Source organism: Typopeltis vanoorti, chromosome 1 (assembly GCF_054136105.1).
Source record: "Typopeltis vanoorti isolate ZY-2024b chromosome 1, IOZ_Tvanoo_1.0, whole genome shotgun sequence".
Classification (NCBI taxonomy): domain Eukaryota; kingdom Metazoa; phylum Arthropoda; class Arachnida; order Uropygi; family Thelyphonidae; genus Typopeltis; species Typopeltis vanoorti.
The window spans coordinates 40,472,468-40,616,646 of NC_143549.1; positions in this window are offsets into that span (position 1 = coordinate 40,472,468).

Below are 144,179 nucleotides of genomic sequence, written 5' to 3' on the forward strand. Positions count from 1 at the left end.
AGATAGGAACTACAACTTTCCTATCTATTAAAATGTCAAGATCATCTAGTGTGATCAGTTTCTTCTAGTATAATCCTGCCAGTATATGGATATTTCACCATACCAAAGTGCATGACTTTACATTTGCTAAGATTGAACTAATGGCTATTTTCCCATGCACGCAATTACGGCCTATTCGAATCATTCTGCGAGTGCCGCATATATATTCCTGACTACCTTATCAATCTCTGCATCATCATTATGAAGAAGCTGTATGCCTTCTGTCCAATCCTTTCCAATGTTTTTAATGCAAAGTTGGACCAAGGATTGATCCATGTGGTACACAACTTGTGACCCTAAATCTTGTATTCGCATCCAACATATACCACTTTTTGATATCTGTCAGTCAGCCATTCTCTTAATCATGCTAATATTCTACAATCCAAACCCATTTTTCTCCAATTTATGCAACAGTCTACCATGCTGTACTGTGTCAAAAGCCTTAGCAAAATCCAAAAGTATCATGAAGTATCCATTTCCCTTGTTTAGTTCAATGGTAACATTGTTATAGAATGTCATCAAGTTGATAAAACATGAACTTCTCTTAGTAAACCCATGCTGCTTATCACAAAGTAGAGATTCTCTGTCAACCCATTTCTGAATGCGAGTCCTAACCAATTTTTCCAAAATATTCACAACCACAGTGAGCTCATTGAGATACTAATTGGTCGATAGTTGGATACATCGGCCTTTGCAGTACCCTTATGCAATGGAATTACCATATATTCTTTCCATTCCTGTGGAATCTTCCCTGTTCTGAGTCTCATAATAAACAGCTTGGTGGTCAAAGGAACAGCCAGTACAGCTGAACACTTTTAGCACATATGCTGATGTCCCATGAATCCCTATTGGTGAATTCTTATTCAGTTTGTGCAACAACTCTAATACCTTGTCATCATACACCTGAGTTTCTTCATACAGTGAAGAGGTAGCAGTGAGCTGAATGTTGCATACACCAGGTTGATAGCTTTAAGAAAAATGATCACTCATTATGAAAAGCCAAACGGCTATTTTTTTCTGGCGAGGTTGATACGTTATAAGGGGATAAAAATCCCTCATTGTTTTTCAGCCAGTAAGCGAAACAACGATCGAAAACTACGGTCTGAACGTTTCATGCCAACGAACTGTCGGCGGATCCAAGCGTCACTGACCGCTTGGTAGTGCAACACCACGGCAATCGTTGCAAAGGTGGAGCAAGGTCCCTCACTATTCTTGATATTTTTTCTCATAATGTAAAACACACAGCTCCTAAGACCGTAGTTTTCGATCGTTGTTTCGCTTACTGGCTGAAAAACAATGAGGGATTTTTATCCCCTTATAACGTATCAACCTCGCCAGAAAAAAATAGCCGTTTGGCTTTTCATCTTAGTTATATTATTTTTTAACATATGGAGTGACACACCGATCCGGCATTCGTATAGCGAAAGTATGTAAGTTCTTTTCACTTAATTGAGACCTCAAAAAAGTTTGAAACTGGTCTGGGTAGTGACCTCACCTCATAACATAATGTAAAGCAGTACTACATAAAGCAGTACTGCATCTCTTAGAGGCTGTATGTTTTACATTATGAGAAAATATGAGAAAATATCAAGAATTATGAGAAAATATCAAGAATAGTGAGGGGGCTTGCTCCACCTTTGCAACGATTGCCGTGGTGTTGCACTACCAAGCGGTCACTGACGCTTGGATCCGCCGACAGTTCGTTGGCATGAAACGTTCAGACCGTAGTTTTCGATCGTTGTTTCGCTTACTGGCTGAAAAACGATGAGGGATTTTTATCCCCTTATAACATGATCACTCATTAGTTGAACAATCTCTCTCTCTTGCATTTATCACATGCATACTATCTCCATTCAGTAGGGTTATTCTTTGATATTCCTTGCAGCATAACAATAGAATTCTTTTGGGTTGTATTTAGCTTGTAGAGCCTGTTTTTTTTTTTTCATTCTTTTAGTACAACAGTTGTAACTCTTCTGCCCTTCATCTTATAATTTTCATAACTGATATTATCCTTATGCATATGGCATTCCTTCCACATCATTTCTTTCTTAGCAATCTGTTGCTTAACAAGATTACACACCCATTTTACTTCTATCCTGTTTATGCTTCGAACTCGAGGGACACATTTCAATATTGCATCATTTATCATCATCATCATCATCATCATGCATATCAAGGATTTAGGCCTGGCGTGGCCTGTTCCGTCCTCAGAAGTCATCGTTGAATCTTTTAAGAGGACATCCTGGTTTTCTTTTCCCTAATGGCTTGTACTTTAAGGCTTGTTTTGGTAATCTTTCTATTTTCAATCTTTGAACGTGTTCCATCCATTTATGTTTATATTTTTTAATTTTTTCTGTTACTGGTTCTTGATTTAATTCTTTCATAATTTCTTCGTTTCTTTTGTGATCAAATAGGATATAGTTTGCAGCCTTTCTCATGAACTTTATTTCTTCATCATTTATGAATTTTTTAAATACTTCCCATGTACTATCGATATCCTTGTCATCCAACCACCGATGCTATAATGTATGCACAATACTGTATTTACCGTCTAAAGAACTAAAATATTTTTCATTTTTATAATATCCGTATTTGTTCTCATGTCACTTCAACCAGAAGTGAACCATGGAAGTTACGTGCACGAGCACGTAACTTCCATGCATTGAGTCTGTATGCAAATATAGGATGCATATTTCGCTTTCAAAGAATACTATTAAGGTCCTTTTTAATATTCCGTGGTTAGAAGGGTTTATCTTTTTACAAGGTAAAAAGATCTGGAACCTAACTGAGATAGTTGTTTAAGGTGTTATACAATGCAAATTATGGCTATTCTGCACTTAAATCAAAGTAATGTTTAAGATATATGACATAAGCGTTTGTTGTTAGTATTTTTCGAGCTATGATTATAATGCAAATAAAGATGGCATCATCTTCTTTCTCCCAAGAAATCAGCTTTATTATTTTATGCTGGACTGATATTAATCTATTTATTCGCACAGAGTGCATATTATTTCAAAGTAATGCCTTCTATATAGCGATGGATTTATCTTTTTGGTTGTGATTCCTAAGCTCATAACTTTTAAGAGTCTCTCCCCTTCCTGTACTGAATAAATTTCATGTACGTATACCGAGGAGGACATCCCTTGTAATGTGAAAAATTAAGCTGTTACTCGTCTGACTTATGAGGGTCCTGCTTGTATATTAGTGCGTTTTATATACGTAGGAGCTATCTTTTTTATGAGTATAGTTTACTTGCTCTTACCTGAAATTTCCATTTCGGATGATTTATATGGTTATTCTAGTTCATTTCTGCATTACAATAAATTTGAAGGCATTTTATCACACTGGCTTACAAAAGTTAAGGAAAAACTGCATTTTTACCTATATATGAAAACATTTTCATGACTACAGCCAAATGTGGACATAAATTTATTGCCAGCATACTAATAAATTATGTTACACAAAAATGTGTTATAAATTTCGTACAAATTAAATTTCAATACATTTTGTTATACAAAATTCCTAAGGACATAGTTAAGGAATTAATGAACAGTGCTTACATAAAATTATGCTGAGAGACATTTCAGTATGGAATACAGTGGTGCCTTGGTTAAGACGGTAATCTGTTCCAGGATTACCGTCTTTATCCAAGGCGCAATTCCCCATAAGATTTAATTGAAACTCGATTAATTTGTTCCGGCTCCTCCCCACAACCAGAGTACATATTAAAAATGCAGATAAAACTCATTTAAAATGTCATATAAATATGGTAAATATAATTTATTTATTATACAGTAATGTATTTGCTACAAAAAAATTAACATTAATGAAATGAATTGGTCATTAAAACAGTTTTTAATTATCAATCTTCACCAGAAGGACAATTGGGCTCACTTCTGAGTTTTTTGACAAATGGACCTGCAAAAAACATGCCTAGGGTTGTTTGCTTTTGTCTCTTTTTAAAATGTTTCTGAAAAACTGCATGGACTTTTCATTAAATAGATCTGCAGTTCTTATAACCTCAGATTTGTTTGGATTCCATTTCATAGCAACATTTTAAACTTCCTCCCACTTTGCCAAACATTTTTGATTTCAGCAGTCGTAATTTGTTCTTTCTCTCCATCCTCATCTTCAGATGAAATTTCCATCTCCTTTTCTTCACATTGTGCTTAAAAAGTTCTTTTACCTCGTCAGTAGTCAGTTCTGGGTCATGCATCTCCAATAATTCTTCAACATCTTCTTCCTCTAATTCCAAGTTAAGATCATGAGCAGTTGCCACAATGTCCTTTACCAATTTGTGTCCTTCATCTGAAGTTTCTTCATTACCAAAGGAAGGACACAGTTTCCTCCATGCTGCTTTGAGGCATTTCATTGTTACTTCTTGCCAAGCCTTTACAGTTAGCCCAATTGCTATGACAATGTTGAATTCTTCCTTCCAAAATTTTCTTAGGGTTATGTTGGTAACCTCACACATTTAAAAGCATCTGGTAAAAAGTGCCCTTGTGTAAAGTTTTTTAAAATTTGCAGTTATCAGCTGATCCATAAGTTGAATCAGAGATGTAGTCTTGGGAGGAAGAAAAATCACCTTGATAAAATATAATTCCTCTGGTAGCTCTTCTTGTATGCCCGTTGAATGGACAGGTGCGTTATCCAAGGTTAAAATGGCTTTTAGAGGCAAATTGTTTTGCTCAAGATAGGCTTTGACAGTTGGTCCAAACTCTTTGCGAATCTAGTCTCTAAATTCTATTCTTTGACCAAGGCTTTGCTGTTAGACGACTTCCACAAAACACCGAGATTGGATTTAGAGACATTGAACTTTTTGAATGTTCGGGGATTCTCTGAGTGGTAGATTAACATTGGTTTTACCTTGCAGTCTCCACTTCGCATTTCTGCTAAAAGCAATGTTAACCTATCATTCATTGGTTTATGCCCAGGAAGTGTTTTTTCTTCTTTTGTGATAAACGTCCTGTTGGGCATTTTCTTCCAAAATAACCCCAGCAAGCACTAGCTACCTCTTCGTGTCAGACCACACTATGAATTCCTGTTCTTTTTTTAAAAATTGTCAAACAAACCTCTGCTACCTTTTGAAATCATCATCATCTCCTCAGAACTTGATCCCGAAGTCTTCTTTTTCAAATCTTGATAAATCTGTTTAGCTTTCTGACAGATTGCATTTTGGGATGTAGTATCGCCCGCCATTTCTCTTTCTTTGTTCTAAATTAGTAATAGATTTTCCATTTGCTCAAAAAGAAGCCCTCTGGCATTCAACCTTGAAGTTCCCTTAGCAACCTTAGCTACCATAAGTTCTTCTTTCTTAGCCAAAATGGTTGATAATGTAGAATGATTGGGTTTCATATATTCGAGCTAGCTGCATAACTTTCACACTTTCATGATGTTTCACTATTATTTCTTTCTTCTGTTCAATAGAGAAAATTTTTCTGTTTTTTTTCCCTCACTAGCTTTCTTTTTGGGATCCATTTTGTCACACGGTAAAAAAATTCACTCTATAAAAAAAAAGATACGCAAAATACGGTATTATTAAAAATTGTACAACACTAAGACAAAGGATGCAAAGAACATATCGTCACCTGAAAATAAAAGTTCAAAAAAAAAACTTTTTGAAATAAAAGTAACGGTTAAATTCGAAACCTGCAATTTTTGACTTAGTGCATTTTGCTTATAAGGTGACAATATTAGATACAACACTTGCTGTAACACACACTGATTAGCAGCTTATAGATACAACGATTATTATACAGATGAGATTTGATTTTGCCTTGTGATGGCGAACGAACAGTGAGACGCACCCGCCGATTTATTGTCTATATGAACCAACACATGACAAATAAATGCATAAATACTCATTTTCATCATAAAACGCATTTATAACCACAAATTTTAAAATAAAGCACAGTACACTACAAGAAAAGAAATAATAAACGGAAAACATAAACAGCTGGATGGGTCAAAGATATCTGAGCTTCACAGCTATGCCGCGTGGCTGTTCTCTATTCGACAATGTCTTCCCGCGCATGGCTGAGTGCGATCGGAAAATTCCGGTTTTTTAGAACGGATAGAGATTCACATAATCGAGAGTCGTTAACCGAAGCCTGTGCCGTTAAGCAAGAAAATTTTTTCTTACAGCCACTCCTCGTTAACCAAGTACGTCGTTATCTGAGGACGTTGTTAATCAAGGCACCACTGTATATCCATCCCGAACTGCGATATAGCTCTCACAACGTCGCACCATGATTAGCACCAAGTGATTGGTGCTAAGCATGATACAACTTGAGGCGAACTGGCCCTCTCCTCCTTCAGAGCAAGAGGATAAGGCCTTGTATGTTTTCTGGAGGGGAATTTCGAGCAGCAATGCTTCTCCCTATTGCGTCCCAAACGAGTTTTAAGGGGTTCAGATCTGGGAAGCATGACAGCCACTCAATTCAATTAATATCCTCGTTCTCTATAAGCATATCTCCACTGTTCGTGTTCGATGTGGTGTGGCACTTTCATTCATAAAAATAAATTCTTCGTCGACAGCACCACGGAAAACAATAGAACAAGATGTTGAAGAACTTCGTTGCAATATTGTTCACCAATAATAGTCCCATTTTCCAGCACTTGTAGCTCGGTGCGTCTATTAAGAATAATGACTCACCACACCATGACCATAACACCGTCATGTCTATTCCTTTCAAGAACATCCTCGCGATGGTAAACAGTACCACTTTAACGACATATTTAGTGTGGTCTAGAACCGGAGGAAAGACTAAAACGACTCTCATCTGTGTAAAGATTGCATTAGCCCATTGTGTCTTGTCCAAATTTTATGGATATGATAAAACGTGTTCTGCGATGAGCTGAAAAAAGCCGACTGAAAAAGGATGTATTATCGAGGAGAAGGAGAAGGATTGATTTTCTTATACATAGCTATGCTGGGTTGGCAGTTATTATATTTTCTTTTTATATAAATAAATAAATACAAATGTAATTAAATAATAAAAACAATGCATATTGATGGTTATATTTTGGAAAATTTCGTCTTTTAATTACTAAAAATTATTCTTAGTTTCTGAGGAGAGAGGAAAATAGTTATCGCAACAGCAGAATGAATTGTGGTGTGTATGGAGTTGAAATGGAGTTGTATGGAAAGAATAAATGGAAAATATTTTACATTTAAATTACAAATCAGAAATACTCCCTTAAAACTTCCATTTATCTGATCTCAATTACTTTTATATGCTACATACTTCGATATTTATTTGCCATCTCAGCGACTTATTTATATTTTTTTTCAGGGTACCGGAGAACAAACCAAACTAGAATTCTTTCGGAATGGGACCGGCAAACGAAGATGCCGATAAAATCAGTTCGCGCACATTTGCGGGGAATTTTAACCGCATGCCATCTACCACAAGGACTTTCCTTGCCGTAAGAAAACGGCAAAATTTGACTAATATAAATCCAAGCGCATAAAAATGATGCAAAATAATTTCAGTCAGTTTTATACATTTCAATATTTACTGTACAATATGCAGACAGTTTTGGGCAGTTTTTTTTTTTGCTTGGGAAACAGGCATTAAAATAGTTCTTATTAGTCACAAAACCCATTATTATTCACATCAAAATGCAGTATTCTTACCACTGTTTATTATCAGATCACTGTTAAAGGAAATAAGTTTTCTAAATAACTGTTACTAGTTTAAAGTATGCATCATGTAGATGCATACAAGTATACAAGGAAGAGAGGTGTAATTTCAGCATAAGATGATAGATGGCAGCACTATGCGGGTCATTATTTCATATTCAAGGTTTGTTTTTAATAAGAAGTAATTATAATTAATAATAAGTATATTAAAAATCATTATTTTTTTGTCTCTTCAACCTATTGATTATCAACCATACCATACGGAACTCCAAATACTGGGATTGTTAAATAACGTAATCCTTTTTTTTTTTTAAATCTCCTTCATTCTGTAACAGTGAGTGATCAAGACTAATAGTTGAAGGGGAACACTGAATATTTTATACAGGCAGAAATACAGATGGAGAAAGACTTTGTAGTTTTTCTTAAGCATTCCTTCCTATCATAATATCTTTTACTACCATTTTTTACATAAGTGAATTTTCAGTTTGCATTGCATCTCTATGATGCTTACAATTTAACTGAAAATTTAGAGTATTATACTACTTTGTTTTGATTTTGAAGGGAAGAGGTTAATGATCCTATCGTAAAACCTTATGGTGGACTACTAGCTGGAGAGCTTAATTGATACTTCATGACTTTGTCACTCTGTCTCTTTGAGCTTAACGTCGTGAAATGTAGCAGATCCCGACAATTACCACTTTCAGCTGGATAATATTATTTTTATAATAATAAAAAAACTTTAACACTTCCAGTCTAAACGGCTATTTCCAGATCGTAAATTTCAATGCAAACCGAACTCGCGATGCCTACATAAACTTCAACACGTGCAAGTGTTATAACTAGTTTAATATTTAGTGTTTGTCGAAGTTTTATGCGCATATTTTGAGGATTTTTATTTTATTTTATTTTTTAAGCTGAATTTTGCGAAAGGTATAATTACCGAGAGGATCCTAATAGAATTTTAAAGAGACCCATTAAAATCTTGTTGCTGACCAATACGTCCAAAAACCAAGGATGATTCAATAGGAAACATAGCACGGGAAAGCTACCCAATGTGTAATGAGTTGGGTCACATGGCATCATTCCACGATATCCCAGTATTCCGTGGCATTATTCCACGGCCTATCCAGGGTAGTAGTGTACTATCGGTTAACCGACCTTTCCAGGATGGATTCCAAAAACGAACGCCATCACCTCGACAAATACAACAGAGCCTGCGAACAGTTCTGGATTTGTATAATCAATATAAACGGGAAATAAGAACCGACACGGCTTACCAAGAAAAGATCGAATATACCATTACCAATGCCTGTTTTAAGAACACTGTTACAAGAATGAGTCTAGCAGCAGAAGTACTCATGTGCATATTGGATATTTTCTCCAAAAAATCGTTATTATCACGCAAAGAATGGATGTCCAAGTTCTTTGCAAGTTATAAAATTGAAAAAACTCGACGATTTACCCCCTTAAGCTATTTTAACTTGATAGCAAATGAACATAGACTAACATTCGGTGGAAATCGCTTTAGCGATGCAATCACATGGGAAGATATGTTCGCGAGGAGTATTTTGAAGGCAAGACATGAACAAGTCTTAACTCTGTTAAATTTGAAAGACACGTTTACCGAAGTTATAATCAAAGTCGGGCGGACCCAAAAAACTGTGAACTCACTGTGCTTTATACTGTTGTGTTTGGAAGAAATAATTCTAAACGAACTGCAAAGCAGTGCAGATGTGGCGAACTCAGAAAGAAGAACACTCTGTGCGAATATAATTCTTCGTTTAGCTCCTCAACAGTCATTAAAAACTTTGGAAAAAATGATCGAGGAAGAATTTCTGTTGATGTGGAAAATTAAAAGATCCGACTTCGTTTTCGTTTCCAAGACTGTCAGTGACATTAGCTTTAAACAGATCCCAATGCTCAAAGAGCGTTGTCTTAATCCGTGCAGACTAACGCATCTGTGTAAGTTGGTCATCAGACCAATTCTTCATGATAACTGGCAGCTTCCTGAAGGCATAATAAAACTGCCTATTCAGACAAATCTGCATGATTTGCTGAACCTTGAGATCGACTTAACCGATGCGTAAAGTGATATTCATTTTGTTGTCGTTTCCTGAATGACTTAATGCATGATTTGAATGATTATCGCCAAATCCAAAATTTCGAAGATGGATTCCATGTCATGGTTATTTCTGATTGTATTCTATTGTAGTCTTATCATAATAAAATCACATATTTAATCTTAGAGATATTGTTTTATTTTAATACTTGTTTTTTATAGAGAGAGAGAGAGAGAGAGAGAGAGAGAGAGAGAGAGAGAGAGATTGTATCTATCATATATTTTATCATATATGATAAATATATTTATGTTACATATAAAATATATAAATATAAGTACTAAATATATAAATATTTATATTTTATATAAATACTTATATAAAATATAAGTACTAAATTACAGCGCCACCAATCGGTCACCAGTGACCGATAACAATGTGAGGTCATCAAGTAACGGTTATAATTTAAAATCTCTCTCTCTCTCTCTCAGATTTTTCATGTTAGTAATTTCTTCTTATAATATATATTTTAAGACAATTTGAATATACTGTAGTCAACATAGTGTACACTGTAAATTATGATAAATATAAGGTTAATTACACAAGAGTCCAAAGTCTGAAAAAGATTGAGATCCACTTCCCCTCTAGAATATTAGCAAACCATTATTAGAAAGAAGTCAATACATATGGAACAATTTTATACATATGGAATAATTTTGCTAAGTAATGAACGAAGTTTTTTAACTTCAAAACTTGCTTCACTATGCTTCCAAAACTTCGTTCATTACTTAGCAAACGTAAACAGAAACATCTTCCTACTCAGTTTCCAGGAGTGTACAAGATTGTGTGTGATTGTGGAAAGCCATACTATGGCCAGACTGCTAAATCCATCCTTCTACATTTGGATAAACACCGTAGAGATATCTCCTATAACAGGACTAGAGCTAGCGCTGTCTCTCTCTCTAGTCACGTTCTCTTTTCAGCTAACTCAGACGAAAGCCGCCAACACATTGTAAACTGTACTCAAACTTCTAACATCCATGTGTGCTACGATGAACTCGAAAGAAAGATTGTTGAATCTAGGGAAATTTCTCTAGATTCCTCTCATATCAACAACAGCCTGAGTTACAATCTCTCTGACGTACACGTTGCTTCTGTTCAGTATTGGCGCACTCGCGACAGCGCGTAGCATACGTTTGTTTGGAATTCATACTCGCATTTGTTTTTCAAACACGCTACTGTCTTTTTATACTTGTTCTGTTATTACAATTTAAGTCTCTGTAATTTTTTATATACTTCTTTTATTGTGATACCTGAAGATGTTGATCTATTCAACGAAACTAGTAAACTAGTAGTATCTTTTTAAATATAGCTTGTCATCTTTTTATCTCTCGGTTTCAGTCATTAAAGTTCTCCCATATTACATATATATATATATATATATATATATATATATATTTACAGTGAATTTCATACAAATATTTCCGTTTTTTGTATTCTAAAATGCGTTAATAATAATAGTTACTATGGAGGTAATTTATAATTCACAATTGGATAAGATTACATTTTTTAACAGCATTTATAGTATAACAGTAAGTTATATATATTTTACAATTTTTGTTTTTAATGTTTTTAACCGCTGTAACTACAGCACTTCAATGTAATAAATAATTCTTTTTTCCCCCTTTCCGTTTATCTCAGTTGAGATGTAATGTCTCAGGTTGCATCCTCGAAACGTTTTAATGAGCTTATCTGAGGATGACACCGGTTAGATATATTTTTTTATTGATTTGATTGCTGTGTTGGAAGTAGGCTGATGGTTGGGAGATCAAATGAATGGTCTGAAAGGTTTGATCAAAGTGAAATTGCCAGTATATTCTGGTGTTATTGCATCTGTCTTGATGCTTCACATTCATTTTTTATTGTGGTCTTCTTTTTGAACTAATTAGGAGACTTTGTTTTTTGCTGTGACAGCCTTTCTATGTCTTCTGAGCTTTTAATTCGTATCGGTCTCTATTATTATTTTTATTTATAATAATAATTTTCCTTACAGTCGCTGTAATTTTTTGTTTTAGCGCTTCGGTAACTTCAGCAACGGTTTTGTTGGCCAAATTATGTGTTAATCAGTTTGTTTCTGATGTTATTATTTTTCAACCGTCCTTCTTTAAAACTCTTTAAGTTGCTTAGATCAGCTCGAAGTCTGTTAACCTTTCGTTCCAATTCGGATTTTCAATGGTGCAGATTGCTTCATTCTCGGCTTTCGCTCTTTCGGTTTGCAACCAAGCTTCACTGAAAAGATATAGGCTGTGCTGCATAGAAGCTGATTTATTTCCTTTATACTGTTGGTTGTGATGGTTTCAATTACAGCATTTGCGTCTAAGAGGCGCTGTTTTAGCTTAGATTGTTGTAAAGTTTTTAATAGTGGTTGCCTTATACGGTGATTTATGGAGTTCATTTTCCAATATCCCTGACTTCATTTTACACTGCCCTTCTGTCAAAACATTCTGAGGTATGTCGTCAGCTTGATGTTTACTGAGTTGAATTCCAAAGTCTGATATAGCCACTTCCTGATGATTTTCTGTTACTGGAGTTGTTGGTTTATTACGTAACTCTTGCAGCTCAAGTTCAGTAAATATTTTGTTACGGAAAATTAAATTCTTTTGGCCCATAAGTCTTTGTTCTCTTATTGCAGATTCTGGGAAGGTTTGTTTCCAAATTAAATGCATACGCTTCCTGAAACCTAGTTTTTCTGGTGCTGATCTGTAAAAACATTTCATAATTTCTCTGTTTTCTTCTACAGTCCATTTTTTACGTTTGGTTTCTTCCAGTCGCTTTTCAGCTTCCTGCCCTGATTGTCCAGCAAGGAGAGCTGGGTCCTGTAGCCCACTTGTCGCCTGATGCCCAGGATCCCCAACATCTGACGCAGTCCTTGATGACCTGGGCATCGACTGATCCGGTATGGATCTCTTCTTCCTTTTCACCATTAAGATGGGGGATGGAACACTGTTAGTCTGGCTCCTCAGTTGAGACCTGCCTGACAAGGGTGGCCCTGCTGGCAGCTATGTAACCGCCTGAATAGCTCTCAACATCACTGAAGCACACAAGCCCCACCGCCAAGACAAGGCCGTGTTCCTTCGGGGGACCCGAATTACTATTATTATTATTATTATTATTCTATATCTATATAGATTCCCACCTTAAATGGACAAAACATAGAATACCTACACACCAAACTCCGGATCATCGCAGCAAAATTCTTCCAAGTTAAAGATATTATTCCACCCAACATAAAAAAACTCCTATATCACGGTATCTGCGAATCTGTACTCAGATACGGAATAACAGTCTATGCAAATACATCAAACAGCCACCTAACAAAATTAGAAACACTACACAGGAAAATCGTGTCAACAGTGATCTGGACACCTTACACGCAACAACCAATATCCGACAAGCGCATGGCGATACACAAAATTCTGAGCATTAAAAACCTGAAACACTACATGACATTAACAAGGAATTATTTCAACATCACCTACCGAAACAACAGAGACACATATCGTATAACACGACCTACAACAACTCTCTACATCACCACACCCTTCAATAACACATACGGTTCGTTTGTGAGATCACATCAGATACCCACACAACTCAACAACCTACCAACAAAGCTAAAACACGTAGATAACTGAACGTTAAAAACGCTGGAAAATATACCAACAAAGTTAAGAAACCATTAACACTAATTTACACATCATAAAACACCAGCATCCAATGCCTACATCCCGTACATAAACAGTAGCAACAACACAAATAGTGAAGGCTAAATCCCACTCTCTTCATAAAAGCTAACCCAAGCTTCGAAGTAGGGGATTAACTTGCCTCACTCATCTACAAGTAAACCTTATAAGCAAACGCAGAAATTTGTATGAATAATCACTCTTTCTCAAAATCCATTATTCAAAAATTCCATGTAATCTTCATTGTTAATATTAGAAGAACGTGTTCTAAATATAGATGCAAGAAATTATTATTATCAAAATTTTAATGGACATGCAATGTAGAAACTGAATCACATATGCAGCACTTAGTGCTGAATTTTGTAAAAATTACAAGTTGGAATGTCACTAAAGAGGATTATTGTAATTGTGTAAATATTTTAGAAAATCAATAAAAAATTATTATTACGTGAAAAAATTATTATTATTATTATTATTATTATTATTATTATTATTATTATTATTATTATTATCGCATTTGGAACACAATAGATCTGGCATCACAATTATCGAACATCGACAGGTTTGGATTATTGATTTCGCAGTACCCAGTGATAACAACATTAACAATAAAGAACTGGAAAAAATTACTAAATATCGAGATCTGGCAATCGAAGTTGGCCGCCTGTGGCTTAAACACATCAAAGTCATCCGAATAGTTGTCGGTGCACTTGGTGCAACTTTAAAGAAGCTCTCCAACTATTTACAACAATTAAACATCAACGAAGTAGACACATATAATCTACAAAAAACAGCATTACTTGGAAGAGTCCATGTTTTACGACGCTACCTGACAGACTATTTTTAGATTTTTGGGTAGAATCTGATTTTGTTCTGTATCAATTTGTTGTTTAAATCAGCGCTTCCCAAAACTATGGGCAGCGGCCCCCTTGGGAGCAGTTAGTTTTGTTGAGGGGCCGTTAAATAATGAAAACGAATGTGAAATGTTTTAAGACTAAGTAGATTTTTTTATCTTAAAAAACGTATTTAATGTTTATTATTTCTTTTTTTTATATATATATATATTAATGAAAATAATCACACATTAGTGTTGGTTCACAAATTTTACTTCCAGCGTATTTCGGCACTTGATGAATATTAGTAAATATATGCTTATTCATATAATCTTATTCAGCCTTAAATATGCTAATCCCTTTTGCATCTACATACCTTTTGTGAAACAGCATTTTTATGGTTATTGGTAATTAAAAATAAGCACAGGTTCTGCTTATCAATGGAAGTGAAAAAAAAATCTTAGAATTGCAGTTTGAAATATTTCACCTGATATATTGACTTTTTGTGTAGCATTATTGAAACACATTAAATTGTTATTTAACTTCTTTTATGTTTTTAATTCTCACTTTGTTGATTACTAATCGTTTTACGTTTCATGTGCTTGTACTGCAAATGTATACAATAACAATATATCTAACTATATAAAATTATAAGAAAACGTGCCATGTTAAATGTGTATGTAAGATGCTAAAAATGTTGGCATTCGATTTTTGCAATATTCGCTGTGTACGTTTTCTACTGAATATAAATACAATAAATATTATAACAATATATGTCTATATTACGATGTTTTTTCGATGGGGGCCGTGAAATATTTTAATTTTTCCAAAAGGGGCCTTTGCATCCATAAGTTTGGGAAACACTGGTTTAAATAATGTTCTTTAAGTCTCGTTTTGACTATGTATCAATTATGTGAATAAATAAATATATATTTTTATATCTTTTTAATATTTTTTTTATTTCTCAGATAAATTACATACATTATATGAACACAATTATGCATAACAAATATTTTCTCGTACATAAAGTTTTTTTAAAATAATAATAATAACAATAACTGTTCCCAACGTATATTATTATAATATTCATAATGATGATTATTACAGATGTTTCTTTGCAATTTTACACTCTATATATACAATATCAATGGATATGATCACTCTATATTGCAATCGTTTGTTACAGTTATTACATACAATTGATTACATATGATACATTACTTACATTTGTTTACATATGATACTTACATTACATACTTTGGATTACATGTGATACGTACATTACATGCACTTGGTTACATATGATACATCTTGGATGAGAACTAATTTCTCTTCTTTCATCATCGTAGCTTATATGTAAGCTTATCTGAGGATGACACCGTTGGTTATTATTTATTGGTTTTTTTTGCTGTGTTGGGAAGCTACGAAATCTATGATTGAGAAATTCGCGCGTGCGCGCGCACGCACGCACACACACACACACACACACATACACATTACTTATATATTTGGCATAGTGCTTTGTATATTAGTGGTTTTAGGCGTGTGGGAACTATGTCTTTTAACCTGTAGAGTTTGACACTTATTGTTCGGAGTTTGTTTTGTAGATGGTTTATGTGGATATTCCAGTTCTTATGTGCATCGTAGTAAATTCCAAGGTATCGTATTGTTTCAACCTGAGTGATTGTAGTGGTTTTCCTGTTCTGTTTGTTTTTTTATGTTGGAAAGTGGATGTTGGATGGTTATATATTTGTTATCAACTGGTCCAGTCGGTGGATTTCTGAATATCATTAATTTTGTCTTTTCTGAGTTTACGCGTATGGTGTTTTTCGTGAGTCAGTCTTGATCAGATTCATGCTGTGTCATATTTTTTTTTTTTTTATTGATCTCTCGAATATTTACATATATACAATTATCATCTTGAGTAACATACAGTATATTATTTTACAATGTTCAGCACGAAGTGCTGCATATAATGTAATTTCCATAATAATGATGATAACATACTTTTTTTGTTATCTTCTAAAATAACAATAATTTACAATTATATAGATCGGATAATAATAATAATAATTTTTTTCTTTTAATAATAATAGTTTATTATCTCTCAAATAATTACATGAATATACTAGTATTTAGGCAACAATGCAACTTTTTCTTGCAAAATGGTTCAGTAAGAATTATAATTACTCTTAATATCATTATCATTTGCAGAATTTCTCATTGACACAAGAGTAAAAAGCGTGTATTATTACCTTTAATAATAATCATAGTAATACTTTACACTTAATAACTCACAAGTTAAACAATATTACTTATGTTGCAGTTTACATAATAATAATTTTTTTTAATTTAAGTATGTAAATTAATATATATATATATATATATGTGTGTGTGTGTGTGTTATTGATTTGGTTGCTGTGTTGGAAGTAGGCAGATCTTTGGGAGGTCAAATGAGTGATCTGAAAGGTCTGATCAAAGTGAAATTGCCGATATATCCTGTGTTATTGCATCTGTCTTGATGGTTCACATTCTTTTTTATTGTGGGCTTCTTTTTTTAACTATTTAGGAGGCTTTTTTCTTCACACTGGCAGCCTTTCTATGTCCTCCGTGCTTTTAATTTGTATCGGCTTTGAAGTTTGTGACTTCCTCGTGAATATCTTGGCATCTCTGGTCCACAAAAATTGGTAATTTTTTTTCCATTTTTGCTTTTTTTGCTTGGTACAACAGATTCTGGTTGAATGGTGTAAAATATTCGGATAGGAAGATTGGTGTATTGTCTTGCTGTGCGTTCAAGCCCTTGGCAACTGGTTTTTTCTGTCTGCTGGCTTTTATGAGATTGTCTCTTGTGGACTTGCTCGTAAAACGAATTATGACTGGTGCAGGTCGTGGCAAGCCTTGGTTTTTGCTCTTCCTAGAAATCCGCTTTATGGTCTGAATGTCATTAGGCTGTACGGGGATATCACTTACATGGCCTAATTTTAAAACTACGTCTCTGAGGTTTTCTGTAGGTGCAGTTTCAGGAAGACTGTTTATGACAAGATCTTTTTTATGTTGTTGCTGATTTAAACGTTCGTATTGTAGTTTCAAAGAATGAAGTTGTTGACGGAGTTCGGATGTCTCTTTCATCAAATTGTGTTGCCTGCCATTTAGTGCGTTAATGCTGATTTAGATTTCTTTTACCGTTTGCAACACTTCTATAACTGCTAAATTATTATGTTTTACCAAATCTTCATATTCGCTAGATTTTTTTGTTATTTGTTCGTTCTGTTTCTTAAAGAGTTCTTGCACAAGGTCTACTAAGGTGGCTTTTATGGTCTCTAGACCGTTTCCTATTAGTATATTTAAAGAGTTGAAATTATAGGACTCACCTGCATTTTTTTGTCTGTTCATTCGTCGTCTGATTTTGCCTCCGGTATAATCGGCTGCGTCGTAGGTGGCTGCTTTAGGTGCGTTTCTTTGTTCTTCATACAGAGTACGCACTTCCATTCGTCGCGTGTTACATCGGGTTCATATTTATGTTGCCCGGTTGTTTCTGAAAAGTCGGCACATTTTAAGTGTAGAATCCTACTGCATTTTGTACAAGTTATATTATTTCCTTTGGACGATAAATCCTCCAGGCATTTGATAGACTTCATGACTCTCCTTTCTTCCCATAGGCAGTTATTGCGTGATTGTTTAGATGGCGACGTCCTTTGTTCTTCGCTGGTTGTTGACCACGGTCTTCTCTGTTCCCTTTTCAACACTTCAAAATTTGGTTTCTTGTTAGCCGATCTCGTTGAATTTTATATCACTGTCTTCGGCGTGATAAGTAGGGTTGCTTGGGAGCACTTTCAACTTAAAACAGGAGCTGGAACCACTTTAAAACTATAAAAAACTGGAGCAGCGATATCACCGTGCGCCCGTTCGTATGCCTACACAGCGCCCTCTAATAATAATAATTATATAATAATAATAATAATAATAATAATAATAATAATAATAATAATAATAATAATAATATTTTTTGTAATAACATATTGTTTATCATCTTACAGAACATTTACATATATACACATATTTACATATTACATATATATTTTTTACATTTCGATTTTGCCTCCAGTATAATCGGCAGCGTCGTAGGTGGCTGCCTTGGCTGCGTTTCTTTGTTCCTACTGCAGATTACACACTACCGTTCCTCGCGTGTTGCATTGGTTTAAGCTGGTAGGTTGTTTCTGAAAAATCGGCACATTTTAAGTGTAGAATCGTACTGCATTTCGTACAGGTTATTTGAATTCCATCGGACGATAAATCCTCCAGGCATTTGATACACCTTTCTTCCCTTGAGCAATTGTGGCGTGATTATAAAGATGGCGAATTCCTTTGTTCTTCGCTCGTTGTTGTCCGAGATCCACTCTGTTCATTTTTCAACACTTCAAAATTTGGTTTCTTCTTGGCCGATTTCGGCGAATTTTATATCACTGTCTTCGGCATGACTGGTAGAGTTAGTTGGGAACACTTTCAAATTAAAAACAGGAATTTGAACCACTTTAAAACTATAAAAAAACGGGGGCAGCGATATCACGGTCGCCCGTTCATATGCCTACACAGCGCCCTCTTTTGATATATATTTTGATATTTTTTGAACAATAATAATAATAATAATAATAATAATAATAATAATAATAATAATAATAATAATAATAATAATAAGTATAAATATATAAAAATTTAATGACGCTTAAAATATTAATTTAAAGTAACAATGAATGAAAGCCCAAGCACTATAAAGTTTTTTACATGAAAACTTTTTAATATATAAATATTACAAAAAGAAATGCAAACACCTATTGCGATTTGAAATTCTTTTAAACGTTAAACAACATTGCCTATGCGTAACAACAACAATAACGACACACATTGTTGCATTCCCTTTTTTGTTTGTATGAAAGCTGAATTTACAACATTCCAATCAACAGAGGCGTTATTAATTCTGAACAATATTCTCTTCTGACTGACGTCACTGTTCTGGTATTATTGGGCTGCGTATAATTTTGACAGGTTACAATTCAATCAGTTGATGGCGAAAGGTTCGAGCTGGTGATTGGTTGTGGAGTGAAATCATAGTCGACCATCGAATGTCCTTTTGGCTTCGCTATGCACTTTGAACCCAGGACATCGGAACACCTTATTGGGTAACCTTTTAAGGACCGTTAGGGATGTGGCGAGGGGGTCGGTCCTTAAGTGGCTGGGAACGCTTGTTGGTGTGGAGTGGGAATGGCGGGAAAAGCTACACTCACCGAGGTCAGCCGATGCATCATCGAGTTCGAATCCAGTCATCGACTCGCGTTTCAATTCCACTGACCGAGTTAGTCGGTCTCAGTCAGTGGGTGTGAGGTTTTCCTCTGGGCGCTCCAGTTTTCCCTTACGAACAAGAAAATCGGCCCAAGAACACACACTATTCACAAACAGTTTCACCTATTAGATGTAATTCTTTTTGTTAAATAAATGCAATTATTTCATTTGATTATTACTTCTGTGTGTTCTGTCTAATTTCTTTTAAGTGCAATTGTACACTTTTGTTTAATATTAGAAAGATGTAATCCTCTTTTTAAAATAAAAAAAAAAATACCATTAATTATGCACACACGGTTGAAGCTGGAAGCGGAAAACGACTTTCAGTTAAATCAAATAGAGAATCATTCCACCTGTCGGTATAAAAGTTCGGTATGCACTTCTGTCAAAAGTAAGTTCTTTCAGTTGGATTCCTTAATATGCTTATTAAAGATAAACCAAAGTTTATTACATAATATTTTTTGTAACAATATTTGATTTTAAAAGCTTCACATGATTATTTGCTAGGTCAAGTGTGATGAATTAAAATGTATAAAATTGTTCCAGGTGAATCGACTGATCACTATTAATAGCTTGCTAATATTCTAGAGCAGTCTCAATCTTTTTTCAGACTGCGGCACATCTGTGTTCTAAATGATGGATTCTAGTTTAATTATTCGTATATTTAAAAATTCAATGGACAAACATTAGAGATAAGGATGATGGGAAGTTGATGCCGGCATTCTTATCACAGAGTGAAACGCCTCCGGTACCGAACACAGACGCTAAATAGGCAGATATCGGCGCTTCCCAAAACAGTGTATCGCAATCAACGAAGTGGGTAAATGTGTGCGATATTATCGACTTTGATTGTGGATGTATTATGAACACAAGCAGATGGCTCATTCTATCTCCCAAGTGGTAAGAACCCTAGGGTTCTCGAGGGCAATAGTATCAGGGGTCTACCGCGAGTATACCATCAACGCTCAGTGAGCGAGTGGTGGCAGACCACTCACCATTGATGACCAGGGTTGACGTAGATTGTTCTGAATCGTGCAGAACAAGCTACGGGGTCGAAGCAGCGTCAGCGACCGAACGGTACGGCTACTTTGCATACCATGGGCTACGTGAGCTGAAGCCGTAATCGTGTACCACTGTTGACATCTCATCGGGCACTGGGCCTCGCGTGGTGTCGGACCATCAAAACTGGACATCTGCAGAGTGGAGCAGAGTCTAATGGTCTAATGAATTCTGTTTTCAGTTGTACCGAGATGACGGGAGGGTGTGGCGTCGACAGCATGAGGCCTCGTGCCAAGTCGGCTCTGTTCAAAGAGGTGGTGACTCTGTGATGCTTTAGGATCTTTCTCATGTGACACATTAGTTCCCTTAGTGTGTCTGGAGAGGTCCTTAAACCTACGAGCTACCAGAATGTGCTAGCTGAACACCTGCACAATTTCATGGTCTTCGTGTATCCTATAGCCGATGGTCTGTTTCAGCAATAGTCCCCCAGGCATCGCTAGAGGAACGCTCATCACAGTCTGGGAATATCCAGTCTCCGGATTTAAATCTGAACCGATCTCTCTGGGATGTCGTAGAGCGAGACATCAGATCCACGTATCTGGGACCCACGTCTGAACCGCAGTTGTGGACAATGCTGCAACAGGCATGGCTGCAATTACTTCCTGCATCTGGTGTAGTCAGTGCCTCGGAGAGTACAAGCTGTTATTCGTCTTAGAGAAAGTCCGACACGCTATTAGGTGGGTAATCGCTAATGTCTTGTCCATTGAGTGTATGTTAGACTCGTTATTCATTCTGCTTCGTTTCTTATCACAAAGTAATCTTTAGACAACGCGCGCGCGTCATTTTTTGTTTTTCAGCTATTTTGTCGCAAGCACAGAACTCACACTTTGTAATACGAATAAAGCGTATTTGCAACTAAATAATCGGAGCGGTAGAAATATAAAACCAGCCCTATTTTTCTAACGCCACGATTGAGTCATACGAACATGCATGAACTGCACTCACTTGCAATTATTCAATCGCAGTTGTTCGCGTTTTTACGTAAACCAGCTTGACTTACTTTAGTATTACTGTTAAACGTTCTGCAGGTAGTAATAGACTTCCCATTTGGCAAATTTTTTAGCTCCTACCATTTCAAATCATCAAAGCTTTTAAAACTCATTTCTGTAATACCGGAAAAATTTCTTAGAGTAACTTCTTAAAGCTTGATGAATTGTATAAAAGTTCCCTTTTTCAGCCCTCTCCAACTAATAATGGAATGGCTTCAACAGTTAAGTTTTTTTTTTAACGCAACAGCAGAGCTCAACACCACGTTTCTGTAAAATCCATTTTGAAACTGACAAAGAAGGCGAGTGATCAATCGCAAGTGAGCATAACAGGAATCAAGGAATCATTGGCACTTGAGAGAACTTGTTAGGAAGATTCTAGAAATAGGATGGGTACAGAAAATCACAAACGAAGAGCTCTATCGGAAGATACAACCAAATTAGAATTTAATGCAGAATATTATACAACTAAAGCTGCAATTATTTGGATACATTTTCAAAATGAGCGAGGATAGGAAGATAAAGACATTTATGTTTGATATTATGGACGGTGTAAATAGAAGATGTAGACAATACAGAAAATGAATTGTCGATATAAAGGACTGGTGTGGAATGGGTGTGCAGAAACTGCGACACTGTGCATTAGACAAAGAAGGGTGGAAGAAGTTAGTCAAGAAGTCATCGGACACCAACGGGCAGTTGCTCGTGTGCTTGATGATGAACATATCCGATAAGTGTAGCTATTCTATCTGAAAAATATGTGTGTATTCCAATTTCGATTTGGTTGTATGCGAATAAAAAACTGGAGTATCCAGTGGAAAACCTGACGTGTTCTGACTGAGACCTACTAACTCGGTCAGCAGAATTAAAACGCGTCAATGACTGGATTCGAACTCGTTGATGCCTTAGCTGACCTCAATAAGTCCAGTGTTTTCCTGTTAACCCCACTCAGTATCAGCAAGGAAGCCATCCAAGCTACTTAAGGATCGATTCCACATCCTTAAGGGTCATTAAAAAGCCACCCTAGAAGGTGTTCCGATGCACAGTGCGTAGAGAAGCCAGGTGTTGACTAGATGATCGACTGTGATTTCACTCTGACACTTCACAATTTCATTTCCTGTCACCATCTCGAATCCTGCGGCATCAACTGGTTCAGTCACCGATGTGCATTCAGAATACACACTGCATAATAAGCAGATCCACTTACCGATGACGTCAGTGAGAATAATGAATAAGTCATCGAATGTTGCGAACACATCGGGCATTCGATGACTGAAATATTTAAAACACGGCACTGATTTACCCAAATACAAAAATCTTCAATGATTTTGTATACGTGCACATATTAGTGGGATTTTTAACTAAACCGGCTACAGATATCGCCATAACTGTTCCTAGAAGCATTATATCCATGTGATTCAGCTAAGCAATTTTTATGTACTAGGCGTGGGACGGCTGAAGAGTTCTGATAAACACCTGAAACAAAAAATGGTATTAAAGCAACCGATATAACCAAAACAAGAAAATATCTTAAAACCCTTTAACCCCCATGTTTGCTCAAACTGTAATAAATTGTAATTTGTAATTGTAATGATAATAATTCCTTCATGGTAATTATCCCAACTTTTCAGCCCTTCCTAGTAGTTTGCAAATTCAATAGATATTTTTGTTATATTTATAAAATATTATTATGGTGATTTCATGACACCTACGCTACAACTCTCCGTCTCACCACTATAACAGACTTCTATTACCGTTATCATCTTCATGAATGCCATCTACTGCTCACCACCAATAGTATATTTGTCTGTAAATTGCATGTGAGGGCCGATTTGTCTGTATGCGGGATGAAAAACCCGAGTTTCCGGGAGAAAAATTTCTGCTACTTTCGTATGAGATCGGCTAACTCATCTAGAAGAGCGCAAGGTACCGTTGTTCTTCCAATTGCACTAAGGAGGCGCTTATATGAAGTCATTGTGATTATAAGTATGCATATATACACTGCTTGGAAAGAAGTCAACGGACACCCCCATGGGAAAAGAGCATCGTGTCGTTATTACTGTTTACAGTAAATTTTATTCTTAACTTACAGTATATAAATAATAAGCTTAAGCTAGCAAATTATAAAATTGTAACCCTTCACCTAATGAAGGAAGATGTTTTCAAGAAATACTCGTAATTTTTGTTTCTAATTTTTATCTACACACTCTGACATTAAACCTTCAGAAGTGAATTGGGCATTTATTATTAGGGATGGTTTGGCATATCGATAAGAACTTAAATACGCAAACAGCACCAAGGATTGTACAAAAAGTGAAAGTCGCAACTCATTACTTTTAATATCATAAGTCTAGTGGAATTTAAAAAATAATATGAAATGGTAATAATTGCTGTGTTACTAAAATAGCATTTTATTTCGAAATATTTGCGGCAAGTTAAAAATATTTTAGATTTAAAACTAAATATTTTAAATTAAAAAAAATTACTTTAAATTATTCGAAATTTCACTGGAAAATTAATGATGCCAATAAAATGAGATGACCACTTATGTTAAAATAAAATATTAGGATTAACAGTATTAGGAGAAAGAAAAGACAAATGGATAGAATGAGGGATAGAGGAAAAAGACCTCATCTCTCTTGTATTACATGTAGCCAAGAGCTATCAGTTTTCCTTTTTCACCAGTCTCATGCAGATGAACAACCAAAAGTCAAATTAAAACTAAAGCGCAAAGATGACTGATATCGAAGCGGTTAGCTTTATCTAAATTAACTATCTTGAGTTGGCTTTCTCTTCTTGGGATTGCTCTCCAGTGAGCCCTGTAGTTGACCAAAAGACCACATGGAACTAAGAGGATGGCACCATTGTAAAAAACTCTCGTAAGAAAACAAAATTGCATAATGTGTAGTGTACACCACCTAACCAAAAATTGATATCTCCTAGAATGCTTCTTTCTAAATACGAAACTCATCTGACAGGGCAATACGGTTTTCACAGTCCAATATTATGTTGTGTGTCACATTGCTGTGGTTTTCAAATTCATCCCCCTCCCCAATAACTTTCAAGAATGAGCTACTAACATAAATGTATTCATTCTCGTTAGGTACATTATAACACAAACGAAAACGAATAGTATAAATAGATCTAGCAAATCAAAAAAAAAAATGCACTTTAACTAAACTATACTGATCTCCAAGTTTTTAAAATTATTAAATATTTTATAAAATTATATATAGTTTTTGCATATATAGATTTACATAGCTAATAATTAATTATCTAGTAAAATAAGCAGTTTCCGGAGGGGAGGGGGGTGATTATCCTAATTGCTTCACCTGAGACACGATAACTAACCATCAGTGAAAAAACTCATATAAAGATTCCTGTTATCATCACCAGAATCGAATTCAGATGTTTTTCAATCCAATTATGTGTGTGTGGGGGATGTCCATCATTCTTCCTGCTGCAGTACGGAGGAAGAATCTTTTTTTGATGGATGAACCTTTTTTAATCTAAAATTTATATTGTAAAAATCAATAATGGCACCAGACTAACCGGTTCCCGAGTACTGCAAAAAAAAAATATATTAACCTTTTTTTAAAAGAAAAAATATTATAAATGCATATTTATAATATTTTTTAATATTATAAATATGCATTTATAATATTTCGGTATCGATGTTTAGTTTTATATTTCTGCTAAAAGATGAATAAATAAATGATCCTCTAACACCTATTTCGGAAATGGAGGGGATGGAACTGTTTGAGCTCTAACTTTTTTGAAAATCACTACACTAATCTCCGATCCATCACGGAGAAAATTTCACGGCCACCTGGCATTTGAAGACATTTGTGGTGAGAGCAAAGTGGTTGACTGCGGTCATGGTGCTTTTCTAATCCTGGCTGGTATTGGTGAGTGTGCAAGAGTGGGCGAATTTGGGGAGTTAAAAATCCGAGTTTCTAAGAGTGAAGAAAAACTTACTTGTGGGACAACAGACTAAAACCTGACTTGGTGGAAATATCACATATACTCTATTCGGGTTCCGTAATTGATTCTGCGCGTTCTGATAAGGTCATAATGCATTTTGTGTTTCTTTTTTTTTAAGTAGCTCCAAATGGATTACATCTCAGAAAAAAACTCGTTTTTTTTTAAATTCAAATCCTGTTTACTAAGACTTACCTTGAATCAAAATTTGTTCGTGTTCATTATATGAATATTATAGTTTATCATATAGTTTTTATATTATATGGTTATTAATAACTGTTTCAACTTATAGAGGCCATCATAATCCGCTGGTACTAATCAGAAAATTTCAGTCTATATTAGATATGAAACTGTCATTAAAATCTTTTTTAAACCAAGTTCAAAAGATGAAACTGGAAAAAAAAAAAGAGGGAAAGAATCGATAATTGGTTCTGTCTGATACGAAGTATTGCTCATTTATGTGCCGCTATTATAAAGAGAAACACATTAAAAGTTATGGTAAGTAGCTGATTGCAGTACATGAAACAGCAAATAGTGAGGTGTGGTTCATTCTGATGAAGAGGTCATAACTGGATAAACAATCCTGGAAACGTTCAGATTTTAGTCCTAAATCGCTGATTGAATTAAGTACCTTGTTCCGGTACTATCGCCTGTCAATCAGTAATTTCTACTTTCAGTGCAAATAAAAAACGTTGGTAAATATTATTACGTTTTAAGACTAGCAAAACGCAAAATAACATTGGCCGAATATTTTATTTTTATTTTATTTTGCTTATTTATTTAGTTAGTTTTTGTGGAGTGTGCTTCAACCCGAGATAAGTTAAACCATATCTGATCACAAAATTTATATATTGCTAATTTTAAAATCGACTTTCTAATACGGTCGCAGTGAAGGATCTCGTTTACTGTTTGGTCTAATCTTCCGTTGTTGATTTATTCGGACAATTAATCTTTGCAGGCTCAAATCAACAATCACACACACACACACACACACACACACACACACACACACACACACACACACACACACACACACACACACACACACACACACACACACACACACACACACACACACACACACGCACGCGCGCGCTCACACGCACATTTGAAATTTGAATAAAAACGAGAAAAATTCATACAAAATATAGACATTTTCCACAACAATATCATTCTTTTTGCCACACTGCTACGCAATAAATGGAGTATATAATCGGATATATACTGATACATATATACGTATCAGTATATATGTATATCAATGTTTTATCAATATTGTTTGACAGTAAAAGGATCACTATTCTATCTTTTTTTTTTCTTTTCGGAATATGCTAAAGCGATGGAAGTACTCACAATCTGGAATTAGTAAGCGTTTCAAATATCTGAATAGGAGAGAGAGAGAGAGAGAGAGGTTGCTGAATACCAACATAGGAACACTTTTGACTTATGTTCCACTGATCTGCAAGATTTTAAACGAAGTATTCATGCACTTCCTTTATTATTATTATTATTATTATTATTATACTGGTATTTCCATTGCGTGAGAAGAACTCACTGCAAGAAACCCAGACTAGCCATTACACCTCTTCTTAAATTCATTTATTGTCAGGCCTCTCACAGCTACTTTTGGTAAACCATTAAAATCATACACTACTCTCCAAGCAAACAACCTAATCCGCACACTCATGTTATCACACTCGTACAATCTCCCAACCCATAGTTCTCTTTATATATATATATTTCGTATTGAAAATTTTCATTTTTTAAATTGAAATAAATGATCTCACAGATAAAATAACAATAAATCATCGGAAAAACACTGTAATTCTGTTAATTTTATTTAACATCATCGATGTGTTTTGCCATCATCATCATCATGTGGTAGCATCATCAGGGTATGCGTTAAAAAAAAAGAAACTAGAAAACACAAGCTGAAAAATAAAACAAAACAAAAACTACTCCGACCTATGCGGAAAATTGTTATGTTTTAAAAACAAATAAAATTCGGAGTTAAGAGCAAACATGTCCGCTTCATGGAATTAATATATCTGCCGTATGCAGTGTATAATTTGTATAGTTCGTAAGTGAGAGACCCCAACATACGTAAGAATGGGCGAGTCGCTTCTAAATGCGATACACAGGTGAGACTTTATGACTTATCAGCATTATTAGTTCTTGTTCACACTTCAATTCGAGTGAAGAACACTGCTCTGCTAAACTCTTGGAATCTTTTAGATTCGAGAAACTTTGCGATGTTCATATGTTCCAAGCTATAAGATCTTCCATAATCAGCGACCTAAACTCGTCATGTCGGCTGAGTGGTTAGCATATCCGCTCTCTGACCAGTGGGTTCGAAAACTGCCTTGGATGGATGCTTGAGATTGCTTTAGGTGGGAGATAATTTTATCGCTGTGCGAGACCCCACTTATTGGTTGTTTTTAGTATCTTGAAAGAGTTCCGTATTTAGCTTCTAGCGCAAGGCTTCCGGATTGCGAATAAATAAATGAAAAATTAATAAAAGTAGAAAAATCCATATTCCATATATTGTTCTTTATGTTTACATCCTTTATTGGTGCGATTCTTTCTAATAAAAATAATAATTAATATTATTATAAAACTATGAATAAATTAAGCGAAATGTAACCCAATCTTAATTATTAATGATATATATTGTACTGATAAGTTCATAGTTGACGATGATGTTGTCGAAGGTGCTTAAGTGAGCTATGAAATCGTTGATATAATTGCCTACATTAATTACTCTTGAACAGACTTGTTATAGGTGGTTTTTCTTCCTACTATTCTGTTTCAAGTGAACTCCAACGGAAGTATCTAAACTGAAGACACACTGGAAGACAACGTGAAGGTGCTTTCTAGCAAAGGAAGTGCAAGAGAGTGAGAGACAATTAAAAACAGTACTATACAGTTGTAATTTTAGTGCCCTTTCTTTTTAGTAAAACTAAAAGGAATTTCAGATCTGACAGAGCAAAAGTTTTATCACATGAATATCTAATTTTTTTTTATTCCAGTTTTATATAGTAGTTGAAATAAATATTAGGATAGTACCCTATTTCAGAACAATCACAATTGTAACCACTCAATAATGATTGGGTCCTTCTATGGCACTGATTATACATTGCTGTTTCTAAGCAGCTTCATTTTTGTGATGAGTGTGAAGTATTTTGGATGATTCGTGCCATGACTCTAGTCCATGAAACATTGTTTAAACTCAGCGGATCATGTCAATGCTTTTCAACATCATTTTAATCATTTTCAACAAGCTTTTCTAAATGAACAGTGTTGTATCAGTACCTGTAATGCTATGTGGTGCATTTTCATGTTGAATACGACCAAGTATGTATTATTCGGAATCGTTGCATATTAGCTGTTGTTGTGTTCATCTGCTGATAGGCTCTTGTAATACCCCTTGAATGTCTGAGTCTATAGCACGAGAAACGGGTGCAGATCACGACCATTTTCGTCAGAAATCTCTCAATTGCGATAATGCACTCTGCCATGCGGTATTCCACACTGCCCATCCATTCAGAAAAAGGAAATGGAATGATTCATCTCGGATTTCCAAAGCTCTAGGTTAGTCTGCTTTAGACTGCTTCTTTTCACAGTGTATTATTTATACCATTTTATTAAGTAATGAGTTCTAATACCCTGATGTAGACTGAAGTCATCAAATGCTCAAAGAACTTTACCAACAGTCTCGAACGTGATAAAATCTGAATGGCTATTATAAATCTTACGTGATGCGGTAGAAACGAAATATTGAACACCGCTTCAACAACCTTCCAGCCACTAGCCGAAGACAAGTAATCCATAACAACAGCGTGAACCACTAGTTCGCACTTTCAAGATCGGACAGTAATGTACAGCAAAAGAACACGTGATTTAGTGATGTTCAAGGGATCAAAAGTAGAAAAATCAAAGTAACATTTGCAAAACAGACGTTGCTATCTTTCTGAAACTTATAACTGATTTGTGAAACGTTAGGATTCGTTAATATTAATACTGTAACAAAAGAGTTACTTAGAAATTTTTATATAATAAATAAATGCCTTTATTATTATCTTGATATAAAAAATGACAAAATCTTTTATTTAAACAGAACATTTAAAAATAATTAAGATATTATTGTACACCTCTTTTAATATTTGATAGAAAGAGTCTTAAAATTGGCTTTGAGAGAATGTTTATCAGTCTTTAATTTTTTATTTTATCGATTATAAAACAAGGATCGCCTTTCTGTAATCTGTAATTTCTTTTAAGAAATAATGGCAATCATTCGAAAGTGAATTCATAGAAAAAAAAGTAATTTATTGAGTAAACAATTTCACGAATAGCATTTCATTCAAACATCGCTGAATAAAACAATTTGAACGGCAATTCGTAACCGAAACCTCTGAAACAATTCTTTGCAAAACAATTTATGATACTTTTATTAATTCCTTCTGATAAATTTTGTTCTCTTTTAGAATAATATTCTAAAAGAGAACAAAAATTAGAAATTTAAGAATATCGCTGTATTCTCAAATTACTACTCATATTCTCTGATTTATCCTCGGAAAGAGCTGCATATTAAAGTACATTGATAGCCATCACTGTTGTTTGGGTCACAAGCAGGAGGTGCAGTTTCTCAAGCTTAATCTATCTTTATCGTGTAAATATTCATATTTAACAACCTTAACTAGAAAATACTCATTATTTATTACGAATTTTTATCCCTTGTCAACATGCCAATATTCCGATTGCTGCTAACAATAAACTTTACTAGTTTTAATTATATTTGTGGAAACTATGTCAACTATGTTGCTATGTACTCTCATTGTGAAACATAGAACTCGATTTTTTATTTATTATTTTTTTAACGAAAACTTTAGTTTAAAAATACAGCAGATGATCTCTGCAGATTTCTCTTGCTTATATGTTTATTTGTAATTGGGGTTTGATTATATATGAAACCGCAACATATTTTATATATTGAGAAAGAGCTTTCATTTGATATTTGTTTCTCCCTCCAAAAAATACTCTCCCCATTTTGAGCTGCTCATAATTTACTCTTATTTCTTGGTGAGGGATTAAGAATTGTGCTCTCTTATCTAAACCATGAAATAAGTACCTGGAATAAGGAGTTATCCTCCTTATTCCTGGTACTTATTTTACCAGAAATAAGGAGTTCATAGAATAAGGAGTTATCCTTATTCGATGAACTTCTTTTTTTGCTTAACTCTTATTCAATGAATTATCTTTGAATAAATTCTTTTGGCCAATTTTCTGAGAAATCTAATTTATCCCAAAATAAAAAAAAATTTGGGGGGGGGGACTAAATTAAAATAAATAAAACAAAAAAAAAAATAAACACAATAAACAAAAGATTCATTAGTGACTTATATTAGTAAACTTATAAGACATCGGATTAACTAGAGTTGATTAGCACGTGCAAATTAATAGGAAACGCATATAACAAAATGCTCTAAAGATTTAAGAGAACACGAACAATAATGGCAAATTAAGATAATGCACTGGATTTAATTACGTACTTCTCTCTCTAGCTTCGAGTGAACAGTGGTTCAGCATCATTTACTTGTTCAAGACAATTTTCTTAATCCGCTATTTTAGATCTGTACTGATTTCAGATCTGAAATCAGTTCCCAGTTTTACATTTAAAATTTTAAGAATATTTAACGACAAGAACATAAAATGGCAGCATTTATTATTATTATTATTATTATTATTATTATTATTATTATTATTCTTTGCCTGAAGTATCTGGAAATGCAGACCATCTTAACACAGAATACGGTGCTAATCATTGAGACTAATCGAGTGTTTATTTCGTTTTAAGAATTTCTTACGAAACTGAATTGCCTGGACGTACGAAGGCTTAAAATATGGCAATTAAGGGAGCTACTGGGATTACAAATCGAAATTTTCTTTAACACACTGCTAATTAAGTAAACTGTACAAATTTGCCAGGGATAAGCACCTATTCTGTAGCTTATTCCATATCGATTCCTGAGCACCTTATAAGGTTCATGAAAAAATTAGAATGTGTTGCATGTAATCTCTCTCTCTCTCTCTCTCTCTCTCTAATATGCACTTTGGTATTTTGATAAGCCATCGAATATCGTTTTTAAATCTGTTTCCATAACTTTCAGTTCAAATAGAAAGTGTTCAACTTTGTAACATTTATTTTAATTTTATTTCGACCAATTCAACCGTGTAAGCTCAATGAATCAGATTTCCTGTCAGACGTTAAGCTAAATATGTCTCCTGAGGAGGAACTCAATCATCAGCATAGCTGATTAGGTTCCCTTTCAGATCCAATGAGTGTACGTTTTACGTAAATCAGCAATTAAAAAGAGATCCAGGACTGACATTTGATGGACTCCTTTCTGATGAATTGATATTTGCTGAATAAATTTGAATGAATGAATGAATGGATTACTGTATGGTGTGAACGCGGGCGCGCTCCGTATACCATCCTCTCCTGCTTTCTAAGTATCCTTCCTTTGAAGTTATAGATTTAACTTTTACCTCCTCCTAATTCTTCTTTATAAGTATAACATGTTTAAAGGAATTAAGATGACTTCGGTTTGTCGATAAACACTGCAGTGGTTTACTTTTATCAATAACGTTCTCTACATGACACGTGTTCGGAGTTTTGTTATTCAAGGTATTCGTGCAGTTATGTATTGCACGAATTTAAATTTACATTTAAATGATTCGAAAAGAAATGTTTGTCTCTTTTTATGCTGCAATTTCAAGTATTTTTGACAAATATCGACAAAGAGAGATGTGTGTGTAGTTGCCTTTTTTAATAGCTATCGCTGGCAATTGCTTTATATTTCTCAGTTTAAAAAAATCAACATTCTGTAACTGATATAAACAGGATGTAGAATAAAAACATTCTACCATTTCTGAATAAAGTTCAGTATTTTGAGTGCAAACGTCCACGTGGATTGCTCGAAACAACATTATTTATTTTGTACAGTGATTGTATTTCTTCCATTGCAATTAAGTACATGAACACAAAGGTCTGGTAAAAAGGTCATAATATTATGATATATTCATCATCAAGCACCATGAGCAACTGCCCGTTGATGTCCGATGCCTTCTTGACTATCTTCTTCCACCCTTCTTTGTCCAATGCACAGTGTCGCAGTTACGGTACACCCATTCCACACCAGTCCTTTATATCGACAATTCGTTTTCTGTATTGTCTACATCTTCTATTTACACCGTCCATAATATCAAACATAAATGTCTTTATCTTCCTATCCTCGCTCATTTTGAAAATGTGTCCAAATAATTGCAGCTTTAGTTGTATAGTATTCTGCATTAAATTCTAATTTGGTTGTATCTTCCGATAGAGCTCTTCATTTGTGATTTTCTGTACCCATCCTATTTTTAGAATCTTCCTAACAAGTTCTCTCAAGTGGCAATGATTCCTTGATTCCTGTTATGCTCACTTGCGATTGATCACTCGCCTTCTTTGTCAGTTTCAAAATGGATTTTACAGAAACGTAGTGTTGAGCTCTGCTGTTGAGTTAAAAAAATTAACTGTTAAAGCCATTCCATTATTAGTTGGAGAGGGCTGAAAAAGGGAACTTTTATACAATTTATCAAGATTTATGAAGTTACTCTAAGAAATTTTTCCAGTATTACAGAAATGAGTTTTAAAAGCTTTGATGATTTGAAATGGTAGGAGCTAAACAAATATGCCAAATGGGAAGACTATTACTACCTGCAGAACGTTTAACAGTAATACTGAAGTAAGTCAAGCTGGTTTACATAACAACGCGAACAACTGCAATTGAATAATTGCAAGTGTGTGCAGGTTCATGCATGTTCGTATGACTCAATCGTGGCGTTAGAAAAATAGGGCTGGTTTTATATTTCTACCGCTCAGATTATTTAGTTGCAAACACGCTTATTCGTATTTACAAAGTGTGAGTTCTGTGCTTACGACAATATAGCTGAAAAACAAAAAATGACAAGCGCGCGCGTTGTCTGAAGATTACTTAGTGATAAGAAACGAAGCAGAATGAATAACAAGTCATAACATACACTCAATGGACAAGACATTAGCGATTACCCACCTAATAGCGTGTCGGACTTTACGACATGTACTCGCTCTACGACATCCCAGAGAGATACGATCGAATCCGGGACCTAGGACCACTGGATAGTCCCAGATTCAGAAGAGTGTTATTCGAGCCATTCCTGGGTGACTATTGCGGCTCGGTGAGACGGCGCATTGTCCTGCTGAAACAGACCATCGGCTATAGGATTCACAAAGACCATGAAAGTGTGTAGGTGTTCCGCCAGCACATTCTGGTAGCTCGTAGCGTTCAAGGACCTCTCCAGACACATTAAGAGACATAATGTGTCACATGAGAAAGATTCTAAAGCATCACAGAGTCACCACTTCTTTGAACAGAGACGACTTGTCACGATGGCCTCATGCTGTCGACGCCACACCCTCCCGTCATCTCGGTACAACTGAAAACAGAATTCATTAGACCATTCGACATTTGATAATATGTCCAGTTTTGATGGTCCAACACCACGCGAGGTCCAGTGCCCGATGAGATGTCAACAGTGGTACACGATTACGGCTTCAGCTCACGTAGCCCATGGTATGCAAAGTAGCCGTACCGTTCGGTCGCTGACGCTGCTTCGACCCCGTAACTTGTTCTGTACGAGGCAAAACAATCTACGTCGACCCTAGTCATCAATGGTGAGTGGTCTGCCACCACTCGCTCACTGAGCGTTGATGGTATACTCGCGGTAGACCCCTGATACCATTGCTCTCGAGAACCCTAGGGTTCTTACCACTTGGGCGATAGAATGAGCCATCTGCTTGTGTTCATAATACACCCAAGATCAAAGTCGATAATATCGCACACATTTACCCATGTTCGTTGATTGGGATACACTGTTTTGGGAAGCCCCGATATCTGCCTATTTAGCGTCTGTGTTCGGTATCAGAGGCGTTTCATTCAGAGATGGGAATGCCGGCATCAACTTCCCATCATTCTTATCTCTAATGTTTTATCCATTAAATTTATAAATATACGATTAATTAAACGAGAATCCATCATTTAGAACACAGATGTGCCGCAGTCTGAAAAAAGTTGAGACTGCTCTAGAATATTAGCAAGCTATTAATAGTGATAAGTCGATTCACCTGGAACAACTTTATACATTTTAATTCATCACACTTGACCTAGCAAATAATCATGTGAAACTTTTAAAATTAAATATTGTTACAAAAAATATTATGTAATAAACTTTGGTTTATCTTTAATAAGCATATTAAGGAAACCAACAGAAAGAACTTACTTTTGACAGAAGTGCATACCGAACTTTTATACCGACAGGTGAAATGATTCTCTATTTGATTTAACTGAAAGTCGTCTTTCAGATTCCAGCTTCAACCGTGGATGCATAATTAATGTTTTTTTTTTTTAAAGAGGATTACATTTTTATAATATTAAACAAAAGTGTACAATTGCACTTAAAATAAATTAGACACAACACACAAGTGAAAATCAAATGAAATAATTGGATTTATTTAACAAAAAGAATTACATCTGATAGGTGAAACTGTTTGTAAATAGTGTGTGTTCTTGGGCCGATTTTCTTGTTCGTGAGGGAAAACTGGAGCGCCCAGAGGAAAACCTCACACCCACTGACTGAGACCGACTAACTCGGTCAGTGGAATTGAAACGCGAGTCGATGACTGGATTCGAACTCGATGATGCATCGGCTGACCTCGGTGAGTGTAGCTTTTCCCGCCATTCCCACTCCACACCAACAAGCGTTCCAAGCCACTTAAGGACCGACCCCCTCGCCACATCCCTAACGGTCCTTAAAAGGTTACCCATAAAGGTGTTCCGATGTCCTGGGTTCAAAGTGCATAGCGAAGCCAAAAGGGCATTCGATGGTTGACTATGATTTCACTCCACACCCAGTCACCAGCTCGAACCTTTCGCCATCAACTGATTGAATTGTAACCTGTCAAAATTATACGCAGCCCAATAATATCAGAACAGTGACGTCAGTCAGAAGAGAATATTGTTCTGAATTAATAACACATCTGTTGATTGAAATGTTGCAAATTCAGCTTTCATACAAACAAAAAAGGGAATGCAACAATGTGTGTCGTTGTTGTTGTTGTTACGCATAGGCACGTTGTTTAACGTTTAAAAGAATTTCAAACCGCAATAGGTGTTTGCATTTGTTTTTGTAATATTTATATATTAAAAAGTTTTCATGTAAAAAAAATTATAGTGCTTGGGCTTTCATTCATTGTTACTTTAAATTAATATTTTAAGCATCATTAAATTTTTATATATTTATACTTTATTATTATTATTATTATTATTGTTCAAAAAATATCAAAATATATATCGAAAGAGAGCGCTGTGTAGGCATATGAACGGGCGACCGTGATATCGCTGCCCCCGTTTTTTTATAGTTTTAAAGTGGTTCAAATTCCTGTTTTTAATTTGAAAGTGTTCCCAACTAACTCTATCAGTCATGCCGAAGACAGTGATATAAAATTCGCCGAAATCGGCTAAGAAGAAACAAATTTTGAAGTGTTGAAAAGTGAACAGAGAGGATCGCGGACAACAACGAGCGAAGAACAAAGGAATTCGCCATCTTATAATCACGCCACAATTGCTCAAGGGAAGAAAGGTGTATCAAATGCCTGGAGGATTTATTGTCCTATGGAATTCAAATAACCTGTACGAAATGCAGTACGATTCTACACTTAAAATGTGCCGGTTTTTTCAGAAACAACCTAGCAACTTAGACCAATTCAATACGTGAGGAATAGAAGTGTGTAATCTGCAGTAGGAACAAAGAAACGCAGCCTAGGCAGCCACGTACGACGCAGCCGATTATACTGGAGGCAAAATCAAAATGTAAAAAATAATATGTAATATGTAAATATCTGTATATATGTAAATGTTCTGTAAGATGATAAATAAAATGTTATTATTATTATTACTATTATATGACATGACATGAATCGGATCATAGACTCGCTCACGAAAAACTCCATACACCTAAATTCAGAAGAGACAAAATTAATGATATTCAGAAATCCACTGACTCGACTTATATATCTGTTGATAACAAATATATAACCATCAAACATCCACTTTCCAACATAAAAACACACAGAACAGCAAAACCACTACAATCACTCAGGTTGAAACAATACGATACCTTGGAATATACTTCGATGCAGATATGAACTGGAATAGCCACATAAACCATCTACACAACAAACTCCGAACAATAAGTGGCAAACTCTACAGGTTAAAAGACATAGTTCCCATACGCCTAAAAACACTAATATACAAAGTACTATGCCAAAAATATAAGTTTGTGTGTGTGTGTGCGTGCGTGCGTGCGCGCGCCGAATTTCTCAATCATAGATTTCGTAGCCTCCCAACACAGCAAAAAAAACAATAAATAATAACCAACTGATGTCATCCTCAGATAAGCTTACATATAAGTCTGGTCTGGTTTAGTCCCGAAGGTGTGGAAAGAGGGGAAAATAGTTTCATGGCTTAAAGGAGGATCCAAGACTATGGTTGCAAATTACCGACCGATCAGCATATCAGGAGTCGTTGTCAAGGTCTTCGAGAAAGTAGTCAAGGGAAAAAGACAGGAATTAAATCTGAGGAATTATTTGTAGGAAGTGAGATCGCTAGGTTGCGCGCAGTGATGCAAAATGCGCAGCGGCAATTAGAGCACCTGCAAAACTCTTTCCAGAGTGATTCGGCTAACGTAAATAAACAGCGTAAGAGTGGGAGAGTTTCTGAATTGAAGGAAAGAGTGTTGTATGGTGACTGGTTATTAAGAGGAGTGATAGATGGGAGTGTAACTAAATCGTACTTACCGGGTGCGAAATTTAAGGATGTAAGTGAGAGTATTAGAGTGCAAAAACAGAGGGTGAAAGAATTGATAGTTGTGGCGAGTACGAATGAATTGAAAGGTGATAAATTTTTTATGAGAGAGGACTTGAAATTATCGTTAAAGGTAGCGAAAGAAAAGAGTGACAGAGTTAGAATGGTGAGTCTGTTCCCGCGGTATGACAGAGAGGAGTTTAGAAGGAGGGCCATAATCGCAAATGACATTATGCGCAGGTTATGCAGACGGTGTGGTGTGGAATTCGTGGACGTGTGGAATGAGTTTGATGGGCGAAAGGACTTATGCAAGATGGATGGCCTGCATTTGAATGGACTTGGTGTGCGGAAACTGGAAAAAGTGTTGCTGAATGAAGTGAAAATATGTGCAGAACCAGGGAAACTAGAACTACCAAGGAGGGGGAGGGAGTGGATATGCAGACATCAGTGAGACAGTTGAGTTTAAAAATGTATATAAAATATATAATGTACCCGAGCCAGCACTAAGGACAAACAATGGGAATGGGACATTTAAAATAACGCATCAAGATAGGGGTGGGACAAAGGGATCACTGCATTTCATGTATACTAATGCCAGGAGTATTATGAACAAGAAGTTCCTAATACTCCAGAGTTTCGCATATTCCGGTATGCCTTAACATTGTTAGAAGTGTTTCATGTGCGTTAGTGTAAAAATGCTTCAGACGGATCAATAAGTTCCACCGTGGCAATCTTTTCATCTAAGGCAGCGTTCATTAGATCTATGAAATCCTCCAAGAGAGTCATTCCTCTTCTCTTCTGATAATCGTCAGCTATGACGATTTTCACAAGTTGTGCTTCTGTCATTTCAGAGCTTGAAAAAAGATGAACTTGATGGCTTCGTTTTTAACGAGATCTGTACCACAGCATTCCGTTCCTGTTGGGAACTGGCTCTTCCACTCCTCCTGTTACAGTTCATCACAAGCGTTGTTCCCGATGAGCAAGTTCCTACTCACTAAAGAGGAATCAATGATGGGAAAGTATTAGTCAGTTTCGGAGAGTTACTAACTTCATGGATTTTCTTTTTCTTAAATGATCATGCAAAAGAATCGATATGCGGTGATTTTTTTAATAATAATCTTTCCAATGAAAGGATTTATATTAATAGCAGATGAGTGTTTAACACGCATATTTGAATTGCCTTTTTTTTTTTTTGAAGTACAAATATGTACTTCAAAAAAAAAAAAAAAAAAAAAAAGTACATATTTGATTCGCACAACAGGATTAAAATTAATTTCTACTCCATACTTTTTAGACGTTTTCAATTGTAGTCGCGGACTAGACGTAATTTTTCAAGGGATTATTTAATTTTTTTTCTTCCCGAATTACCTGATCTCTGGTACAGGGAAAAAAGTGGTTCTCACATCGAAACTCACAATTTAAATCCACATCTCAGCAAAAATCAGTACTATAACTTAAAGTATTTTCGACGACTCTGTCTCTATCTTTCAATGTCTCCTAAATTATGTAAATCAAATAGCTGTGATTGAGTGTCCCTATTGTACCAGGTGAAGAATTATCTATCGATTTTGAACAGATAATTAATAGCGAAAGTGTCTTCACATACTCCCTTTTGAAAATAAAGTGGCGTCAGACGATTTATTCTCCTAAGATAAATTCTTCAGTAAAATAAAAATCGGCACGTTATTCTCTTCCAGTCTGTGAGCATACACAGTTCGGTCAAGGGACAGCCCCCATGGAAAAGATGTCTCGTGCATCTTTGTAGCTGGTATGAATTGGAGAAATACGATGCTTCCCAGTCAGTGCAACTGTATCCGTCGGAAATGATTGCGAGGACTGACGAGATTTCAAAAGGGGGAGTTGTGATAGAATGCTATGCGGGACAATTTGTTCACAAAATTTTAGTAAGTTGGGTCATCCTAGGTCAGCAATCAGTGATACCATACCGAGATGACAGTGCAGAGTCAACTGCAAGTACTACTCGGAATGGACCACCTACCACACTCGCTGAATGTGACCGCAGGATGCTATGAAGGATAATATGTAATAAACGCCATGTTAAATGCGGGGTTCCGGGCGCCGAGTCACTAGAGTGAGTAACTCCAACTGTGAAATTTGGAGGGCCGTGAGATCAAGGGACGTCCGTCCTACAACAGTCCAGAACTTCATTACATGCCTACATGAAGAACAGTCCGAAATTCCCATTGATCGCTATCAGGTACGCATGTGGAATGTATTGTACGACCACAGATGCGAGATCTCTCGACACGTTTGCGCATGGCAGAAGAAGGCGAATCCATTCCGATAATAGGGTAGTCAGTGGGTTTCGTGGAATGAGTGCTTGTTATTATACTTCGGATAATTAACTTTTCTTTTATGAAAATTCTAGTTTTTAAAGTGGTAACTATTTTGCTTGTACAACAGTTGGAAAATTTTACTATAAAGCACGTGATTTCGATTGCTGATGACGAATTTGTATATTCCATTATTCCTTTCTCGCCTTCAACATGAATTGACTCTTCTTGGCAATCTGACAGCGACGGCTCTCGCCTCTGTGATCGGACAGTGTGTCGTAGGACTGCGGCAGTTATCGCAGCGAAAGGTGGTCCTACAACTTGTTAAAGTGGACGCCATGGTTGTTCTTCATACTATTGTGTACTTTAACATTTTTCAAGCAGTGAATATATATATATATATTATTATTTGACACCTCCAGGGAGTCGAAGGACTCATCGAGGGAGGGCACCTGCTCTACAACTCTGTCTCTCCCACTCAATCCACCAACTGACTGCAACTACAGCAACGCCATCTACCGTCGACCACTACTACTAGTATTTCGAAAGACAATCACAAACATCCATGCCCACGGCGGGATTCGAACCCGCAGTCTCTTGGCTGGAGAGCGAATACACTAAACACTCGGCCAGCCTAGCTGGCATATGGCGATCTGGTTGACCGAGTGGTTAGCGTATCCGCTCTCCAGCCAAGAGACTGCGGGTTCGAATCCCGCATAGGCATGGATGTTTGTGATTGTCTTCCACCTTCATATATTCATTCACCCAAGTTTAAATGCACTCTCCCAATATGGACTGAGTCACACTGTTCCACTTTGAGTAGTAGACCCACATCTCCCTCAGTTCAATGGGAGAGGCCTTCGCCCTGCAGTGGGTAGGGAAAAAAAATAGACAGTTCATCATCAGAAGTGCCACCTCGTACTCATGTTGATTATTTTAACTTCAGTGACCATTACAAAATGAATGCAAATCTGAAGATTTTTGTTTCAATTGGGATTTATAAGGGTAAAGAAAGAAGTTATAATATGAATGGTTCTGCACCACTTTCACAATTTTTAATAGTACATTCATGGCTAATGTATTAATTTAAATTTCGTTATTAGTTCAATTTTGCTGCGTGATACATCCTGAGCAACGGGTAGTAGCTGTATCGGGGTGGCTCGCCGTATGTTATCGAAAGTTATTCTTTCGATATTTCTTTGGCATATGAATGAAAAGGATGAAATTTTAGAGTCGTTTGTTGCTCCTACATTTTCTTTAATTATCAATAAATTCTGATATAATCACGCGTTTTTTATGGTGCGTTTAGCGGCTGCACTTTACTACTGTTATTATTATTATTAAGAGAGACCTCCAGGAAGTCAGAGACTCATCGAGGGAAGCCACATAGTACGAGCACCAGATATCATACTGATTCCTGAATTCATTCACACGGTTTTCACTGACAACATCCAATGGAAATCCATTTCAATCACGGGCCACCTTATGAGCGATAAATCTAGCCGACAAACCCCTTCTTAGCGGCCTTCATTCTTAGCTTCCTAGGATGCCCTTTTGTCCTTTCTCTACCCTCCATAAATTGAAATATCACATCAATTGATATCCTGTATAACCCCCTACCTTCAGAAGTTTGAAAGTCTCAATCATATCAACCCCTTTCTCCTGTTTACTAAGGAGAAATCCTGCAATTCTGAATGTCGGCAGTCTACAAATTCTCAATCTGTCTTCATAATCAGTATTCCACAATCCTGATATCATTTTGAACACTGTCCTTTGCACTCTCCTATATATCAGAAGCACAAAGGAAACCAGGAGACCAGATCTGCACACAATAGTCCAAGTGAGGTTTTATCAAGTCCTTGTAAAGAGGCAAAATAATATCCTTATCTTTACATGTGAACGTTCGTTTCAGCATTGCAATTATCTTTTGAGTTACATTTGCAATCTTTGCCACATGCCCCCCTGAACTTCAACTTCCTATCTATTAACACTCCAAGATCCCTAGCTTCATCGGTTTCTTCTAGCCTAATCCCACCAATATATAATACGATATTGGATAGCTAATCACGCCAAAGTGCATGGTTTTTCGCTTAATGACATTGAAATGATACCCATTTTTCCATGCCCATAATTCCAGTCTATTTAAATCATTCTGCAAGTACTGCTTATCAGCAGCATTCTTGATTACTATACCTATCTTTGCATCATAGCAAATGTCTTTATTTCACTTGTCAAACCCTTCCCAATATTATTCATGTACAGATTGAATAACAGTGGTCGAAGCACTGTTCTTGCGGTATACCACTTGTTACCTTAAATCTTGCAAACTCACATCCCCCGTATAACACGTTTTGATATCTGTCAGTCAGCCATCCTTTTATTTGCTAATATTTTGTAACCCAAACCCATTTCCTCCAATTTATGCAGCAGTCTACCATGCACTATTCTGTCAAAAGCTTTAGCTAAATCCAAAAGTATCATGGTGTAATACCTTCTCCATGTCTAGTTGAATAGTAGCATTGGTATAGAATGTGAACAAATTGCTAAAACATGACCTTCCCTTAGTAAACCCATGTGGTTACTGTCAACCCATTTCTGAATGCGAGCCCAAACCACACACACACACACACACACACACACACACACACACACACACACACACACACACACACACACACACACACACACACACACACACACACACACACACACACACACACACACACACACACACACACGCGCGCGCGATAATTTGGAATGTCTTGAAGCGTCATTGAACTGGAAAGGCTGAACTAATATATTATGTTTCATTAAGTCTGTACGGTATTTTGGGTGCGTGTTTCTTGTTCATAGTATGTCCTTAAACCTATTTTCAGGCTATTGTAGTTTGTAAGGTTCCTGTATTCAAAAGGTAATTTATTTGGCATGTCTGGGATGTAGAAACTTCGTGTGGACTTAGTAGGGATAATTGTATTTATATGTGATATAATTAATAGTCTGAGGTCTTGTTATACGGTATGTATTTCTGACTGTCCTGTAGTTGGCATCGAAATAATGTTTTAGCAAAGCTGCATAGTGACATAAATATTTTGCTGTCAGTATTTTGTGTTCTGACATTGCAATGTATATAAAGTCGTTATTTTCTCTTTGTTCCCAAAAGATCACTTTTAACATTTTAAACTGTAGCGACATTAATCTATTTAATTTCCAGGGTGCACAGAAAGCATACGTTGTTATAGCGTATCTTAGTATATTTTGGCATAGTGCTTTGTATATTAGTGTTTTTAGCTGTATCGGAACTATGTCTTTTAACCTGTAGAGTTTGCCCGTTATTGTTCGGAGTTTGTTGTGTAGATGGTTTATGTGGCTATTCCAGTTCATATCTGCATCGAAGTAAATTCCAAGGTATTGTATTGTTTCAATACGATACCTTGGAATTTGGAACAGCAAAACCACTACAATCACCTGCGTGATTGTAGTGGTTTTGCTGTTCTGTGTGTTTTTTATGTTGGAAAGTGGATGTTGGATGGTTATATATTTGTTATCAGCTGGTCGAGTACGTGGATTTCTGAATATCATTAATTTTGTATTACCTGAGTTTAGGTGTATGGAGTTTTTGGTGAGCCAGTCTATGAGCAGATTTATGTTATATTGCATATTTGTTTGGGCTATGCTTGCATTATTATGGATGTTTATTATATCAATATTATATTCATATAATATCATAATAATAACAATAATATAGTACAAATATATAAAAATTTAATGATGGTTAAATTTAAACATATAACCATAAATTAAGGATGAACGAAAGCCCAAGTCCTAAAAAATGTTTACATGAAAACTTTCAACATATAAAACAGTACATAAAAAATGCAAACAGCTATTCTTTGAAATGGTAAGCAACGTGCCTATGCGTAACAACAACAGACATTGTTGTATTCCCTTTTTTTTTGTATGAAAGCTGAATTTACAACATTCCAATCAACAGAGGTGTTATTAATTCTGAACAATATTCTCTTCTGACTGACGTCACTGTTCTGGTATTATTGGGCTCCGTATAATTTTGACAGATTACAATTCAATCAGTTGATGGCGAAAGGTTCGAGCTGGTGACTGGGAGTGGAGTGAAATCATAGTCGACTATCGAATGACCTTTTGGCTTCGCTATGCACTTTGACCCAGAACATCGGAACACCTTATTGGGTAACCTTTTAAGGACCGTTAGGGATGTGGCGAGGGGGTCGGTCCTTAAGTAGCTTGAAACGCTTGTTGGTGTGGAGTGGGAATGGCGGGAAAAGCTACACTCACCGAGGTCAGCCGATGCATCATCGAGTTCGAATCCAGTCATCGACTCGCGTTTCAATTCCACTGACCGAGTTAGTCGGTCTCAGTCAGCTGATGTGAGGTTTTCCTCTGGGTGCTCCAGTTTTCCCTCACGAACAAGAAAATCGACCCAAGAATACACACTATTTACAAACAGTTTCACCTATCAGATGTAATTCTTTTTGTTAAATAAACTGAATTATTTCATTAGATTATCACTTGTGTGTGTTGTGTCTAATTTCTTTTTAAGTACAATTGTTCACTTTGGTTTAATATTAGAAATGAAGACAATGTAATTTTTTTAAAAAAAGCATATTGGTATTCATGGTTGAAGCTGGAAGGGTAAAAACTTTCAGGAAAATCAAAGAGCAAATTATTTTATTTTTAAGTATAAAAGTGCGGTATGTACTGTAAATTTATAATAATTTTTGTAACAATATTTAAATGTAAAAGTCTCAAATGGTGATTTGTTATGTCAAGTGCAATGAATTAAAATGTATAAAATTGTTCCATATGCATTGAACTTTGGACTCTTGTGTAATTAACCTTATATTTATCGTAATTTATAGTTTACACTATATTGACTACAGTATATTCAAATTGTCTTAAAATATATTATAAGAAGAAATTACTAATATGAAAAATCTGTAATAGTACTGTAATTTAGTACTTATAGCAAAATATATATATATATATATATTATATCTAACATAAATATATTTATCATATATGATAAAATATATGATAGATACAGGATTGAATATATTTAATATATATTAAATATATTATTTAATTAACTAAATAAATATATTTACGCATTTTGGCATAAATAGGCAAAAGTACGCTGTAATTGGTAAAAATATTTTTACTATCAAAATTTGACAGCACACCGTTTGCGAAACATTTTTCTAGAAGATGTTATGAAGAAAGAAATTTAATACTACATTTATTATGTAACAAACTTAAAGAATAAAAAGAAAATGTTTCATATTGAAGCTGTATCTCAATCAACGTTGCCTTTTGGTCGGAAAGACTTCCTTCGAACCTGAGTAGGAATCAAAGAACTTTACGATAGCTTTCAGGTAAAGATGAGTTAATGAAACTCACGAGCAGCACGCCGAGATATTTGACTTCAGTCTGCCATGGAACATTAGCTCCAAATAGACGTATGTGCTCCTTGTTCTGGATCTTCTTTTTGGAAAACAGTTTAGCTGAACTTTTTTGGGGAATTTACTGGGATCTCCAGTCCATTAGACACTTCTCCAGTGTACGAATACTGCTTTGTAGTGTTCTAATTGCCATTTGGGGACTGAGAGATCTTGCTAGTAGAGCAGTATTATCTGCATATGGTGCAGTGATGGCTGTGCTTGGGTTTTGAGGGATATCAGCTACGCAGATTGAAAATAGATGAGGAGAGGAGGAGCAAAAGTAAGCTCTGTGGCACACCCGCCAGGATTTTGCGTTTTGGTTGATACAATTTCATTTATTTTAATTTTCATATATCTGTCTTTGTCGTATGCATTGATAATTTTATTAGCTTTACTGGCATATTAAATTCGATGAGTATGATTTTATAAAGGCGTTGATGTCGCACCTTATCAAAAGCCTTCGGGCATCCATGAAGACTGGAGCGGTATGGAGATTCCAGTTGAAGCCTTCTGTGATGTGTTCAACCAGTCGATGTATCTGTTGTGTAATACTATGGTCCTTTCTGAATCCGAATTGCTCATTTGGAATAATTCCTAGCTTATCCGTTTCAGATTGGATTCTTGTGAAGATAACTTTTTCTGCAAACTTATTAAGGCTGGATGAAAGACTGATAGGTCTGTAGGTTTCGGAGGATTGAAAGCTCTTTCCAATCTTTCTATCAGAATTATTTCCTTATCCTTATAAGGAGTGGCTTAAAGGGGCAAAGCATTCTTGCTTCGCCCCTTCTTCCCCGTTACAGATAACGGGAAAGATGAATTCTTCCCCGTTATCTATAGAGGACAGTATAGGGATAAGGTGTTATTGCGCTATTAAAGCTCTGATCATGGCAAGAGGGTAACACCAATAGCCGAGCCTCAGTTAAAACTTCATTGGCTACAGCATTGCCTTCCATTACCCTCCAAGGGTATTAATCACCGCATCTCACGGTCGATTTCTCTTTCTTCATCAGAATTATTTATAGTCCTTATAAGGACTGGCTTAAAGGGGCGAAGCAAGAATGCTTTTCATCTTCCCCGTTATCTGTACAGGACAGTGTAGGGATAAGGTGTTATTGAGCTATTAAAGCTCTGATCATGGAAGGAGGGTAAGAGCAATAGCCGAGCCTCAGTTAGAACTTCATTGGCTACAGCATTGCCTTCCATTACCCTCCAAGAGAATTAATCCATTCGGTCTTAGAGTATCCAAAGCGATTTTAAATAATTCTTAAATATAATTTTCTTATTGGTGTTTTACAATTTTATATATTTTAAATTGTTATATCATTTTCATATAATAAATTTATTTAAATTAAATTTGTTTTAATATTGTATCTTAATTAAATGAAATGAAAAGTAAGGACTTAAGATGCAGGTGAGTTGTTCTAATGAAACACTGACTGTGTGATAATTATCTCAGTAGGAACATTATGTCGATCGTACGCTCAAGCATAGTGCAAAGTAGTGAAGATAATCTTAGCTTTATTAATAACAATAATTTTTTTTTATCGGAGACGAGAAAAAAAATTTAAAAAAATAAGTGCTGGCATTAACATCTATAACGATCTCGTTATGAGGTAGGTCGGGAATGTTTTATGTACATTGAGGCATAAGAATGTAAACTCAATTCTGTTTACGTAGAGTTAATGTCAGAGCTAAAATATCCGTTTGAAAGAAAAAAATTAAAAACAAAATTCCGATGGAAGTAAAATTAGTTGATGGGAGTACTTCATTAGCAATTCCGGAATCGGAAATTATTTGGTGGTGATGTATTCATAGCGGATCCATCGAATACAGTAAGGCTACAAAATACGAAACATATTTTATAGCCTTAAAGGGCATTTCAAGAAGCGATCGGCAACTATTTCAAATCATCTCATTTGCCGAATATTTGCTAATTGAATTATCGATAATTTTTCTTGATCTATTCAGAGTGTCCAAACACACTCCTAGAAAGTTAACGTAATTAATTTATTTCTCATTAACGATTCGTGTGATGGGACAGAGTTAATTAAATGGAATGAATAATGCGTCTGTAAACATGACACAAACAATAACTCGGGAAATTAGCGGAGAATCATAAAAGAGAAACGTAACTACTTTCATTTCTTAAATTTAAGCTGAAATCTTCACTGATTTATTAACTTCATCATTGACACACATAAAAACCGAAGGTGAATTACTCATGCGGTGGAGAAAGGATTTATCATCCACGAAACACGAGTTTTTATTCCTCGTATGAGACAAGCAGATCCGAATAACACCCCCAATTAACAGACAACGCAACGATCTCACTACATCTAATTTTGAGGGTAACACTGACAGGATTATAAAATCGCATAATCCCTCAGCCATTCTTAGTCCTTGTAAGGACTGGCTTAAAGGGGCGAAGCAAGAATGCTTTTCATCTTCCCAGTTATCTGTAGAGGACAGTGTAAGGATAAGGTGTTATTGAGCTATTAAAGCTCTGATCATGGCAGGAGGGTAACAGCAATAGCCGAGCCTCAGTTAGAACTTCATTGACTACAGCATTGCCATCCATTACCGACTATTTAAGTAAAGGTGAAATCTCAAAAAATCGGACGATCTCTAGGCCACTCCATAGTGGGCGAAAGACCGTCCATATCTCAGCGTTGGTTCCACTCAGTGACGGGCACCCCACCACCGAGCAGAACCGCTCAAATTCCGAAGAAAATAATTCACCAACAAAGCCCCTCAGCGGGCCGTGCCGGAGAACACTTTCCCCGGAGACTCAAATTGCTCCCTTAGGGCAAAAACCTTAAGAGAGCGAACTCAAAAACTCTCGAATCTCATCGCCCAAGGGGGTAACAGCAACAGCCAACCTCAGTTAAACTTCATCGGTAGAGCATTGCCATCCATTACCCTCCAAGGGTATTGAATTGAATGAATCCATTCCCTCAGCCATTCACTTCCACCTAAGGACTTAATAATGAAAATTATGTAGGAAACAATATGGTGTATATGCTATTTTATTTTTTAAATTTTAATACAATTAAATATATTTAACAAATATTAAATTTTATATATAATTTATATTTTAGAAAAATTTAGAAAATATTCGCTAAATAGAGGCTGAGAAACTCTTTAGATCCAATGATATCATTCACATAATTCAGATGACGATTTTTTGATGAACGATCTAAGTAATTAATATAGTCAGGCAAAGCCAACTAGATAATCTTATCTTTCCATAAAGATAAATTTTTCTTTCAGATTTATATTTATGATACATTATGAAGCATTAATAGTTTACCCGAGGATTAATTTTTCCTAAAATGTAAATCAAGCCTTTAGCAATTAAAAATGAGATAATTACGTTAATAGTTAATTAGAAAAGAGTTTTCTCATGGCATATTAATATGAAAATCAAACACGTGTCAATTTCGAAACTTAATCTGGAAAACTGAATTCTTAATAATTATCAGCAGCATTTGGAATGCAAATAATAAACCTGGTTCATTAATAAACTTTGCTGAATTTTGAAACATGAATATGCGCCTTTTCAATTGGATTTATCTATCCATATACATTATGACTTCGTTCTTTCTGAACAGATTTTATTTTAGTCAGCATTCAAGATCTTTACTAAAATTTTGGAGTCATTTTAACCTGCCTTCAATCCAACCACATAACTGACCGAGTTAGATAAAACAATAGAAAATTATACCTGACATTAAGAAGCCAGTTAGACACTATGGACCAATGACGATAAACATCAGAAATATTCATCGCAATCTAAAAGCAACCGATAAGATATTATGGTCTAAAAACAAAAGACTCGTTTTTAACTTGGCATTCATTATCACGATAAAATTACCTATTATAGCTTATTAGTTCATGGCATACTAAAATGTATTCCTTTTTCAAAATAAGACTTATAAAATGAGTTTCGATATTTTGTAAATATTCTAAGTTGAGTAGACTTAGAAATTCTGTAAGTAGTAATGGTAGCATTTTCAGTTTTCAATTTCAAACTTTTTAATTTTCCTACAGAAAAAATCCGAATCACCAATTCCAAATAAATCATTTTATCGAATTTTGCCATAAAACTAATGATGTAATTTAAACCAAAATTGAGGTTACTTGCCAAGTGTAGTAAATATCCTAAATTCCTCGTAGCTCATTCGGTATAGATGAAGCTCTTTGGTTGAAAACACGTGAGTCGGAATCACGTGAGGGACGTGTAGACCTTTATCAGGGTTTTTCCACTGAATATGATACATTTGATTTTTTTTTCTCTCGGAAACTCAGATTTCTCATCCTACAATTAAACAAACTACCCAGGAGAACGCATGCGTTTCATATACCAAGAATACTCATAGAAGTAGGATTAACCACCTTAACCTAGAATCGTGAATCGTGGTTACGAAATCCAAGGTTGGAAGGTCCTGGGCGCTTAAGTGTATTATAACCACTGAGGATGATGATGATGAAGAGATGAAAAAAACAAATAAATTATTTCAAATTTAATCAAAACGAGTTGAACTCTCCACCTGTAGAGGCATCTGCGAAGGTTCCTCCTTAGCGTAGTCGCGCGGTGTTTGTTGATTTGGAATTACGACAGAATCAACCAAGGCTGTAAGGCCACTGTATTACGTCTATAAACTGCGTTTTTTTCTCGGGTAGGGTAAATTTCTTTTCTTTTGCGGGATGCATAGTTGCAGTCCAGTCCTCGGGAAGAAAACCTTCCATCTTCGTATGAGACCGCTCAACTCTCCTTCAGCTGAAAAAACGGTTCTTGGAGTCGTAGATGGGATAAACACCCAGATTTTTTCAATCAAAGGGATACTGTCGACACTGACTGAGATAGGGAGGTTGCAGACGAGAGGATTCTGCAACTTCGGTAGGAATGACCTAAATTCGAATGTTGTCTAGGAGACAAGGAAATTCTTTCTTTCTCTCTTTTTAAAGTGTAGTTTAGTTATAGCTCTCTCTCTCTCTCTCTCTCTCTCTCTCTCTCTCTCTCTCTCTCTCTCTCCCCTATGGAGGTGGTATAATTTTTCTCGGGAAAATCTCCGGCTTTTTATATCGCAAAGCAAACAAACTCGACAGAAGTATTAGCGGTTAACAGACATCACGTAGGCTCACATCCTATTTTTGTTGATTGTAATTACAATCAATCAACGCCAAAGTATTATTTTATTTTTAAAATACTATTCTTTAAGTAAATGCAGTTAGAACTTCCCATTTGGCTCCATGGCATAAAGAGTAAACGTATTCTATTGAGTAAACGTATATTTTGGACTAATAATATTATTAACTTATAAGTGAAGTTACAGAGAGTCGAATTTTGGTCCCAATGATTGTTCTTATAAGAGTAGTGAATGCGTCGATCGAGAACGTGGTTTAAGTGCCATTGATTCTGATTATCGTCAAGAAATTTAGATTTTTATTGTGTTCACGTTTCAAAGTAAGCGAAAGAAGTTCCTTGTAGTAATTAAACCAGTGATTCTCAATCTATAGGGCGCATCCTTTTTGGTGGCGCGATATACCTAAAGTGGAGGGACACGAAGAAAGCGGAAATCAAAGAAAAAACTGAAAACCTACTTTATTGAAACAAAAGAATTTAATGGAACTATTTATTGACACAAAAACAATGTAACAAAAAAAAAACGTAAAATAATAAAATGTATAAAATCCACTGTATTCACTAAACTAACTATAATTACGGGAACACATCAGTATTACATAATATACCGAGCTAATTAAAACTAAACAATGACAATGAATATAAAAAGTAATGGCTTCCTTGGGACTGCATTGAAGAGCACCGACCCAAAATTCAAACAGCCATTTAGATGCAAATTGCCTTTTGATTTCGGAGCTTGACTTGAAGACTGTAAATTGTTCTTCTTCTTCTTCTTCAATTGAGAAACCCTTCAGGAGTAATTTGAAATGGGTTTCTAATCCACTTGTACATTGCCATTATGTTGTCGTCGGTTATAAAATAGTTTCTAAAATTCTTCGTCAACCCTGTTAAATGATTTTCAATAGTTGCAAATAAAAGTTTGATGTGTTCCTCTTCTGCCTTGCAGGTTTTGATAAATTCATCAACGGTTACAAACATTTCTAATTTTTGTTGCTTTACCTTTTTGTTCCATAACTCTAGTTTTTTCACAAATAGTATTAACTTTGTTACTGATTTCTAAGATATGTCTATTGTTTCTTTGGAGTTGCAGGTTTAATATATTTAGTTTCTCGAATATGTCCACCAAGTAGCTCAATTTCATCAAAAATGAGGGGTCACTAAACTACGCTGCTTTTTCGTGTTTTTCCTCTTTCAAGAAGATTGCTATTTCATCTCTTAATTCATAAACACGTGGTGTACATTTTCCCTGCGGTAACCATCTTGTTTCGGTAAAATAGTAACACTGAATGTTCCGCTCGATCCATGTCTTTGAGAAGTTCAGAAAATAGTCTTGATTTTAAGGATCTTATTTTTATATAATTCACCACGGTTATAGCTGTTGTTAACAAAATGTTTAGACCACGACTCATTTCCTTTGCAGCAAGAGCTTCTATGAATGATGCAACGTATCCAAATACATTGTGGTAATTTTTCCCCTCACAGGGGCTTGTAAACTTAAAACCTTCCATGCATAACTCGAGCACCATTAGTGCAAATTCCAACACAGTTTTCCACTGTATGTTTGCCTTGCATATAAAATCGTATAATATTTTGAACAATTCAGGTGCTGCAACTGTTCTTTCTATTGGTTTACAACACAATAACTCTTAAGCTGCTGATAATCCATTGCAAAATCGAACATAAGCATTTAAATGACAATCCTTGTTGCTATCTGTTACATTATCAAGCTGAATTGAGAATAATTGGCCAGAAAAGTTTTTACTGCATATCTTCACATGTATCACCAATTCGCAGAGCCATAGTATCATTTCATCGAGGTATACACTGTAGTTTAGTAAATCTCTCTCCAGCATAGTTTCCACAATATCAATCACAGCTGGCAGATTTAGGTCTTCTCCGATAGTGTGGAACTTTTTGCACATAGCTATCTTATATGCAACTTTGTAAGAAGCTAGTAAAGCTTTTTCATTTACAGACAAAGCTTTTTTAATGCTAGATTTTCGCTTTTCAATATACATATTTCAGTTTTGCAGCAAAGACCTCTCGAGGTCTGTTAACATACTTCTTACGAAGTGTTTCCAAAGGTCTTTTAACTTTATTGGGGTACATGCTATCAGCCGCCAAAATTTTCGAACAAATAACACACAGTGGTCTTTCTTCATCATTTACTTCAGTGTTTGTAAAACCGAAATCTAAATATTTGTTGCATACTTTCTTGATTTCACTTTCGGTCTGATTTTCTGTCAACCAGAATTTGTTGACGTCGACGTTCCACAGTCGTCAGATGTCCGCTTACGTGCAATTAAAAATTTATCAATTTTTCTACGCTAGAAAAGATTGTTTTTAAAGCGTGTATCACAGTCGTTGCTACTAGGAGTAAAATAACACCGACTATCGACTTCTCGATGTTGGTCATTGTTGCAATGATATTGCCATCTTTTTGCCATTCCAGGCCTTATTTGTACTCGCAGAAACATTTTGATAACATTCGAGACTCAACGTGATGAAATCGCGAATGTTTCCGAAACGCCGATACGATTTAGCGGTCTGTGTGGTGATGCTAGATCTATACAATTTTCGAAATATTTGAAGACGTATTTAAATTTGTATGAATATTTAAAACTTTTAATTAATTCTTATTTTTTTCCCTAATTTTTATTGGATTTGTCAGCTTCTCAACACAAGAATTGCAAGGAGGAAGTTAGGTGGTGGGGGGGACGCCACAAAAACTAATATTAAAAAATGGGGTACACACATGAAAGAAGGTTGAGAAATGCTGACTTAGCACATTCTCTTTCAATATCACTTTATTGTTTACATTTAGAGATGACTGACAACAAACCAGCTCAGGTCTGATGCGTGTGCCGTTTAATTTGACTTCCAATTTCATCACGATTTTTCAAAATAACTTCATATGTTGTTGAAAATGAAAAAAAAAGTCGTAGGGACGACGTCAGACGAATGAGGGAGTTGGTTATGGGACTGTCGTATTTTTGGAAATCAGGAATTGTCAAACAAGGTGTGGTGTGTGGGCCCAGTCGTTGTTCTTCCACTTGTCTGGATTTGCAGCGAATTGTTTGGAAACTCCGAAACCGCTTCGAAACCTTTCAGAAAAAAATGCCGTTGACAGTTTGACGAGGAAGGAGGAATTCCTTGTGGACAATGCCTTGAATGGAAAAAAAATACATGTTCATTGACAAGGCATTGCTAGCATTATCCCAAACGTTTCATTTTAGTAAGTTTCTAAATCAGTTTTTCTGACCTAGAGACAAAAGTTGACTCAGATTATTCGCTCCTTAAAGTCTGTCATTTCAGTTGGAGAAGGAAGTCAAAGAAACAATAAAACATGACGTTGCAAAAACGCATCTAACCCAAAGAACGCATCCTCTCAACTTGCTGACATACTGATTGACATATGGTACCTGTTCGTCCCTTATATTGGGGAAGGCATTTACTACAACCGCTTTGCATACGCTCTATTCAAATTCCCCAGACTTTTGAGTAGCAGTTCGTAAATCAGAACCGAAGAAAAAGAGTCGGCTGTTTGCTATAAGTGTTTTGTGGTAAGTTTGCATGTTATGAGAATTAAAAATACAGCATCTGTAAATGGGATTGTCTAATTCATTCATCTGGATTGGACTGTATACAAAACTTTTTCTTTTTCAAAGAAACTACCACTCGGTTAGAAGGCACTTCAAATATTGTAAAGCAAGATGTGATATTAAGTCAATGATATTAACAAACAATATAAACGTAAGAGTGGGTCCATAAACATTTCAATTTCGCTGTATTAATGCATTATATAATTTGGAAACAAAACTTGATATTGTAGTGCTGGATTTATAGAGTCAGGTAGTCGACTACGTAATCAATATGACCGGAACCGGACTGAACTGTTCAGTCCTTAGTTTGTCAACAGGTCAACATATCTACGTACAGTAAGAGGAAGTTCAAGCTTCTGGATGCCATCTGGAAGCTGCCAGTTATCATAAAGGATATTTTTGATGACACATCTGCACAGGTGTGCCAGTCTAGATGGATTCAGACATCGCTGTTTCGGCAAAGGAGTCCACTGATCTATTCTGTTAAGCACATCTATAGAAGAGCAATTCCAGTCCCACACTGATATTTGTCCAAACGAAAACTCATTAAATTCATTGATGACATTGGCTAATGTTTCAACTGTAACTTCAGGAAGAATACGGAACACACTCCAGTCTTTTATCTAAATTATGTTTCTTTGCTTCTTCGACTTCGTTAGCGTTTCCAAAAATTAGTTCGGACATGGTTATTAATACGCCAGCTATGAGAAACGTTTCATGTCTTGAAAATTCGAAATTCATCAGAGATTTGCGTAGTCTGGAGATTCGTCGCAACTTTGAAAGGAACAAATCCGGATCAAACATTAAACTGACAATCAATACGATTCGTCGTGACTGATGAAACAAAGAGCTTTTATAAATCATTCTCGAGCAGTTCCAAACACTAACCGATTTTCGCTGGCAGCACGGTTAAAGTAACTCAAAAGATGCAAGGAAGAGTTTTTGGTTAGGGTCAGTGATATTGGGATAGTTTACCATCAGCCAATGGAATTTTTCGAACAGTCGATCGCATTTGTACATACAGATTAGAACGTGAGCAATAAACTTGTATCAGCGATATTCTTCAAGATGCACTCCTTAGCGAGTAAGTAAATCAATTCTCTTTTGTATAACTGCCTTCCGGCGTCTTGAGCCGTTGCGTTGCTTTCCCACCTGGAATATAAATCCAAAATAGCTTGGACTTTGTGTTCATTGATACGTTTTAGAGATTCTTGTTCTTCTTCGCTTTCTGAAATAGACGCAGAAAAGAATTAAAAACTGTGCCAATTTCCACTGGGAAATAATGAAGAATATCATGGGAACTCATATCACTGAATTCTTGTCCCATTTTTTTCCTGGCTGTTATTCTAAGCCGAATTTGGTTTTCCTACGTTTTCTCATTCTGACCTATTGTTAGAAGTTTTATTGTTAATTAGTGGATGCCTTTAACAATGTAAGTTCATTAATGCCATAACTGGTTCGTTGAAAAAAATAATAATTCGATATTACTTGATAGTAGTCGGGCAGAGATACTGGAAAACAGAATCAGTTCTGTTTCAAATGGGATTAACTCTAAATCTAGTATTTAGGTTTTTCACGGCTTTCATCATGGGGTTGCCATCCGTCCATGTGGATATGGATTGTCCATATTTTCCCAGATTATTGTTGAATTAACATATACTTAATTGTCTATATTTATAATTTTAATCGTCACATAAAATTATTCTGTGATTTTGCTATTAATAGTTTTTTTAAAAAAAACTGTTACTTCCGTAACAGTTTTTTTTTAATCAGTACGAGAATTAGTATATGAATTTTCTCTATGATTTTTATAGAATAAAAAGGTCGATTTTTTATGCAAAATATTAATGTAACAGATTTAAATATTCAAAATACTGAAAATATGTTTTATTCCTAATCCTCACTTGATAACTATGGCATTAATTTTTATAAACATTTCTGTTGAAATTTAAAAATCTGTAGGATAAATTAAATTACTTCCAGTTTATGACGATACAAAAGTGACTCCACCAGGAAAGGATACTGTGAGAGGGTAGAGGATTTTTCCAGATTTTTTATTAAATCATATACACGCACATATGCAACCAGGAAACCCTAAATCCTGTTCTAGAGACCAAACACGTGGAACTTTTTCAAGCCACTTCAGGCCTACAATAAACGGTGCAGTGGGGTATCACACAAGCCAGTGAAATTCATTCCCACCTCAAGACAATCACAAACAACCATAGATTGCGAAGTCTATTAGATGGGGAGCGAATACCCTAATCAGTCACTCGGAGAACCACAGGATAGATATCTATTGCCATTAAAATTAATTCGGAACTCAATAAGACCCACAATTTTCGGTTATTAGTCACCTATTCATGGTCTAAAAGTGCTTGTTAATAGTTTGAATTCAAATTCAAATAAGAATCATGATATTGAAATTTAAAAGGATTACCTTATAATAAGAAAAGAAGCATTTTCATAAGACAAAATTAGAACACCATAGATTTTCTCACCATATTTACGGAGAGGATAACGTTTTAATCCCGACTCATCATAAATTTATGGTAACATCAAGCTCAAAGTTATTGGACTAGTTTTCTTAGATGGCACCAGATAGTAGCAATTGCAAGCAATCACTCTTCATATTTGCATTTCGTACTGGTCATGATAAGAGGAACATGAAGTAAGAGAATTCTTGACTTGTGCCCCTATCCTATTAACAAAATTACGAACACGTCTTACATGCTCTTTTCTGAGATTGATTACTAAAACGCTTGCCCAAGCAGAATGACAAAATGGCGAAAGAACCCAATAAAATAATTATCTGCACAATAAAATGTAAATATTCCACCATTCGAAGTTCGTTTATTATTAAGTATGATACTGGCGAAAAAAACATCCTGAACCATATATCGTTTGCAATTTATTTAAGAAATATCGAAATTCAGCGACTAAATGTAATTCGGATTCTGTTCTTTAGATATCCGCACTGTTACTTTAACCTTTCGAACAGTTAAAATTTAAGGAATAAACAACACTAATATCATTTTAAGCACAAACTAAGAGAAAAACATGAAAATTATGTTGGTGACAAATAAAGCACACACACACACACACACACATTACAACAGGATGCAAAATTTACTATTGTTAATTGGAAAATTTTGATTTTCGTGATTAACTATTATATTCTAAAGTTTAATTAATTTTGTTTCATTTGAATATCAAATTATAAAAAAACAATAAAAGCAGTTATTGTAAACTAAAATATATTATTTTATAAAATAAAATTATCTATTATTTCCCTTCTTTTTATATTTTATTTGCAATCAAATAATATCCCATTTTTTTTTTAATATTTGAAAATGCATGTTCTCAGGTGATGGAGGAGAACTTAATAATTTAGTTGCCTTTATTGAAATTAGTCAATAATACTACAGGGTGGTCTGAACCGTTCTCTACCTCGACCATAGATGGCAACACTATCTGCAAGTTTTTTCCCGTAAGTTGGTCCATATGTCATAAGCATCCATATGAAATTGCAAGTCATTCCAGCAAGTAGTTTGTTTTATACAGCTATCTGAAGCAAAAGTGTCCCTTGAATTCTGTATCCCTTGAAATGGATAAAATTGAGTATTCTGCGGTTATAAAAGTTTTTGTAAAAGAAGGTTTAACACCAAAAGAAATTCATTCGAAGTTCATAAAAGTTTATGGCCACTCTTCTTCGTTTTCGACAATTAAGAAATGGGCTGCCGAGTTTAAACGTTGCTGTACCAGCAGAGTTTAAACTTGAAGATGATCCACGAATAAACCGTGGATCCTCTTCATCCTTGAAGATGATCCATTTAAACTTGAAGATGAGTCTTGAAGATGATCCACGTGAAGAACGTCCAAAACGTGTAACAACACCAGAAATCGTTGATCAAGTGCAAGATATGGTATTGGAAGACCGGCGATTCAAAATGCTTGAAACTGTTAAGACTATAAACATTTCAAAAGAACGTGTAGGATATATTTTGCATGAAGAATTGTAAATGAAAAAGCTTTGCGCAAGATGGGTGCCACACTTGCTCACAGCAGATCAAAAATCTCACTCGCATGAAAATTCTGAAACGTGCTTGGGGTGTTTAACAAGAATAAAACTGATTTTGTGCATCGATTTATTACTATGGATGAGACTTGGATTCACCATTACACACCAGAATCCAAACAGCAGTCAAAACAGTGGACAGAAGCCGGTTATTCATTCAGCGCCAAAGAAGACAAAGTCGGTTCCATCAGCAGGAACGGTCACGGCATCGGTGTTTTGGGATGCTAAAGGCATTTTGTTTATTAATTACCTTGAAAAAGGTAAAACAATAACCGGGGAATAGTATTCCAATCTTTTAACCAGACTAGACGAAAATATTCGTGAGAAAAGACCTGTTTGCAGAAGGGAAAAAAATCATTCTCATGACTTCTATCTCTTCTCAAAACTAGAACTCTTCCTCGCTGGTCAGCGGTTTTCTCAGATTCAAGAGTGATTTTAGCTGTAGAGGGGTATTTTGCAGATCTTACTGATAATCACTACGGAGACGGAATAATGCTGATGGAGCATCGCTGGAATAAATGTATTTAAGGGAGATTATGATAAAAATTAAAAATAATTTTGAAATTATAAATTCATTTTTTCATTAGGTCGAGAAAATTTCAGCCAACCCTCGTATACTGCAGTGTACAATTAGGTTGTGTGTGTGAATAGGAAACAAGTGTAGAATTTCTAGTGAGATTGGGAGAAAATCGAAATTATTGGAAGTATGATCTATGTTATAAGATAGTGCGATGTTCTATTAACACTTTTATCAAAGTATTAATGTTGCAACAACATTCTGAATGTAGGATAAACTACAGGTATTTTTCTGTTGAAGTAATTATAAATTTTATGATCAGGATATTAGAAAAAGAAATTTTGGAAATAAAATTAATATCAAAATGTTAGAATAACAGCGTTTCTATTAGATATATTACCAAAAGAAAGGGAGGAAAAGAAATTACCAAGGGATAATTTCCACCGCTTTATTTTCTCTGAAATGAAATTCAAAATTCGTGGTCTTATAAAGAACTTCACAGAAATTCTTTCCAAGGGTTGCTTCAAAAAAAAAAAAAAAAAAAAAAATCGTTGTTACGATTCATGTTTACTTTTGAAAGAAAACATTTTAACTGGGATGTATTTCACTTATTCTAACGACATCATTAATTGGGTGTGTAATTTGTCAACCTGGTTGGCCGAGTAGTTAGCGCATCCACACCAACAAAGAGGACCAGAATTCCAATCCCGCCTTGAACGTGGATGTTTGTTACTGTTTAAGTGGAAGGTGGAAATCATTGCCTCGTTTGAGACTACGGTTTCCGCATATTGGAGGCAAAAAGCGGCTTGATAAAGTTCCATGTTTAGTCTTGAGAGCAAGGTTTCCCTACGTAAGAACTACAGGTGATGGACAAAAAAAGGAAACAGTGACACATTTTTATTAATATGACGTTGGTCCGCAGGAGGGCCTCTAGAACAGCCTGTCTTCTTCGAGGAAGGGTCTATGTCAGTGCTTCGAACTCAACAGGAGGAATTTTATACCATTCGTCCGAGAGAAACTGGATCAATTCGCCTTTGTTCTTTGGAGGTGGGAAACGTTGTCTGAGAGCTCACTCTAAAATGTCCCATAAACCTTCTATAGGATTTAAGTCTGGCGATTGGTATGGATATGGATATCGCAGACAGGACACCGCCTCAATGTCATGTTCCGCAAACACTCGCTAACTACATTTGCTTTATAAATGGAAGCATTATCCTGTTGAAACATGTCTGGCTGCGTAGGATAATTTGTCAACATGGAATGAAGATAATCACTTATGATTGAAAAATAACGTGCAGCATCCAATATTTGTCTTCCAATAAAACAAGTGGATCCAAACCATGCCATGAGAATACGCTCGAGATCATTACAGTACACAGAAACCTTTCACAGTTGGAAACAAACACTCTGGCCGATAAGCTTCCTTGCTGACGTCACACATATTCGTACGTCCCTTTAAACACTGTCGTGTCTGAAATACTGTGATGTCTACTGTCGATTTTATATTATGTGAAATTGAAAAAATTCCGGAAAAATCCTGCGTGAATCTGAGTTATTCTACTGGCACTCGAATACGTTGAAAAAAAGAGCTTGGAATAAGCTTCTGTGGTCAGAGACTAGAATCGAACTGAAAATAATCTTTCTTCTTGGGTACATTACTGTGCCAGAAACGTTGTTAACTAGACTAGACATGTATCTTTGTAATCCCAATGTGGTGATTTTGTTGCTACTTGTAATTAATAAATTATGGGAAGTGTATTATTGTCTGCCAGTTGGTTGTAGGTATGTATTGTAGTGGCCTGTTTGTCTGTTTTGGGTACGAAGAACTCGAATATTCTGGAAGAACAATCCTGCCATTTCGTATTAGGTCGTACTGGAAGTGTCGTAAAATATCATTTTGAACTGCACCAGATAATCCCCCTTCCCCCCCCCAAATGTTGTTTTCAAATGTTTCATGCAGATAGTTTGAAATATAGTTTAAATCTGTATAAGAAATGCCAATTTTTAAAATTAAAATTATTATGCAGAAAAGAAAAGTAAATTCAACTTTTCGCAACGAATATATTTATTATTATTATTTTTTGGTCAGATGGGTGAACCAAGAATGCTTTTCATAGTCCCCGATATCTGTAGAAGAAAATGTATGGATGGGATGTTAATGAGCTATAAGCTCTGGTCTTGGCGGGGTAACGGCAATAGCCGAGCCTGTTAAAACTTCATTGGCTACAGCATTGCCATCTGTTATCCTCTGGAATGCAACGAATTCTCTTTTAAATAATCTTTTTCAAAACTAAAATAGGAATATTATATTTTTATTTAAAAATTAGAATATTTTCGTTTTTTTTTTATTTACTATTAAATTGCTTTAAATAGTTAACATAATATTTTATAAGAAATTATGTTTTTTTTTTTTTTCAAACAAAAAATCTAGGCATAATAACTGACCGAAACTGGAATCAGTTATTATCGGAAATATTCGACTTCATCGAATATTTCGCAAACACATCCGAGAATATATGAGAGCATCCAGTACAAAATACAATAACGTATATAGTTATCAATTAAAATAACACTTCCTTCTTCTTCGCTAGTGAGTTCGCCCTGCATTAGACATGGTTACGAATCACACTTTTTACTCAGAACTGAACTCCAAACATCAATTCTTTTGGTACTCTTAATTTATTCCTTAAACAGCTACCCAATAGTTTTCTATAGCTTAAATTACTCAGCTTCAATCTTACCTTTAAATAGACATGAAAGCCTCTTTAAATCATATAAGAATGTTTTTGCTGAACGAACTTTATTTCTCTATAATTATCGACGATAATTTCCATACTTATTTATTTCCCCCGCTTTTATACGATGTGAGTTGGCCAATTTTACTGCATTGTTATTTTGAGCAATTGAAGAAGAAAAATAAAATGCAACAATATTTCGTTTGTCGACGTTTTTAAAAAATGTTTTAAAGTGTATTATGCCAAGCAGTACTTTAAATTATTTATTTTAGTATAGATAATATTTCCGAAGCAAACGTTACAGTACTGACATATTTAAGAACAGAGAGGCACTTCCGTTAATTACCAAAAAATATATATTTTTTTTTTCCGAAATACGTATTAAGATCACCTACTGGTGCTAATAGAGCATGCGCGCTGGTTTGAGTCAACTGGGAATATTATTGTTCCGCATTTGGAGACAGTTCTGCAGTTGGAAGACGGAAAGCAATTTCCTAAACAGGAAAGAAGAAAGTAAAAATCTCATGGATTCTTTTGAACATGTATTCATTGTAAGAATAATTTCTGATGACAATTCCTTTTAAGTAATTTTTAAGTTTCATTGCTATGCTTTGATAGAGGAGTTGATTTGTTTATCTTCTATTGCTGAGAAGATAGCACAGTTGTAGTGCGCATGATCAGTATAGAAGATCTAGTGATAGTATTTTTGTTTTTAAATGGCCTTTAATCAACCTCTCCTTTATTTATTTGCTTCTTGGTTGCTTATCTACTATGGATATCCTCGAACACGAGAGATTACATCACCTCGACAAGAGAAGTTACGTGGAGAAACCTATGATGTCTGAAGTATGCTTTATTTTCCATAATAACGGAATCTTCCTATAACAACTCCATTCGGTTTTCGAAAACGTATAAAGAAATATATAAAAACAATAAGTTCATTTCATATACTACCTAAATATAGTTAAAAAGTTTAGTTTTTGGTTTCGATACTGCAATTTACATTTCATAGCAGTGAGTCTATCCGTTTGATAAAGACTGCATTTATGCTGAAGAATATTCATAATATTCAAATGAACAGTTCTACAAAATATATCACGTTATGCGGTGGTGACGTCGTTCAAGTTACATTAAAAACACCTCGTTACAATTCAATTCAAAACCTTTAGCGAACTAAGTAGCCTGCGTAGTCTGCAAACTGACCTTAGCCACGTCATTCTCCAGTCCTGATATATTTCAGTCAATCCCCAAGTGCATTTCTACCACTCGATACTACAATAATGCAACAATCAAAAGGTGATCACTTTGGGGATTAATGTGGGAAAGATTACTTCGTTTAAAGTGCAAATTCAGTGGCTCATTTTGATAATGAAATGATGATCTTATTCGCTTCATAAGGAAGTTGGAAATGTTGCTCCAGAAGATGAAGACTTATAAGTGATTAAAGTTACAATCAATTGCTATAGTTATTTCGTAAAGATGCTCAAAGATAAACAGAAAATTATTAACAAAAATGAGTGACTATTAGTCCATTATGAAGACAACCACAGCGCCTCTTTAACGAGCATCCGCAGGTTAATCGGTATGGAAAATACCAGTTGATTCAAAGGAGTAGGGATTGAATTCCACCTAAGACACAGAGAACATTTAGAAGGGTTCCTCCCAGAAAACTGAGGGTTTTCATTCGCAAAACGGATAACTTAGCTAGAAGAACACACACATCCAATAAATAGACATAATACGTTGCATTCAGTAGCCGTCATCTCCATTGGTGGTAATTTTAAAACAATAAACTCCCTGTCAAAACACTCAATATGAAACTCACTCATGTCTTAAATCAGTGAAGCCTCCGTAGTTCAGTCGATTTCAACCATTCCTTATCGTAGAAAGATCTGGATTCATATCCCGTCTAGGATACCAAGAACCTTCACAACCTTTTCAATTGTAGGTGAATCAACAGTCTGTTATGGAAGTGACGGATTGTTCGGAACAAGCCCATCACTTCCATATGTCTGCATACTGAGTTTGTGTTCTCTGGCTGGTTTATCTATAGTAAAATAAAACCCGCATGTTTCCATGAGCAACAACTCAATATATGTGCGTATATTCAGTTGTTGCTCGTGGTCTGCTGGTTTCATTGTCATTCTTATCTCGACCGTAATTCTAAACAAGAGAAGTTACGTGGAGAAGTTAAGTGCAATTCTAATATATTTATTTTTAACAACCCAAACATCAAGAGAGAAAATATTAAACGATCGATGCTGTTTATGAACATGTCCTGTGTGTGTGTTGTGCGTGTGTGTGTGTGTGTGTGTGTGAGAGAGAGAGAGAGAGAGAGAGAGAGAGAGAGAGGAAAATGAACAATATCTGCATTTTCTCTCTTCACGGTTTCTTCGATATTGAATTAAAATCAAATCCGGTTTTGTTCTTATTAAGAAAATGTGTCGTCTACTGATTATATATCATTCTGTTATAACATTTAAGGAACACATCAAAATAGCACCAACGTCCACTTTATTAAAACGATTAATTAACTGTTAACTGTTAACTTCTGTGGCTTGATTGACCTCAATCCCATGGATTATTATCCCACCATCGCTAGGAAATAGATTTGTGTTAAAGATTAACGAGCACTTGGCTCACCATATTCAGGGCAATGCGGATACGCCTGAACCGAAAAGCAGAGCAGCTTTCGGCGCTTAGAAAACTCCTGAATGAGTTGCTTGGGATGAAAAGCCGCTTAGGTGAATAAGTAGTGGTAGTGTTACGGAGCAACGAGGAAATATCTGGGATATCAGCAACGATATGCAGGAGAGCATGTCACTTGTTGATCATGGAGAAGATGACTTGGGTATTCCTGAGGAATTTGTTGGTGTCGGCTTGGCTGGGGTTCATTTTGTTAAAGGTTGTTAGCACCTTCCCTAGTGAGGCAGCAAGAATCAGGGCAGAGTTGTGGCTATAAGCTGCCGAGACTCCAGGTAAAATTCGCGGAGAAACCGTAGAAGCGAAAGTTTTATCGGCTGTAACACACCGCGCTGTGAATTCTGGTGCAGGTTTAATGGCTTGATTCTGAGTGGACGGGGCTAACACCGCTCTTGTCTTCTGTAGGTTAGAAGGGTGAATTGAGCAGCCCTTATAGTTGGCTGGATGCGGGCCGCCACAATTCGCGCATTTAGCAGGTGTAGACCGTGGTTTTGTGCAAGTTTGCGAGGGATGGCTGTCACCACACTTTACACACTTGTAATCTGCGTTACATAACTTTTGTGCATGCCCAAATATTTGGCAGCAATGACATTGACCGGCGGATGCCTTTTTCCTGAGTGGTTCAGTCTTGATGACTAAGCTGCAGACTATTTTAAGGTCGTAAATTTCTCTGTGGTCTTTACTGATCTACATCAAGACCAGAAGCATGGGGCGCGAGATCTTAATTGGTTCAAGGCCTTGCGATCTGAGGTCAGTAGCTATTTCATCAGATGTAATGGTTTCTACCAGACCTCTGATGATTACTTTTAGGTTTTTTCCACTCTTGAGTTGAAATGTGTGATATGGGACATTCAGTTTGTCCATAAGTCTGATGATCCAGCGGTTGTCCAACGCCCCTTCTGGTTGAATTCGGATTCCGTCATCTGTGTTCTTAGCTGATATAAATTTGATGTTGATGTTCTTCATTGTCTCCGCGATTGATGACCATTTTTCTTTCGATCTTAGAATAACTGGAGGAATCCTCTCTTTGGGCTGTGCCCTTGAGTCCGTCGCTCTTTCTTCAACAGGTTGTGCTGTTGTGTCCATTGGAGCTGTACTTTCCAAGGGCTGGGGTAATATTTCAGGATTTGCTATGGGGGACTTTTTCTTACTCTTCTTCCTTCTGACCTCCAGAAAGCCACTGGAGTTTGAATTAGGAATGTCTTCAGTTGTTGTTGCTGGCTCTTTGGCGTTGTCATGTGAAGATGGAGGAAGTTCAGAGAGCTGGAGTTCCTCTGTCTCCACTTCAAGAACCTGGTGTTTTCCGATTTTATCGGGCCATTTTTTGTTTAGTATGTTGCCTAAATGCTTGAAAAGAGCCAATAGTTCTTTAAAACTGAGATCTTTAAAAGGCAAATCCATGTCAAGGAGAAAGCTATAATGTGGGGGGGGGGGGAAGACCTGCCTTGTCCCTTCTGACCGCTACCGGAAAAATTGCGTTACCAAAAACAAGTCTTACCTGCTCTGCTGAACGAGCACGCTGCTGACGGTACAGGAGAGATCAAAACTCGCGTACAATATCTATTTTCACATTAACATATCTATAATATCATTTTGTTCGAGATCATAATCAACAAGCACACATTAGGCATTATTAGGCAAAATCATAATCGTAATCATCAGAATTCACTGCTGAAGATTGCAGGAAAGACTCACACCAGGCAAAAGAGGACTGGTGACTGCGAAGACAACAACAACGATAACCACAAATAATCACAAATAATTATAATTAAGCTCATTAAATATTTTATTTACTGAAAACGATAAAATATTTTAAAAGGTGTATAATTACTTTAAAAGTTTTTTTAATTAATATTTTAATTTTATTAAAGTTAATATTAATAATAATTAATAGTATAATAATATTAATAATTAATAATAATATTAAAATTTGTAAAATGCGTTAGCACAGCTAATCTCAGGTAGTATGGTCATTTAAACAAAAGAGAGAGGAAAGATTAGCAAACAAGTGTTCTCTGCCAGGTTGAGGAAAAAGACCCAGAGGAAAACCAAGATATAGGTGGATTAATGCAGTAAAAAGTGCCTTACAAGATAGAATAATATCTGATAATATAATATATAATATATAATAAGATCTGATAATGTTGGAGTCTTGACAGGTAACAGATTGATTTGGAAGAAAATTGTAGATGGAAAATTAGTATTGCTGTAAATTTGTCATGTAGTACTATTATATCGTGTACACCCCTTGAGGGAACATGTCAGGAATTTGATGATAATGATGATGATGAAAAAAAAAAAAATCAGCTAAAACCTTTTTATTCCCGTATACGGGAGTAGATGAGGCCATTTAGCCATATCTAACTTTTGGAGACTGAGTGGGCAGTTCAATCCCCACTGGTACCAATCAGAGATAGATGGCCCAAGGCTATCACTAATTAAGCAGTACACAGTGAAGAGAGACGGCTCAAATGTGCCGCCATCTCGTGGTCCCTAACCCTAACACAATATATTTCATGTCTGAAATAATGTGGGTTCTTCGGTCTTTCTTGAGTTTACGGGGCGAAAAACCCGCTTGCCCGTGATCGACTAACTCGGGAACCGGTCGAAAAAAGGCTTAGAAAAATTTCCTCTAGACGCCGACTAGACTCGAAACCAAGTCTTCCTTCGTGCGGCCAAGCGCGGTGGTGTGCAAACGCCACATCCACTGAGCTACACAGGCTCTCGATGATGATGATTAAAATTAAAATATTTAAAAATATGTATATTTTTCAATTTGACATAATATTTCATAAGAAAGCTACCACAATAAAAAAAACAACTTAATGTTGGTTTTAAAATATCATTAAATGTCCACTTTTTTACGTCTCACAACAATAAACAGTTGGTAGCATTGCTTCTTCTACTGATAACAGAAGTATGCAAACAAACAACAAAAGAATGAGCAATTTTATTCTTACTGTATTTCAATACCAGTCATCCTATTTTAAGAAAATGCCCGTTTTCTAATAAGGCATAATGTATTTTTAATGTGTGTGTATTTTACACACACACACACACACACACACGCGCGCGCGCGCGCGCGCGCTAAAAACTTAGCAGAAACTGCAGCTATTATGATCAACATGTTTATTCCTGATGACGATGAATCAACGGACGAAGAAATCCACAAAACGTACAGACAAAGAATGAAAACTGACATAGATACTCCTAACGATGACTTCTTTACAACTAAAGAAATCGAGTCAATATTAAGATCAATGGATCCAAGTAAAACTCCTGAAGATGACGGAATAACCAGCGATATACTACTAAGCGCGTTTGTCAAATTCATAACAACAGTTTACGACGAATCCCTAAAAAGAGGGCGATTTCCTTTAAAATGGAAACTTTCTATAATTATACCCATAATAAAACTTGGAAAAGAAACATCCCACGAAATTAGCAAATACAGGCTAATCAGTCTCATAAACGTTGCTGGTGAGGTGCTAGAAAAACTTCCGATAAACCGAATAATGCACTTTGTTTACTCAAGAAACCTATTCAGCAGCAATCAATACGCATTTAGACCTCAATCCAGCACAGTAGGCGCAATTATGAAGGTCAAAGAGTTCACAGAAGACAGCCTACAGCAAAAAAAAAGAAGTACGTCTGATCTCACTCGACGTACAAGGGGCTTTCGATGCTGCGTGGTAGCCAGCCATAATCAATCAATTAAGAGATTTAAAATGTCCAAAAAACTTACTCGATCTTAAAAAAAAATTATTTTACAGACAGAAAAGCAACCATGCTATTAAAAACCACAGCTGTAACGAAAGAAGTCAAACGAGGCTGCCCTCGAGGACCTGCTGTGGACCAGGCTTCTGGAACATTCATTGCGACTCGCTATTAAGACTTCCTTTCACTACGGAAACAAAAGGCATAACTTTTTGCCGATGATGCGATGATAATGATTCGGGGACGCGACGGTTTACAACTAGAAGTAACGGCCATCGAAGAACTCTTTAAAATTGCAGAGTGGGCACGCGAGAAGAAAGTTACATTCAATAGCAGCAAGTCTAAAGTGCTTCACATTTCACGTAAAAATCAAAACAACCTGTTAGAGTCTTCCTAAACAGAGAAGTTATCGGTAGTCAGTGAGTTAAAATATTACGGGTAATAATAGATGAAAGATTTACCTTCAACAAGCACATCTCAAATGTTGCCGAAAAAATCTTACTAATTGTAAACCTTCTAGCAAAGTCGGCAAGGATTAAGTGGGGATTAGGCCAACGAGCGCTGAAAACAATATATAAGAGAGCTATACTACCACTGATATCTTATGCTGCACCCGCCTGGAAAGATTCACTAAAATCAAAGATAAACCAACCAAAGCTAAATAGAGTTCAACACCTTATAGCCATATGCATAATCAAAGGATACAGAACAATATCTTTCGAGGCAGTTTGCGTTATTGCAGCTCTAACACCGATCTGCCTGAAAATACAACAATTATCTCTAATATACGAAGTCACTTCCGGAAGATGTAATAACGAAAATTCTAACATTGATCCAAATTGCTACGAACGTCCGCTTCACTACAGTAAGTGGCCTCACTCAGCAAAGAAAACAAATATTAAGGTGAAGGAAAGCTCTGAAAGTGACGAATTCCATATATATATATATATATATATATACAGGGTGTTCGGGATAAATTTGACAGTTTCGTAAGGAAAAAGAAAATCTTCTTTGTATCTATTAAATTTAATGAATTGACAAAAAAACATTACAGGCAGAGTTAATTACAATACTATCAACAAGATTTACTCAAAATAACCACCATTAGCATCGATCACAGCTTCAATTCTGCTTCGGAACCTCGAACAAGCTGATGCTACAGTCTCCCTGGGAAGGGCCGCAAAAACTGTTTTAATTTTATCCATTAACTGGGCTTTTGTATTACTGGAAGTGCGATTGGTGTCTTTTTCAACTGCGCCCCATACAAAATAATCCTTGGGGTTAAGGTCTGGGGAGTTTGGAGGCCAAACATTTGGACTGGTGAAGTCGTAGAAATTTTCAGACAACCATTTTTGACTTTTCCCAGAGGTGTGGCAAGGGGCCGAATCCTGCTGCCATACATACGGCCTACCATTGGCTACCCTTGTTATCCAGGGCTTGACTACAGTTAGCAACTCCACGAACAAAGCCCGAATTCCAATGCCAGGGTTCTTCAACACCTGTTCCTGCAGATTTGCGAGGAATTCTGCTGTACGAACGCAATCAGATCGTCTGCTAGGGATCTTTCTTCTTGCTACATCCTCGTAGTCACCATTGCAAGTCTCTAGTTCATGCCTGATTGTTTTTACTGTATTCAGGGAGCATTGGGCAGCAGTCGTAATATCCTTATTTTGATGGCGGGCACGAATCATCATGATACAAGTTATTCTCTTCCATGATTCAGGTGGGTTCCAGCTATCCATCCTTTCTGACATCTTGTATATGAATGAAGAAGGGTCCAAACTTTTAAATGAAGAGAAGTGTGTGTTAATACATGTAACTTACGGAAAAATATAATTAATTATAAATATGTCAAATTTATCCCGAACGCCCTGTATATATATATATATATATATATATATATATATATATACTAACGGAAGCAAAACTGGAGGGAATGTCGACTGTTCTTTTGTTCATTTAACAGGCAGTCCATTATACAAGAACGCTGCTCTAGACAGCATCCTCTCTGTTCCAACAACCAAGCAGAACAATTTGCTATAGTTCATTGACTTATATATCTGCTGAAATTAGAAGTCAATACCTCTCATCAAAAGACAGCTACAATTTACAGTGACAGTAGAAGCACTATAGATGGAATAAAAAACCAGAACAACCATATAGCGTTAATAGAACAGACAAGAAAGCTGGTTTGGAATCTCACTCTATTGGAATGGAAAATCAAGTCTGCTGGGTGAACGCACATGCTGGGGTTGCAGGAAACCAGAGAGCGGATCAGTTGGCTAAAGAAGCGGCTAGAAACAAGTTACCAAAATTTCCCGAAATCTGCTATAAAAACACTTGCAGAAGAAAGAAGCCTAGACTCGTGGAAAGAAGAATGGAAAACATCAAAAAACGGATCATTAACAAAAGAGTTATTGCCTAGCATCAGAAGCAGACTCCGGCTGAAAAAAACATGCCATTTCTTCAGGTTTAACCACGCTACTAACGTGGAAAACTAAGATACTACTTACACAGATTCCATATTCTGGAATCACCATCATCTATTTGTAGTTCACAACTTCATCAGACTGTTGACCACATACTCTACGACTGCCAGCTACTGAACTACATGGATGCCCCTAAGGCAACACGTCATTACTTCTGGAGACAAGTGGCCAGTGTCAAAACAGAGATTTATCGAATTTATCGAAAAGTATTACTCAGAACTAATTAAATTTGCCAATAAGATCAACTACCAGTCGTTGTAAAGTAATATAAATTACTGATATTGTATGAATTATATAGTGTAAATATATGTATATATAAAAATATAAATATGGATGTAAAACTCGGAATATGTACATATAGATGTAAAACTATAAATGTAAATATGAATATTGATACAAAATTGGAAATGTAAATATGAATATTGATACAAAATTAGAATATAAATATTAATCAGTACTTGGAAGCTACATGTAATATATTCATTGTATGCAATGGAGCATGTAGGAATAAAATGCCTCCTGGTAGGGTTGCTATTAAGAGGAAAACGCGCGCACAATCTGGACAGTTTGAGGAGTTTGGAGACCTTTTGTCAATGAACAAACCGCTGAAAAAAATCTTCGGTTCGAGTTCAGAGAGAAGAGAAATTACATTACATATACAGCATTAGATCTTGGACTGCAAAAAATAAGAAAGTGCATGAACTTGTTTTTATTCAAGCGTTGTCGAATGTAAAATATTCTTATACTTAGTCTTTTTACATCACAGTTCAGTAATCCTACACAAATAGAACTTGTTTGTGGTAGTTGTGTAAGAAATAATAATGAGAAATGTTAAACCAGCCTTGAGATCCTCTGCGAGCATCTCAAGTTCACTTAAGGGATTTTTAAATTTAAATTCAAAATTTCGATGTGTTCTGTTTCCTTCCCCACACTGGGCTCTTATTCGTTTTGATCAGAAGATCAATTCGCAGTTTCTCATCCAATGATCAAAGATCTATTATTCCATGGTTAACAAACTCTACTTTGGAATTGCCTTTATAATTCTAACTTCACTTTAGAATTTTCAGATCTCTTAAAAGCTGTGTTGCTATAAAGAAAATTTTGGATTTTCATATATCATTGTACTTTACCATCACCACAATTCAATTCTGTTAAAAACATTTCAGTAGAATCGCTTTTTTTGCAAAAGTTAGCTTACAAACTCTTTATCGATCTCCTACAAAGTAAAACTCGTCATACATGTAACAGGGCATGTCCTGTATGTCCACATAAAAATAATAAGCCACAGTATCTTGTATGCCTTCAATGTTTGCACAGAACAGCACGCTCCTCTGGTGTTTGAAATCTTGGACTTCATACAACTTCTTCTTTATGAAATTAACCACATTAACACACAACGTCATGTCTTGGATGACACGCACATGTCATTCAAGACATGGTGTTGGCTGGAGAACTGTACTCTTTACCAGAATAAATAAATAAACAAAATAAAGTGAAATTTCCGTTAATATGCCGAATATTGCACTTAATTAATCTTAGTAATAATAAATCTTCCAGCAAAGGTAAAAAATAAAGAACTCATTGATGCCTTTCAGCCCCCTCATATAGAGAAGAGGTCTAAAAGCAGTGATCGGATTGAAGACGAGCTAACATCTTAACTTAAATGCTACATCTCTATACCCACTGTTCCTATGAGGGATTTATAATCAGAAAAAAATTTCCCAACAGCCTTTCCTGCATTCTATTATAAAATAATTAATAAAAGTAGCATTCTTGAATAAGAATGTAAAACTGTGAAACCCAAATATTTCTGGACAGCAACTGACAATTCTCTTTCGTCCTTAGACTGGTTAATTTCCCTGAATCAAGCAGTCTAAATTCAGGAAGCAAAAACCCTGCACCTCTCTACGAAACAGGTCAGTTGAGGAGCCTTTCATAGTGATATAATAGGCAACAATTCATTATAAGCAATGCCAGTATTGTTTCTAATATACAATTCGATGTACAATCTATTTCATGTATACTTTAATTAATAACTGTGGATAAGTAAGATATTTCTTTTATAAATACTCCAAAAGCAGACTTAAAAGTTAATTTTATAGACGAATGATTGAAGATAAAATCCACAGAGAGCAGCACGTGAAAGTTCCCAGTTCATTTCAAAATTGGGATAAGAACAATGGAATTTTGAAAGAGAAAATAAAAGAGATATGCATAATTCGATACTTTTTAAAAAATTTTAATCATAAACAGTGATCAAATTCTACACTTTTTTCATGATAGTGAAATATTTTTCACTATCATGAAAAAATGTGGAAATTCTTACAATTAAGAAATAAACAAACAGACATTTGTCATTGTACGGTGGATGATTAGAAAAATTAGCTGAACCAATAATTGAAATAATAAACTATGGTAATTGAAAGTTCTTAAAAGAACTGGGCGATGGACTGAGTCCTTGACTCTTTATCCCGTCATCTGAATGAAGAAGATCTGTGTGGATGGAGTGTTATTGAGCTAAAAAGCTCTAGTCATGGCTGGGTAACGGCAATAGCCGAGCCTCAGTTAAAACTTCACTGGCTACAGCATTGCCATTTGTTACCCTGGAAATCTCTGTTCCATATAAGTGGTAATTGAAAATGTCTTTACATGATCAGTTGTAGAGAGAAGATGAATTATCTTAACAGGTGTATCAATATCGTCCAATTTATTTGGAAATGTCAAGTTCATTGACAATTTTTTTTGTTTATTCTAAACAAGAATAAAGGATTATATAAAAAATAAGTTAAAATATAAAAGTCGGAAGCCCGTTCATGTACTAATGCGCTGTTAGTTTTAATCGCTAATAAGTAGCACACTTCTGCGCCCCCTACCTATGAGATATTAAACGAGTAACATCGCTTACAAGCTATTATTAAGATTTATTTCATTTTAATTAGTATGCGTATTTTAATAGTGGCAAATATTTATTCAAACAACTTTCCATAGTATAAACAAACATTGGCTTGAAAAATGCGTGTATAATAAATATTACCTACGTCTGGGCTGCTATTATTATTATTATAAAATCAATTTATTTTGCATTTAAGTTCAACTTTTACACAAGAAATAACATCATTGTGTTAATTGTAAATAGATGGAATTCTTTGATAATAAATCTATGTTATTACTATTATTTTATTATCAATTATAAATGCCACTATTATTATTATTATTATTATTATTATTATTATTATTATTATTATTATTATTATTAAACGGAACTTTTCTTACTTATCTTTGTACGGAAATTTCAGGTGACTATCTTTAATTAAAAATCACTCCAGATCGTCTCTTTCAATTACCTTGAAGTAGCAATTAATTTGCAAAGGATCCGCCCAACTGGGTCTGTAACTATAAACGAATTGTTTCTTTTCATATATGGAGTTTTTAGTTTATTTAACTAAATTAGTGTTTAATGCGATTTAAACAAAAAAAAGGGGGAAGATAAGATTAATTAAATTATGTTAAAGAGAAGGTACTCTCTCTCTCTCTCGCACTAAACAATTTATGTTTTCATCCATTCTGCGTACCTCCGTACGAGTTTTAAGCATAAAAGTATGGTTTAAATGAAATGCATTTAAATCCTTTATACATGGCTTAGTTTTTAGAAGATATCTGTGCTTCTTCAACCACTATTAAGCACCAGTACAAATATCGTCAGTTGTAGTGGTACTTAAGAACACAAAGGAAACATTGCGAGGTTGGTGTTTGAAAAACCACTTATTTCTGATCTTCCGTATATGAAATAAGTAGTAAGAAATAACAATTCTGTTGATTCATTTTACTTGTGTGGAAGAAAGAATAAATATTGATTTTAGTCCATCTTCCAAAGTATATTCATTTCTGGAAGGTTGCTTTAGGCCAAAGTTCGTTGTCATTTCCCTTCACTCCCTCCCCCCCCAAATAGCGACATATTGTTTCAATCACGACTTCTACCAATCAGTTTCGTTCATTTTCATGGAATTTGCTGCTTGTGCCTAGTATTGGTAGACAATCATTGCGAATTTGAAAATTCGTATCAATTTTGGTTTGATTTAAAGATTACTGCTTAACAGTAAATAATATCGACGACGTAGTTATCAATGCTAACTACCCTAAATTGAAAAATGCAGGAATTTAAATTTAAATAACTGTGTACTGAAAATTTTATAAATATAGAAAGAATTTTAAAAAAATAAATTAAAATTTTCAACAATTTAATTTATTTATATATTACCAATAAAGTTTCTAACTTTAAAATTAAATACAAATAGATGCATTGGATTGCCAGTCAATTAAATGTAACTTTATTACCATCTATCATTTACTGTCACTTGTCCATTGACAGGCTCTTTTGGAAGAGACGGTTGTGTCTTCCCAACTCGTAAACATCGTTCCCAACTAATTCTCAAACTGTGATACTGGAGATAAGACGTGGCGGAATGCCCTCAAATGAACAGTGGCTTCAACAGAGTAAGGCTTAGAGCCTAAATATGACAGAAACCGACTTCGGAGAATTCTATTTCTGTTGGCTGGAAAAAAAGAAGATAAAAAAATAAAATAAATCAATAGTGATATCGTGATAAGTAGCCGCAATCTAGGATGCTGTCTTCTTAGCATTCGTCAGGTTCTCAGTAATTGCTGGAGCTCAACAAACGAGACACTTAATCACTGTGGACAATCTGGTGCATTCCTCTATGGTGACAGTTTGTCAATTTGAAAATTATCATTTCTAGCTGGGGTAATAGTGGTTGGCAAGGCCCTGACTATTTGGCGATGTCTCTAGAGGTATGAAGATGTCACACATTCACCATTAGATCAACGTAATGGAGAATCCGTCGAATGAAACAGAACAAGTTGCTCGCAATACGAATCCATTTTACTGAGGACACTGCGGAACGGGATCCAATCTATATGGAAGAAAATCCTCTTGAAGTGCTTCCAAATTATCTATCGCTCCGAGATTCCACAGTTTATGATTTTCGAACCTTCCAACTATTTTTGGTCTTTTTCTTAACTGTTATGTAAGTAAGTGGTTCTTCCTCATTCTCGGTGATCATTTATATTCGTTTTGTAATCTTATAATTGAAATCGTACGAATAAAGTAGAATATTGTTTGCCGTTTGATCCATAACACATCAATTGACTTCAGTTTTCTGAACTGACTCGCTTTTGCATTATAACTCGTCTCCGGTATGAGGTCGGCTAAATGCACTTTCAATTAAAAAAGGTCCATATAAACTGAGGAATCTTTTCCAATTGGTACAGCAGCTCTTCCCTTGTCTTTCATTTTTTTTTTTTTTTTGGCAACATGGGTGAAGCAAGAATGCTTTTCATATTCCCATTAACTGTAGAAGAAAATGTATGGATAGGGTTTTATTGAGCTATAATATTTATACGCGTGGATAGGCTTATGTGTTCGTCAGCCATGTTGTAATAGGTTTCACGGTATAATAAGAACACAGGTGGTTAAGAAAATAACTATTTATTAACTTAAAAGCTAATATTTCGCTGGTATTATATCCAGCATCTTCAGAGCACACAACACAAAGTTTGTTACAAAGGCAAGACAACCACAATCCGGTGTAACAGTGGGGCTAGTATAAGTGATTGCAGCGTGCAACACAAGACTAAAGTCCTAATATGCAGCCATCTAGGTTAAAAAAAAAAAAAAATTCAAAGTTTTGAAATAGTAGTCCAAATGATAGTCTTAGAAAGTTTGAAAAAATATAAATTAAAAAATAAAAGTAATAAATATTAATTTGGTCTTAGGATGACTGTCTCCCAAATCTTTGGTAGATTTATACAGCCATACCTGTTAAGGTTTGGAGTATGTTTTAAGGCTTCTGTTGATTCCAGGAACAACCTCTCTGACTTATAGAAGCTTCTGTGCATTACTTTTGTTTCTTTCCAATTGATCCTGTATCCAAAGCATGGTCTGCCAGACCCGACTTACCATAGCGAAAGTGTCGGATATATTTTTTGTGTTCACTGAGGCGGATGTCCACATTTCTTCCTGTCTGTCCGTAGTAGGCTTGATGGCAAGAACAGGGCACTTCATAGACACCTGGATGTGATAAAGGAGTGCATTTGTCCTTAGGTGAACGGATGAGAGTTGCTAATTTTATATAAGGTTTAAATACTGTGCGTAGTTGGTGTTTGTTAAGCACCTTAGATATCTTTTCAGATGTGCCTTTAATGTATGGGTGGTGATGGTTTTGTTGTAGTCTTCTGTGGTAGATAGAGGGGATTTATGGGTAGCATTTAGTATGTTATCTATCTAATTTATGGGGATTATAACCATTGATTAAGAAGGTTTAACGTAGGTGAGAAATTTAAGCAGTGAGAGCAATGTCACTTGAACTTTTAAGTTAATAATTAGTTATTTTCTTAACCATCTGTGTTCTTATTATACCGTGAAACCTATTACAACATATTGAGCTATACGCTGGGATCATGACAGGGTAACGGCAATAGCCAAACCTCATTTAAAACTTCATTGGCCACAGCATTGCTATCGGTTGCCCTCTGAAATTGATTCTCTATTCTGTCTTTCATTTCCTTAACTTTTTGTTCACACTGATGCCGCATCCCTTATCCTTATAAGATGTGCTTACAGCTTAAAGGGGCGAAGCATCACTATTCTTGGTATTTACCCATAATGTGTAAATCATCTTCCCCGTTATCTATAGAGGACAGTATAGGGATAAGGTGTTATTGGGCTATTAAAGCTCTGATCATGGCAGGAGGGTAAAAGCAATAGCCGAGCCTCAGTTAGAACTTCATTGGCTACAGCACTGCCATCCATTACCCTGCAAGGGTATTAATCACCGCATATTATTATGGTGTATTAATTCAGTTTAAACTATCTAAACTATGCTTTTGGAAATTAATCGAAAATATCTTCAATATTGTGTGAAAATATTTACTTTGAGTACGAAACTCTGCTTTTGATATAAAAATAATAAAAATATAAAGTATAATCTCGATTTCAATGTCTCCAGGAATAACGCAGATAAAAGAAAACTTTTCTCGATCTAATATTGTCAAACGGCATGAATATAACTCAGTAAAAGCTTTACATTCCAATTAATAAATTAAATACTGGCTTGATTATGAAATATATTTGTTAAATATCATACATATTCACTAATTATATGAAGAGCCAAAGGCGTCAATTCGGCGATGTGAAATTATTTAAGTTAAGGGATATTATATCCCATATTGTTTCATAGCCGCATAAGAAACTCAAAGAGTTTCATGCCGAATGTAGAAACTATATAAAGTTCGGCGAGTCCAAGCGTAAGCAAATACCTGGATAGTGCAACACATAACCCATTTGGTAGTGCAACACTGAGGCAACTCATAGTAAGGTGGGGCAAGCTCCGATCACTATTCTTGGTATTTACCCATAATGTGAAACCCAGCTCCTAGGAGCTGGGTTTCACAACCTTACTATGAGTTGCCTCAGTGTTGCACTGCAAATGGGTTATGTGTTGCACTATCCAGGTATTTGCTTACGCTTGGACTCGACGAACTTTATATAGTTTCTATATAGTTTCTATTAATAGTTTCTATATATAGTTTCAATATTCGGCATGAAACTCTTTGCGTTTCTTATTCGGCTATGAAACAATATGGGATGTAATATCTCTTACCTTAAATACATATTGACAGTATTAAAATCTACTTTGTCTTCTTACTTAATGTTTCGCTTTCACCCCCCCACACACACACTTCAATGCAGATATGCACTGGAATAGCCACACACACAGACGATAATTTGGAATGTCTTGACGCATCGTTGAACCGTAAAGCATGAAATAATATATATCGTGTTTCATTAAGTTTGTAAGGTGTATATGGGTGCATGTGTTTCTTGTTCATAGTGTGTCCTTAAGGTAATTTATTTATCATGTCTGGGATGTAGAAGCTGCGTAAGGTCTTTCCGTAGTGATTATTTTATTTATATGTGATATAATTAGTTTCTGAGTTCTTGTTATACAGTTTGTATTTCTGATTGTCCTGTAGTCGGCATCATAATAATGTTTTAGCAAGGCTGTATAGTGACATAAGTGTTTTGCTGTCAGTAATTTGTGTTCTGACATTGCAGTGTATATAAAGTCGATATTGACTCTTTGTTCCCAAGATATCAGTTTTGTCATTTTGTACTATAACAACATTAATCCGTTTAGTTTATAGGGTGCACAGGAAGCATATGTTGTTATAGCGTATCCTAGTATATTTTGGCATAGTGCTTTTTTATATTAGTGTCTTTAGGCGTGTGAGAACTATGTCTTTTAATCTGTAGAGTTTGCCACTTATTGTTCGGAGTTTGTTGTGTAGATGGTTTATGTGGCTATTCCAGTTCATATCTGCATCGAAGTAAATTCCAAGATATCGTATTGTCTCAACCTGAGTGATTGTAGTGGTTTTGCGGTTCTGTGTGTTTTTTATGTTGGAAAGTGGATGTTGGATGATTATATATTTGTTATCAGTTGGTCGAGTCAGTGGATTTCTGAATATCATTAATTTTGTATTATCTGGGTTTAGGTGTATGGAGTTTTTGGTGACCCAGTCTATGAGCAGATTTATGTCATGCCGAATATTTGTTTGGGCTATGCTTGCATTATTATGGATGTTTATTATATGAATATTAAATTCATACAATATCCATAATAATAATAATAATATAGTACAAATATATAAAAATTTAATGATGGTTAAATTTAAACATTTAACCATAAATTAAGGATGAACGAAAGCCCAAGTCCTAAAGAATTTTTACATGAAAACTTTTAACATATAAACAGTACATAAAAAATGCAAACAGCTATTCTTTGAAATGGTTAAGCAATGTGCCTATGCGTAACAACAACAGTCATTGTTGTATTCCCTTTTTTTTTTGTATGAAAGCTGAATTTAAAACATTCCAATCAGCAGAGGTGTTATTAATTCTGAACAATATTCTCTTCTGACTGACGTCACTGTTCTGGTATTATTGGGCTCCGTATAATTTTGACAGATTACAATTCAATCAGTTGATGGCGAAAGGTTCGAGCTAGTGACTGGGAGTGGAGTGAAATCATAGTCGACTATCGAATGACCTTTTGGCTTCGCTATGCACTTTGACCCAGAACATCGGAACACCTTATTGGGTAACCTTTTAAGGACCGTTAGGGATGTGGCGAGGGGGTCGGTCCTTAAGTAGCTTGGAACGCTTGTTGGTGTGGAGTGGGAATGGCGGGAAAAGCTACACTCACCGAGGTCAGCCGATGCATCATCGAGTTCGAATCCAGTCATCGACTCGCGTTTCAATTCCACTGACCGAGTTAGTCGGTCTCAGTCAGTGGGTGTGAGGTTTTCCTCTGGGCGCTCCAGTTTTCCCTCACAAACAAGAAAATCGGCCCAAGAACACACACTATTTACAAACAGTTTCACCTATCAGATGTAATTCTTTTTGTTAAATAAACTGAATTATTTCATTAGATTATCACTTGTGTGTGTTGTGTCTAATTTCTTTTAAGTACAATTGTTCACTTTGGTTTAATATTAGAAATGAAGACAAAGTAATTTTTTTAAAAAAAGCATATTGGTATTCATGGTTGAAGCTGGAAGGGTAAAAACGTTCAGGCAAATCAAAGAGCAAATTATTTTATTTTTAAGTATAAAAGTGCGGTATGTACTGTAAATTTATAATAATTTTTGTAACAATATTTAAATGTAAAAGTCTCAAATGGTGATTTGTTATGTCAAGTGCAATGAATTAAAATGTATAAAATTGTTCCATATGTATTGAACTTTGGACTCTTGTGTAATTAACCTTATATTTATCGTAATTTACAGTTTACACTATATTGACTACAATATATTCAAATTGTCTTAAAATATATTATAAGAAGAAATTACTAATATGAAAAATCTGTAGTAGTACTGTAATTTAGTACTTATAGCAAAATAGATATATATATATATATATATTATATCTAACATAAATATATTTATCATATATGATAAAATATATGATAGATACAGGATTAAATATATTTAATATATATTAAATATATTATTTAATTAATTAAATAAATATATTTACGCATTTTGGCATAAATAGGCAAAAGTACGCTGTAATTGGTAAAATATTTTACTATCAAAATTTGACAGCACAGCGTTTGCGAAACACTTTTCTAGAAGATGTTATGGAGAAAGAATTTTCAGATTAAATTTAATACTACATTTATTATGTAACAAACTTAAAGAATAAAGCATATGTTGTTATAGCGTATCTTAGTATATTTTGGCATAGTGTTTTGTATATTAGTGTTTTTAGGCGTGTGGGAACTATGTCTTTTAACCTGTAGAGTTTGCCAGTTATCGTTCGGAGTTTGTTGTGTAGATGGTTTATATGGCTATTCCAGTTCATATCTGCATCGAAGTAAATTGCAAGGTATGGTATCGTTTCAACCTGAGCGATTGTAGCGATTTTGCTGTTCTGTGTGTTTTTTATGTTGTAAAGTGGATGTTGGATGGTTATGTATTTATTATCAACTGGTCGAGTCAGTGGATTTCTGAATATCATTAATTTTGTCTTTTCTGAGTTTAGGTGTATGGAGTTTTTCATGAACCAGTCTATGATCAGATTTATGTCATGTTGCATATTTGTTTGGCCTATGTTTGTGTTATTATGGATGGTTATTATAGCTGTATCGTCTGCATATTAGAAGATCTTGCCTTTGAGAGGTAGCTGATTAATATTGTGCGTGTAAATGTTGAATAGAGTTAGGAAGAGTACAGCTCCCTGTGGCACTCCATAGGTTACTGGTAACTCTCTGCTTAGTTTTCATCCGATACGTGTGATATGCTTTCTATTTTGAAGGCAGTTTGCAAATCACCTGTGCAGAGGCCTATCTATTCCAACTTGATCTTATAAGGTTTGATGTGTGAATGTGTCAAATGCTTTAGTTAAATCGATAAAGACTACCATGACAATTTTGATTTTGTCTAAGGCGGTATTAATTACGTCTCTAAAGTCTTCCAAGAGAGATGTTGTTCACTTATTTTCTTGAAAACCGTGTTGTGTTTTGGGGATAATATGAAAGCTCTCTGTGTATCCTGTGAGTTTCTTTAGTACTATCTGCTCCATAGTTTGATAAATTGTAATGTTTCTATGGGTCTGTTATTGCTGATTAAATTTATTTTTCCATGTTTGTATATGGGTGTGATTATGGCGGTCTTTAGCATACTTGGTATCTGCCATGTTTTAAATATTTTATTTATTAATTTTAGTAGGGTAGGGCCTAAGCTAGTTGAATGTTACTTGATATCCTTAGGTCTTGTACCATCAATTTCTGGGTCTTTGTTTGGTTTGATTTCATGTATTACAGAGAGAAGTTCTGCGTCTTTTGTGGTCGGGAACCTGAATGTCTGTTTTGATTGTGGTCCAAGTGGAGAATCACGCTTTGTGATTTGAGGAATATTTCTGTGTAGTTGTTGGATGGAGTTTGCAAAGTATTGATTAAGTCATTTGCTAGTTTTTGGATAGATTTTGCGCCTTTCATGAAGCTGTGTTTTATGGTTTCAGAGGCAGTGCTATTGGGAGAATGATATATCATCTCGTTCATCAGATGCCAGGTTTGTTTCATGTTATTTTTTGTAGAGGTCAATTTTTCTCTGTGGTAGTTTTTTTTTATATTTCTTATTTGTGTTGTTAGGCGATTCCTTGTTATCTTATATTCGGTTTTTGACGCTGCGCTATTTGGATATCGCTTTGATTGTTTCTATAGAGTGTTCTTTCTGTGTATTTCTAGGATTACGTTTTGTGTTATCCAAGGATTTTGGGTTGTTTGTTCTTGAACGATTCTGACTTTCTTTGCAGCTTTCTTATATATTTCCTCCAGTGTGAGTTTAATGTTGTTATATAGGTTATCAGCTGAATCTGATTCCATGTGTTTCCAGTCGGTTTTTCTTATTTCGTGGTTGACTATTTCTTCGTCTTATTGTTTTGTATTGCTTTTCATATGTGGAGCATTGCGTGGATATTGTTTTAGAGTGCAGGTTTAGAGCCGTTAATTAATAGTCTATTACTTTGCACTCTATGACTGATTCAGTGTAACGGTTTGGTGGTGTTCGGATGTTTATATGATCTAGACAGGAGGCAGTGACAGTATTTCCGAATATTTCTTCTCTAGTACATGATGTTATTGTTGGTATCAGATTATACATGGATAGCATGTCTAGGTATTGTATAGTGTTGTTCTGGTTTTCGTTTGCAATATTTATATTTATGTCGCTGGTCATCATTAAATATTCGGTGGAGCATATTTCTTGGCGTGAACGCCAGCAATTGAGTTCGCGCATGAATTTTATCATGTTTAAATTTGGTGGCCTGTAAATAGCATTTAGTATTATGGGATGCTGTCTATTGGTAGTATTAGTGATTTCGAGGCAAAGTGTTTCAGCACATGCTCAAACTTATAAACGATTCTTTTGCTATTAATGTATATTCGATAAATATTAATATTCCATCCCCTCTTTTTGTTTGGCGGCATGATCTACTGTACTTGTAAAATATTAAAAAAAAATAAACAGCAATGTCTGTTGAATGAAACCTTTATATGTACAGAAATATCGCAAAATATTTTATTTCGTTCCAAAAATAATCAAATTCATTAATAAATCTAAGCCCATTTAAACTGCTATTTTCCGTAGGATTTATTACTTGACTTGTACTTTTGCTTCAAGAAATGTTTTATAAACATGCTTTGTTAATAAGCTCATTGCTATCGGTTCTAGTCGCTAATTTATAAAAATTTCTGTAAAAGTTACTTTACCAGCTTTGCTTATTCTTTGTTCATTTTCAAATGCAATTTGCCATCTTCGCTAAAAACTGAGCCTAAATAGCTGAAATATTTCACTTGTTGTATAATTAAGTGTTGTTGTATAGTTAATATTTCAATAGCTGCCTTCTTGAAGGCAGCTATTGAAATGTTCTAAGTTTCTACCTGCTGTCATAGTTATAATCTTTTCAATGCTAATTTTCATGCCAAATTTGTTACCATTGTTATTCATATTAGTTAACAATATCCTGAAGAATGCATTAAACATTATTTGTTTAAGAGTGCAACAACAACTGCATAAAGCAAAAGCTAAGTTTGATATCCGTAATTCTTATTTCGGCTATAATGCCACTTTGGTGCATAATATGATGCATATAGATCTGATGATTTAATTTAATGTAATGATGAACAAGAACGGATATAAAGTACACATTTCTTACACCAAATTTTACAATATATCTCATTTCTACCCTTCTTATGTTTGTAGCATTTTAAAATTTTTCAGAAATAAAAACAGTTCCCTCCCCCCATAATCTCAAAACAGGGCTTAGTTAAGTCAAATTAGCTAAGTCAAACCAGGCCATACTAAAGAATCTAGAGGAGCAGTGCAAACCCTCTGATAACAATTTAGATTTCAATCATCTGTACAAAATCCACAGACAGGTCAGACACGCTTTAAATCTCCCAGATACCAGCGCTGACTATATTGCACCCACATCACCTGTTGAATTATATGATATTATTAAAAAACTTAAGAACAATCAAGCTCCTGGACCAGACGGCATCTCAAACAGAGTGATCAAGCTGCTGCCTCGGATAGCTGTAGTGCACCTGACCAGTATAATAAATGCAATCTTAAAATTTCACTATTTTCCTTCCACCTGGAAACTGGCTGATGTGATTTCTATACATAAGCCAGGTAAAGACCCACACCTACCGCAAAATTATCTTCCAATCAGTCTTATCTCTAATCTGGGTAAGGTTGCGGAGAAGGTCATCCTCTCACGACTCCAAACCTCAGTAAATGACCTAAACATCCTCCCTAAAGAACAGTTTGGTTTTCGGCAACACCATAGTACTACCCAGCAAATCCACAGAATTGTGGAATACATCACCACCAGCTATAACTGGCGCCAGTACACAGGAGTTGTTTTCCTAGACCTATCCAAAGCATTTGACAAAATCTGACATTTTGGACTCCTACACAAAATTATCTCAGCCGGTACCTCACTAAACATGGTTCACCTAATCCATTCATATCTTCAGAATAGATCAATGCAAGTAAAAATCAATGGTTCTACATCGTCCCAGCGCCATATCTTTGCTGGAGTGCCGCAGGGATCCCTACTGGCTCCATTGCTGTTTTCTGTATACATGTCGAACATCCTGCACAATCCCATGTCTTCCATTTTGGCCTTGTATGCGGACGATACATCAATACTAACCAGATCTCTCCGACCCTATTTCGTTACCAGAAAGCTTCAAGAAAACCTTCTAAAGCTGGAGGGTTGGTTCTCCAAATGGAGATTGGAAGTCAACCCCCAGAAAAGCTCAGCCGTTCTTTTCTCAAAAAGGCCAATGTCTCATGCAGGAGATGTGTTACTATTCAATACTAAAATTCCCTGGCAGACAGAAACAAATTACCTGGGTGTATTTCTCGACAAAAAGCTATCTTTCAACCAACACATCAAGTCTACATGCGCAAAGGCATCTAAAGCCATATCTCAGATCTATCCGCTAATTACTAGAAATAACAAGCTCAGTAACAGAATCAAATTGCAACTATACCAGATGACGATTCGTGCTATAATCACCTATGCCTCTCCAGCCTGGAGCCACACCTTTAATACTAATGTTATCAAGATACAACGAGTGCAGAACAAGTTCTTGAGAATGATTCTGAACGCCCCATGGTATGTTATATACAATCAACTTCATAGAGATACAAATATTCCTTATATTTTCTCTCTTCTACAATCCTTAGCATCCAAGTTTTTCCTAAAGACGTGCACACATCCCATCGATTTGGTTCAGCAAGCTGCAGCATACGAGGCAACGGACATATTCAAATATAGAAGACCAAAAGCTATATTAGCATTCCATAGCGATGCATAATCTCCATGCCCATTCAGAGCGAGCAAACTGCTCGTAAATTTTACCCTCACTGTAACCACAACAGATAGCCGGGAATATGAAAAGCATCTTGCTTCACCCCTAAAGACATAAATGTGAATTGTGAATTGTCAATTCAAACTTTTTTTTTTGGTACTTGGTGTATGCTATCCAGATGTACATAATTTAAATACAGATCGTTCTTGTATTTCTATGATTTCTCAACTATATTTGGTAAAGTGAAAATTTGGTCTTGACAACCTTTATTTGGCCAGAACCCAAGTTGTTATTCTCCAAGTTTTCTTTCACTATTTTAATTAGCATCTTCTCAAGTGTACGTGTGCATCTGCAACACCTAGTAGTAGAATTCCTCTGTAATTCTTACGTTCATTTCACCGAGTTTGATTGCCTTTTTTTTATCGATGATCACAATGAGAGCTTTACTCGATCATCTGACCAAGACTTCCGAATTTTGCAGTGCATTGTGACAGCTTCTTCTTTGAGAATTTCTGGTCGAATTTCATCTATTTATACACATGTATTCTCCAAGATTTGATTCTTGTCTTCAAATTCTTTCATTTTTTATTGAATAATAGCTATATAGCTAATAACTTATAGCCTACACTTTACCTATAAAAGCTACTCAACTTTACTTTTTAACATCTTACACGCTGTGCTTTTCAGAATGGTATCCACTTATATCCTACTTAGAACTAAGTGATAAATACTTCCAGTTTTAAATTCTCTGTATACTCCTATTCTGATCCAGCATTAAGATATCACTATCAGCAATAACATAGCCCACAAGGCTTTTCCGTGCACATGTTTATGTTGGGACATGTGTGTGTAACGACTAACACATGTTCGAACATAAAGATGTGCTTGCAACGTAAAGATCGCGCCATTATTCGCTTCCGTCTTTTATCCAAAATTTTCCCAAACATTTCAATACGCCTTGTATTTATTTCATATCCTGTTTAGCTCTCCAACCAGAACAAGTTGCCATCAAATTGCCATACATCCAAAACACATACAAAGCTTACAAATACATTTTCAAAAACACGGACTATAAGATAGTATTCACCACGAACCAAAAATTAGCAACTCTCCTAAAACCTACTAAATCTCTCACTTACAAAGAAATATTCGAACACCACAACGTAGTCTACAAATTTCCTTGTCAAAAAGACTGTGACGTCACCTACACGGGCTCTACAATTAGGTCGTTATGGACTAGACTACAAGAGCACTTCAGGGATTGCAATATTCCCATTCCGGAATATCTGAACACAAAAAAACATCGCAACATCAAAAAGAAAAACAAAACACAGAATACAGGGAAGACAGAAATTGCAGCTCACGCCCTTGAACTAAAACACATCCCCCAAATCGACAAGGCCATAATCATAGACAAACAAGACAACGAAACAATGCTTAGAATATCCGAAACTATTGCCATAAAATGTGATGAAAATTCTATCAACGTCCACCTCCCCTACCTAATTTCCGAATGTTGGACGTTCCAAAACTTACGAATTAAGCCACGCCTCCGGCCATTTAGCGACAATAAATGCCCTAATTTTGCAGATGCAACTTGCAGCTTGACATAGCCCAACAGTCATTCCCACAAAGTTCCGACGATGACGAAACGGTCCACACCCCGTCAACCCCTGTCCCAGTTTCCACATAAGGATACCCTTTCCCTTCGTTACCCCCCCCCCCCTCTCCCCCACAACAAAATAATATATATATATATATATTTATATATATATATATATGTGTTATTAATAGTAACCCGGGTTTCCAAACTTATCTCCCACGTCTAAAGCACACCACTGTCCTTTCCCTCTTCCTCCCCCCCCCCGTTTATAAACAACCTTCAGCAGGAGCTTGGATTTAGGAGGCATCATTAAACCAAAAACAAGGTATGTACAAATTTTTCCACATTTTTTATTCTGCCATAATTGCCTTCTACACTCGCCCATAATGCCCTGAAAAAAAAAAAAAAAAAAAAAATATATATATATATATATACCCTTTTTGAGTTATGTTAGCCAATGTATTAAAATAAGGGATACTCCTTAACAAAAACAGGCTACAATAGCCGTTAATGATATTAATAGTGTCTGATTTTATTTTTACTACGGATTAGATTTAGAATTTCTTCCGGGAGTAGGTTTGTTTGAACTGGGGTGGTAACGGAGGAGGCTGTAGCCAAGCCAGCATAAATCCTATTTTCTAGATTTTTAACTGTTGCATCGATTTCTTCGCAGGAGGCGATAGTTGGTACGGGGCCTATAAGAGTGCGGAGTGCGACTTTGAGATTGGTGAAGTTTGTACAGGTTTGATTGGGGATGAGTTCTAGATCCTCTCCTAGCCTTAGTAGTACTGGGTTGTAATATGAGCTAAGGTCGTTGATCACCTGTAGCTGAAAATTATGAGAGGTGTTCTTAAAAATAGCTATATCCGGCACATAAGGACTGCCTCGCGGTCCGTAGTGCGTTGGTTCGATTAGACCTGTAACAACGATGTTTCTTAGCAAAGCAAAGTTGTAAAGTATCATCCCATTATTATTGAAACTTTTACTGTTCCATAAGAGATGTTTAGATTTGAGATCTCCCGCCATAATTCATTGGTATCGAGTATTAGTATTCACCTCTCATCTACATTTCTGAGAAGAGATTATAGGCTCAATATCTGAGTTTAGGGTTGTCGCAGGGCCAAAGATGCAAGCTCCTGATTCTCTAACTTTCAGAAGGTTAGCTGGGTGGAATGTACAGCCTTTGTAGTTCGCCGGATGCGGACCGCCACAATTTTCGCACTTAGCAGGAGTAGTTCGTGGTTAAGAACATGTGAGTGGGGTGTTTATCTCCGTATTTGACACATCTGTACTCGGCTCTACAAAGTTTCTGCGCATGCCCATATTTTTGACAGCGGTGGCAATGTCCGGCAGTTGTTTTTCTTCTAAGTGGTTCAGTCTTGATTACTAAATTACGTACGGTCTTGATGTCGTAGATCTCTCTCTCTCTCTCTGATCTTTAGTGATTTCCACCAAGACCATGGGCATGGGGCGTTTGTCTGCCAGGTATATGCGCGATATCTTTATCGGCTCTTTAATCTTTGTGATAAACACAAGGATTAGCTCACTAATCCTTGTGTTTTGAGGTCAGCGGCTATCTCCTCTGATGTTATCGTTTCTACTAGACCTCTCATGACTACCTTTAAGTTTTTCTCGCTTTTTAGCTGAAATGTGTGATATGGAATTTTCAGCTCGTCCATAAATTTAGTAAGCCGACGGTAGTCCGATGCTCCTTCTGGTTGATTGAGGACACCTGAGTTTTTAGCAGAGGTGAACTTATTTCGGTGTTCTTCATCACCTCCGCAACTGTCGACCATTCGTCTTTAGATCTTAGAATCACTGGTGGAATTCTTTCATTGAGCTGAGCCGCTGTGTCCATTGAAGCGGCTCTTTCTACGGGCTGTGCCGATGTGCCCATCGGTGCTATCCTATCATTGGGCTGAGCCTCTGTTTCTGCTGTTGTTTCTTGTTCTGTAGCTGAAGACTCCTTCTTACGCTGCTTTCTGCTGACCACCTGATAGTCTGTCGAGTCACCTGAGTCAGCTAGGGGCTGGCCGATAGCTGTCGACATAATCTCCTTGGTGTTGTGTCGAAATGCTGGAGAGAGGGTCAGGGGGTTGAAAGTCCTCTGTTTCAACTTTAGTAATCTGGTGGATCTCTACTCTACTCTACCAGGCCATTTGGAGTGAAGTAGATTTCCAACATGTTTAAAAACTGCAAGGAGTTCTCTAAAGTTTAGATCATCTTATAGGGTGTTCATAGTTAAGCCTAATATGTAGTTGATGGGAGTTTCGCGTAGAACAGTACCTGCCTTGTCCGTTCCTACCACTAAGTGTAGATTAAGCAATTTTAATAATGAAATTAAATTTTAGAAGTACTATATAAAAATATAAATGGTATATAAATATAATTCTAAAATGTTTGAAAACTTTTAAATTTCAATAACATTTCTACTTTATTTATTTATTTATTTAATTTTTAATGTATTTATTTAACTAAGAATTAAAGTTTAATCAGACTTGTTGGATTATAAAGTGACGTTTAACGAAAACTATTTTATTATATGGAAAGTTAAGAGATGAAGAACAAGTCGCCTGGGTTAACTTTCTTAGACCATGAATAGCTAGCATCGTTTCAAGCATCTCTTAAGAAACAGTAGTGAAATATTCCATCATTACGCTCAACGTTAAGGTAGTTTCTTCAAAAGCTAAACAATATCGCAATGTCGAGTCATGAATGTTTAATAATCACGTTCTCTTTCTAAATGAGACACATTTTGCAGTTAGAAAGATGCAATGTTTTTTTTTTTATCAAGTCGTACTCACTCATTATTCTGAGATTTAGAAATCGTAGTAATCATGAAGTATACCTACTTGTAAAGGAAGGTTATTAGCTGTTAGTTGGATCAAAGGTAGATAGATAACTATTTTGATTATTCATAAAACAAGAAAACACGCAGCAAGAAAATCGTCTCTGAATAATGTTGACTTCTCTGTTTTAATGAGAATTAAAAGAAAAGAAAAGAGATGAAAGTTGTATTCTTTTCCACACTATCTCCGAGGTAGAGCATTAGGCGCGCTTTTTTTAACATGGTATCCCCAGTAGGCCTAATCCACGAATTGGTTTGAGACAAAAGAGCTGAATATCACATCAAGAAAAAATTATTAACATAAAGACTGAATAGCAATGGACCAAAGACTGGTTGAGAGGACCCCCCCCCCACACACACACACTTTCTAAGACTCTTTCTACCTAATAAATTAGGACACGGTTTTTCCTAATTTATTACAGAGATATTTCCTAAGAATGATTTCGTAATTATTATTATTATTATTACTACATAGGAATACTTCGCAAATCTATTTCTAACTTGGTTGAATCATTTCCCACGATTTCCAAACTGTCGGAAATTATTAAAGGAATAATTTTCCACCATTCATTAATGATTAAAGTAATCATTTCTCACCAAATTGGAAAACAGGGTATACGGAGCTTTCCACAACCTTCGTAGAAATTGTCTCGGAATGGTCTTCTACTTAAAAGGCACCAACGAACCATCGCATGTCGCTATTTAAATATTTTTCCACGATGGTATTGTGTTTGAATTTCTTTCTTCAAAATGCAAATATGTATCTCTGATTGCTGAAGAATCGTGAAGAATTCTGAAACGTTCTCAGTATTTTGTTGATATTATGTCATCGGACGTGGATTATACCTAATGATGGCCGAGAAAAGGAAGAAAAAAATTCAAACACAATACCATCGTGGAAAAATAATAAGAAATGTTTGACAAACTTTAAAATACCACAAGAAAAAAATTAATAAAAAAATTCGAAGCACAACCACATCTGTAGTCCAATTTAGAATTTGCATGGTTTAACACATCAATGCTCGTTTCATATAATACAGTCTCTCTCTCTCTCTCTCTCTCTACACTTCGAAATTCTGTTTTCGGCATATACGCAATATTGTAACAAAAAGATTAAAGACAAATTTACTCATTCTGATTGAAGAAATCACTCCAAAAACCTAGAATTTTGAATACGAATTGTAAATTGCTCGAAAATGATCTTTTTTATGTCGGTATTTATTTTTTAAATCTACAAGAACAACGTCTGTCTAATAATAATATGAGTGAGAAAAATCTACACCAAATTTACCTTTTAAAAATAGCCAATTTGATGAAGCGAATATGGAGACAAAAAAAATTATTATAAGAATAAATAAAATGTAATATTTCCAAATGTTTCTTAAAACGTTTATAGAACTCTTAACTTCTTTATAGAAATAAAATTAAGTATTTAGAAATTGTTTAATTTCATAAAATAAATAATACTCGTAACACCAATAGATTTAATATATTTAATTAAAATACTTGAGTAGTTGAATCACTCCTCCTGAAAAGAAAGGGGATAATTCAGGTCGAGGAGAAATCATCTTAGTCCTCTTTAGGACTTCCAGGGTAACAAATGGCAATGCTGTAGCCAATGAAGTTTTAACTGAGGCTCGGCTATTGCCATTATCCAGCCATGACTAGAGCTTTTTAGCTCAATAACACTCCATCCACACAGACTTTTTTCATTCAGATGACGGGATAAAGAGTCAAGGACTCAGTCCATCGCCCAGTTCTTTTAAGAACTTTAACAACTGCTCCTGGGAGGGTAAAGGGTGGCAATGCTGTAGCCAATGAAGTTCTAACTGAGGTTCGACTATTGCTGTTACCCTCCTGCCATGATCAGAGCTTTACTAGCTCAATAACACCTTATCCCTACACGGTCCTCTACAGATAACGGGGAAGATGAAAAGCATTCTTGCTTCGCCCCTTTAAGCCAATCCTTATAAGGATGCTCCCAGAGCATGCGGTGATTAATACCCTTGAAGGGTAATGGATGGCAATGCTGTAGCCAATGGAGTCTTAACTGAGGCTCGGCTATTGTGTTACCCTCCTGCCATGATCAGAGCTTTAATAATGCTCCCAGGCACACTGGCCCAGTCCCTGTTATTCATTCATAATAAAGAGGAGATAGACTCATCTGTAAACAACCTAACCAGTCAAATCAAAAAAGCAATAAAGTCTTTCACCCTAGCGGTGGGATATCCGAGGAAATCATGGATCTAATTAGATTGAAAAACAAAGCCAGAAACCGATACCATAACACAAGAACCCCACAAGATAAAACAACTCTGAATAATCTAAATAAACTAGTCTTCGAAGCTCTGCAAACACATCGAAACCAAGATTGGGAAACGAAATTCTTAAGAACCCTTCGCATAAAAGGCAAATTATATCATCAATTCAGACCATTAAGGGGCTCACACTGACAAAGAAAAGCAGAACTTCTAGTTGACAGCTTGGAAACACAATGTAATCCCTCTTATGAAAATCTGAATATTAGTCTTATATATAAGATTCACCACCGAATCAAGCAGATCATAACACAGCAAAAGGATAACTCAAAGATTATCACACCTACTTCTCCAGCAGAAGTTATAAATATCACAACCAATTTTAACAACAATAAGGCTCCAGATCCAGACGGAATCATAAACAGAATAATTAAACTGCTCTCAAGAAAAACCATTGTGCATCTAGTCAATATGGCATCCTCAGATTCAAGTATGTTCCCTTAACATGGAAGACGGCAGATATCACACTAATCAAAAAAGATTGGAAGGAACCTCCAGTTCCCAGAAAGCTACAGCCTTTTGTTCCAGCCTTGGAAAAGTTGCGGAAAAAGTCATCCTCACAAGGCTTCAATCAGCAACGGATAAATTAGGTATTATTCCGATTGAGTAGTTCGGACTCTGAAAAAAAACATAGCACCATACAAAAGATACACTGATTAGTCGAATTTATCACTAAAGGTTTCAAATGGAACCTCCACACAGCTGCGGTCTTTATAGATGCTGCGAAGGCTTTTGATAAGGTGGCATCAGGATTTTCTCTACAAACTCATCAAATTCGAAATACCGATTAATCTAGTAAAAATAGTTCACACATATCTCAAAGTCAGATTCATGCAAGTCAAAATAAATGAAATTGTATATATCCTGGCAGGTGTGCCGCAGGGTCATTTCTGCTCCCCCCCTCCTGCTTTTTCTATCTACATAGCTGATATCCCTCAAACCCCAAGTTCAACAATCACTGCGTTATATGCAGATGATACTTCTTTATTAGCAAGATCTCTCAGCCCCAAACTAGCTATCAGAAAACTCCAAAACAGCATTCATACATTGGAGAAGTGGTTGATGGACTGGAGGATCCAAGCAAACCCACAGAAGAGTTCAGCCATACTGTTCACTAAAAAGAAGTCTCATACCAAGGAAGACATACACCTGCTAGGATTCAAGATTCCATGGCAGAGCGAAGTCAAATATCTCGGCCTGATGCTTGACAAAAAACTTCAATTAACCAGTCATATAAAACACATGAGCTCGAAGACATCCAATGTAATTGTTCAGCTCTACCCAATGATCAACAGAAAAAGCAAACTGGATACTCGAAACAAACTATTCATAAACAGGATGGTAATACGCCCGGTCATCACTAATGCATCTCTTGCATGGAGCCATATCTCGATTACAAATACTCAAAAATTGCAGAGGATACAGAACAAATGCCTGATCATTAGTGTTCATTAGAAACTCCCAGATTCACAGAGAAATCAACATTCCCTACATCACACTCCTCGTTTATGATATAGAAGAAACGTTCTTCATCAAGGCAAGTAATCATCCAAACCCGGTGATCAATTACAATTCAGATTACAATAAAACAGAATGCTACAAATACAAAAGACCCAAGTCAATTCTACGCTTAGCTGAACGCTAATCTCACTGTCCTTCCAGGATGAGTTTAAAGCTCAATAACTCTCCACTCAAAGAAATGTCAGACAAAGGGGAATATGAAAAGCATTTATGCTTTATCCCATCAAATCAGTAATGTTCTGTCAATATAAATTGCCAGAATTATAGACATTAGCATTCAAATTTTAATCTATAGTGCTGCAATTATAGACATTGGCAATCAAATTTCTATCTATATATATATCCACCACTCACCACACTCCACCAACTACAACAAACCACAACTACACCAACGCCATCTACCGCCCCCCCCAACCACCACCACTAGTAATTTCACAGCAAATCACAAACCTGGTTGTCCGAGTGGTTAGCATGTCCTCTCTCCAGCCGGATCAAATCCCGCCATGGGTATGGATGTTTTTGATTTTTTGTGAAATTACTAGTGGTGGTGATGGGTGGTAGATGACGTTGGTGTAGTTGCGGTTCGTTGTAGTTGGCGTAGTGTGGTAAGTGGTGGAAACAAAGAGTTGTAGAGTAGGTGCCCTTCCTCGATGAGTCTATGGACTCCCTGGAGGTGTCATGTAATAATAATAACAACAACAATTACAATAATAATAATTTTGTATTTTTTAATAATAATAATTTTATTGTTGATTGCTAAAATATTTACACATACAATAAACACCTGTTTTTGTCGATGAGTCACATAGCAACTTATAAGTTTACAGAATTCAGCACTAAGTGCTGCATTTTTTACATTGGATTTCAATTAAAATTTTTAATAATACTTTTTAGCCTCTATATTATATATATACAACACACGTTCTTCTAATATTAACAATAAAGATTATACAGAATTTTTGAATGCAGAATATTAAAATTAATAATTTTTTAATAGTGATAGTAATTTATTGATTGTTAAAATAATTACACATATAATAGACATCTTGAGTGATATTGCAACTTATAATTTTACAGAATTCAGCTCTAAGTGCTGCATTTACTACGTTGATTTCAACTAAAATTTTTAATAGTATTTTTTTTTGCCTCTATATTATGTATTTAAAACACATGTTCTTCTAAGGACAACGAAGATTATTCAGAATTTTTTGTATAATAATTTTTTTGTTTATATAATATTTTGATTATAAGAATAATTTATTACGTTATTTTTTCATGTTACATAAGAATATTATATCAATGATATTATCACATAATAATCAGTATCTTCTTTATTGTTGTATACTTTACTAACTGTTTTATTACATAATCTGTTTCTTTGGATATAAGGATTACGTGTGGTTGAGTGAGGCGAGTTAATCCCACCTACTTCGAAGCATGGGTTAGCTTTTGTAAAGAGAGTGGGATTTAGGCTTCATTATTTATGTTGTTGCTACTGTTTATGTATGGGATGTTGGCATTGGATGCTGGTGATTTGTGATGTGTACAATAGTTTTAAAGATATGTTTACTTTGTTGGTATATTTCCCAGAGTTCGTGTTTTAATGGTCTCTAGTTATCTATGTGTTTTTAAATTTCTTGGTAGGTTGTTGAGTAGCGTGGGTATCTGATGTGATCTCACAAAAGAACCGTATGAATTGCTGAAGGGTGTAGGGATGTAGAGAGTTGTTGTGGAGTCGTGTTATACGATATGTGTCTCTGTTGTTTCGGTAGGTGATGTTGAAATAATTCCTTGTTAATGTCATGTAGTGTTTCAGGTTTTTAATGCTCTGAATTCTGTGCATCGCCATGTGCTTGTCGGATATTGGTTGCTGCGTGTAAGGTGTCCAGATCAATGTTGACACGATATTGTCCTGTGTAATGTTTCGCAGATACCGTGATATAGGAGTTTTTTTATGTTGGATGGAATAATGTCTTTAACTTGGAAGAGTTTTAATGCGATGATCCGGAGTTTAGTGCGTAGGTATTCTATATGTTTTGTTTGTTACAGGTTTGATTACGGAACATTAGCAGGTATTTTTGTTGTTACTGCAGCGGTATGTGTGACAGTGTATCGATAGTGATGCGGGGCGTATGATTCTTGGGTTGTGTATTATCAACATACATCTGTGTTTTGGTGCCGTTGATTAGAATTGTGTTTTGGCGGAAGTATGTTGTAATTTCATTTAGGTCTTGTTGTGCTTTGCAGAGAGCCGTGTTGATGTCTGTGTGGATTGCTAGTAGTGCAGTGTCATCTGCGTACTAGCACCCACTCTATTCAACATATACGTTAATGTATATGTTGAATAGACTGGGTGATAATATGGCGCCTTTAGGTACACCGTCTTTTATTTGTATACCCCGACTGTGATATGTACCTATTTTTGTTACTTGTGTTCTGTTTGAGAGGCAGTTCTTGAACCATGTATGCAGTGTTCCTTTTATACCCATTGTGTATAATTTGGTGAGTAGTATGTCTTGTTCAAGTGTATCAAATGCTTTGGATAGGTCCAGAAGTATAAGGAAGGAGTACTGGATTTTGTCGAGAGCTTTGTTTATTGTGTCTGCGATGTCGTCTAATAAAATGATGGTGTTTTTTGTTTTTTGAAAGCCGTATTGGTTTCGTGAGATGATGTTGGACTTCTGTAAATAGTTCTGTAGTCTGGTGTGCGTTATATTTTCTAGAATTTTTGAGATGAGTGGTAGGGTAGCTATCGGTCTGTAGTTCTGAGTATGGTTTCGTTTGCCGTGTTTGTATATTTGCGTAATTACTGCAGTTTTTAGTTGTTGTGGAATAATGCCTGTGTCGAATATTATGTTCATGAGTTTCAAAAGTATTGGATTTATTTGTTCAAAGTGTGTTATAAGGTCTGTGAGTCTTATTTTGTCTATTCCTGAGTGGTCTTTGGTTTTAGTTGTATTAGTGCTTCTTTCAGTTGTTGTTTTATTTTTTTTTGTTGTTGTTGATCTCGGTTGAGATGTAATGACTGCTTGCATCCTCGAAGCTCTTTTTAATGAACTTATCTGAGGATGACACCGGTTAGATATATTTAAAATTTTTTTTTTCAATTTGATTGTGGTGTTGGAGGAGGCTGATGTTTGGCAGGTCAAGTGGTTCACATTCATTTTTATTGTGGTCTTCTTTTTGAAGTAATTAGGAGGCTTTTTTTTTACTGTGGCAGCCTTTCTATGTTTTCTGAGCTTTTAATTTGTGTCGGTTTTGAAGTTTGTGACTTCCTTATGAATATCTTGGCATCTCTGATCCACAAAAATTGGTAACTGTTTTCTGTTTTTGCTTTTTTTGCTTGGTACAACAGATTCTGGTTGAATGGTATTAAATATTCGGATAGGAAGTTTGGTGTGTTGTCTTGCAATGCGTTCAAGTCCTTGCCAACTGTTTTTTTCTGTCAGCTGGGTTTTATGAGATTGTCTCTTGTGGACTTGCTTGTAAGACGAACTATGACTGGTGTAGGTCGTGGCAAGCCTTGTTTTTTGCTCTTTCTAGGAATCCTATTTACGGTCTCGATGTCGTTAAGCTGTACGGGGGGATGTCAAGTGCATGGTCTAATTTTAAAACTACGTCTCTGAGGTTTTCTGTAGGTGTAGTTTCAGGAAGACCGTTTATGATAAGATCTTCTTTATGTCGTTGCTGATTTAAACTTTCGTATTGTAGTTTTAACGAATGAAGTTCTTGACGGAGTTCGGATGTTTCTTTCATCAAATTGTGTTGCCTGTCATTTAGTGCGTTAATGCTGATTTTAATGTCTTTTACCGTTTGTAAAACTTCTATCACTGCTAAATTATTATGTTTGACCAAATCTTCATATTCGCTAGATTTTGTTTTGTAATTTGTTCGTTCTGTTTGTCGAAGAGTTCTTGCATAAGATCTACTAAGCTGGCTTTTATAGTCTCTAGACCGTTTTCTATTAGTATATTTAAAGATTTCAAATTATAGAACTCACCTGCATTTTTTTTTGTCTGTTCAGTTTGTCATCTGATTTTGCCTCCGGTATATTTGGCTGCGTCATAGGTGGCTACCTTAGGTTCGTTTCTTTATTCCTCCCGCAGATTACACACTTCCATTCCGCGCCAGGTTGTTTCTGAAAAGCGGACATATTTTAAGTGTAGAATCCTACTGCATTTCGTACAGGTTATTTGATTTTCGTCGGAGGATAAATCCTCCAGGCATTTGATGCACCTCATGACTTCCTTTCTTCCCTTGAGCAGTTGCATGATTGTAAAGATGGCGACGTTCTTTGCTCCTTGTTGATCGCGGTCCTCTCTGTTCACATTTCAACACTTCAAAATTTGGTTTTCTTCTTAGCCGATTTAGGTGAATTTTATAGCACTGTCTTCGGTGTGACTTATAGAGTTACTTGGGAACAATAATAATAATAATAATAATAATATCTATATTTAATTAAAATACTTCAGAAGTTGAATCAGTGCTGCAAATATAGACATTGGCAATCAAATTTCTATCTATATATCCACCACTCACCACACTCCACCAACTACGACAAACCGCAGCTACACCAACGCCATCTACCGCACACCACCACCACCACCACCACCAAAACTAGCAATTTCACAGAAAATCACAAACATCCATGCCCATGATCATCAGTAATATATAAAAACAATTTCAGCTGACAAACACTATAAATACCTATGGATATTAGAAGCCAGTGATATCTTCACTCGAGGTTAAACAACAGGCATCATCAGAATACATCAAAAGAGTTAGAAATATTATGAAAACAAAACTAACTGGATTAAATAGAATTAGAGCAATGAATTCTTGGGCTACACCAGTGATCCGATACTCAAATGGCATAATAGATTGCATAAAAGAAGACTTGGAAAAACTAGATCGCAAAACTAGAAAAACTAATGATTATGCATCATGCATTACATCCACAAAGTGATGTTGATGGGTTGTGCCTACCGAGGAGAGCAGGTGTACGGGGGTCTGCTGCGAGTGAGATAGACTGTAAAAGAAGAAGAAATTAGTTTAAGAAGTTATATCGACAATAGCTCTGAATGCTTCAAGCAGTTACACGAGAGGGCTTTCTAAAAGCAACAGGAAACAAATCCAATTACAAAAAAGGAACAACAAAATAATCGATATGTGCGCTGGAAAAATAAACCTTTGCATGGCGAATTTATTCAAGATGCTGAGGACAAAATTGACGTGAACAAGATGTGGCAATGGCTACAATACGGATACATTAAAGAAACAGAAGGATTTATTCTAGCAGCTCAAGAACAGGCATTACAAACTAATGCAATCAAAGCAAAAATTTTGAATCAATAATAACAGCAAATGCAGATTATGCGGTCAGAAAGATGAGACTGTATAACATCTAATCAGTGCCTGCAGCAAAATAGCACAAACTGGCTATAAATACCGCCATGATCAAGTGGCCAAAATAGTTCATTGATGCAAAAAATATGGCTTTCCTATTTCTGATAACTGGTGGCATCATAAAATATAGACTGTATTGGAAAACGAAACAGCAAAAATTCTCTGGGACTTTAGAATACAAACTGATCGGAATTTGGAATACAATAGACCTGACATCACAATTATCGAACATAGACAGGTTTGGATTATTGATATTTCAGTACCCAGTGATAACAACATCAACAACAAAGAACTGGAAAAATTTACTAATTACCGAAATTTGGCAATCGAAGTTGGCCGACTGTGGCTTGAACACACCAAAGTCATCCCAATAGTTGTCGGTGTCCTTGGTGCATCTTCAAAGAAGCTATCCAATTATTTACAGCAATTAATCATCAACGAAGTGACCCATATTACCTAAAAAAAAAAAAAACAGCATTTGCTTGGAACAGTTCATATTTTACGACACTACCCGCCAGATTATTCTTAGATTCTTGGATAGAATCTGAATTTGTTCTGTATCACCAGTCAGATGGTTGTTCAAATGGTATCTTGTTTTGACTGTGTATCAATTATGTGAATAAAATAATAATTAATAATAATAAACACTGCATAGTTGACATGAGTAAGAAAAAAGTACACCAACCTTACTTTTATAAAAATGGCCGATTTGATATTCAATGCGAATATCGACATAAAAAATTAATATAAGAATATATAAAATGTAGTACTTCCAAATATTTCTTAAACATTTTATAGAACTCTTAACTTGTTTATAGAAATAATATTTATTAATTTTATAAAACAAATAATACTCATAATACACCAATTCTTGTTTTACATAAATTTAACTAAATAGCAGTGCTGTAATTTCACACAGTGGATAGTGTTGAATGAACTTTCATGAATCTCTTAAAATGAATGAAATGAATGGAGTGTACATTCATTCTAAGAGATTATTGAATGAATCTCTTAGAATGAATTTTGATGAGAATGGACGTGTTACTTTAGACTGACCCTTATTATATTGCATACAAGGTTTCTCAGTAATCTCACATTGCACTGGTGCTAACATAGTGTGATTCCTACTGTCTCCCCCTCTGCACGAAATGTGCAAGAAGTCAAATGGCCGACAGGCCCCACCCGCAATGAGGACCAGTGGTGGTATTAAGGTTTTATAGTGAGGTAGGTTTCTAAACTGTGGCCAAGTGAGATATTGATACTCCTTTTCCCCAATTAGTAGGTTCTAAGAAGACTTTGCTAGTAGACCAACTCAGTCCACAGGACATTTGCTGGCAGGCTTCAAGCCCTGCGGGATTATACACTGCTAGTAGTCCGTCTAGGTCTACAGGATACTTTTCTGGCAGGCCCCTGGCCCTGCGGGATTATTATACTACTATTAACTAATTTCTGCTGGTAGGAAATCGCCAATTTGACATGGACAACATCAAAGACCTGATCCTTAACAAGGAGCAGATTCTAGATGTACTCAAACTCATAATAAGCAAGTTTGACTGGCCAAGATTTATAAAAAAATATATTCACTCTAATAATCAGGGTGGAGAGGAGGAGGAGAACGAGATCTCACAAGAGGATCTCATTGCTGCTCTGTCAGCAAAATCCCCCTGTCAAAACATCTCTCAAGGGGAGCACTCTAACAAAAGAAGAAGACCAGATGGATGAAGACATACCAACATTAGAAGTCCCAAAGAACACCGAAAAGGTTCCACCAGTAATACTAAGGGACAAGGACAAATGTACCACTGTCACAACAGCCCTTAGGGAACACAAAATTGCATATTCCTGGACTAAAAATCAAGATGGAGTCAAAATCCAGCCAGCTCAGTCACTGACTACAGACAGTTGACCAGATTAATGGATAACAAGAGTCTTCCATATCACACTTTTGCTTTACCCAGTGAGAAGAATCTCAAGGTTGTGCTTCGCCGAGTGACCGAGGGTGTCACCTGTGAAGAAATCACCACTGATCCTATGAGTCGGAGCCTAACACCAGTGAAAGTGAGCAGGATGCTCAGGGCAGATAAACGGCCAATGCCACTAGTACTCGTAGAAATTGATAAGACACAGAAAGAGATTTATGAACTAACAACGATATGTGGCCTCAGAATTTCTACTGAACCACTAAGGAAGTCGACAGCTGGGCAGTGCCAAAGGTTTGGCCATGCCGAAAAACTTTGCAAGGCAAATTATAGGTGTTTTAAATGTGGCGAGGGGCATCAGACCGTCATGTGTACAAAACCAAGATCCACTCCAGTTAAATGCGCCAATTGTGGAGGACCTCACCCCGCAAACTACAAGGGATGCATTACACACCCAAATCACCGAGTGGTCAGGAATAACTACCCCTCCAATACAGTCCAGCGATGCTCAAGACAGCTGTGCTAGTCGGACCCCAGTCCAAATTATCTCCAGTTCGACAACTCAAGAAAGGAAACAAATGCCTAAAACTTATGCAGAGGCAGCACGAACAAAGGCTACTCCATCTCATTACCAAATAGGCTCAAATCTAGCATCAGTACTAACTGCCTCAATAGATACCATATTACAAGAATTCAGTATGACGAATCCTTCGCCATCCTCCACGAAAATATTCCTACAAGGTACCCACTCAATTCTGACAGCCCTCAACATTGAATAGAAGAAAATTCTATCCCAACTCTCTCATGATTACTGCATGGAATGCCAACGGACTCGATAACAAAATTCTAGAACTACAAGAGTTCTCTCACAGGCATAATCCTGACTTAATACTGGTAAATGAAACACATCTCAGACCAGCTAATAATCCCAAATTACGGAACCATACTATGTACAAAACAGATAGACTCACCAGCAGCGGAGGAGGAACAGCTATATACATTAAAACTACCTAAGCCACAATGTTCTGACCAATCCCCAAACCAAGAACCTAGAGATACCAAGCATTGAAGTTAATACCAACAATGCTGGCAATATCAAAATCAATGCTGTATATAATCCACCCAGCATTCCATTGCTGGTATCTGACTTGGACTCCATTCTCGGCTTCACAGACTCCGTCATCATGGCTGGTGACTTTAATGCCAAACATACAGCCTGGCATAGCTCCACAATCAACGACAAAGGTATGGCTGGTGACTTTAATGTCAAACATACATACAGCCTGGCATAGCTCCACAATCAACGACAAAGGTCGAACTCTAAACCATTACCCAACGCAACATTCTATTGTTTTAACTGGACCCACAGAGCCACCCATCACAGCTAAACTGGAAGTTCAGATGCACTTGACATAGTCGTCATCAAAAACATCAGATACCAATATCAGCTGGAAACAATAAATGAACTTTCGTCCGATCACAACCCTATTCTGCTTCAACTTGGTACACGAGAACAATTCTCCCCTCCCCCACTCTTTCATATCTTGGTACAAACTCTCCAGAATCCTACCTGATCACATTGGTCCAGTCCCTACTATTCACACTAAAGAGGAGATAGAAATGGCTGCAAACAACTTTACCAGTCAAATCAAAAATGCAGTAAAGTCAGTTATCCAAACTACAGTCTTTCACCCTAGTGGACGGATCCCCGAGGAAATCATGGATTTAATTAGACTGAAAAACAAAACCAGAAAGAGGTATCATAATACAAGAGCCTCTCAAGATAAAGTAAATTTGAATAAATTAAACAACAAGTCCGTGAAGCTCTCCAAAAACATCGAAACCAAGAATGGGAATCTAAGCTAACAAAATTAAACCGAGAAGACAACTCCATGTGGAAGTTTCTGAGAACCTTCCGCACTAAAAGACAACTTTTACCACCAATTCAAACCACGAAAGGAATAGCTCATACTGACAAGGAAAAGGCAGAGGCTCTGGCCAACAGCTTGGAAACTCAATGCAACCCCTCATATGAAAAGTTGAACATCAATCTCATCTACAAGATTCACCGCCGAGTTAGACAGGCCATTACAGAACAAAACGATGACCTAGAACCTCTCGCACCTATTTCTCCAACAGAAGTTATAAACATTATAACCCACCTGAACAACAATAAAGCTCCAGGTTCAGATGGAATTACAAAAAAATAATTAAACTACTCCCCAGAAAAGCCATTGTACATCTAGTCAACATAATTAATGCCATCCTCAGACTCCAGTATTTCCCTTTAACATGGAAAATAGCAGATGTCACACTAATCAAAAAGATGGGAAAAAACGCTCAACTCCCTGAAAACTACAGACCTATCAGTCGTCTGTCTAACCTTGGAAAGATCGCAGAAAAAGTAGTCCTTACACGGCTTCAATCACAAACGGACCAACTACATATAATCCTAAATGAGCAATTTGGATTCAGAAAAAAAACCACTCCACCGTTCAGCAGATCCACAGGCTGATCTAATACATCTCCGAAGGCTTCAACCGAAACCTTCATACAGCTGCAGTCTTTTTAGATGCTGCAAAGGCTTTTGATAAGGTGTGGCATCAGGGTCTTCTGTACAAGCTCATCACATTCAATATGCCTACTAATCTAGTTAAAATAATTCACTCTTACCTCAGAGACAGATACATGCAAGTCAAAATAAATGAAACTGTATCAACCAGACGCAAGGTTCTGGCGGGAGTGCCACAGGGCTCACTCTTGGTCCCCCTTGCTGTTTTCTATCTATATTGCTGATATCCCTCAAAACCCAAGCTGAACAATCACTGCATTTTATGCTGATGACACTGCATTATTAGCAAGATCTCTCAGCCCCAAACTAGCTATCAAGGGACTCCAAAGCAGCATTCACACATTAGAAAAATGGTTGATGGACTGGAGAATTCAAACCAATCCACAGAAGAGCTCAGCCATACTGTTCACTAGAAAAAAAGCCTCAAGTCAAGGAAGATATACATTTACTAGGTGTTAAAATCCTATGGAAGAATACAGTCAAATATCTCGGAGTAATTCTGGATAAAAAACTACAATTCACCAACCATATAGAACACATAAGTTCAAAGACATCCAAAGCAATAGCACAGCTGAACACCATTATCAACAGAAAAAGTAAATTCGATACTCAGAACAAACTACTCATTTACAAGATGATAATACGCCCAGTCTTAACTTATGCATCTCCTGCGTGGAGTCATACTTCGGAAACAAATATTGAAAAGCTGCAGAGAATACAAAACAAATGTCTGAGAATGAGTTTAGATGCTCCGTGGTTTATCAGGAACTCCCACATTCACAGAGACGCCAACATTCCCTACATCACATCTCTCCTTCATGACCTAGCTGAAAAGTTCTTCATCTAGATAATTAATCATCCAAACCCACTGATCAAGCAAGCTTCAGACTATTATGAAGCAGATTTCTGCAAATACAAGAGACCCAAATCAATTCTATGCTCAGCTGAACACAGTTAATCTCGCTGCCCTTTCAGGGAGAGTTTAAAGCTCAATAATTCTCCACCCAAAGAACTTTCGTTTTCAGATGTAGGGAATATGAAAAGCATTTATGCTTCACCCATCAAAACAGTAGCGTTCTGCGTTCATACATTAGATGAAATTTCTCGATAATGCTTGGTCGTTTGGTTAAGATCAAAGTGTAGTATCTGTTCGAGATCCAGTTCGTAGTTCCAGAGTCATCGCCAAGACCAAAGTGTAGTATCTGTTAGAGATCCAGTTTACCAGAAGTTCCAGCGGCCCTGAGAGAGAGCTCAATGTACCAGTCCTGCTGCAGAAGTTTTCAAACCTTGGTGAGATCTTTCTTAGTTAGTTTTTTTGTGCTTCTCTGCCTTGTGCTGCTTGTAGCTTTACGCCTCTACCTAGTGTAGCAGGAGATTTCTGCAAGTGGGGAACGCTGGACGTTTCTCTATTTCTGTAAGGCCCACTGGTACCTTCGTCTTTCTTTTTTTTTCCCAGGGAAATTTCAACAATGGTATTCTTGACTTAATGACATGATTTCCTTCTTACCTAGAGTGAAAACCCTCGGTTTCGAGGTAAACTCTAACATCTCAAAGCGGACGTTCGCGAAACATTTAATAGATACTGTAGGAAATAATAAAATATTCGGATTACCCCATATGGGGAGGAAGGTTCCAGGTCGTTGTAAAAGACGAAGCAACGAGAGAAAAACTCTCTTTAGGAGTGTAATGCGAAAGACAGAAACACCACTATAGCAGGAAGTATGTTAAAAACGATCAGAATAGACAGGTTCCCAGTAGAATATTTAGAAAGCGGGGACGCTTTAATTGAGAATTTTTTTTTAAATGGGGAACAGTTAACGAAGTTAGAATAATGGAGGACAGTGACATCTCAGAATGGAAGTCGGGGGTGGTACACGTCTCCATGGATATGAAAACACCCGTTACCAACTTCGTTTTTATCGGTTCAGCCAGGGTAATGATCAGTTACCCTGGTGTCAAGAAGCAGTGCTTCAGATGCGGATCCTTCGATCATATGGGGGCAAACTGCCCCAAAGGCAAATGCCAAAACTGTTTGAGAACAGGACATAACCTGGAGCGATCAAGCGTGTTTAAAAGCGTGTAGATATCTTAACATCTGATCAGTTCTTGGTCTTATTATATTTTCAGCAATATAAATGTTCTACTGTGTTGTGTGTGTGTGTGTGTGTGTGTGTGTGTGTGTGTGTGTGTGTGTGTGTGTGTGTGTGTGTGTGTGTGTGTGTGTGTGTGTGTGTGTGTGTGAACACTACCCACAAATGTTGTAATCAGCCAAGAAATTTTAGGAGAGAAATTTTGAAAGAGAAGCGTTCATATTTTGGATGGTAGAAATGATTAAGAATGTGACGATTGTGATATGTGAGAAGATATTAAAGAATTTCTGGTGCATGCGAAAAAAATAACGAGGAAGTAATAGTTTATGAGTCTGTTACTATGGTATGGTATGATAGGGGCTATGTGAGATGGAAAGCAATGATCGCGAATGAATTACGCAGATCGCGCAGGAGGAATGATGTGGAGGCAGTCTGATGGAAGAAGGTGGGGGGTTCTATAAAGTGGATATCTTGTATCTAAATTGATTTCACATCAGGAATCTTGAGAAAGTGTTGCTGAGTAAGAATTCCGTAGTCCACGCTAAGGGAAACTAGAATATTTAGGGAGAATGCAGGTGAGAGTACATCCAGGCAACCTCGAAGTTCGTGTGGGGGGGGAGTGATGACGTGATGCAAAATGTCACACCCCCACGTTCTTAACATTATTGGACTAAGCAACACAAGGTGTAAAGCAGGTTGTGGGATAAAGAGGTGTTGCAGATTATGTACACTCATGCCAGAAGTAATCGAAATAAGCAGGAGGAGATTTTGGTATTGGTTAGCTAAACATAGGAGAAGAATGAAAAGAATATATTATAGAGAAGACTGAAAGAACAAGAGGAGGAAGGGATTTTGCTAACAAGACTTGACAAACTGAAGCGAAAAAAGAGTGGAAGTACATCTGAGGGGGGGGGAAGGAATGCAGAGAGGTTCGTTAGCCCGTCTGCTGTGTGTGAGAGAGAGAGAGAGATAGAGGCCAAAAAGGAATACATATGCAGCTCATCAATGTAATATGTCAGTGCGTATTAGCATGATGTCCACGCTGTTAGCATAATGGCTTTGCGCTTCGCAACCATATGCCTGAGGAAGAAGTGTCCTGGGTTCGATTCCCTTCGACGACGTGAGGAGCCTAAGGTTATTCCTCAGTCATAGCCAAGTTAGCCGGTCTTGGGCGTGGACAGCAGGGTTATTTCCGCCAGTTTATCTGGGGAATTTTCGTACCGCAAGCAGGCAAACCGCCTTCTTGAATACACGCGGTTTATAGTCGTAATCAGTGTGTGTTCACGTTTCCATCCATAGGCCTGATTTGTCAGCTATGCCGGTCCCGACCCCCGATAAAATTTGAAGAAAATTGAGATGGTGCCGTACCTTTCCGTAAAAGGGACTCAGGCCCGTTGAATCATCATACGAAACTATGATGATGCAACTATTTAGAAACTGAAGAGGTATTTTATAATTATGTGTACGAAGAATTTCAGTTCTCTGTTTTCCAGCCAAAAGACGGCTGGTCTTTCACTCATTTACTTCAGATATTTCATTACTTGAATCTTACTGTCTCTCCGGTTCTCATTTAATTTATAAATCGAAATAGAAGTATAAAATAAAATATAATTCATTGTACATTTCGTAAAGCAAAGCAAATCAAGCAATGCTAAATTTATGAGTGACAAACTGAACATTCAGATTAATATATTAGCTAATATTCATTCCAAAGGAAGGGGAGGGGGGATGATAAAGCTTTAAAGATGATGGCCAGCAGTACCTTTCAATCAAGATTAGAAAATTCTAGAAAAAAAAATTTTAATTTGAGAAAGGATTCACGTAAAGGTGACTCTATGAAGATAATTTGGAGCAGAAAAATTCACGTTCTGAATGAAGTGATTTAATCAGTAAAAGAAAAAGAAAATTGAAGGTCTATTGATAAAAATAAATAGAAGTACTAATTCGCAGTAAGATAAATTTAAAACAAAGATAAAATGACAGCGTTTTTTTGTGTATTTCTAAATCTAATGATGTCAGTATTTTTGCATGACTATCGCAAATCCTACTTTCACCACGATTTACACTCTCGCCATCTAGTGACGAGAAAAAACAGAAAAAGCGGAGTTATTCTCATTAGCTTTGGAAATAGAATTGCAAACGTATGAGTACAATTATTACAGTTTAACAATTATAAACGTCCTTAAATCTGTTATAGTATCGAAATTATTACGCGAATGAATATTAAATATATAATATAATGAAATCTACAATGAATATCTCCAAATATATGAAATATATAATTTTCTCAGGACGTAGAATATCCGGGATTGTATTCAAAATCACTTAAATTTCACATTTTATTGTATCTTTACTGCAGTGGCGGCTGCTGAAATTTTAAATGGGGTGCTGCCTATACAAAATAAAAATAAAAATAAATTTGTAGATTTATTTGTTAATAAATTGGTTACTGATTAAAGACTCTTTAGAGTGCTGGTCCTTCAACGTTTTTTAGGATCCACTCTTTACTGTAATATTTGACATAATCTTTAATATGTACTCGCTCATATTCCTCTTAATCGGATCTCCTGTGTGGTGGCTGGGATAAGAATAGCCCCAATGTAGCCAATGCATGTCGTACGAGGCGACTAAAATGGGTACCCATAGAGGGTAATGGATGGCAATGCTGTAGCCAATGAAGTTCTAACTGAGGCTCGGCTATTGCTGTTACCCTCCTGCCATGATCAGAGCTTTAATAGCTCAATAACAACTTACCCCTACACTGTTCTCTACAGATAACGGGGAAGATGAAAAGCATTCTTGCTTCGCCCTTTTAAGCCAGTCCTTTTAAGGACTTTAAGGATTCCTCTTAATCTTTCCAGTTAAGTGAGTATATGTATAATTGCAAGCGTAGTTGCTTATGTATCACGTAAGTGAGAACTGATTCAATAATACCTTCAGATTGTCTACTCTCAAATTACTAATTCAAATAAGTTCATTACCGTTAACAGAGACAAAAAAAAAAAACACTTTAGAAATAAACGATAAAATGTTTAACCTACCAGATAAATTAGCGAAAAAGATTTATTATTGTGGATATTTCCATTTTCTTGTCCAAATAGATATGATTTTTGAATTGCAAGGCATCAGTCTCCGAGTGTTGCTTGAAGGTCTGCGTATTATTGACAAAAATAAAACATGAAATCTGTTTAAGCGGATATTAAATACAGCATTATTTCAAAGCCGAATATATAGAAACTAGAAAAGTTTCGTATGCAATTTGACCAGAAAGCCTACGGGAACACACTCGCCGATATTTACGAGTTGCCCTAGCCAGACCTTATAGGAGAGATGACTGCTAGCCCAAGCGTCCATATATTCCCCTCCTATTGGCCCATTTTGAAAAGATTTCACTGGCCTAACAGCTGTTTCAAACTGGTTCGTTTTCATCAAAGACCAGACAGAAATATTCAGAGAGCAAAGACTCTCAGTAAAAAGGGGGAAAAATTTTTTTTGGGAGATGGACCGTGTCCTTGACTCTTTATCCCTTCTTCTGATTGAAAAAAATGTGTGGATGGGGTGTTATTGAGCTAAAAGCTTAATAACAAAGCTTCACTTCGGCGATACAAATTTATAAAAATTAAGCGGAAATTAGATCCAGCATTATTTCAAATCCGAATATAAAGAAACTATAAAAGTTTCGTATGAAATTTGAACAGAAAGCTTACGGGAATACACTCGCCGATATTTTCGAGTTGCCCTATTCTTTTATTATCTATACAATTATAAGAGATGAAAACTTGGCGATGTTGCCAGATAAAAACAGTGAGTTTTTATTTGGGAAGATGTAGGAAATATAAACAGTATTTATCGCAATGTTTTCTATAGATGTTATTTTAATATAAACATTGTTCACTAAATCTCTCCCTCATATTATTGAAACTTTTATCAATAAGAAAATTTGTAACCTTAATATTCTGTCAAAATCTTATAATATTTAAAGTATACATTTTTGGTCGTTTTATAATAGAAATACAATATTATTAATACAGACCAGTATTTTACAATAAAAACATTTATTCAAACCTACCAGTTTCGCCAGCAAACTGTCTGGCTTTTTTCAAGGCATTACGGAGATATGAAAGTTAGTACATGCAAATTGAAAGGAACATAAAAAACGTTGTAAACCAAACTAGTATCTATGGTTACACGTTTCGCGTGACAGAGATGACTTATTGTTCTTATTCATTATCACGCATGCGTGTTTGTTGTACACTTGTAATGTGATTACTGGCTAGCTGTAGTTCAGATTGATTGAGAGAGAGGATCAAGTTTTTCCACGAACTGTTTAGAATTACACCTTAGAAAAACAGCAACCAACTGCATTTTTTAGATATTTTGATAAAAAAACAACCTAACAGTGTCAAATTATCCATTTACAGAAAGCCCACAGATACTGGAAGATATCTTCACTATTCTTCAAACCATCACAAGTCACACAAACTGAGTATTATCCACATGTTGAAACATAGAGCCAAAAAGTTTATATCAGAAGAGGAGGATACACAGAATGAACTCTCAATAATAGCCAACACATTATCACAAAATGGATATCCTCAAAACATCATCAAAAAATATCTATACAATGACAACCCCAGACAAGAAGAATCTCACCGTCAGCACGTTTCTACTGTTGTGATACCTTTCATCAAGTCAATTTCTTATCAAATAGCAAGAATACTAAGAGCCCACAACATCAGAGTGGTCTTCAAACCAACCACCAACATCAGACAAGTTTTAGGATCTCCACAAGATAAAGTTCCGTTCTACAAATATCCAGGAGTATATTACATTCCCTGCTCCTGTGGTCTTGCCTACATCGGACAAACTTCACGAAGTTTAGAAATTAGACAAAAAGAACATGTTGGTGATGTAAACCACAACAGAAGCATTCTTCTGGCTTAGCACACCGTTTCTGCACGTCTAACCACACGATAGATTGGCAAAACAGCTCCATGCCATATCTCGATGACGACTACAGGCATCGTGTATTTAAGGAAGCCACAATAGTACTAATAACCGGCGGAAACCTCAACAGAAATCAGGGTGTAATTCTAAACAGTTCGTGATAAAACTTGATCCTCTCTCTCAATCAATCTGAACTACAGCTAGCCAGTAATCACATTACAAGTGTACAACAAACACGCATGCGTGATAATGAATAAGAACAATAAGTCATCTCTGTCACGCGAAACGTGTAACCATAGATACTAGTTTGGTTTACAACGTTTTTTATGTTCCTTTCAATTTGCATGTACTAACTTTCATATCTCCGTAATGCCTTGAAAAAGCCAGCCAGTTTGCTGGCGAAACTGGTAGGTTTGAATAAATGTTTTTATTGTAAAATACTGGTCTGTATTAATAATATTGTATTTCTAAAATCTTATAATATTAAATATAAATTGGAAATATGTGATTATTTTGATTTTCGTAAAAAATACCTTTCATTTTATTCAATAAAAATTTAACTAATAACCTTTTTTCTGTATATAATTTCAGGGAAGATGGCGGAATATGAATACCCGAATGATGATTGTTGTTGCGAAGAATGTTTTTGATTTCAGTGGTGATTAGTGAGTTTTAGATTTTGTGAATCTTCTTTGATAGCGGAATACAAAGTAAGACTTTGACTTTTTATGCAATTTTCCGGTCCTTGCCCATTCCCTTCGCCATTATAAATATTTCTCAGGTAAGCATATTTGAATACTTTTAAACATGAACAGTTTAAGTCCCGTCCAATCTCTGGATAAGAAGCTGGCGCTCGACCTCCTCAAAAAACTGTTGAAGAAATTTGAGGTAGAGTGGCCAAGGTTTCTAAACCTATATTCATGGGCAGATGACTCCACAGGGGACAACTCAACACCAGGGGAAGATGAACCTCATCATCTCTGCTCCCACACCAAAAGACGATACTGCAACTCACGCTCGAAAAAAGCGGAAAACAGCGAAGACTCAGATAAACGAGGGGATGGAAGAAGATGCTCCCAACACTGACCTCCCCACACCCAACAATGAAAAAGTTCCTCCAATTGTACTATACTACTGGAAAAAGAACGATGGAAAATGAACTATTATGCAAAACCATCAAATTGCCTATTCATGGGCAAAAAAAACGTCGACGACGGAGTCAAAATCTAGCCATCCACAGTAGGCGACTACAGACACCTCACAAAAACCATTGATGGGTTAGATATTAAATATCCTACTTACTCATTGAAGTCGGAGAAAAACCTAAAAGTTGCACTCAGCGGAGTAACAGAAAACATCTGCACAGATGAAATAACTGAAGACCTCCTCCTCCACGATCTCCCACCTGTCAAAGTCAGCAGAATGTTACGGGCCGACAAGAGTCCAATGTCCCTAGTACTCGTAGAGATACTCAACACACACAAGAACATATACAACATAACAACGATCTGTGGTCTGAAAATCACAACAGAACCACTAAGGAAAAGAGCCTCGTCGGTCCAGTGCCACAGATGTCAGAAGTACGGACACAGAAACTCTGCAGAACAGACTACAAATGACTCAAATGTGGGAAAAACCACCCCACAGCAACCTGCTCAAAACCCAGGACCTCACCAGCCAAATGAGCAAACTGCGGGGGCCCCCACCCAGCAAACTACAGAGGCCGCAGTCACTACCCTAAGAATAAAACAGACAACAAAAGGAAACAGATCTCTCAACCCTGTCCACAGGCGCCAGAGTTGACGGCTCCCCAGTTGCCTGATACCCAACAAAATACCAGCTCTCACAAGTGGAACATACCAACAGTCTTGGAAGCCACCGTCGAAGCAGGACCTACGCCGAACTAGCCCGCTCATCCAAAGATATCCAGCAGGACCAAATTCTTCCAAACATGACAACAGTCATCGCTGCCTCATTGGCAAACATGCTTCAAGACTTCAGTAAGTCAAACCCTTCACCAAACACCACAAAATGATTTCTAAAAGAAACTCAAACCATATTATCAATGCTTGTTAATGAATAAAACTAGATTACTCCCAGACTCATTACAGAGAGCCGCTTGGAACGCCAATGGCATAAAAAACAAGACACTGTAGCTTCAAAAATTCTCTCACAGATATAACCCTGACATCATCCTAAATAATGAAACTCATCTAAGACCTGCAGACAATCCAAAACTGAGAGGCTACACCCTACATAGAAATGACCGACTGGACTACAGAGGCGTTGGTACAGCCATATTTATCAGGAACTGCATCAGGCACAATGGAATACTCACCCCCCCCCCAACCTCCAACCTGGAACTCACCGGTGTCGAAGTCCACACAAAGTCAACTGGAAGACTTAAAATCTACGCCGCCTACAACTCCCCCGCTAAGACCCTGCTATTTTCTGACTTGGATGCTGTACTATGCATAAATGAATCCATCATCATCGCTGGGGACTTAAACTCCAAACATCCCTCCTGGAACAGCAGAACCACAAATAAAAATGGCCGTATCCTTTTCAGCTACAGAGGATTAAACAACGCTGTCGTAACAGGACCCACCGAACCAACCCACCACAGCCCAACTGGCACAGCCGACATCCTAGACATCGCTGTCCTACACAACATCAAATACCAGCTCAGCATTCAAGCACTCAATGAAATATCATCAGACCACAACCCAATCCTACTTCACTTAGGGAACAAAGACCAGTCACCTCCCCCCTCCCCAAACCTCCAATGTCTGGGAGAAACTTGGGAAAGTGCTACCAGAACACATTGGTCCGGTTCCCCATATAAAAGACGAGGAAAAAATAGACACGGCAATAAAGAACCTCACCAATCAAATCAATAAAGCCATAACAGCAGCCACAGTATCCACGATTACCCACAAACAAAACCGTCTCCCAGAAGAAACCATGGATTTAATAATGGAAAAAAACAGACAAAGAAAAAGATATCACAACACTCGTTCTCCCCAGGACAAAACAGCCCTCAAGATGATAGCGGGTCTTATGGAATGAAACATATGATAACAGGTTGAAGATTTGTGGATTGCAGAAATTGGTTGATAGGCAGAAGAGGGGAGATATGATTGAGACATTCAAATTGCTAAAGGGTTTCTATAGGATTAATTCAGAGGATATTTTTGAGATCACGACTGGTGGTGGGAGAACTAGGGGACACCTATGGAAGCTGGGCAAGAGTGTGGTTAGCAGGGGTGTTAGAGCTGGGTTCTTTACTTTTAGAGTGGTAAATGAGTGGAATAAGGTGCCAGAGTCTGTTGTGGGTGCTATGATAGTGAGTGAGTTCAAGGCAAGGTATGATAGATACTGTGAGAATGTCGTATAGTTGTATTAAATCTGTCCGAGTAGCTCTCAGAACCACAGGAATCAACAATGGGACAACAAGCTCACCTCCATCTCCACAGCAGATCATTCCATATGGAAATTCCAAAACAACCTCAGGAACAAGCGCAAATCCCTCCCTCCTCTGCAAGAAGAACAGCACCTTGCATACACAGATGCTGACAAAGCCGAAGCCATAGCAAGAAACCTAGAGAAACAATGCAGTCCTGCATATGAGAACCAGCCATATATACAACATCCATCGTAAAGTCAGGTTCAGTAAATCGTCCCAATGTCGATCCAAGCCCCATAATGCCTACCTCACCTACCGAAATAATCGGCATCATCAACCATCTCAAGATCAAAAAAGCCCCAGGTCCTGACAGCATCACTAACAAAGTCATCAAGGCAATACCACGCAAAGCCATAGCACATCTGGCAAACATCATAAACTCCATCCTCAAATGGCAGCACTTCCCCCAGTCATGGAAAATAGCTGACATCCCAATTCACAAACCAAGCAAAGACCCACACCTAACTGAAAATTACCGTCCCATCAGCCTGCTATCCAATTTAGGGAAAATAGCAGAGAAAATCATCCTCATCAGACTCCAAGATCATGTCAACCAACTAAATATCATTCCACAAGAACAATTTGGCTTCCGTCAAAATCACAGCACCACCCAACAGATCCATAGACTGGTAGAATACATCACCACAGGATTTAATTGGAATCAACACACTGGAGCCGTCTTCCTAGACATCTCAAAGGCCTTCGATAAGATCTGGCACCAAGGCCTCCTCTACAAACTTATCATCGCTAACCTTCCACTAAACATGATACACCTGATCAAATCATACCTCTCCAACAGGAGGAGGCAAGTCAAAATCAATGAAACAGTCTCAACCCAACGGAAAATCCTCGCTGGATTTCCTCAAGGATCACTGCTAGCCCGATCCTGTTCAACATCTATATGGCAGACATCCCTCAAAATCTTCTCACATCCACCATCGCCCTTTATGCAGATGACACGGCATTTACTATCCAGATCCCGCCAACCACGTCTCGTAACCAAAAAACTACAAGATAGCATCCTGAATCTAACAGATTGGAGACTACAATTAAACCCCCATAAAAACACAACGATACTTTTCACAAGAAGGCGAGCATCCCCCCCCCCCCCCAAAGGAGACATCACCCTGTTCAACTCTAAAATTCCCTGGAAAACCGAAGCTAAATACCTCGGAATACTTCTCGATAAACGATTATGCTTCAACAGCCACATCAAGAGCACATGCACCAAAGCTTCAAAGGTTATCGTCCAGTTGTGGCCCTTGATCAACAGACACAGCAAACTAAGCTCAAGAAATAAAATTCTAATATACAAGACAGTGATCCGTCCCACAATTATATACACCTCCCCAGCCTGGAGCCATAACTCCAAGACAAACATCCTCAAATCACAAAGATTACAGAACAAGTGTCTGCGAATGATACTGGACGCCCCGTGGTTCATCAGGAACGTCCATATCCACCGGGATATAAATATCCCCTACACCTCTCCACTACTACTACGCTCCCTAGCAGAAAAATTTTTTATGAAGACATCTACGCATTCAAACCAACTGATACAACAAGCCGGAAACTATGACGGTAATGACCACTGGAGACACAAAAGATCGAAAGCCATCCTAACACTAAACGACGAATAACCACTTCTGCCCACTCAGGGGGAGCTAAAATAGCTCACAAATCTCTTCCATCACTGCTCCCGAAACAGACAACAGGGAATATGAAAAGCGTCAAGCTTCACCCTCTGCGCCATATATGTCCTGCGTCCTGCATAATTTCAGGGGGTAATGAGATCGACCGTGAGACGCGATGATTAATACCCTTGGAGGATAATGGATGGCAATGCTATAGCAATGAAGTTCTGGGGTTCGGCTATCGCTGTTACCCTCCTGCCATGATCAGAGCTTTATATAGCTCAATGACACCTTATCCTTACACTGTCCTCTAGAGATAACGGGGAAGAAGAAAAAGCATTCTTGCTTCGCCCCTTTAAGCCAGTCCTTATAAGGACTATATATAATTTCAATGGGTAATACAGGGGATAGTATGAATTTTGATGGGTAATACAGGGACAGCGTGAACATCGATTGGTAATACAGGGGATAGTGTGAACAGGGGATGGTATCGATCATTCTATTCCAGTTTATATACGACAGGCTAACAAGAACTGCGCCAGAAATCCTACATCGTACATCCTACAGGGTGGCCATAAAATAAATTTCCCTCTTTGGAGGCATCTGTAGCTAAAATCAATAAGCGGAATCAAACCAAATTTTAGTCCGCGCGATTAGCCACTAGGCTAACGGCGCGGACTAAAATTTGGTCGCTTCGCAACCATATGCCTGGGGAAGGAGTGTCCTAGGTTCGATTCCCGTCTACGACGTGAGGAGCTTAAGAATCTTTCTCAGCCAAAGCCAAGTTAGCCGGTCTTGGGCGTGGACAGCAGGGTTTTTTCCCCCAGTTTATCTGGGGTTTTTCATCCCGCTAGCAGGCAAACCGGCCGGGTGAACACACGCTGCTACAGTCAAAAAATATACCCCCAAGCGGCAGGCTCGGTGACAGGCTGGTTGGGGGTTGTACTAACAAAAAGTCGCATCAAAATGTAACACGCGGACCCTGCATTGGAAGTGGGATAAACGCGTAGAGGAAGAAGAAGAAGACCAAATTTTATATTGAGACTTTTGAAGGCATGGGGAGATGATTTCCGCGAAAAAAAGATTTAGTACCAAAAGCACTAAATTCTTCCGAGATAAAAACAACTTCCGAGAGACACAGAAATTAATGTAGTGATTGAACTCACAGGAAATAATGTTTTATTCATCAGAATCAGGGTCCCCTGAACCACATACAAGATTTTCAATGTGCTGATCATTCTTGTGTACAACAAATTGCATCCTTTGTGCATCATGCTCTACAACTGAGCGTAAGGAGTCAGATTGGATGTTCATAACAGCCCGTATTATGTTCTCTTTCAAGACATGCAAGTTGGGAACGCCACCAACATTCACAACGGATTTCAAATATCCCACAGCCAAAAGTCACATGAGGTGATGTCCGGGGATCGAGGGGGGGGGGGCATGCCGTCGGAAAGAACTGACTGATAACCTCTCATTACTGAAATGCTTGCGTAAAAGGCGCCGTACTGAACGTTCAATGTGTGGCCGTGCTCCATCTTGCATAAAAATTATGGGATCCAAACATTGTCTTTGCAGCAATGCAGGAATGACAAAATTTACTAGCATTCGTCGATAAATCTCTCCAGTAATGGAGCAGGTTACAGGACCTGTAGGAGTAATACGCTCAAAAAAGTATGGTCCTATTATGAAATCGGTTGTGAAGCCACACCAGACGGTTACTTTTGGAGAATGCAGTGGTACTTGCTGGATCGCTTGAGGATGTTCAGATGCCCAAATTCTGCAGTTGTGAGTGTTGACCGACTCATTCAGATAAAAATGAGCCTCATCACCCTGCAATATTCTCCAAGGCCAGTCATTGTCGACCTCCATTCGGGCAAGAAACGTTAGTGCGAAGGTCATGCGCTTATCATAATCTGCGGTAGTTAGTGTTGCACACGACTGAACTTATATGGATAGAAGTGAAGCATTTTCCGTAAGATTTTTCAGACTGTATCATAAGCCATATCAAGTTTGCGAGCTATGGCACGAGCGCATGGACCAGTACTGGTCCCTGTGTCATCGACCACCGCAGTAGCAACGTCTGTTACTGTCTCTTCTTGCACTGCTTTCCGTCCTCTGCCAGGTCTAACTTCTAGTGATCCAGTTTCTTCAAACTTCTTAATCATAGCTCTCAGTGGTACAGCTGACATAGGACCTGTACGCAAGTTATGAAGCCTTCTAAATTCCCTAAGGGAAGCTACGGTATTGCGCTGTTTAAGGTAAACAACTTAACCAGTAAAGCACGCTGAGGCAAGATAGGACGCATATTGAGCACAATTCGTCAGTCATTCAAATAACTGCCTGAACGTTCCCAACCCCCCCCCCCTCGATCACAAACACCATTAAAAATAGCCTTCACCTAACGTACATACCAACATAAGCATATGTCATGGTCGCACGTCTTCAGGGGCACTCCTAAACTGAAGCAGGCAAAATAGCTGTAATTATACAAAAAAATTATTATTATTATTCGTGACACCTCCATGTGGAAGTTTCGGTAGTGATTATGATACTTATATGTTATGCAATTCTTTGATGGTTTTGTTATCTGATATGTTGTTATCGTTATTCTATAGTTTAATCTTCTTCTTCTTCTTCTTCTTCTGCGTTTATCCCGTTTCCAATGCAGGGTCCTCGTGTTACACTTAATGGACTTTTGTTAGTCCCCCCCCCCAACCGGCTTGTTGCCGAACCTACCGCTGGGGGGGGGGGATGTAACTCAGAATGATTATTAAATCAGCAAAAATTTGTACCCAGGTGAAAGACATCCTCTTTAACGAATTCGATGGAATCAAAATTGTTATAATAACGTTATTTGTTAAACGTTCTTTTATGCATGAAGTAACATAGGATTGCATTTCAGTTCTGTTAATTATAATTTTATCAGTTATTTTTTCCTAGTCCTAAAAATATATACCGAAGATTCAACAGGGTTCTGACGTCACCATTTCGTATGAAATGGTGACGTCAGAACTTTTCGTATAGAATGTAAAGAGATCATTGAAGATGCAACAAGACCTCAAAAAGATGAAATGTTTTCTACAGAAAAATACATAATGTGGTTGTACATGTGCATGAATATTTGCTGATTAATAAATCACGGAAGGAAAGGCTTACCATAGCCATTTGTTTATTTGTGAAACGTTCTTACAAGTTGATTTATTAAAACATATACAAAAAACTAGGGATCATTTAGGAAACACATCAGGGAATCGCTTGAAATATGCAACAATTTTGAAAGTCTTCCATCACTTCTTAATCCTCTAAAAGATGAATATATCTGCATATGATGCGCGAGAGGCCAAGTTTATAGATTCCTTCAGGAAGCTGAAAGTTTTCGTACAAGACACTTCTAATGACGCATCGGCATTGATGGGTCAATCTTGATGGCATCAAACATCGTTCTTTGATCATCGGAATCCATTCGTCCAAGAGGTCAAGAATATCAACAAAGCCGGTGTTCTCAATATCGTCGTCATAGGGAGTCCCAGGAGTTCTATTGAATGCGGATAATACGATTTTGAGGTTCATCTGGGGTGTGACGTTTAGAAGTAATTGAATTCTTGAAGCAGTGTTCTTGATATCGCTTTTAACATCGCTGGTGATAACTGATTCGTCGTCTGAACTGTCCCATTCTATTAGCTCAAAGAAATTTTGTATTTCTTTATGCAGATGATTATGTACGTTGACGTACAAATCAGGGCGAGTTAGCTTTATTTCTTTTATGAGATATCCACGGGTCAGCATAAAATACAACAAGTCAACACTACAGAATCCCAATCCTAACATAGGAATGGAATTCATTCTGCAACGAGAAATAGCATCAATAAACCGCTTACCGAATCCGAATTCCAACCTATTTGCATTGGCAGCCCGATGGGAATAAGCTAAAGGGGATTCCCATTCTGATCTCCTCTCCGGAACTGCTTTTCCAGGCAGTAACCATAATGCACTGATCTCCGAGGTATATTCTAATATTTGATGTGCAAGACCTTCTAAACGATCACACCTGTACAAACACATCAGAACATCTCCAGCCAGTTTCATGTCATCGATCTTCTTCCAAAAGCACACCTTAGCCGGGGTATAAATCCAACTTCGGACTGCAGAATCATCGAATTCTAGACCAGTTTCATTCTTCCACTTGTTGTACAGAGCCACAATGGTTCGGATGAGGTGTAGTTCTCTCTGTGGATTTTCATCTTCCTCTTGAGTATTTATCAGTTCTTCTACGGCCGAATAAAAGCTGTTAAGTACATTAATCGCCATACTCCGTGATTTGGTAGCTGAACTATTTGAAAGTCAAATGGTTGGTACTTAGCTAGGTCATATTTCCAGCCAATGTATTCTTGCGTCTGCTTTGTTGCTGTCTGTTACTGTTGTCTGGAACGTAATAAACAATTGTGACTTTGTTATTGTTCTTCATTTAATTGTTTCATTTTATGTTAATCCTCTGCTTTTATTTCTGATTTGATATAATTTTGCAAAATAATAAAATATTTAAGGTTTTTTCTCATTTCTTATAAATAAATCTCACAAAGTGTTAATTTAATACCATAAAAATTTCCTTCCATACACCAATTCAGTTTTCAACAAATATATTCGTCAGTACGTCAAACCAGTATTCCGTTACTGTTGGCTAATCTGTTTCTGTAATGCTGGTCAAGAGAGTGGCCACACTCAGAGAAATGAACGTTCAGTGATCAAAATACAGTACATTTTTCTTTACGTTTTGGTGTTTGTGATCTTCCAAAGTCAAAGTCATTGATCTCTTCAGTTTATTTTGTATATTCAGAAGCCATGAGATTTCCGATCTCGAGTTAGCCCTTGCAGCTTAAGATTGTTTAGCACTTTCGTTCTGTTATTATTCCTCCCACAATTTAGAATGCACATTGGCGGTACTAATTAAGATTAATATTAACCTGAATTCTTTTTGGCACTGGCGGACAACACCAGTATTTCGAGAATCGTACTCCTCCTGGAATTCTTAGTTTCCTATTTCTCCTAGAAGTGGGACCGTTTTGTTTCCATCTTCATATTTCTTTCATTTTATTGCGATTTGTTTGGCACTCTCTACTCAAAGACTGATCGTGTTTTAATGGAAAGCAGAGTTAGACAATGTGGTAAAGAATAAATTATTGTTTCAAGGCTTGGCGGGATTAATGGTTGTCTTAATCGAATTTCTTCCAGTATATTTTTTCGGCTTGGTTGTCACTATTATTTCTTTTCAATGTAGTTTCACCGATGAGCGCACGTATACTATAATTGGAGCTTTGGAGTATGTCTTCCTTGTTTCCTTTGTAATTAAATATTCCAAATTTCAACAAGAAATATCATATTGGTGATTGTAATATATATTTGCTCAGTCCAGGAGAGAAAAGGAGAAAAAGCTTCTCTTCATAATTCTAAAGATGTTTGTTACAGATTGGTAATAGCACAGGTAGATCGAAGGCGCATCCCCTTCGTGGTGGAAAATAGAAGAATTGTATACGTTCTTCTTGTTGTATTTATTATTCTCTTTTATAAATAATTCTCTGATTTAGCTGCGAACAGATTTCTCCTTAACACCCTTATATTTCTTGTGCATTTTAAGAATGGCTGAAAGAATAGTGAGAAGTGGACTCAATGGAAAACCTTGTTGGACTTCGTTTACTAAGAGGATGTGATTAATTAAACGCCCGTTGAACAACGGACATGTTTCTGCAGCTTCATAAATGTTTTAAAATTTTGCCTGCACAGATTGCGATGTGAGTGTTCATGCGGTATGGTATCAAATGCCTTTTTCTAAAGTATTTTCTGAGGGTTGCTGGGGAAAATTGTATGACATATTGGATTAGAAGAATCTTTGATTGTAAGGTAAATTTAGATTCTACATATTTCTGCCTGAACAAAATATCAGTTACGGCCTTTCGAAGTAGAGAGATTAAAATCTGACTAGAAGGAAATATAAAAATCATTGAACAGTGAAAGTCTTCTTCCTGTACCCCCCATAAAATTGTTTTTCATTTTGTATTAGTGGAACTGATTTTCCTTTAGTAGAGAAGTGATGATATGCATTTTATATCGATAATGTTGTGAAAGCCTCATCCGAAAAGCCATCACAATGTGCAAGAAAATGGAGGGAAGACAAACTAATGGAATGCAGGCTATTTATTTGACTCGTATAATTGATATAATAAAACTTTATTTGATATAATAAAACAAGTTTAGTAGAGAAATTACACAAAGCATAAAACTGAAGAAATAACGATACTTTTGATGCTTTGTAAATTGTGTTTTTAAAGTATCAAAAGTATCGCCATTTTTTGATTGCATCATTCGCTGATGCAATCAACCTCCGACAGCGGATGTAAAATAAATCTGCTAGCATTCTCAATCGATTTTTTCATTTCTTTATACAAATTTCTGATAAATTATATTATTTACCTAATTACAAAACAAAGTGGATTTTTAGTCATCCAGCTTGTAAATTATTATTATTATTATTATTATACAGGACGTCCAACGCCAGACTGGCTTTACCAGATGAGCCCGATTAAATATGCTTCACTCCATTTTAAATGGCGAATAGATGAAAGAATTCATCCATATCGGATCCGGTGTCATCCGACTCAAGAAGGACAGCATTTGCTGATATTCGTCCTGAGAATCAGGCCAGAAATGAACTGAGTACAACCACTGTTGATGTCTCTTAATTAAATCAAATGCTTTCAGTCACTGACTGATATAAGAAGGGTCACGACTGTAACAGCATGTGTTCACAGGGCAGTTTTGCCTGTTCTGGAGGACGAAAAACCCGTGTTTCCGTTTGTAAATCCCCCCCCCCCGCCTCCGTATGAAACCGGCTAACTCATCGTTCGTCGAAGTAGACACAATAAAGGTTCCTCACGTCTTGGACTGAAATCGAACCCAGGTATTTCCAACAAAAGGGCTTCGTCTATACCGACTGAGCTACGGAGGCTCTCGTTATTCTGTAGTTTAATCATAATAATAATAATAAATGTTCCACTCATTTTCTTTCAATGATTACAGAACTACGAGTAACTTCCCACAAAAGTTGAAAAATATTAAAATACGTTTTTTCTAATTTATAATAGAAAGAAAGAAAAAACTGGAAACACCCTGAGAAAGATACAGTTATTATGTTACATTATACAGAGCTTATAATTATTTTTGCAAGGCATGCTTGCTAAATACAGCTTTTTAATTGGCGAGCTTTTTAATTGGCTTTCGCTGAGACCAGCACAATAAAAATTATTGTGCTGGTCTCAATAATAGATGAGATAAGTGCAAAAACTACTTTTGCACTTATCTCCACACTTCATAATAGATGTAGAATCAATACATGTCTCTTCACAAACTTTGCAGCGGATTCCCATTATGTTAGAGTTTAGTGCTTAACGTTAAGCCTATTTGTTTTATGTATTCACCTTGTATACTAGCCCAATGGCGACCGTTGAACAACAGCTGATTGGATAGGCAATTTTTAAACTACTTGCAGAGGTTAACTTTCATAGAGTTGAGCATTACATTACCAAATTAAGGACTTCATTTATTCTAGGAATGTCTGATCACACATATACCATCAATATAATTGAACTTTTGCACAAACTAATAATGTAAACACGAGAACTGAAAATTATCCGACAAATAAATCAAAAAATTTCCCTCTTGTTACAAACAGTGCATAATAAGGTTTGTAACAAGATTAAATTTAAAAAGTTTCAAATGGTTATTTGTTAAGTCAAGTGCGATGAATTAAATGTATAAAATTGTTCCATATGTATTGGCTTCTCTCTAATTATGGTATGCTAATATTCTAGAGCGGTGGATCTCAATCGTTTTCATACTGCGGCACACTGTGCTTCTAATACTGGATTCTTATGTAATCAATCGCATATTTATACAACCAATGCACAAAAATTAGAGACAAGAGTGATGAGATTGATACTAAAGTCCCTGAGCTGAGTGAAACGCCCCCATACCGAATGCAGACTTTGAATAGGCAGATATCGGGGCTTCCCAACAGTGTACCACAATCGAGTAACATGCTGTAGGTAAATGGAGCGATCTTAGCGACTTTGATCGTGGACGTATTATCAGCGCAAGACGTCATTCGGTCATTCTATCCCCGAAGTGGTAAGAACTCTAAGATTATCGAGGGCAATGGTATCGAGGGTCTTCCTCGAGTATATCATCAACGGATCTACTAGCGCTCAGCGAGTAAGTGGTTGTTGACCACACGCCATTTTTGAGGGTCGACGTAGACTGTCCAGTCTCGTAAAGACCATTCAACCGTAGGGTAACGGCGGCACAAATTACATCCAATTTAAATGTCGGCGGTCCAAGTGGCATCAGCGAGAGAACGGTATGACGTACCCTGCATACCATGGGCTATGAGAACCGACACCCTAATCCTGTACCACTGTTGACAGCTCGTTATTGGGAATTGCTCCTCGCTTGGTGTCGGGACCATCAAAACTGGACTTCTGTAGAGTGGAGACCAGAGTCGTGTGGTCTGATGAATTCCGTTTTCAGTTGTATCGAACTGACGGAGGTGTGGGTGTTGCGCCGACAGACGAGGCCATGGCCCCTTGTGCCAAGTCGGCTCTGTTCAAGGAAGTGGCGACTCTGTGATGATTTGGGGAGATTTCCTATGTGACACATTAGGTCGCTTTGTGTCCGCTGAAGTCCTTAAACGCTACGAGCTGCCAGAATGCGCTGGATGATCACCTACAAACTTTCATAGCTTTCGCAGATCCTACAGCCGATGATATGTTTCAGCAGGACAATGCGCCGCTCCACCGGCCGCAACCACTCAGGAACCGCTCGATGAACATTTATCTAAGTCTGAATCCATCCAGTGGCTCCTAAGATTCCCGGATTTAAATCTGATCGAATCTTTGTGGGATGCCGTAGAGCGAGACATCAGATCCACGTTTCCGGGACCGACAATGCTGCAACAGGCATGGCTGGAATTACCTCCTGCATCTGGTGGAGTCAGTGCCTCGGAGAGTACAAGCTGTTATTCGTGTTAGAGGAGGTCCGACACGCTGTTAGCTAGGTAATCTCTAATGTTTTGTCCAGTGAGTGCATGTTATGACTTGTTATTCTTTCTGATTCGTCTTCTTATCACTAGGTAATCTTTAGACAACGCGCGCACTTGTCATTTTTTGTTTTTCAGCTATTTTTTCGCAAACACAGAACTCACACTTTGTCATACGAATGAGTGTATATACAACTAAATAATGGGAGCCGTAGAAATATAAAACCAACCCTATTTTTCTAGGGAGGCGATTGAGTCATACGAACATGCGTGAAGCTGTGAACCTGCTCACCTCTCTGATTATTCAATCGCAGTGCTTCGCGTTTTTGCGTAAACCAGCTTGACTTACTTCAGTATTAATGTTAAACGTTCCTCAGGTGGTACAGACTTCCCATTTCATGAATTTGGCGTATTTTTAGTTCCTACCATTTCAATTCATCAAAGCTTTTAAAACTCATTTCTGTAATATTGGAAAAATTTCTTAGAGTGACTTCTTAAATCGTGATGAATTGTATAAAATTGCCCCTTTTTAGCACTCGCTAACTAATAACGAATGATCCAATAGCTAAGTTTTTTTTTTTATGCGCAACAGCAGAGCCCAACACAACACGTTCCTGTAAAATTCATTTTGAAACTTACAAAGAAAACGAGTGATTAGTCGCAAGTGAGAATAACATAATATTTTATTGTGACTACGATTTTTCAATCGTGCCATAGAAAATCGCGAATGCGCGATTTTCTATGGCAAAAACGATTTTTTCGTTTAAGATGATTGTATTCATATACGTAACTGCAATGGAAGAAATACGATCACTGTACAAAACTTTATTCAGAAATGGTAGAATGCTTTTATTCTACATACTGTGTATATCAGTTACAGAATGTTGTTTTTTTTTTTTTAAACTACTCTCCGATGATGACTTTGCGTGTGTGATTCGTCATATACAAAAATAGCCTTTACAATCAACTGAATTCAGTTTGTTGAGATTGCAATTATTTATAAAGAAAATTGAAGATGCACTGATTATACGTGTTCTTAAGTCATCCCTGTTTATTCTTAGATTTTATAAGATGTTTGGGCCACATATTATGTAGAATCACCAACAGACGTCTTTTATTTCGCTCCAGTTTTAGTTGATCTCACTGCTGGATGAAAACGGTTCCTTTTTGATGAGTTTGTTTTCCAATTATCTGAAAGTCGGTGATTATTTTTCAGCATCTAATTCTCTTTCCACTTGGAGAGATCAATCTGAGGAATGGCACTGCAATTGTAGACTGGATTGCTGTTGGTATAAAGAAATACATTCAAGCAAAAATGTCATAATAACCTATTATGTTAATAATACACTACAACTGAAATCTTTTGAATTAAGAAAATAGTAAAAATATGAAAGATACACTGCACATATGTCTGCACGCACACATTACAGTGTTTATTTTATTTAATCTTACATAAACTGCGTTATTTGTAACATATTTTTTCTCTTATGAAAAGCAAGTCAAAGCTGTAGCAGAATCATAATGTCTGGAAGAGTGTGATAATGTTCAGGATACTTTGAACAGGCGTGCCATAAATCGTTTTGTGCTGTTGGCTGCATTACAGACACGTAAGATAAACAAATGAAATTATGGGAATTATGCCATTCAGGGCTATACTATAAACCCATCACATAAACTCTTCAGTCTCTCTTTGAGTTTCACTACTTTTTTTGTAAATACCTTTATTGGTTTTGATTGTAACTACGTCCAAATCAAATAAGAGTAGTTGTTACAAACATTGCATTCCAATATACTTAGAAGATGCTCAATGGAATTGAGATCTAGTGATTGATAAGGCTCAGTCGATTAGACAACATCACTATCATGTTCCTCTACCCACGTGGGTAGAGGATTGTTTCATATTTGGAAAAAGAATGCAATCAAAACAGTTACATTGGAACCGGTTTTCCTCTACCAATCATCCAACGGAGACATCCTCTTCTGTAAGCCACTTTACAGAGGAGAACGCATTTTAATTTTAATGCACTGTAGCTTTTCTCTTGGATTCTAGTATCATATTTCTGCTTAGAAAATTATTAACTAAGTCGAAAGGGAATTAAAGTCTTTAATACAAAGCTCACAATTTCACTCTATTATTCCACTTAAATGATGAATGAATTACTACATAAGGTCAGTATACCATATATAACTAGAAATGCGGAATCCAAATAACCAAACGTATTAAAATGTCTTCGATAATAAATTAAAATTTTATTTTTTAAATAAATGTCACTTATAAATGAATACTATTCCATAATGTTACTTATGAAACCAATGTGTCTTATTTTATATTCATTTATCTATTTTATAATTAAAATACATTTTTATCCTGAAGAAAAGAGTTATGCGAAAAACACATTCAGTGTAATTGTGGGGATATTTGCAATGAAAAACAAGCATTTAAAAGAATTTTCACGTATATTTGATTTATATACATACATACATTGAATATTTTCTTTATCGATAGTTAAACTGAATGAAATAATTTTCCCTAAAATTATCTTACCTCTCACTTACTGGCTTGAACGCCCATTTCTGTAACTTACTAACACCAGTAACCTTACATATTATGCTGGACAGAGTGACTTTTCTGATTTCATATAGTTGTTCTGAAAAGGAGAAAAATAAATAATTAAATGTAATAATAAATACAAATTCCGTCATCGAAGTTTTACATTAAAATAGCAAAAGTTATAAACATAATAAGAGGCAGTCGAATTGTTGCCCACAAGGTGATTGCATATAGTCTAGGCGATGATTCTCCAAAATCTATAAGTTTTCTGCATGGAGAAATGAAATGCGCGTTAGCACATTCTTTATGTGTCTCGTAAAGCAACGATTAAACATAAACGGCTTTAACCTTCTCTCCGGAAGAGATTTCAAGTTTTTGAATATGGTACCTATTTTTTTTTTTTCGCGAAGCTAATTTGAGAAATGCTTCCCTACTGTACTAGTCCGTATATTCGTCTTTTATTAGTGTTTTTGATTAAAGGTTTCACTGGCAGCTGCTTCGAACTGGTTTGTTCTGTCCAGAAACCACGCAATTCAGTTTGTTCGACAAGAACATCATAAAGTCTATAACCGAGCCCTTAGTAACAAAGTAGTCATAGGTTCATTCCGACCTGTTTATACCTGAATTGCCATGGTCTGCAACGATGCTGCTAGAACCTGAAAGAAAGAGGAAAGGGGTGGAGGAGTTCATATCTAGGAGTAAGTCCTTCGAGGTTGATCTCTTCAAAGATCGGACAGAGATTAAAAGGGTAAAAACCATCATTCAGTATCAAAGTTATCTTATGTGAGAGACTGGCATTTTTCATAAATGATCTCTCGGTGTTCAAGGACCACAAGGCTTCATTTCGTCTTTTCGAATTTCATCTTTTAGTCTAAAGCGAGATTAGGTCACAGATTAGGTTTTTATTCCCAAACTGAAAATGGAATTAGAGAACGCATTTAATTCATCAGAGACATCACATACCATACTCACAGCTTTAGGTGCTACTTTCATCTAATTCCGATGCTTTTGTCAATTAAAATATTTTTTCAACACAAGAAGAACATTTTGAAACGATATTACAGCCATTCGAGAGGTTGATGGCGTCTGTAGACGGTGTTGGCTTTTTCTATATCAAAAACGGGACTTCATTTCTGGTAAGAAATAAAATGTTGCAGAGAAGATCTAGTAAGCGTTAAGAGTATTTCTCTTACATTTTATTTGTTTACTTTTACTCCATAGTTCCGCCATATTGCTCGGAAATATTATGTAAGCCTAACTAACATTAAGCGTAGACATATCCACGAAACTTTTAGGTGAATTTCATCACCACTCAGTTTATTGATACGAGGCCAGATGAAAAAAAAAATAAAATCATGTTTCATATTTGATGTATGACTTCCTGATTATCTTGCTCTAAGCTCATCCAAGAATTAATTACTTAATTAATATTAAGAGCTATATATTAAGTTTATAACCTTTTATGGGTGGAAATGACATAAAATATCGTCATCATGTGAGGTTTGATATAAAAATGTATGAATGAATGAAATGGGAAAGCCTACCAAAGCTTCTTCTTTTCTTTTTTTTTTTTTAATAAAAGTTAAAATTTAAAAACTTTATAATTTTTTACCTCATTCGCTTGGCAATACTTAAGAAAAATTACGTGCTAAAGGAGTTTTGGTTTGGTTACCTCTTCTTCAACATTAAACTCATGAAATCATCCAGATAATATTAAGATAATATTAAAACTCACCATCATCATAGCATGGTGGTAACAATCGACGGAAACAAGTATTCGATTGACCCCAAGTGGTATTTTGCAAATTGTTGCAACTTCCATCCGCTGTTCTGAACTTGTACGTTTTGTTGCATGTGACATTAAATTGTTCGACATATTCTCGGTAAACCTGATTGGCACTGGATCCAGACAATAACGATCGATCCTGCAGGAACTGTTGTTCATTTGGAGGTATGCTAAAACTACAAGAAAAAAAGGAAGAATATAAAATAAACTATTACAGAATACTCTAATAAAGCACTATATCTTGAATTCGGAAACTAAACCTAAAGATTTCAAAATTTCAGTTCTGATCTCGATCGAGCTCTTCACCTGTTGCTTCACAACCTGTTACATCACACACGGTCTATTTATTACATTTAAAGTTATCATCATACACCTCTTAGTCAGATTACGCTAAGCATGAAATATACAAGGCCTGCAGTACTCGTCGAAGATTTTGTAAGTTGGTCTGTTGCTGTTATCCCTCAGATGAAATATTAACAGCTCTGCTCGGGGGTGAACCTGCTACTGAGTAGATCCAAACGCTGAGAGTTCTTTTCAGTGACAGGGTGAACAGAATTAAGGATAGAATTTTCATCTGAACAAGATGAATTTTGTGTATCACCTTTGTATGTTGGTGTAAGTTTAAAAATAAGTAATCTGAAATACAGAACTGGCAGAACTTTTCCAAGATTTGTAATTACAAATATCTGATTACTTACGAGGTTTAATGTTTTATTTATTTATTTATTTATTTTTAATGTGATACCTACGCACGAAAGCTACAAACCCATAACTCATTAATATGTATTTATTTTAAAATGAATGTTTATTTATTTTTGCCATAATCCGGAAACCTTTTATATATATAACCACGAGTGAAGTTATGATATCCTGAAACTGATGACAGTTGAATTAGTGGGCAAATATGTTAATGTCTGTTTTTGGTCAGAAGAAATAATTTTTTATTTTAATGTAATTTTGATCCTAAGTATGTCAAAAAAAAATTTCTGTCTCAACAAATCAAAAGGTCAAATAAACAAACTTACTTTCTTTGTAACTCTCTAGTGGCGAATTCGAACAAAGATCCGTAGTCATTCAAGTTTCTCGATCTTGGCAATTGTTTTTGAATGAATAGATGTCTTCTGGAAGCCGGGTGGTTGAGCGAATCTAGTTCGTCTGCAATAAGAAGCACTCGTAAAACTATGCACATAAATTAAAAGCGATTCTGTACTTTAGATCTCTCAATGTAAAGAGTTTCTGAAAAAGTGGTTCTGCAAATATTTATTTTAGTAAACTCACGATTCGTAGAGACTATGGAATGTGCTAAACAGATTTCGATAGTATTTAAAACACAAAAATTTAGTTAAACAAGAAGACTTTCGGTTGTTGATCTGATCCACGGATAATTTCTTTATTTTCATGTTAACGGTCGCCCACTTCTTCAGTAGGTTTTGGTTACGTTTATCTGTTTCATCGAAAATAAATTATTTATTTACGAATTATTTTAAAATGAATATTCGTCTAGTTACATATTTTTGATAAAACAGAAAAACCAAAAATGCCAAATATTGCTTATAATTCTGTATATATTGGATTTTTTCCACGCTTCCCCATTTTTAACAATATAGAAAATATTTAATAGACACAAGAAGCATGCGCTTAGAAGCACTGAGCATTAAAGAACAGAGAATATTTTTCTCTTCTGCTGCCTCAGCAGGAGATCATGATATATGATAACAGTAACATGAAGTGTTCACATAATTATTATTATATCACACTTCCAGGGAGCCCAAAGACTCATCGAGGGAAGGAGTATTGAGACAACCCATCGTCTCAATACTCCACCAACCTTCATCATCTAACACCAACGCCATCTACCTCCGACTAGTACCACCAGTACTTTCACAGACAATCACAAACATCCATGCCCACGGCGGGATTCGAACCCGCAGCCTTTTGGCTGGAGAGCGGATACGCTAACCACTCGGCCAACCAGACCAACCTTACAAACGAAGTAGGTAGGTGTAATTCGATTAGTTATGTGCTTGTTAAAAACTAGAATCACATTCAAGAAGTGTGTGTGAAGTTTGGTTCAGCCTACTAAGCTCATCCTTAGCAAGTGCAGTTGCTGTTTGACGCATTTCTTACATCATGGTTGACACGCACTTTTAATATGAATGAGAGAACGGAAATGCACAAGGAACAAGTCAGCTTTATCAAGAGACTTTCGCTAGTCAGCGAACTTGTGAGCGTGACAGAATTTATGCGCCACAAAATGAAAAGAACGAAGAACTACGAGGGTGCTAAGTCTACTGGAAAGGAATTCAGGCACTTGCGTACAAAAAAAAAAAAATCAGAAGTGGGAATCTCCCAAGTTTGTATAGTTTTATTTATTCATTCAGACACCATCAGCATTCCTCATCAACGTATAAGCAAATGTATCTTCGGAAAGCAAATGAATATTGCAATATATATTTTTCCAAATACATTTTCCTTACAGGACCTTTGCCAGAATTCTTGCAAAACTGATAGAATTCATCTTCCATGACACGTTTTCTTGATGTGGAGGAGAAGTATGTGTCTCATTACATGAATTACATGTTCATGTGATTGGCTTTTGAATCGCGATCATCTGAAATCATTGCTATCTATTCCAGCCGGGAATGTTGATGCGCTACGGGATGTGTTGAACATGCATCCTCTGCTATCAGACACCAGCCAAAAATTTTCAAGTGTGAGAGGCTGTCTATAGTGAGACGTCTCAACGGCTGCATGGCTGGCAATGGGGATTATTTTAAACACCTGCCGAGAAGTACTTTGTCATGCAGTGTTTCTTTTGCGGGACCAAGGGATTCATGCAAATGTTTCTTGACATTTTTTGTTTGTGTACATTAGATGTCGGAGTCTGTGCTGCTTCTGCAAAAAAAGGGCTGTGTCTCGGAGCGTATTCATTGGAATGTTTTCATTAGTTCACATGTATACAATACAATACAAGCACTGTGTGTGTGTGTGTGTTAAAAATATAGCATACACATATACTGTATATCCAAAACATCATTAAAAATAAATCATGTTTTTTTAAATAAAATATCATCTCACTTGAATCGAAAAAATGGGAAAAAAAGTTACTCGCGCTGTTGTTTAATTTTTGCATTTTCCTGATTCAACCTGAAAATTACTACTCGCTGTTATACAATTAAACATAACAGCGAGTAGTAATTTTCAGGTTGATAGCCGACATGCAAATGATTACTTACAATTTTGACAATTTCGATAATATAAATTCTATTTTTTGCATAGTACTTCAACAAAGACGTATGCGCATTTTAATCGCTATTATTCAGACTTTTCAATCTCTGCTGTTGCTATAGTGATATCAATTCATGTTTTACGTACCCATCGCTCTCATCAAATCAGCTAGTTTCTTTCTTGCGTTTACAAATGCTTTATCCACATCATTTGCAGTCGGTCTTCTTACATTTTTCGGTTCCTTTTGGGGCAACATTTTAGTAGTCGACTGCTCAGCAACGAGTGTGATAATCGTCAGCAGAAGACATATTCTAAAAGAAATTAACGTAGTCTTTGTTTACGATTAATGTAATATCTGAAATATAACTCTCTTGTTATGTAACTGTTATTACAATCTGATATTGACGCAGTGCCAATAACAGAAGCAGCACATATAAAAGTAAAATGGTATATCACTAAGAGCATATATGTAGTTATCACTAATAAAATAACAGCATGATACATTAAATATAGCTTGTTTTTTAAAAAATCCACATAAAGAATTTCTGAGATTTTAGTTCATATCCTATGCCATATTGTTGGACTACGTTATGCGTCACTTTGTGACATACTCGTATAGCGTTATGCCCAGCAATAAACAATGAAAATTACGCGAAAGGTTTGGTGAATTGTCATATAATAATAATATACTAAATGGAATATTAAACAGCGCATACTGAAAAAGTGACAATTTTCTCACCAAATTTCATGATATATATGAAATACATTTTCATTCATTTTCATTCATTTTGGTGGATTATGTCTACTTATAAACTCATTCTATGCATTTAGGAATATATTTTGCAACTATTAAGTTAAAAAATATCTAAGGATGGCGTAAATTACGCTTACCTTATGCTGCTATTCTTAATGTTCCTCATCTCAGAAATGCAGTAGACTTCGTAATGCAACTGGAATTTCTACAAAATAAATAAATAAATAAATAAATCTGGACGTAAGCATTTAAACTGTATAAAAAAGAAACTTTTTAATGCTCATTCTGCTCACAAAATGCTATAAGCCTATATTCGTCCCCGTACTGGGGGACGAATCAATTTTTTCAAGCCACTTGAAAAAGGCTTTTCGTAATCAGGATTGTTGTCTCATATTGATCTCGTACTGTCATCTACGCCAACTCTAGACTTCCCTCTTCACCCGACAATCAGATAACCAGCTGAGTCACTCAGCGACATTCACTCTTACTCAATATCCCCTGCATCTAATCATATACAATATCAAAAAGTATGGCTCTGTCATTTCATCCGACTTCCTAAAGTCCTGGGTTCGAATCCGACATAAGATGCAAGTCATCTTTGTAATCTCTGGTGGTGTGGTGGAATGTTTTTCTACCGTAGACTCAGATTTTTATCCATGAAAATAGGCAACCCAGCTGGAAAGCACGCACACGCGTACACTAAGTTAATAGATTTGGTATACTTTCTTCTTATCTTTACTTGCTTTTGGCTATAATTGAAACCTAACCACATGCCTGCAACCCAGAATTCCTACAATATATTCTTATGATTATGATCTCATAATCCAGATATTTGATCAAATGAAATTTGGTTAGACCAAAAATGATCCTATAATCTACTCACGACATTTATACTCTTCTGTTTTCTGCTTTGAGTGGTTAGAATTTAACAAAAAAATATACATATTGAATCGTTAATGGTCGCGTCCTGGGACCGTCCATATGAAATCAAGAGTACGAAGTAGACACTTGAGACTTGACTCGCCTTCCAAATCTGATGTGATTTTTGAAGTTGGCATTTTCTAAACTTTTTAAATCAGATTAAAACGAAAAATTTCGACGATTTATTTTATAATTTCTTAATCATCTGATAATTTTAATAATGAACTCTTCATATATTTGCCTTCAGATTATAATTTCACGGAGTTACATAAAATTTTAAACACCCGCATGCAAATTAATATTTATTCGGATTTTTCGACAAGATGTATACAGACGTAGACATAATGACGATGCATAGCAGAAGACGGTTTATTGAATAATCAAGGCTTTTCTACTATACAAGAAATTTATTATCTTAACGTTTAATTTAATAAAATAAAAATAAAGCTGAGAACTGTGTGTGAGAAGGAAGCTTCCATGCTCTAAAACTGCTTCTCAAAAGAGGAGAAAATGGGATTGTAATACAAATAAAAGTTACAAGTAAATACGCTTATGTCAATTTATAGATATAGGAACTTTCTTTTAAATATCTTACCTGAATGGTATTCTAAATTAAACGATGTTAAATATGCGCATATACAGGTATATTGGTATAGAAACGTGATATTTTGAATGAGCAATATTCAAGAGAAAAACAGACTCTTTACTAGACGTCGTCCTCTAACTTGTACCAGACTATTCCAGAGGATGCTGAAAATTTAACTAATCAACTTCCTTCATCAGAGAATAGTCACAACATCTGATAACAAACTAGTATGCAGTCACAGCTCAGTAAAAGTCCTTATCGGAAAATGGGAAAGAGATTTTAAGAGGAGATCGTTTCCTTAACTTTTTAGCAGCAACATCCTTGTTTGAAAATCAGGCCTTACTGATGTTAACTAGTATTGCATACAATATGAGATATTAAAACACATCTGTTAGTAAACACATTACACTACTAAGAAATGTAATTCATACATTCTCGCTTATGAAATGCTGAAAAGCCTATAGGATTCTAATCTAATTGAGTGAATGTGTTGAAAATCCTGCTCTACAAGCTCAACTTTTTTTTTCTCGCGTGATGGCCCCTCTGACGCTGAAAAGTTTCACCGTGATGAGTTTAAATCTTTATTTCATAGGAGGCGTTGTCAGGCAGGACAAGTTCATCGTAGGAAATAGAAATTAACAAAAAAGTATTAAGGCTTGGGTTCTGGTTTATTCACCTAATTAAGTTTAAAGGAATGAACGTAGCGCAGAGAAGTAATTAAACGCAACTTTAATAATTTTTATATTTCGTCTGTCACAGAGATACAGTATTAAAATTATAATAACGGTCAAACTGAGAGATCTGTCAACATTCGTCTTGGAGAACATAAGATCCGCAGCTAAAACTATGGTCTAGCTGACTACGTCTTTAGATATCTTGCACAGAATCAATGGAAAATAACTACTATGCTTCAACGCAGCGAATACCAACTTGTAAAACTTTTCTTTCTTTTGAATTAGCAGCAGATTTTTAAAAAACGCCTGGCCTATATTTAAGACTAGCCACCAGTCCTTAGAAGGAGTCTCTCTCTCCCTCTTAGGATTTTAAGTTTCTGATCTAATATCTTTCACTTATTGTTTTGTGTATTTTTTGTTTTATTACAGTTTTAATATTGAATCCCTGAGGATGTCTCTGTGGCATTGACAAAATATAAGAATTATTAAACCTGTGTTTAGTTGTTTCATTCCTCTAAATCATATTATGAAGTAGAGTTGGTACTCCCATAATTCGTCGCGCAGACGATTTTGATCGCCTGGTGTGAGCCCATCATGTTACCTATTTACTTTACTTCGTAAACAATTTAAGGATGATTTAATTTAAAAAATTCTATAAAAATATCCTTCAGGCTCTTCAAGAAATTTAGTAGTACATCGGGAGATAAATGATGTCATCTAAGTATCTGAGAAGAATTTCTTAGATCGTATCTCTCTCTCTCTCTCTCTCTCTCTCTCTCTCCCTCTCTCTTGATTTCTTTTTCTTCTTCCTGTGAAAGTACAAAAGTCAACATTTGCCATTAAAAAAAGTCACGGAAAAATGTTTATGAATAAGTCATCTAAACGAATGTTTATGTCAATTTCAAATTGAACTTAATGTCAAATTGAACAATAGAACATTATTTACATGATGTTCTATTGTTCAATTTGACAATGGACTACACCAATTTGTACTAAAATGTATATTTACTAAAGCAGTTTTCTTAAAATTACAATACTAATTTAATTTCGATATATATATATATATATATAAATATTTATATAAACTGATAGTTTGGAAAAGTATATACTTACTCTTTTTCCCCGGTGTTTAATCGCTACTAGGATTACGGACCGCCTTGCTTTTGTAGTGCACTAGCTGCTATAAAATATGATTTTTCTATGGCAGCACAGTGTGTTTTATTTGTTCGGAGATCGTTCACAGGGTGGAAAGTTATAGTGTTTCTTATAACAATAAGCATTTCCCAGAGTTATTACATATGTCATCATCAATTCAGGAAAATTTAATATGATCGCGATATCATCTCTTTGAAATGGTTGGGCGAAAAGTGAGTAACAAAATGTCGCAATGAACAGCTGTGTTTGTTCTGTCAGAAAGGGTGAATGAAACAGATCAAACGTTCAGCAGAGGAAGTCAACGAGATGAGGCTTTCGATGGAATAAATGGAAAAGGGCAACTTCCAAAGTAATTCAATATTGTTCCTGTCGTTTTCTTTGTGTATACCTTTAATATTTTTTCTGGCTTTCTTGGCAAATATCTGTCCTATATTTTTCTTCTTTTGTTTTTTATCCTGTTATTCTCATATTCTCATATTGTCGCCTGTTACTTTAACTTTATTATTAGCAAGTCCTTTGAGATCATATGCACTTATATATATGTGTGTGTGTCAAAGGAAATATAAAAATAAAAAATAAATAAAATAAAATACAAAATCGGATGACGTGGGACGAAGCCATAGGCTTCCGTTGGCATCTTCCACATGGCACTTCTGTCCCATATAAGAAGGGAATAAAACAAGACTGTCCGTTATTTGACTTGTTTTACTTAGTCTACATAAGAAAGTCTCTATGGCGACTGTGTAAAGCAAGTTACATAGAGGACAGAAGATGCCGATAATCTCGCTATAATAATAATAATAATAATAATAATAATAATATTTTTTATTGATAACTCAAATATTTGCATACATGCAATGATCATCTTGAGTAACATTCAGTATATTATTTTACAAGGTTCAGCACTAAGTGTTACATATAATGAAATTTCAATAATAATGATGATAACATAGTTTTTTTACTATCATTTAAAATAACAATCACAGTAATAATTTACAATTATATAGTTCAGAGTTACACAAGTTATATAATATTACATGTAGTTTACTATTTTTTTTTAAAGTTTGAGAAAGAGTGATTATACAACAGTATTTATACATGTGCAATTAAAATATTATATATACTATTTCTCACAAACATACAATGTAAACTCATTATTTATTTACACATTTTTTTAATAATAAGAATCATTTATTACATTTTTTTTCATGTTACGTAGTAATATTATATTAATGATATTATCACATAATAATCAGTATCTTAAGTTCCTTCTTTATTTTTATGTAATTTATTGACTGTTTTGTTACATTTCTGCATTTAATTATAAGAATTACGTGTAGATGGGCGAGGCAAGTTTATCCCACCTACTTCGAAGCTTGGTTTAGCTTTTATGAAGAGAGTGGGATTTAGCCTTCACTATTTATTTTGTTGTTACCGTTTATGCATGGGCTGTAGGATGCTGGTGATTTGTGACGTGTGTATATTAGTGTTAATGGTGTATTAACTTTCTTGGTATATTTTCCAGAGTTCGTTTTTTAATGTTCTAGTTATCTACGTGCTTTAAATTTCTTGGTAGGTTGTTGAGTTGCGTGGGTATTTAATGTGATCTCACAGAAGAACTCATACGGTTCTTCTGTGAGATCACATCAGATACCCACGCAACTCAACAACCTAAGTCATATTTCCATAATCATAATTTTCATTCTCGTTATAATATTTATATAGCGCCTGTTTCAGCTCTCTGTATGTTCCTAGTTTTCTGTCGTCCAACGGCAGTTTGTTTATCATGTCAGGTACGTAGAAGAGTTTCGGTGGCTTTGCCGTAGTGATTGTTGTACTTATATGTTATGTAGTTTGTTGACTGTGATCTTGTTATTTGTTATGTTGTTCTGGTTACTCTATATGTTGGGCTGTAGTAATGTTTTAACATGACTGTGTAGTGGCATAAGTGTTTCACCTTAAATATTTTGTGTTTTGTCCGTGCTTCCTGCATAAGTGTGGGTTGTTCCCAGAATATCATTTTACCATTTTATCTTGCGACCATTGTAACCTGTTAAGTCTGTAGTCTATGCTGAATGCATGTGATGTGATTGCGTATCTTAAAATGTTTTCACATAATGCTTTATAGATTAGTATTTTTATTTGTATCGGGCCAATGTCTTTTAATTGGAATAGTTTGCTTGCTATTATCCTAAGCTTGGTGTGTAGGTAGTTTGTATGGCTTTTCCAACTTTGATCAGCATCGAAGTGAAGTCCGAGATAGCGTGTTGTTTTCACCTGTGTGATGGTTGTGGTTTTAGGTTCTGCGCTTTGTGTGTAATAATAATAATAATAATAATAATAATAATAATAATAATAATAATAATAATAATAATAATAATAATAATAATAATAATAATAATCGCATATTCTACTGCTTCTAGCACTTGTACACAGCTATGAAGATAATTGGAATCTGCTGCAATGCAGGTCAGAAACCAGATTATGAAACGTCCTCTACCTTGCAATCAAGGGTGTAAACTACAACTTTTACTTAAGAAACACAAGAGAGAAAAACCAGTACACATCCGTGACCGAATCCGTGAACACCTAATGCAAAACATAAGTAGAAAACTGACTTGTCGACTGTTTCTCGAATATCACTACCACAGAGAACAAGATACGATATCCCAGTTCCACGCAAATTGAACGTAAAGGATGCTTTCTTATTTGATTGAGAAGATATCCAGAAGTACTGTGTACCCTCCGTATCAAGAAAACTTATTCTCCATTTCTTCTTTCTTTCTTGATAGTTCCTGTTTTATATTTTAAAAATGTAAAAATTTTATTGTTTCTGGTTTTCGAATATTTTAATTATTTAATTAAAAAAAACGATCTACCTTACTGACTTTACCTAAAATAAGACGAATGAAATATTTTCTTTGGTTAGAAGACTTGGGATCAAATCTAATCAAGAATGAGAGGAATTTTCAAAGTGTTTACAACAGAAACTTTATGAGAGATACGATCAAAGTTTTTCTCCAAAGTTTTTTAATCCGAATTGTACAATCAGAAACCATCCCAAGTATCTTCAGTTGATCGACATGTTACCCTAATATCTCATGGTCTTAATTTTCTTAGCATTAATTCCATATATATGTAAAAAATACAGTTTAGGAATTTTTCTAATTTGTGGCCGAAGCAACTGACATATTGTATTCTAAACCAATGTATTCTGTCTGTAAATTGCGTGCGTTCGTATGGCCATTTTCGCCATTTTCTCTGTTTTGCAGGATGAAAAACCAGTGTTTTGGAGGAAAAATAAAATAATAAAAGTCTTTCCCACTCCTATGAAACTGTCTAAATTTCAATTGAAGGTAAGTAAGTTCAGTCTTAAAACGATTCTCACATCCTAAACGAAATTCGAATCAGATTTTTTAAAGTGATGAATCGTTCCCATCATCCGTGATAAATATCACTTAGCCTCCACCTTTCCGTTAACGTTTAGGCTTAATGGTTTATCACGATCTAGTGATAAACCATTAAGAACATTTATAGTGTAGGTTTAACAGAGATTTACAACATTAATCTCTGTTGCGATAGTTAGTCTTATCTATATCTATATTTTCTCTATCTCTCAAATTGCGTGTTCTTTGGCCGATTTTTCTATCTTGTGAGATAAAAAACTAACTGGAATTTTCGGAAGGGAAACTTTGCTACCTCCCACTCATCTTTATCTTTCAAAATCCTCTCTGCATAAAGAGATTATCAGGAAATTTGGCCAAATACTGTAACAGAATGAGAAATTCACGATGTGTACTGAAATATATGGCGTATCAGATATTGCACGGTATGATTAATACAAGGTCAAAATTTCCCTAACTGTATTCTGTTTGCTGAGTATTGTTTAGGAGCTCTCTCTCTCTCTTTGTGTGGTGTGTGTGTGTGTGTGCGTGTGCGTATGTGTGTTTCTGTGTGTTCTGTATTCTTGTAAGCATAGAAGGAAACAGGAAACGCTGTGCAGTTACCAACACTATTGTAGTGATGAAATACTATAAATTCATGACGTGAGAAAACGAAGAAGATATTTCATGTAAATATAGTCAGTGGTTGCAATTGCTATATCATGTCATACCTTTACTTGGCGAGGGAGAAAGCAAAACACGTGACATTTATTGGAATATGGGTTTTTCATATTTCATTTTTGAACACGTCATTAACTAATCTTGAGTGGACCAGTCCTCAGAGTGAGCGAGGGATGTTAGGTGAAATAAAGTAGGTGTGTGAGTGGGTAGGCCGAACGTAAAATTATTGATGAATGGCACACAAGCTAAGGAAAATATAATACTGGAGAAAATGTTGTAAGTGACTGAGTGAAGAAAATATGTTATGTTTACTTACAAATGCTAGAAGCGCTAGAAATAAGAGGAAGAATTGTGAAGTCTGTGCAAAATTACTAACATGACTGAGAGAGAGTTGACAGAGGAGAATGTATTAATATAGCATTTACAAAAAAAAAAAAAAATAGAAATGACAAGGGAAAAAAGAGTTGGTTGGTATTTTACAGAAGATATTTACACCTATAACTCTCATCCTTCTTCCTCCCCAAATCTACGTTCAGTTTCCTTCCTCTTAATCATCCTCTAGAGACTGAAGTAGAAGACCTTATGAAGACTTTCCGATATCCAACTTCCTCCTTCTCCTTCTTTTAAAATAATAAATGCACTTACTTACAGCAGAAAAGCCACTTGAAAAAGTAGCTTATTAATGTACTGCATTTATTATGTTTCATTGCTGCCTTTTTTCCATTAGCAATTATATACTTGATTTAATCCTTTAACCAAGAGTAAGCAAACAAAGTTTGCGCCTGAAGTATTTTCAGGACTGGGACAACTCGTGGTAAAGGTGGTATAAGTTCTCACTTGCCTTAGTACCCCATAACGCAAAGCACATCTCCTTGCGGAGATGTATTATGCTATGCATTAAGGGAAGGGTCACTACCCAGACCGGTTTCGATCTTTATTGCCATATTTAAAGGTAAAGCCGTCTCTAAAAATTCGGACGATCCCTAGGCCACTCAATCGTGGGCGAAAGACCCATCTCAGCGTTGGCTCCACTCAGTGATGGCCTTCCACCCACACTCCACCACCGAGCAGAACCGCTTAAATTCCGAAGAAAAGCATTCACCGACAAAGCCCCTCAGCGGGCCGTGCCGGAGAACACTTTCCCCGGAGACTCAAATTGTTCCCTTAAGGCAAAAACCTTAAGAGAGCGACTCAATCTCTCGAATCTCTACCCCCAGGGGGTAACAGCAACAGCCGAACCTCAGTTAAACTTCATTGGTACAGCATTGCCATCCATTATCCTCCAAAGGTCTGAATTTCTAATAACCGGTTTCGATCTTTATTGAAGTCTCATCAGTGGGAGCCGGACCAAGAGGTGGGTGATGCTAAGGTGGAAGTAATGGAGAAGTCATATTTACATATACGTGTTGCCAAAAGGTATCACACCGTATTATTAAATTCTCTGAATTCGAGATAAGTTGATGGAAGTTTTTTCACTTGGCTATGCTACGAATTATGTATTTGGTTTAATCCTTTATCCAAGTGTAAGCAAACAAAGTTTGCGCCTGAAGTATTTTCAGGACTGTGGAAATTCGTGGAAAAGGTGGTATAACTTCTCATCATTTGCCATTTTTTCCATTAGTTTCTCATTGAATCGTACACAGAATGAAGAGTGGAGAAGAAGAAGCAGAATGAAAAAAAAATAGCATAAATATGGGAAAAACATTTCATAGACAAAAGAATGCTACCTCCACCGTGAGAAATCATTTAACAACAAAATAAACAGACTTGGGGGGGTGGAGTTGCCGATGCCGCTAAAAAGAAGAGAAAATTAATCCATTGGAAGTAAACATAAGGTAATGGTGTGCTGGTAATGGATTTTGGTATGAAGGGAAGTGAATAAATCACATTTTATGGTGGTATATTGTTATAGTGCTGGGTGCTGATGAGGATGAAATTTGCACAGCTTAGAATTACATAATTCAAAAGTAATTTTAAGCTGTGCAATTGAGGTGCTTGGTGAAATATCCGGAAAGATTGGAGAGTTGGAAGGAGGGTTGGTAGTGGAATAATAATGTACAAGAGCAGTGAGGAAGGCAAAGCAGAAGTGGGACGAGCCAAGAGTGGAAGAGGACAGACAGGAGTACAGAGAGAAAAAGCGAGAATCCAAGAGTGTTGTTGCTCAGGCGAAGGCCATGGCGTATCAAGACATTTTTGATCAATTAGGAACAAAGGAAGGTCAGAGAAAGATTTATCGATTGGCAAAATGTAGAAATAAGGCACCAAAGGACATCGCACTTGTGAGGAAGATCAAAGACTCTGGAGGAAGGGTATTAAGAAGGGACGTGGATATAAGAAACAGATGGAGAATATACTTTGGAGGGCTTTTGAATGAAGAAAATGCAAGGATTCACAGAGAAGATGGGGAGCCTAATGAGGGGATGGTGCAGAATATTAGCAGAGTGGAAGTGAAAGAAGCCATAAAGAGGATGAAGAATGGAAAATTGGTGGGCCCTGACAGGATCCCAGTGGAGGCATGGAAGGTACTAGGGGAAGAAGGAATTGACCTGCTGTGGGACCTCTTAATTAAAGTTTGTCAACAGGAAATATATCTGAGGAATGGAGGGAAAGTACTCTTGTCCCCAACTACAAGAGTAAAGGGGATGCACAAGACTGTAAGAATTACATAGGAATAAAGTTGATGTACCAGACAATAAAAATCTTATAGAGGGTTCTCGATAGAGGAATGAGGTGGAGATTGCAAAGGAGTAATTTGGCTTCATGCCTGGTCGATCGACGGCAGATGCTATCTTTGGGTTACGACACATGATGGAAAAGTTTTGAGAGAAGCAACGGGAGCTACATCTGGTATTTATTGATCTGTAGAAAGCGTATGATAGAGTGCCGAGGCAAGAAGTATGGAGGTGTCTGAATGAGAAGAAGTTACCCGAGAAATATGTCAGGTTGATGCAGGAGATGTACAGAAATTTGAAGACAAGAGTTCGAACCGGCCTGGGAGAGACAGAACGTTTTCCAGTGACAGTTGGCTTGCATCAAAGGTCAGCATTAATTCGGTGCCTGTTTAATATTGTGATGGAGGTGGTGACGGCATATTTTCAAAAGATCAGCATTCACGATGGTTATAATTTTTTCGGCTCTGTCTGTAAAGAAAATTATTACTGTATCCTGGAAGTCGGGCTCTGCGACAAGTCGTTTGGGATCGCTCGCGTAAATTCGCATCATATAAAAAGGCCGATCCGAAATAGATGGGCACAAGAGAGGAAGAAGACTAAAACTATCTTCATGCAAGACAGGGTGCAAGCCAATTTGTTAAAACTGGTTTGACTTCATCAAAGAATGGAGACCAGACGCTGTATTCTTTTTCACTGAGATAATCATAGACCAATTGTAGGGTTCTCCATCCCTCTTTTTATTCCCTCATCTTCAAAAAATCTTATTTCCTTTTTAATCTTTTAATCACACTTTCTAGATTTTGAATTATTATTATTATTATGGAAAAGAATAGTTAAAATTGTTTAAGTGCCCATTTAATTTATCTTTTAATGACTGAATATCATCGGACTCAGGTAGTTTCTTATTTTGGAAAGAATTTGAGGAACACTAATGTTCTGTTCTTCCATGTTGGTCTCTTATCTGATCGTTGATTTCTGATCGTTATTTTCGGAAGAAGAAGAAACATGTTTTATTGAGCGAAGTATAATTCTCATT